This window comes from Halichoerus grypus, chromosome 8 (assembly GCF_964656455.1).
Source record: "Halichoerus grypus chromosome 8, mHalGry1.hap1.1, whole genome shotgun sequence".
NCBI lineage: Eukaryota > Metazoa > Chordata > Mammalia > Carnivora > Phocidae > Halichoerus > Halichoerus grypus.
The window spans coordinates 83,303,166-83,447,344 of record NC_135719.1 but is presented as its reverse complement, the minus strand read 5'-3'; the positions used below and the strand labels follow the sequence as shown (position 1 = coordinate 83,447,344).

At 38.1% G+C, this 144,179-nt stretch overlaps 2 long non-coding RNA genes across 3 annotated transcripts; one reads left to right on the top strand and one right to left on the bottom strand.

Moving 5' to 3' along the window:
- Positions 1-49,436: 49,436 nt before the first annotated feature.
- Positions 49,437-101,712, bottom strand: LOC118536172 (uncharacterized). Of its 2 annotated transcripts, none has more exons than XR_013440643.1 (8): positions 101,540-101,712; positions 81,447-81,593; positions 80,047-80,144; positions 79,618-79,794; positions 52,719-52,858; positions 51,855-51,929; positions 51,098-51,185; positions 49,437-49,735 (listed from the first exon to the last, which is right to left on the bottom strand). It is a non-coding gene; the product is annotated as an uncharacterized LOC118536172 (long non-coding RNA). The 2 variants fall into 2 exon arrangements; XR_004917530.2 differs by having other exon boundaries at positions 52,767-52,858.
- Positions 50,201-52,178, top strand: LOC144378841 (uncharacterized). Its single transcript, XR_013440644.1, has 3 exons — positions 50,201-50,255; positions 51,119-51,270; positions 51,995-52,178. It is a non-coding gene; the product is annotated as an uncharacterized LOC144378841 (long non-coding RNA).
- Positions 101,713-144,179: the final 42,467 nt, after the last annotated feature.

The window sequence follows — 144,179 nt, the reverse complement described above, 5'->3', positions numbered from 1 at the left end:
GAGAAGAGATTACATTCCCCCCAGTCACTTTGGCTTTCTTCTGTTAAAGGCTTTGGTAGGAATTTTTGACTAAGGTCGGATTTGGGAATTGTCTCTATGCCAATGCTCCATTTTCTTCTTGTCTCCAGGTACATGGAATTGGCTATCTGTGAAAAAAAAGCCATAAAGGTCAACAAATTAATTCTTAGGTTAAAGGAACCAATATTTTTTGTTAATTTTAGCCAAGGCACTTCTATTTGAAAAATGGTGGTGTACCAATTGAAATTTCTCTTGCTTTTCTGTCTCTTTTTTGAGAAGTCAGTTATAGATCATCAGTGGTGGAGAAACAGTAAGAAAAAGAGTTGCAATGCTTCCTGGAGTAAGGGACAATACCGACACATGATAACACACCCCCAGATGGGTTAAAGAGTGAACATCTCTTGAGTGCATCCTGTACCACTGAAATGCACGTTCAGTATAGCTCAGAGCACCTCTGTGGTGAGTGAAATCCTCTTAGACTGCTTTCCTGGGGAAGTAAGATCTATAGGGATAAGCTGGCCTATTCTTGTTGCAGTTGCTCTAAGATATCATTGAGTTAGATATGGACTAGAGAAGCACAGTATGGGGAACCACTGGGTGTAAAGTACGCTGCTTAGAGTACTCCTGGATGGCTGAGCTCCAACTATGACCCACTGAGAACCTGAGACCCCAGTTTCAGCTTTTCTGACAGCTGCTTACTTGGTTAGTTATACTCTATCCCAGGTTCTGTCTGCAGCACGTGGCACTCAATTGGTTGGACTTTTCTAGGGAGTTTTATGGGGATTTTGTGTGTGTGTGCATGAGATCTAAGGCACTTTCTTATATGTATAAATCAGCCAGAATTAAAATGAATGAGGGAAGGGAATGAGGGCCAAGCATCATAATCTCTTTCAAACCCTCTGTGTGTGTGTATTCTCTCTATATAAGGAGTACACACACACACACTTTCAAAAAATATTCCATCACTATAAGATGAGCTCAGTGATGAAATGATAAAAGGGTAAGAAGCTATTCAAATACTACCTTGAGGATAAACACCGATATGATTCTTGGGTACTCACATTCAGCTGTGTATACCAAACCTATTTCTTTCTTTTTATCTTCTGGGAGGGATAGTCTGTAATGTACATTGGGGTATAGAAGAGGGCAAAGAGAGTTTCATTACAATCCCTTTTGAGGTCCCTTTTCACCCCAGATTAGAGAGTAATGAAGCCAGTAGACTCAGAAACTGTGTCCTTAAGCAACATCACAGCTGGGGAAGCAATTTATTATGGTCCACCCTGGGCAATGATGTTCACCTTGAGGAATTTAAGACAGACAATCCTTGAGGACAGTAGACTCACTCCCCACAGTCTCTCCTTTCCAGACTGTGCCTCATTTTTAAAGTGCTCAGCATAGGTGATGGACAGGCAACAGTCTTCTGGTGGTAAGCAGTTCTCTTTTCATAAAACTGTAGAACAAAGCCAAGGGCAGTGAGTCCATATCTGGGTAATGTACATTATCTCATTTTTGGTAATGGGCAATCATGCCTTGAGTGTCTTCTATGTGGTCCTCTCTATGTAGGCAATATTGGGGTCACAAAAAGTGTAGATATTATCTCTAAAATTAAAGAATTTATTTAAACCACCAAATTCTGAGAAACTGAGGCACACAGTAGATAAGTGAAATAGCTAATGTTGCTAAGTTAGAAGTGAGAATTTTAAATATAAAATAATAAGAAAAGAACATAAAGAACTTGAAGAGATATGTAATATTTTGGTGGTCTGATCAGGTCATCAACACTAAATGTACCTGCAAATAGTTTGCTGTAAACAGTGACTTGGAAGAGGCAGGCAGTTGGTGGGAAGATACCTCCTTAGAGAATGTATATCAGAATCTCCTTAGGCCTTGCTCCTCAAAATAGAGCCTCCAGGAGCCTGGACATCACATGATTCACCTACTGAATCAGGGTTTGCGTTTGAATGAGACTCTGCAAATGAATTATGAGCCAATTAAAGATTGAGAGGTATTATCCTAGGAGTCTTTGCAAATATATATTTCCTATATTAGCACAATTCATTGCATAATCTGTAACTATGATGGATAGGAACATGTTTTAGCCTCATGAATGCTGAGGTAGGGAAAGGGTTCAAAGAGCTTTTAGGATTCCAATAAGATGGCACACCAAGATAACCTGGCAACTAGAATCATTGGATAAAATGTAAAAACAACATTTCTTTAATGCATAGCTGAGCTTTCAAAAAGAAAGCGAAATCTCCAGGTGCTTAGGAACATAGTTGAAGCTGAAAAGCAGAATTATATGCACATGTTGAATCTCTGGCTGTGCTGGAGCAAGAGGTCAAGTGGGAGTTGTCAGCTGCAGGCTAGTCAGTTAAGCTTTCATTTCACTAGAGGGACAGAGCTAACGCCTTAGCCCCTTTCAAGCTAGGTATTTGGAAGTGAAATCCCTGCATGGAATTGGGGCCTTTGAATGGATTGTCGTCAGAGAAAAAGTAGCTTCAGTTTGACCTCACTTGAGGGATTGAGGTAAAGCATTGGGGTTTTTTTGAGCTAGATATTGGATAGTGAGAGATCCCTTCATAAAGTTGGGGTCTATGAATGGCTTCAGCCTCAGATTAGATAACATCTAGCCAGTGGGACAGGGAAGGCAGGGGTCAGAGGGGGTTTGCAAATTCCACTGAATTTATTTCACCCACATAGACCATGAATAAGAAACCAAAATAGTAATATAAAACTTGGTCCCTGGCTGGTAATGCTAGTGAGGTACTTGGTAGAAGCAAATATAACTATTCTGAATGGACACTCCTACCACATAGGCTACATGGATTTCCAATGAAAAATTGAAATTGTATAAAGATAATGTCACAATACAAGGTACAAAACATTTTTTAAATCATCAATTATATGCTAGTGAATAGATAATGCAATGATTATATCCCAAAGAAGTTGACATAAATGATAATAAAAATAAAATTATTGGGGAACCTGGGTGGCACAGTCGGTTAAGCATCTGACTCTTGGTTTAGGCTCAGGTTGTGATCTCAGGGTTGTGAGATTGAGCCCCACATCAGGGTCTGTACTCAGCGTGGGTTTCTCTCTCCCTTTGCCCCTCCCGCTCATGCTCTTTCTCTAAAATAAATAAATAAATATTTTTAAAAACTTATTATATTAATGATGATTAAGACATTAAATCCAATGAGAATAATGAAACAAAGAACGGATTTAGAAAATGAAAATTTTATTAATTGAGATTAAAAACCAAATTAGTATATTGGACAAATATTAGTCACAAATAAATAATGAATGTGTAAACTTGATGATTGATTAAATAACCCAGCAAGAGAGTATGAAGATGGGAAGAGAGATTAAGCAAACATGGAGGATAAAATGAATCTAAACATATACTTAAAGGAGTTTCATCATAAGAGAATATACAGACACATTGCAAGATAGTATTCCAAGAGAATAGTGCTATAAATTTCCCAGAATTGGTATTTGAAAAATAGGCAGAATTAATAAAGACAAATTAATTCCCAGGCCCATGGTGGTGAAATTGCAGAACACTAAAGCCAGAGAGGAAAACATTTAAAGCAACTAGAGAGAAAAGGCAGATCTCTTACAAAAGGGCCAGAATGAAAGTGACAAGAGTGTACAATAGAGGGCAAAAAAATGACAGAAATTTTGTCTTCAAAGTGCTAACAAAAGATAACAGTCAATGTAGAATTACATACAGGAATAAAGTAATAATAATAAAGAAAGGTGAAATAAGGGTATTGAAGGCTGTGATATTTCACAGAAAGAACTGTTGAAGACCGATCTTAAGAAACAAGAAAATTGATTTCAGTGGAAGAAGTAGAGTACAATAAGCTCTGATGAACAAAAAATTAGTAAATCATTTAAATCAGTAAACCAGCAAAGCATTTAATGTTTAAGACAGCCACCACCATAATAATAATAATGAATTTGGGAGTTATTAAAAAACACTAGGTAGAAAATAAAATAATAGAATTAAGATAAGAGGGTTATAATTAGAAGCAAAGTGTCTGAGGGATGTTTATTCCACAAAGGAAGCCACAGTTGTTAATTAACTTTACATCTGAAATCAAATGACGGCAGTTTAAGAATAATCACCACATATATGGAAATAAATACAATTTTTCAGTTGGTAGTATGAAGTGAATGAAGAATAGACAGTCCTACAGAAGGCAAGAAAAGAAAAAAGCAATCTTAAAAGAAAAAACCCATGATGACTAGGAAAGCACAATAGAATATTGCAAAAGTAAATCCAAAGATATCATTAATCACACCAACTATAATTTTAAGAGGTCTTGCAATTAAAATACAAACTTTCAGATTAAAATCATTTAGCTGTATATTGTTTATTAGAAATCCAAATCATATCTAAATAAAGGCAACTCAAAAAAGTTAATAGCTACAATATCAAACAAAAGGATTTTCATGCAAAAAATGTTATTATAAAATGGGTTGACATATTATTATAAAAGGAACAAATCACCAGAAAGATTCAAAGTATTCTAAATTTTGATGCATGCAGTAATTCAAATAATTAGATTGAACTATATAAAGTTACAGTTTTTTAGGTTAAAAAAATGAACACCTACTGGCAATTTCATATAACTCCACCTATGCACGAAGAAAATATTAACAAAATTACTAAAATTGTATAACTCTGTAACTATAGCAGAAGATTTTTAACAAACCTCTTTATATCAAGCAAAATTTACTAAGTATGCACTGCAGAGCTGAACAATATAGTTAATAGTCTTGATCTTTCATGGACTGAAATCATGGATGGAATAGTTATAGTAACAACCCACGTCCAGGGCCAAGAAGGAAGACTCAAAAAAGAGTGAAAATTTGTATAATATAAAGCACCATTAAATAAAATTAAAAATCAATAAGAAAACAAGAACACCCTCTCCCCTTCCCTTTCCAAATAAGTGTAGAAATTTTAAATTCTCATCTAAATAATTCATGGATCAAAGAAGAAATTATGACGGAAATCACAAGCATTACCACAGAAAACTATGAGACGAGTGCATATCAACCTTGTTTATTGATTCTTTTTCTTATGTTAAAGTATCTATTGCCACCATATGTCTCCTGAAAAATGGATAGATTCTCTCCAGATATCCTCACTGTCCACCTCGTTGCTGTTGGTTCTAAACCTGCACTGTTTGATACGGTAGCCAAATGTGACTAGTGAGCCCTTGAAATTGTGCGAAATTGTGACTAGTTTGAATTGAGCTATGATACTTGTCATACATTAGATTTAAAGACTTAGCATGAAAACAAGAAAAATACCTCATTAGTAATTTTTCTATTATCTATGGATGATTACTTGGATTTGTTGGTTTAAATAAAACACATTCTCAAAAATAATTTCACCTATTACTTTTTTACTTTTATTAATGTGGCAACTAGAATATATAAAATCACATGTGATTTGTATTTTCTCTCTCCTGGAGAATGCTGTTCTAGACTGTTCTCTGGCATCTTAAGTTAAAGAGTTTATTAGTGATAGAGCAGTTTACTGAGGAGGTGAGACACTGGGGCCAAGAGCAACTCTGGCAGGGAAACCATGTCCTTGCATTATTGCTTCCTAAGTCTGGAATGACAGGGAGCAGTTTTGATTTCTGGCCTTTTGTCACGTAAGGGGTGATCTCCAGGGTTAGGGAGAGTCCCTGCCATAACAGTTTGCTTAATGAGGTCCCTGGACCTCTGTGCCTCCTTTCACTCCATAGTGACTAAAGAGATCCCGAGGGGAGCGTTCCTCATCTGCTCTGCTGGCCACCGTACCCTCCAGTATTCATCTTTCCAAATTATGGAAAGGTCCAGAGTTTGAGTTAGGTCAAGATATGGTCTGTTATTTTCTGATTGTCACATGGTTTTCTCAGAGAGGAATTTTGAGGTAGTTTTTAGAATCTTCTTTCATTCCGATCTCATCTGCACAACATGTAACATGAATAATTCTGTTTGTGGGTGTGAATGACTCTGTCTCTTAGTTTCCAGGCTGATCCCATGTGACAGTGACTAAAATTCTTCTTGGCATTTAATTAATGGTCAGGAAAATAATGTAGGTGGCATAATCAATCAGTACACTTGGTAAAATGTGACCTTGTGTTTAAGTTACTTTAAGGCAATGGTTCTCAATTGGAGACAACCTTACCTCTCAGCGGACATTTGGCAATGTCTAGAAACATTTTTCGTTATTATGACTTTGGGGGAGGGAGTGTGCTATTGGCATCTAGTAGGTATTGACCAAGGATGCTACTAAACATCCCGCAGCATACAGGACAGCCTCCCACAACAAAGCATTATCATGCCCCAAAATTGCAATAGTGCTCAAATTGAGGAAATCCTACTATAACGTAATGTGATTAAGAATATATAGAATTTTATGGGACACCTGGGTGGCTTAGTCGGTTAAGCATCTGCCTTCGGTTCTGGTTGTGATCCCGGGGTCCTGGGTTCGAGCCCCAGGTCAGGCTCCTTACTCAGCGGGGAGCCTGCTTCTCCCTCTTCCTCTGCCTGCCGTTCCCCCTGCTTGTGCTTTCTCTCTCTGTCAAATAAATAAATAAAATCTTAAAAAATATATAGAGAATTTTAGAAGTCTATGCATATATAGAATAATTTTAATATACTTATATTGAAGTATAGTACATGAGCAGAGAAGTGCAAAAGTCTTAAGTCTAAATCTTAATAACTTCACAAAGTTAATACATCTGTGTGACAAAGTAGCCAGCTCAGGAAATAGAGGATCACTAAGATCCAAGAAGAAGCCCTCTCATGACCTGGTCCAGTCACCTCTTCTCATTATAGATAACCACTCTTATGGAGTCTAATACCACAGATTAGATTTCCCTGTTTTTAAGTGTTGTGGAAAGTGAATCATAGAGCATGCACTTTTTGTGTCTGTCTTCTTTTCTTTTCTTTTTTCTTTTCTTTTCTTTTCGAGAGGGAGAGAGAGAATCTCTCAAGCAGACTCCCTGCTCATTGAGTCAGATGCTTAACTGACTGAGCCACCCCTGTGTCTGCCTTCTTTTATCTAACTGTGCATTTTTACGGTTCATCTATGTAACTGTGGAGAAGCAATGTGTTCATTCTTACTGTTGTACAGTATTTCCTTCATTTATTCATTCAACTATTGAAGTTTACCTGAATGGTTTTTAGTTTTTGCCTATTAAATAGTGCTCTATCATATAGTACATAGTATATAGTTATATATTATATAACTATAAATAGTTATTATATGTGTAATGTCATAGAAACACATACACATTTTTGGGAGCATATTCCTAGGAGTGGAACTGCTGGACATAGGGTATACAAATGGCAGCCTTAGCCAACATTGCTGAACAGATTCCCAAGGTGGTTATATCCTTTTACATTCCCAGGTGCAACACACACACACACACACACACACATACAATTTACATGCCCACTAGTCACATGTGAGCCTAACCTGATCTATTTTTAAAGATCCAGTCCATTTGTTTCATGCATACATGCATGTGTGTACATATATATGTATACGTATATATTTCCCAACCTTAAAACTCCTATGTTGGGCACCAAGCGAGTTAGGAAGAGGGAAGAACATAGGCCTACTTGCCCATTCATCCCAGTCGGTGGGTGACTAAAATAGGTCCTAATGAGTAATTGTGCTGACCTTATGGATCCAGGGAGGCAGCATCAGATGTGGAAAATGTGTGTGTCAATAAACCATTTGGAAGAAGTGGTTCTTTGAAACTGTTGGTTTGTTCTCACTGCCTTCTTGCAGCCAATTTAGGCAAGCAAAACCAAGCGCTGCAATCCTGTTGTGACAAAAATAACTGTAAGATTTTGATATGCTTGCTTTCTGTAAATGTCACCCAAATGTCTTGCCTCTGAAGCCGATGCTCTTCTCACTCTACTGGGCTATTTCACTGTACACAGCCCTTTCTCCTACACGACTCTATTACCTTATGTTACAGTCCCTCAGACTGGAATGTGCTTCAATGTAAAAAAGGCTTTTGAATTCTTTAGGTAAGAAAACCTGGAGAAAATAAAGATATATAAACATAATAGCAGTATTGATATTATTTTGACTCCTCCAACTATTCTTAATATCATACTTCCTTTGTTAATTTTTTAACACTGGTGGTTTTCCAGTTTCATGTAAATTAGCATCACAATCTTATAAACATGTTTCTATTTATTGAATCCCAGGTCAAAGTAATTATACAACAAAGAACAACAGTTTTCATACCAGACTGCCTGCATGCATGTAAATTGGGGCTCGCGCCAAGGAGGTAATGAATATAATCTCAGGTTTCATGAGATGAATCAAAAAATGGAAAAACTAATAACAGTTCTTATACTTCAGATCGCGTAAGTCAAAGTATCTTCCTTCTACTCTATAAAACTAGCTTCTTCATTTTAGACACGATGTATTAAGTGGTATAAAAATCAATCATAAGGGAAAAATCTGAGGCCTCTCATGAATGAGAGAAAGTGAATTTTCATTTTTAAAACTAATTTGAGTGGCCTCACCACACCACGATGATTCACAACAAATCCCGCCTTTCTGGAATAACAGTGATACCCAGGAGGTAATACAGCACACGGGTCAGAAAGCATTGAGTCTGCGATCTAACTGCCTGGCCCTCAAGTTTTAGTTCTCAAACTCAATAGCCACATGACCCTCGGCAAGTTACTTAACCTCGCGGAGACTTGTTTCTCATTCTGCAAAATGAAGAACAATGATAGCACCTGTGGGCTTGTGAACATTAATGACACTCGGCATCATATGCAGTTAGCTGGGTGCCTAGGACACAGTAAAAGCTCCACAAACAGTAGTTGCTATTCGGGTGGCTGGTGATAATGATGCAACAAAGAGGATGCGGGCAGTATCCGTGCTCCTCCTACAAGTGCGTGCTGCAAATGTGTGTTAGGGTGTCTCTGAAGCTGTCGGTAGGAAACAGACGCAGTGGGATAGTGGCTGAAATACTCCAGGTCCATTTGGTCACTTTTTAAATTAGGAATTTATGAAAAGTAGTATGACATTCAGTCTCATGAGGCAGTGGAGTGGTTAAGAAAATGAATCTGGGGCCCCTGGGTGGCTCAGGCAATTGAGCGGGTTAAGCGTCTGTCATCAGCTCAGGTCATGATCTCAGGGTCCTGGGATCCAGCCTCACATGGGGCTTCCTGCTCCGCGGGGAGTCTGCTTCTGCCTCTGCCCTGCCCCTTGCTCCTGTGAATGCATGCTCTCCATCTTTCTCTTTCTCTGTCAAATAAATAAACAAAATCTTAAAAAGAAAAGAAAAGAAAAGAAAAGAAAATGAATCTGGAGCCAAATTGTCAAATATCTGTTCTGCCACTTTTACTCTGTATGATCTGGGCAAATCATTTAATCTCTCTCTGGCCCATAAGATGGGCAGAGCTGGTGTGTGTGTGTGTAGGACATGTGCAATAGAGTTGTTTTGAAGACCCAGTCAAACTATGTAGGGCACTTGGAACAGTGCGTGGCGCATAGTAACTGTTCTTAGGTGTTTGCTATTATTCTTATTCAACTGACATTAGATTGGGTACTTTCTAGAAAGTACCTGACTATGTAGAGAAAAAGAAGCAATTCCTGAAAAAAGATATGAAAGTGATTCCACTGCCATCCCCTCAGGGCTGAGTTCCCTTTCTGGAGCTAGCTTCTTGCTGCTCAAGGGAGTGTTGAAAAGCACATGGCGCTTTTAGCTTGAGCTCTGTGGAGAGCTGGTCCTATGCTATTGGAAACATTGATGGAAGTGACAGAACTTGGGGTGGAGAAAAGGTCATTTTAAATTTGCAAGCAGTTTTTCTTTTTTGCTGAAAGTTGGGACTTGATACAATGTTGATGCAGACTATTTCCGTATTTTGAAGAAAATCATTGCCTGGGCCTTTCAGTTATGCAAATCTAAATCACAGGTCGTAATTAGAAAAGGAGGTGTTTGAGAAGCTGTAGCTAGGAGGAGCTAAACTGTTCTGGGTGATCATGGAAAAGGTCATCTATGTGATCTATGTGGTAGGCAGAATAGCATCTCTGTAGGCTGCTTGTTCTGAAAAAAAAAAAAAAAAGTTTCTTTTCTAAGTATGGATTTAGATGCCTATAAAGTGCTGCTTGCTCCGTGGAAATATATCTTGAGTCTTACATTGAGTAGCTTCTTGGAGTTGGTCAGGCTCTGAGACCCAGAGACTTTGGAAAAGATATGTAGGAATCACCGTCCCTTCACCCTAGAGAAAGAACCACAAAACACTTCTATGTGTGGTAAATTCAAGACTGAAAGCCCAGAATTTGCAAAACATTAAACATTAATGGAGCTATCAATTCTTAGTAATTTGGAAGCCAGGGTCATAAAGAAGCAGTATCTCCTGCTTCCCCAGTCTCCTGCCCCTCTCTACCTTCAGTGTGTGCATCACTGATAAAGCAGGATGGCTGTGTTATGATGTGGTTGTTTCATTAAGGCTGTAAGGTGAGGACCTGTTCTTATGGGAGTGGGGTTTTCCAGCATCAGTCACCCTAGGACCAAGTCAGTGTTGAGACAAGAATGAATACTTAGTCTGGAGGAGAGGTGGGGATGTTTTTATCTCCTTAGGATTGATTTGTTTGGGTCTCGTCTCTGAGACTTTGCCTCTTTCTCCTCTAGTGCCTTGAAGAGACACTAGGGGAGATAACTTACCACCCTCACAAAGAGAGGCAAGGAGGCAGCCTTTAAGGAACTGTCACAACCAAAGGGCTCTAGGAACAGCCATCTCTAGAAGCTGCTGTGAGTTAACCTCTGCATGCTCTTCCCTTCCCTTGTATCTGGGCCTTCACTCAGGTGTTGTGAAAAGTCACAGTGTCCCTCATGCATCTGGGAAGAAAGAGGACCAGGAGGAATAGCCTGGGCCAGGGGTGACAGTGTCATAATAAAGAGCAGTGGCTCCTGAGGAAGGCATGGCATTACAGCTTGGGTCCAAGGGCGCTCTTAAAGTCCCAATCCGTAGAATGTGATTGTCGGGGTGGGAGAACTGGCCTGCTGCCAGAGATGGGGTCAGAAGTAAGGGTCATCTTGACACCCCTCAGGACAGAGGAGAGAGGCGCAGGCAGGGACACACAGGGGGTTCTGAGACTGGGAAGTAATGTTAAAGGGAATCTATCCCGGCTCTGGCTTTCCCACAGGTGGTAGGTACTAAGAGAACTTCAGTTTTTCTAGTAGTGGAATTTCACTTGTACCTATAAACAGTGGAAGCCTCGTAGACATTGAGATTATGTTTATTTTCCTATTGCATAGCAAGAGGTGAGAGCAACCTAACCCAGACCATCAGCCAAACAACCAAAGAGATTGACTGCCCAGAACATGAAGAGAACTTTTTGATTATGCCTTCACCTGTCAGCCTGTCACTACCTTAGCAACCGGGACTAGTCATTTTAGCAATTTCTCTCCATATAGTGTGTTTGAAAATGAGTTTTCAAACTTGCAGTTGACTAGCTGAAAAACGGACTCCTTTATAATTTAGCACATAGTAGCCAGGGAGATCCAGATTTCTGAGGTTCTCAAGTAAGTCTTATAAAACATTTTATGCTGAAAGTTTTTTTGTGAGTGAAGAAGTTTTAACCATGTCTCTGGATTTCTAAAAGGGCTGACACATAAATTAGAATTCTTTTAGAGTTTTGATTTACATTTTTTTTTCTGTTTTTTACCGTTTTCACTTTCCAATTGGGTATTCTCTTTTATAATATTCTTACCTTCTCTAATTTAAGGATATTACATTCTAGAGAAAAATGATCTTAAGGGGAAAATCTTGTTAGTGAAATCCTTTTGTCAGTATTTTTATAGTAGGCACTATTACTCAAAGGCAGTATATCTGGGTGGTGTGTTTCCCAGTACATTTCTTTCTCTTTCCTTCCAATATCCCTCCCTTCCCAATGCCTCTTCTATACTCCCTGCTCCCACACCAGAAATACACACATGCACACAGCACGTCCTTTGCTATTTTCCTTTTGATCATTTGGGCTTTTGTAATTGAGCTGAAATCACAGGAAAGGTTTTTCTTTTTATTAATAAGCTGATGTCAAGGCTTCGGTTGGGAGGAGAAATATCAAAATTGTTGCTTAAAATGAAATTTCGTGCCTCCATAAAATTTCATAGTGCACGTGCCTCCTGTGTCTCCTATTTTCCTCATTATTGCTAGGACATTCCTAAATGTTTTTTTTTTTTTTTTAAGATTTTATTTATTTATTTGACAGAGAGACACACAGCAAGAGAGGGAACACACGCAGGGGGAGTGGGAGAGGGAGAAGCAGGCTTCCCGCGGAGCAGGGAGCCCGATGTGGGGCTCGATCCCAGGACCCTGGGATCATGACCTGAGCCAAAGGCAGACGCTTAACAACTGAGCCACCCAGGCGCCCCCCTAAATGTTTTTAAATCGAGCAATGTAGTGGCACAAAGAATCTGTTTGAAAATATTCATACATTAAGAGAGAAATTTCTTCACCCTGTGGCTGTGTAGTGAGGGGGAGACAGAAACCTAACAGCTGATAGAATTAGAATATAAAACCTGAGGTTTTCTAGAGATGTTTGAGTTTTATTTGCAGCTAATTAACATGGAGTTTTCAGTGGGCATGACTCTTTTCTCAAATACAGCTCGTTTTATCACTTAATATTCATAATAAATATGCTACACTATAGAAATAGGCTCTCTGGAGAGCAGCAGGAAAATTAAACCACCAATCTCAGTGAGCCAGGTTTGCCGCGTAGCCCATACCCTTCAGCATCCAGGGTCCAGTAAGCATGGAGGCTGACACACTAAACCGCAAGTAATAACACGGTCACTGCTGTGGAGCAAATAGGTCAGGGCTGCTGGCTGGATCTTTGGAGACCAGCGTGTACACACTCATTCCGGGCACATAATCTCCCACAGTCTCGAATCTTGCCTCGGGTCCTAACACCTGTCTTCAGTCTCTGGTTTTTTTCAGTAACATTAACCTTTCTTCCTGCTTCTTTCCTCGCATAGGAAGAGCGCCATTGCCTTCTGCTTTCCAGTCCATTTCTGAGCAGGCTCTGTGTCTTTCCAAGGCATTGGAGGACCACTGTGGCAGTAAAGCAGATAGTTTTAATTAGGCTTAATTATTTTTAAAATAAATTTTGGAGGATTGGGGAAAGCAATAGCTGCAGAAGCACTGGCTTTGTTTAGAGCAGAATCTGTGGAACGGGTGTGGCGACTCACAGAGCAAAGAGGTCTTTTCTCCTTCCTCCTTCCCTCCTTCCTCCTTCCCTCTTTCCCTCCTGTAAAGTGGGAGACTACCTTCCTTGGGGAAGAAATCCACACCTCCCCCAGCACACACAGGCAGGTACTTCTTTTCTCTTTTAAGTCAAACTGGAATACAATAACCACCTTGAAGGAAATTGTAGCTGCAAGACACAGGCTCTGGATTTTGCAATCAATTAGAATTTAAATATCTGATTTATTTATGCTTGCTTACTTGGTTTGTTTTCCACATAACCTGAAAACTCTTAGATTGTGCCATTTGTTCTGCCTGGGAGATCATGTGAGATCATTTACAGCTTAATGAAGAGAAGCAAAGCAAGGGTATAAAAGAAGTTCTCAGTTGATGGAAATGCTCCTTTACACAGTAAGTGTGGGAAGAATTTTTTTTTTCCTCCCAAGATTACCTTTAAGGAAGGTCAGTCAGTTAACCCTCATATTTGCAAACTTGGATTTGTGTTTACCACATATGAAGAAGGTCCAATAACCGGACTCAATCTGAGCAGCAAGATTCTCCATCTAAGTAGCTTTATAAGTGAAATCAGTTTGTCTTTAGCCATAAAACAACTTGGACTATTTGGAGCAGACATCTCATTCATCCTTATGGCTTTATTGCTATTTCTTGCATTCCAGCCATGATGACCGTCCTGATGAAGTAGGCCCAAAAGTCAAGTTGCATTCTAGGGACAAAGATTTAAGTTGGAAATATACACCTCATCAAAATCCTCTTTTGTTTGTTTATGCAGGAGGAGGGAGGAGGTGAACTGCCCAGGAATGTTCATTGAGTGGATCATGCCTTTTTGTACTTTAAAATATCTCCTTGTCACCTCAACTCTGCTAGCACTAATATTCTATGTTTGAAAGAAATTAGGTCTACAGGGAAATCAAGCTTCTAGACCTCACAGAAATGAAATACTCAATACTCTTCTTTTCCCTATATTCCCTATACATTTCTCTGAGAACATGCGAGATGACTTTTAAAATTGCTGACAATGTTTAGATGATGATGATGTTGATGATGATTGTTATTAGGAGCCAGGAGCCATACAATAAGCTAGAAATAATTGGAAGAAGAAACAGCAATATTGGTAATTGTTGGAGTTGGCTGCCAATAAATGACACCCTCTTCTAGGGTATTTAAGAATTATTTGAGAAAAATACACAACAGTTAGACAAATAAATATCAAACTATAAGCTTTACTGATGATAGGGTTGAATTAGAAAAGGTGGATTGAAAATATGACCATAATAGGATTTCTTTATACATTTCTCTCAGAATTAAATAACTCTCCAAGCCACAGTTAGAACCACAGGCCTTACTATCCCTACCACTACTTTGTTCCCCAGTGTTGGAAATTCTAATAATGGATTACCCTATACAAGAGTCTGAAGCCAAGGCCATGTGTTTGCAGACTCTTTTCTTAATATTACCAGTCAGATAAGCAATGTCTTTTCCTTTGGGAGGAGTAAGTGAACTGGATGGACGGAAGCATGGGAATTACTTTCTTAATAGTTCCAAGAACAGGAAATGTCTGTTTCATTGGCCTGCTTGGGCCAATGCCAAAAAAGGATGAAAATGATTCCTTTAACAATAAGCCTCTATGAAGCTATATGAGTTTTATGGAGGGACTAGAAGTATTCCAGAGTTAGTGATATTTTAAGACTTTATTTAAAGCTAATTTATGAGCCTTCCACAAAAGGTAAAGAATCTTCTACACTAACCACTACAATAAAGGCACCTAAGAGAAACAAGCAAAAAATGGAGTCCTAGACCAATACACAATCTTACTCTTCTTACTTTTCATTGAGCTTTGTAACCTAGAAGGAACCCTCACCTTTCTACTTTGCTATATTTCTTGGGCCTGAAGCCAGTCCTAAGAAGTATTTTTTTTTTTTTTAAATTTCTTTGCTGTTTCTATTCAGACTCCATCCTGGAACTCCACTTTAAAGAGCTAGATCCTCTCCAAGCAAAAGATACTCTTCTGCCACTGATTTTCTCAAACTCTATCTACTTCAGTCAAAACCTCAGAGGTCAGATGCCCTCAGATTCTCCAGATTTTCTAGTTTATAATCCTCACACTACAAGCACAAAAGACCCAACCTGAATTCTATGATGTCTCCAAAAGAACTACATGTCCTTTTGTGTGGTTCAGCATCAGCAAATACATACTTTATGTTAACACAACTGAGTTCTTTGCTCCATGCGGACATCATTGATTAGCCATGTCGTGGCAAGTATGACTAGCTGATTACAAAATTATTTCCCTTTCTTTCTTGGACTCAGCTAGATCACATTCCCTGGATTTCTTTGCACTTGGTTATGCCATGTGGCTAAAGTCTAGAACTAATGGAAAACACATGGAGGCAATGTACTTTAGTTGCATTCCTACCACAATAAAACTATCCATTTTTTTTTCTCCTTCTTATGAGCTAGAATGAAGGTGATATACAGGGAAACGAAGATGAATAAACCTCCATCTATCTAGTCCTTCAGTGACTTCCTGGAGCAGAGAATGCCCTGTCCTCCTTACCCATTTTTAAGACTTTACAGTGGCAATAAACAAACTTCAATTGTGTCATGCCACTGAAAATATGAAGTGTATCTGTAATAGCAGATAACATTATCTTAATTAGTATTCATGAGTATTTTAAAATTTATTTATTTATTTATTTATTTTTCGAGAGAGCGTGTGCTTGAGAGCATGAGGGGGGGTGGGAGGGCGCAGGAGGGGCAGAGGGAGAAGCAGACTCCCTGCTGGGCAGGCAGCCCAATGTGGGACTCAATCCCAGGATGCTGGGATCATGACCTGAGCTGAGGGCAGACTGCTTAACCAGCTGAGCCACTCACCCAGATGCCCGAGTATGAGTATTAGTTTTCTTTCTTAATGAGTCCCAGGTCTCTTTCTGCCCTAAATGCCAGGCAACTGCCTCCCATCGTAGTTGGCAACTGCCCCCCATAAAACTACTTGCCATTCCCACTACAGGGATGTTGCTGGCATCATCCTTCCCTCCCACACTGGGTATTGTTCTGACATTCTTTCCCCATTACTTTCTTCCCAATCTTAGTAAGCTTATTCATTTCAAAATTGTTCAATTTGTTGTAATAAATATTTAAGAACATGACCTATAAGTGAGTTACTCATTATGCTGACTGAAAATATGAGCAGGTTTTTCCTCCCTTACCTATCTCTGTCTTTCTTCCATGTACTATTGACTAGATGCTTTTTAGGTCTCCTCTCTATGACAAGAGAAATGAGTTTGATCAGGTTGCAGGGCAAGTAATATTTATCAGATAACTGTTATATACTCAGTCTTTTGCTTGGTGATGTGGCATATTTAAAAGTATAAGAAAGGATCTTTGACTTCAAGAAATTTAGAATTTTTTATGATAAAAATTGTTCACATATTACTGTCAAGAAGTATATAAAATAAATTGAAATAATTTTTGATTGCTTATCTGCCAGATACTGTATTAATCCTCTCTGTATATTACTGTTTTAATCCTCACACACACACACAAAAATTAGCAAAAGAGGAACAAAGCTCCGAAAAGTTCACCATTTGTGTTGTCACAAAGCTAATGAGTGGCAGAGTAGGACATGAGCTCAGGAATCTAATTGCAGAGAACGTATTTTTTTTTTAAAGATTTTATTTATTTATTTGTCAGAGACAGAGAGCACAAGTAAGGGGAGCAGCAGAAGCAGAGGGGAGCCCGATACGGGGCTCCATCCCAGGACCCTGGGATCATGACCTGAGCCGAAGGCAGACGCTTAACTGACTGAGCCACCCAGGCGCCCCTGCAGAGAACGTATTCTTAACCACTACACAATACTGCATTGTACACAATGACAATTATGACTATTAATTTAAATAAAATTATTTTGAAATTATTGATCTCAGCTTTTAATAGCCATTATGCCATTTAATTATCCTATGGGGTTGGCACCATTATTTATTGTCATTTTACAAAGGAAACTGAGTCACAGACAGATCTTATATAAAGACACATACTGATAGATTTTGGCACTAGCATTGAAAGCAGGCTGTCTGACTTAAGAAATTTCTTTCCCAACCTTTTGAAAAAATTTTAAATCTACAGAGAAGTACCAGGAAAAACCCAATAATCACCCATATACCCATCATCTAGATTCACTAACATCTAAATTCACTAATATTTTCCACACTTGTAGAGCCCACACTGCTTCTGAACAGTATGACTACATAGCTAAATTATTGATCAGATTAAATGCTAAAGGATGACTACATGGCTAAATTATTGATCAGATTAAATGCTAAAAGAATTTATAGAAAATTGAATGAATAGGTAAGGGAGGCTTTATAGAGGTGTGTCTTGAAGTAGTGCCTGAAAGTTGTAGATAAATAGAAAAAGGAAGGTGTGCTGAAATAGGGACACTCTGAGCACAGTGGGATGATCATGCAGTCATATGTGGAGGGAAGATTTGGATTGAAGAGCAGTTGGAAAACTAATTTGGGACAAAATTAAGAGTATCCAAAAGCCAAGAGAGCAGTTCAGACTGATTATCACAGAAAAAAAGGAACCTTGACAATTTTATTCATTAGGAAGAATAACAGCTAAGTATTGGCATTTATAAATAATTAACTTCTCATTGTTTTTTAAGAATTTTCATGGAAGGGTGCCTGGGTGGCTCAATTGGTTAAGTGTCTGATTTTTGGCTCAGGTCACGGTCTCAGGATCATGAGATCAAGCCCCAAGTAATGCTTCATGCCCAGCGTGGATTCTCTCTCTCCCTCTTCCCTTCTCCTCACCTCTTCCCCTCTCTAAAACTAAAAAACAAACAAGCAAAACAAACAAAAAGCTTCCATGGAATACCGTGACTCTGAGGGAACACAACACACTTCTCATTCAATTTCAAGAACTCAGGACTTAGATAATTCTTTTGAAAATCAATACAAATCAAAACCACAATGAGATACTACCTTACACCCATCAGAATGGCTAAAATTAACAAGTAAGAAACAACAGATGTTGGCGAGGATGCGGAGAAAGGGGAACCCTCTTACACTGCTGGTGGGAATGCAAGCTGGTGCAGCCACTCTGGTAAACAGTATGGAGGTTCCTCAAAAAGTTAAAAATAAAGCTGCCCTATGACCCAGGAATTGCACCTGCACCCCGATGTTTATAGCAGTAATGTTGACAATAGCCAAACTATGGAAAGAGCCCAGATGTCCATCGACAGATGAATGGATAAAGAAGAGGGGTATATATATATATATATATATATATATATAATGGAATATTACTCAGCCAGCAAAAAATTGAAATCTTACCACTTGCAATGATGTGGATGGTACTAGAGGGTATTATGCTAAGCGAAATAAGTCAAAGAAAGACAATTATCATATGATTTCACTCGTGTGTTGAATTTAAGAAACAAGACAGAGGATCATAGTGGAAGGGAGGGTAAAATAAAGTAAGGTGAAATCAGAGAGGAGACAAACCATAAGAGACTCTAAACTACAGGAAACAAACTGAGGGTTACTTGAGGGGAGGTGGGTGGGAGGATGGAGTATCCGGGTGATGGGCATTAAGGAGGGCACTTGATGGGATGAGCACTGGGTGTTATATGCAACTGATGAATCACTAAACTCTACCTCTGAAACTAATAATACACTATATGTTAATTAATTGAATTTAAATTTAAAAAAATTTAAAAAATCAATAACCTGAAGAATTCTTGCAATGACATTGTATTGAGTGGCCCTTGGAAAAAAAATAGCAAAATTGTAAAAGAAGGAAAATTTTTTTCATGCTTTCTTCACCCATTTTTAGTACCATTTCTTTCTTTCTTTCTTTTTCTTTCTTTCTTTTTCTTTCTTTCTTTCTTTCTTTCTTTCTTTCTTTCTTTCTTTCTTTCTTTCTTTCTTTCTTTCTTTCTTTCTTTCTTTCTTCTCTTCTTTTCCCTTTCCTTTCCTTTCTTTTCCTTTCTTTCAAATGCCAGAGGGTAGTTTTATGGTTTTATTAATACAAATACAATGGGCACATAAGCTGTTTGTCTACACATTTTCTTTGCTGCACAGCCTGGCATTGGGACTGGTAACTCTGATGGCCAGCTACGCTGCTCACAATGGCTTTGTGATTCTTAGAGGAGACATTGTAAGCAAGCTCTGCACAGTATGGTTTTTTTGTTCATCAGCAGAACTTCAAGCTCCTTGATATTGTGGACTAGGAACTTCCAGAAACCACTGGGCAGCATGGGCTTTGTTTTCTTGTTGTTCCCATAACCAATGTTGGGCAGCAAGATCTGGCCCTTGAATCTTCTATGCACCCTATTGTCAATGCCTCTGGGTTTCTGCTAGTTGTGCTTAATTTTGACATTTTGGTCTAACTGGTGCTGGATGAACTTCTCGGTCCACTTTTTAGCAATCTTGGGTCTGAGGGTGGCCATGATGCCATGTAGGAGACAGCTGCCACCTCTCCACATAGCACAAGGAAGAGTAACACCATTTCTTTGTTTTCCTTAATCTAAGACAAGGAAAAGACATCACTTTCTTTTTTGATTGCTGTCACTGAGACTGCAGAACTGTATTTTATGTTCCAGAATGTTCCCTTTCCCCCCAACTCAAAAATTTACCTGACCTATACCCTGTTTTCTTGGATCCCTCTTAAGTCATATTACCCAAATTAGCTAACCTAAAGAATTTAGGTGCTAGCTTATAAAAATATAACATATTCCTCTTAACTGATGTTTAGGGGTGAAGAGATTAAAGAAATAATAAACAAACTTAAGATACGAACCCTTCAAATATTACTACATAGGAGACCAAAGATTGGACCTATGCTTGTGTTCATCCTTGAACATGGCCACTGATTTCAATAAATGGAGAAGCAAAAACTATGTTGAAATATAACACTGAATCACTGCAAGTTTTAGAGGCATGGATTCAGGAGGCATGGCTTCATGGTCACTGAGCAGAGGGGTTGGAAAGGAAAGCTCTTTTACCACCTATCTGAGAGTCACATTGCCTGTACTTCCATGCTTGACAGAAGAACAGAGATGAATATTGCAAAATGAATATGCTGGCCATGTGTGTGATATGCTACTAACATTTCAAACATGATGCAAATACATGACATGCCTGTCATCCTAACCTTGTAAGTCCTTCTGATTCCCAGAGTGGTGAGTTGTAAGCAGTAATGTTCCCAAGTCAATAGTATTCTCTGCTATTTCAAGGTCAGAAAACCTTGAAGTAAACAATAATGACAATAAGCACCAATGTTTGTTAGTGTTAGGTTACGCCAGTATCATGCAAAGATTTAAGTGGTAATACTCCCCCCACACTATTCTTCACCAAAACAAAGCCCAAGGTAATTGAATTTCTGTAGTTACATTGTGAGATTATTTTTAAAAAAAATGTTCATTTTGTTCAAAAATTAACCTAAGGCAAGGTGAATAATTTTTGCTTTCATGACTGCAAATTTTTCCTATTACTGGAAATTGATGACATTTAGAAAGCCTTAATATTGAATCAAAAGAAGTAAGAAATGAATAATCTAGAATGATTTCAATGCTGAAGGATTTCAATCAATTACCAGACAGTATTGAGGTTGAAGCAATGACATGAAAGTATAATGGTACTACATAACTATATTGTCCTCTTGCCACATTCTCTTAACTTTGTCTATACTTTCTTTACTGAATTACCATAAATTATTCCTTTTTTAAAGATTTTATTTATTTATTTGAGAGAGAGAGAGAGAGAGAGCATGAGCAGGGGGGAGGGGCAGAGGGAGAGGGAAAGAAAGAATAAGACTCCCTATTGAGTGCAGAGCCCAATGTGGGGCTCCATTCCAGGACACTGAGGTCATGATCTGAGCCAAACTCAGACGCTTAACCAACTGAGCTACCCAGGTGCCCCCATAATGGTTCTTTTTAGGCTAGTGATTCAATGGCTATTGAAAAATTTGTACTAGACTTTTCAAAAATAAAATAGTCATAAATATCAATGGGCAAAGAATTACTGTTCTAATTTTATCTGTGAAATAGTACCTATGGCTAGATAAGTAATAATGGAGAAAACATTGCTTGTTAATAAACTTTATTTTTTAGACGAGTTTTAGGTTCACAGCCAAATTGAATAAAAAGTATGGAGAATTCCCATATACCTCTACCCCCACCTATGCCCAGCCTCCCCACCATCAACATCCTCCACCAGAGTGGTACATTTATAACAGTTGATGAATTTACACTGACATATAATTATCACCCAAAGTCTGTAGTTTACAGTAAGGCTCATTCTTGGTGTACAGTCTGTAGGTTTTGACAAATGCATAATGGTAGGTATTTACTTTTGTAATAACATGCAGAATAGTTTCCCTTCCCTAAAAATCCTCTGTGCTCTGTCTGTTCATCCCTCACTCCTAACACCTGGCAACCACTAATCTTTTTACTTTCTTTATAGTTTTGCCTTTTCCAGAAAGTCATACAGTTGGAATCTTGTAGTATGTCACCTTTTGAGATTGGCTTCTTTCACTTAGTAATATGTGCTTAAGTTTCTTCAATGTCTTTTCATGGCTTGATAGCTCATTTGTTTTTAGTGCTGAATAATATTCCATTGTCTGGATATACCAGTTTATTTAGCCACTCATCTATTAACAGATACCTTGGTTGCTTCCAAGTTTGAACAATCATAAATAAAGTTACTATAAACAACCATGCACAGGTTTTTTTGAGTGAACACAAGTTTTCAATTTACTTGGGTAAATATGAAGGAGTATGACTGCTGGATTGTATAATAAGTGTATGTTTTATTTTGTAAGAAACTGCCAAGCTGTCTTCCAAAGTGGCTATACCATGTTGTATTTCCATCAGCAATTAATAGGAGTGCATTTGGGAGAAGACTTACTGCAGGTAGGAAGAGTGACTTCTCTAATAAGCATGTAGGATAAAGAACTAACCACATTTGGCTCAGTCTTTACTGGGATCTTTCTATTTCAAACATCCTCTTCATAGAGTACAGGCCTTCTCTATTCTCAGGATCCTGCAAGGTAGGCCTATGATTGTTCATTATAGTCTGTAATTGAATAGTTTAGTCTGTCTATTGCAGGAATGGAGTGACCTCAAGACAGTTTGTTCATAATCCCAAAGCTAAATTTTCTATTTGTCGTCTTCTTCTTCTTCTTCTTCTTTTTCTTCTTCTTCTTCTTCTTCTTCTTCTTCTTCTTCTTCTTCTTCTTCTTCTTCTTCTTCTTCTTCTTCTTTTGTTTCAAACTCAGACAGGCAAATAAAATCAATATTATATAATATTATATATTTCCTTTCCCAATACCAACAGTAGTATTTTTAACTGGAAAAAATAATACATGATATGATAAAAAATGAAAGAAAATAAAAGATTATACAATGAAGGGTTAGTATACTTTCCCCTTTGGGTTCTAATCAGCCTTCCTTGAGTCAAAAACTATTTCTAGTTTTTTTTTTTAAGAAATATTCTATGTATGATAATGGCATGTCTGTGTGTATGAATATTCTATATAAATTGTTTCTTAATCTCTCACTTAAACATGTATCTTGGTGATCATTCAACATAATACCCTTGAGGTCTATTTCATTCTTTTTAATGGCAGAAATGTATTCCATGTTACAGCTGTGCTAATGTATTTAACTAGTACCCTATTAACTGATATATAGGTTGTGTCCATTCTTTTGTTACTGAAATATTGCTTCATTAATACCCTTTGGATGAGTGAGTACATTTATAGACTACATTCCTAGAAGTGTATATGTTATATCAAAGGGTATATGCATTTAAAGTTTGATACATATAATTATTGTCAAATTACTTTCTAAAGTGATTGCACCTACCAGTAGCATTCAAGAATGTCTGTTTCTCTATACTTTTATCAATACTGCTATAATATTAAGTATTTTGATCTTAAAATTTTTGCTTTTTAAAAATGGTGGTAGATTTGCACAGAGAACAAACTGATGGTTGCCAGAGGGGATGGAGTAGGGGAATGGACAAAATGGGTGAAGGGGTGTGGGAGGTACAGGTTTCTAGTTATGGAATGAAAAAGTCACAGGAATAAAAGGCATAGCATAGGAAATACAGTCAATGGTACTGTGATAGCACTGTATGGTGACAGATGGGAGCTACACTTGTGGTGAGCAGAGCAGCAATGTATAACTTGTTGAATCACAATGTTGTACACCTAAAGCTAATGTAACATTGTGTGTCAACTATACTTCAATAATAATAATAATAATAATAAAATGTTTGCAGAAGAGGCTAGTGCAAAAAGATCACCAGAAAAAAAATAAAAATAAAATAGTAGCATATTATTAAAGAGACTTTCTCAGTGTTGCTACAAATGCTATCAGGATATAGCTTATTTACTTTATTGTTTGGTATAAAAATCAAAGGGACAAGTCAATGTATCACTTTTCTTTAACTCTTCATGAAATAAGTTTAGAGAAAAAGGTGTGTGTGTGTGTGTGTGTGTGTGTGTGTGTATGTATATGTGTGTAAATTATTTTTTTCTATTGTCATACCACAAACCTCAAATTCAAATATACTTTTAGGTTCCTTTAAAAAGTATGCACTTGGATACAAAACATTATTATAATTTCCAGTGCGAGCAGCTCCATTTGCAAAGAGCAAAACTAACAGGTATGTAATTTCATGGTGTCTTATATAAGTGGTCATAGTTTGTGAGGAGAAAATGCCAATGAGGCATAGTTAAAGGTCACCTATTTTAATGAACTGGTTTATGACTCATGGTTTTATCTTTACTTTTCTTTTGCCTTTTTCATAGGTTATACTTTGATTAGCATAGAGATTGTCTAATAATTGTTGTAGTATTTCAAGTTCAAATGATTCCTTATTCAATGTGTTTCTTCATGCAGAATTAAAAGCAGGTAGACTCTTACAAGCTGGGAATGGGGTGGGGAAGAGGAAAGGAAGAAGGGAAGAGACAGAGAGGAAGACATGACAAAGATGAACTGGGCTTCTGGAGAAGGAAGCTTAGGTCTCTATTTTCTTAGAGTCTCTGGTGCTAGCAGCCTGTTGAGGTAGGAAGGTTTCTCAGAGAAAAGAAAATGAATCCTGTGTTCCAGAATTAGAGTTGATGTGACTTTTTATATGACATAATTTTATCTGCTATATTTAATTAGATTCAGTACATCTCTATCCTGACTGTGTTGGTAAGAGGACATAGATATCACATAAACAAATGGTCAACTTAATTCTTCCAAAATGTTAGTAGTAGTCTTCCTACTCATTCCCCAGTCCCCACAGCCAACTCCCCCTCCAGATTTTTGGGTAGGTATCATGGGACCTCTGCTCTGTGATTTTCAAAAATACTGCAGTTGCTTCATTGAATTTGTACTTGAACAACCTGAAATTCAAATTCACAATTCGCACTGCAGAGTTTCACAGTGTCCCTGTGGGTTTCTGTAGGGTAGGTATTAAGTGAACTTATATTTGTGAGAGCCTTCTATATACTAGGCTTGTGTGCTGTTATATTTAATCATCACAATATCCCAATGAAGTCAGCATTGTTATTCTGGTTTTATAGATTAAGAAACTAAATCACTGAGGCCAAGGACATTGACTAAGATCACATGGCTTGACTCACCAGAGCCAAGTTTTGAGACCACATCTAACTTAAAGTTGCATTTTTCCTACCACACTACTTTGCTTAAATTTGTTGAAGTATGTGGGTCCTTTGAGATCATGTACACAAAAATATCCATAAATTATTATCTTAGTAATCTATTAATGTTCAATGATAGTTTTCCTATGTGTTTTGTGTGACTTTGTTTACTCTAACATAGAAGAAATGGAAGTGAACAATTAAATTAATGTAAAACTTGCCAGATCTAAGAAGAGATATAGTAATGTATACCCATATACCCATGACTCAGCTGAATAAGCAAAAATCGGTGATGATTGGAGCCCTACACCATCCTGTATACTGCTGTTCCCAACAGTCCCTCCCACCCTTCCTTCATCCTCCTGCAGAAGCAACCACTGTCCTAGATTTGGGATTTACCATTCTCTATTAGCTTTCTCTAATCCCTTACTAATGTGCAGGAGTGTTTTTGTGTTTTCAGATCTCCATACACATTCTGTCATGCTTTCTGCAGTCATTGACAACTTGCTTTTTTTTTTTTTTACTGTTCAACTTCCTGTTCTTTAGATTTATATCTATTTGTTGAGATTTTTAAATGAAAACATCTAAAATGTTCTTCTGAAATGTGATAATAAAAAATAATAACTCAATTCTATGAGCTAGGCACTGAAATGGAACATTTTACATATTAATTTATTTAATATTATAATACTAGAAGATATATATTATTCTTATTGTGAAGCTCAGAGAGTTTCAATTATTCATATCAGGTAACAGCTAGTCAGTAGCAGAGCTGGAATTCCAGCACAGTATTTATAACTCTAATTCTGTACTTTTTTCTATTACACTGCGCTGCCTTCCTTTACTGAATTCCAGCTTTTATCTCATTCAATTTTCTTCAAGATCAAGGCTCCAAACTCCTGGCCAAGGGCAAAGCATAGAGCAAGAAATGGTGACCCCCATATGCACAGAAGCTGACTTAGTAATGCAGCCCCCAGGGTTACCATCTCCCCACTGCCTCTCATTTACAGAGGCAATTACCCTTTACTGTTACTGTGCTATGTAGTGACATTTGGCATCACCTAGGGCACCTGTTTCCTGAGACATCCTACCCAGAGAAAGAAATAGCTATTCCATTAATCCAACCCGCAACTAAAACCTGGGCCAATTCACCACCACACACCATGATAAAAAGATGCCATAGAAAAATGTAACAGTCCTTCCCAAACCAACCAATGGCCTAATTGTTAAGCAAAATTGCTGTGTCTTACAATAACTACTATTACAAACTATCCATTAAAGAGCAGCCTCTGCTTCCCTCTTGACTCTTTCATTAACATAATACTCCCATATTAGTACCCAATTATAAACAAGCCCTATCCAAATTTACATTACTCTCCAAATTACATACACAGACTGATTACTATTTCTTAAAAGAGCAAAATCTACGTGAGCACTAAATACTCCTTTCCTGTTCAGTGTGTTCTGATTTCACGGTCAGCCCCTTTTGAATCCATGTGGCAGTGGCCTTTTAACTTGGTCTGCAGAAACAGCCATTATACTTGGAAGGTGTTTCTTCAAAAGCAGAATTCAAGAGCAACGGACCTGGAAGATGTGTGTTCTTGAAATGATGCACATCTTTCTTTATTTTTCTATTCTCGCATTCTTTTTTTCCTCCCATTGTGTTCTTGACTCTTACCTTTAGTGTCTCTGTAGTTCTGTCATTTTTAATGGCCTGGCCCTCCCCTCTGTCTGATTCTCTTTTTATCTACCTCATGCTTATTTTTGTCTATAAGCACTGTTCTCAGCCAGTTTGATCTCAGTACAGTTAGTACCTTCTGTCTTACAGTTTTCTGTTCCTTGTGACTCTGTGGGATGCCCTGTAGTACCGTCTTGGAAAGGTGGCCTTGCAACTGGTGAGTCTGGTCTTAAATCTACCCTCAATGGAAGTCAAAATTCTTTTGTCACTTTGGTGCTCCAAGACATCTTTTACTTTCTCAGAGCATGAGCTCTTCTGAGATAATTTTCTGTCTGAGAATTATTTGGAATGGCCTAACATTTGTTTTTTTGCTAGGCTTCTTTACAGATGAAGAATTCTGGTGGTTGGAAATGGCAAAAACAGAAAGAATTTAACCCGTTCATTCCAGAGGGAGGATTAATATTGTATTTAGTACTGTGAACTCTGCTCTTTTCTCTTGAAACCCATCTAGTCCTTCATCTACTAGTGATTGCTCATTTGCCACTCCAGCAAAATGCCTGAACTTTTAGCTGAGCAGGTGGTTTTAGTCCTAAACCCAGAACCCCTTTCAATGGCTTCTCTTGGCCCCTTGGATACTACCACCTGCTCCAAACAGGGTCTCTTTAACATGCAATAATTCCTAATTTTGCATTTGACATTGTTACCTATTTGGTATGTTCTCCAATTCTTTTTTTTTTTTTTTTTTTTTTTTTTTAGATTTAATTTATTTATTTTTGAGAGAGAGAGTGTGTGTGTTCTGGGGGAGGGACAATGGGAGAGGAACAGAGGGGGAGGAAGGACAAGCAGACTCCTCGCTGAGCACGGAGCCCGGAAGGGGGCCCCATCTCACAACCCTGAGATCAGGACCTGAGCCGAAATCAAGAATAGGATGCTCAACCAACTGAGCCACCCAGGCACCCTTATTTTCCAATTCTAATCTAAGACATTTTATTTATCTTTTACCCTCAAATTAGAAGGTAGCTATCTTTATTTATTAAAATGAGGTTAATTTTCCCAAATTGTAAATAACGTAATTGTAATTTACTTTAAAATACTCCAATAGCTTTCACTGCACTCGGCACATCATCTACATTTTCAGTCATGGTTTATACGTTTCTGCTTAATAGAGCCCCTGCTCCTTGATAGGAGCATCCTGTCTCATTTAGTATGCGCCAATCACATCGTCCTTAAAAACTCTCAGACTTACCAAGTTCACTCTTGCCTTAAGGCCTTTGCTGTTGCTACTTGTTGTTTCCTGTCCCTGGAAGATCCTTTTCCTCGTGTTCAGAAAGGCTGACTTCTTATCAATCACATCTTAGCTGAAATCTCATCCACCCATTTGCAGGTCTTCCCTAGCGTGTAATATACAGTCAGTACAGACATATTGAATTGATCGGTTAACATTTGCCAATGAATTTAATTTCTATACAGCATACATTCTATTTCTGCTGACATTGATGATGCCGTCTGATGTATTTTTCCACTGAAAAAAAACTTGTCTGAAGTTTCCGGTGGGAGGAAGGGAAAAGCCCCTGAGATGGTCTGCAGCATTCCATGTGTTGGCCCCTGACTACACCAGACCCTGCACTTCCTCTGCTGTTCTCTTCCTGGGAACCTCCAGCCTCCTGTATGGTATTCTGGGGGAGGAAAACATTTTACTCTACCCTTCTAGGTTCTTTGGCTGCTCTATTAATTTAAAATGACATAAGACAGACTAACAGGAGAAAAACAAATATAACTTCTTACATACGGGAGCCTCACATAGACATGAGAGGTTCAAAGACAGCCAGTTGAAGTTTATATGCCATGCTGAGCTAAGAAAAAGATGGTAGGGGTCTGGGGCTTCAAAGGGAAGGAAGACAATTCACAGGAAGATAGGAAGAACAAATGTTTGGTAAATGAATGTTTGTCATGCCATGCAGAGACAATGAGACACAGAGAGGAATTTGAACAAACAGGCCCTGCTGAGCTTTCCCCAGCTTATTAAACCTAGCTCATACACTCTGTATTTATCTTGGTGATAGTTCTCTTCCTCAATCAGGCCCTCTATCTCAATTCTTTTAGACAGTTAAGGGTGAGAAAAAGCTCTTCCTAAGTCTTTTGGGCCTTGATTGCCTTCAGCTCAAAATAATCCACATACCAAAGTGGCACATTTTAGGGAGGCTTGTTCTGAACCCCTTCAGTATTTAAGTTTGGTAAAGAGATGCATAAAGTGGCAGAATCTTTTTTTAAGCATCACTAGAACCTAATCAATCATGGCTAGATCAAGAAGAGTCAATGAAGCTTTAAAAAAGTTCCTTAATTGAAATATACTTGACACGCAATGTTACATTGGTTTCAGGTGTACAACATTGTGATTAGGCAACTCTATACATTATGAGGAAGTGAAGCTTTGAAAATTCAGAGATATGAAGTATTATGAAGTAATATGAAGTATTTTCTGTATTTTTCATAGTCGTGTAACTTCTACGTTACCTACCCATCAACAAGTAGAAGGCAGATGTTCATGGGGCAGACAAGGTAATCTATCATATCATCCTATCTTAATTTCTGTTGTGCTGTTTAAGGTTGTAGATCAACATTTCATCAATTTGTGCGTGTTTAATTCAAGAAGAAATGGTGAGCGTTTTATATATGTAAGACATATTTTAAGTTACTCATAGTGCACCCTGTCCAACAATACTGCTTGGAGGGTGGAAATAACACAAAGACAACCTATCATTTATCATCTTTGTAGCCACGGTATATCTAGTTTCTTCTGCTTGTGCACAAACCTGACAGGTGGTACCTCCATAAGTTCTAGCCTCTTCACTCCCAGTCTTGATTATGAGGATGAAGCTGAACAAGATGGCCACAAAGTTAGAGCAGGATTTAAGGTACGTTCTCACTGACATAATAGAAATCCTCTTCCCTCATTGCCATGAGATAATTCTTTCGATCCAGCCCGAAATAGAATTGGCCTTTTCTCTCCTGTTTCTTTGTCAACAGCTATTTTTGCAAGGTTTTCATTACTTCTTAATTGTTCAAACTTCCTAACTTCATTTTTCTTGTTAAGGACCGATTTTACAAATGAGTTCATTATCTCTACCATTTTAGACTCATCATTAATTTCATGCTCCTCATTTATTAGTGGGCCTATTTTCTCTCTGGTACTTCTTTTCTCACTGCAGTATTTGTAAAATGCCCTTGTTTTCTTTGAGCCCCCTTTACTGCTTTATTACACTCTCCTTATGCTACTGGTATCTTTCCTATGTTTAATTGATATATCTCTCTTTTTATTCCAAATAGCAATTTTTCCTTCATTGACTTCAATATAAGGTGTTAAAAGACATTCATGTTTACACTTCATATTTGCACACCTCATTCTTCAAATACATTTTAAATCTGCTCTAGTCTACTTAAAATATCAATAGAAGGAGCACTGCCAGAAAGAAATTGAGACAATTCCACATCTTATAAATGCCTTACTGTATGCAATAAATTCCTTAATCCTTAATTGGAGAAGAGATTCATATTAGTTTTATCTGTTTGGCTGAAACAGAATTATTTAACAATGTCCTTAGCCAGGGCATCCAGCAAAGCCAACGTATAGAATTTTAATTGCTAAACTTGTGGGCATTTGAGGAAGGAATGTGTAGGCTAAAAGTGGATAGCATGCACTAAGATATGGAAGACCTAGTTCTAGACCATGAACAATCCTAACTAATTTTTAACCAAGTCTCTTGTTCTTGCTCTCTGCCACAGTCCCTTCATCTCCATTTTGATTCTCACTTTTCTGTATTTCTTAGAAATATGGGGGTAGTGGTGGGAAAGGGAGAGGCATGTATTTGCATGTAGAGCACCTTGGCAGAATTTAGGCAGCAAAAAATACTGTAATCCATGATTTCTACTGAGATACAACAGAGCATTGGATTAGGAAACAGGAGGCCTGGGGTTTTATTGCAGGTTTCCTATTATTTGACTTCTTGGCAAATGAGCTTCCTCATTTGTAAAATGTGGGAGTTGAATTGGATGATAGCTAAGGTTCTTTCTATTTCTAAATGGTCTATATGATTCTTAAACTTCAGAATCTATTAAGTCATTCACTGGGAGATTTATTTATGTATTGCAATCATTAGGCTCCTAGTAAGTACTTTTAGTCCCCTCCTTGGAACTCTAAATGAACATGACCATTCCATATACCATAGGCATGCCAGCCCACAAAAGCCAAGTCCTGGATACCAGCCTATATTTGAAGTTAATACCCAGGATTCCTGTTTGCCTAATCTTCCGCTGATTCAGTTTTTTATTTCAGTGTCACTTAGCTTTGAACTCTTCGTATCGAGGTCCCAACCTTGAGCTGACCTTTAAGCTGTCCAGTGTTGGTACACATGAGGGCTGTCTGTGGTATACGGCCTCAGTGTGCAACTCAGATGAACGAGGGCACAACTTTGACTATAAGCATAGCCTGCTACATGAAAGGGTGCATCAGATTATTATCTATTAAATATTTTGTCCTTGGGAAAATTTTTCTTTGGATCACAGCTCTGCCATTTGCAAAAACTGCTAACATATTTAATCAAAACTGCTGTGAAAATCTGGTGAAATTATTTCTGTGAAGTTTCTTTGTAAAATATCTTATGCATCCCTATGTGCAAGTCTCCAAAATGATAGCACTGCACCTTGTTCTTTTTAAACTTCCTTGCTTTGCTTTTTTTCCCATTAGATGTACACCCACATCTCTCCCACTCCTTGAAATCGTGTCTTTAATTATTTTTTTTCAATCTGGTAGGCTCCTATTCATTCTTCAAGACCCAACTCAGAGGTTATCTCCTATGTGAAATCTTCCTGTCTTTTTCAGGCAGAGAAAGAGCTGTGTTCACCTCCATGCTCTCTTGGTGCTTTGTCTACACTTTTAGTCAGATTTCTAGCAGCAGCTGTCCCATAGGTATTAGGCTTTGAGCATTTTTTATGTGATTGCATTGTACAGCCCTTATTTCATCCTGAAACAATATCAAAAACGAGGTAACTTTATTTTATGAGAAACTGGGGCCAATAACTTGCTGAGAGATCTAAGTAGAAAGGGTCTGGACCTAGAGCAGAACCCAAGCTTTAGTCCTCCCACTCCACCACATGACCTTCCAGAGCATCCTCAGGAGGTAATTGGCGGAATCCACTCAGATGGTTGTGACTAAGGGCAATAATTCTGTCCTCACCCAAAGCTTTCCTCTATTCTTACCATCATGGTTTTGCAGTGCTCGTTGTTCTTGCTCTGTATCTTCTAATGTTCTACTTTTTTGCTATTACACTTTTTAGAGTTCTTGCTTTCTTGTAATGGGTAAGACTTTTTAAATAATACTCATGTTAAAATTCTTAGTCTCGGGGCGCCTGGGTGGCTCAGTTGGTTAAGCGACTGCCTTCGGCTCAGGTCGTGATCCTGGAGTCCCGGGATCGAGTCCCACATCGGGCTCCCTGCTCTGCAGGGAGTCTGCTTCTCCCTCTGACCCTCCCCCTCTCATGCTCTCTGTCTCCCACTCTCTCTCTCAGATAAATAAATAAAACCTTTAAAAAAATAAAAATAAAAATAAAATAAAATAAAATAAAATAAAATTCTTAGTCTCTTTGTTTGGAATTTCCCCAAGTTTATACCATGTTCAGAATTTTTTTTTTTCCTTTTTATTTCCAAGGAGGTTTACCTTCCTTGTAAAATCCCTTCCTTTGTATCTGCACATCTTGATTTGACCATTATTTGTCTACTTTGGTGTAACGCTGGGTGTGGTTCTCTCTCTAATCGCCATTGTGGTGGGAGGAGTTCTAGAGTCTTCTGGGTTTTTGGCAGGGAGAGAGCAGCTTCCAGGTTTTACTAATATTCAAAAAGAAGCCCCCTGCACAAAGTCCTAGTTGTTCTCATACTTCCCATGACATACTGTGGTGCTTTGAAATAACATTCTAGCTGGAACTCTCAGCTAGAGCCGTGAGAAATTTGACTATTTAATGGGTTTATGTCTGCTGCTTGAAGGCTCTACCAGCATTTTATTAATTTTATTCCTATAATTTTTAAACACTTTGATTGTGTCTCCATTTAATACCATGCAGCTACAGTGTTCAAATCATCCTGTGTGCCTCCTTCAGTGTTGTCCTACTTCCAAGGATTGGCTTATTAGGAGAGAAGGAGTCTATTTCTAAGAATAGTACACAGTAAATCTTGATCAAGTAGGTAATGCAACTCAATTATTTATATGAAATATACTCTAAGGGAAAAAGAGTGAAAAGTCAGATTAATAAATTCATGGAGACTTTATATAATCCATAACTTGCAGCATATATATAATAGGTGTTCACAGTGGTAATTCCAAAATTTTCAATCATCCAAGAAAAACGCATTTCTGATTCCTTTGGTATTAAGGAAAGAGGAACCATGTATTTGAGAATGATTTCCAATAATAAGAAATGAAGTAGAAAGAGGTGTCTGTTTCATTACAGAATTAAATTAGTCAGAACATCCTATTCTTTAAGCATTTCCGTTTATCAACATTTTACTATACTTTTAGATAGGAAGTCTAATCAAGACTATCTGAGAAGTCAGTGTATTGGAATGTCACTTACCAAAGATTTCAAATATACTTTTTAGAGCTTTTAGACCATGACTTTTAGGGAAAGTTCTCTGGTCAAAAGAGCATTCGCCTGCAGAATGTCACAATTGTCACTAAAATCTCATTTTGCTGTCAGACAGAAATGACATTATTTCAACGATTGGGTGTATCTAGATACGTATGAATAATACGATACAATAAAATGCTGAAATGTGTTGATATATTCAAGGCATGGCTTGAAGAATGAAGAGACCTTCCTGGAATCAAGATAGCCTTGTTTACTGGATCCAAATGCTCTTTAGACATTTGAGCGATTTAGGCAGAGATGCAGTTTTTGGATCCTTTTGTTTTAAATTGTGTCATCCATTACCTAAATGCATTTTTACCCAGCAAGAAATGGCAGAGCCCAGGATTTATAACATCAACACTCCCAGAATCAGAAAGATAGTGATTTTGATCATGGTTTTTGAAAAGGTATTAACATGCCTACACATGTCTGTCCTTTCCACATCCTTCCCCCCCCAAATCCCCAAATATAATATGAATATTTTATAGTCATGTTTAGTAATGAGCACCCAATCCAACCTTAAAATGACTCCTCTTTTAATTAGCACATTAGTCACTCAGTAAAAATTGAGTTGGATGAATTATTCAAACAGAATTCAGCAGAGATTCAGGAGCAAATCTTAGAGACTGCCAAAAGAAGGAGCAAGGCTGCATAGTTGTTTTTCCACTCACAGAAGGTTAAAGAGAGATCCTGCAAAGCAAAGGAGTGGGAGTCATTAGGGCCATTTGTTAATAGAGAAAGCCCTAGAATGAGCTGCCAGTGTCAGAGGATGACCTTGAAGTACTGATAAACACTAAGCAGAGGAGGGGGAACGTGTTGGTGAAGTAACACTTCTTTATTTTATTTATTTATTTTTTTGCTTTCATAGCTTAAATTAAACCCCAAAGAATACTGCTGTGTACATTTTGGGATGAACTCTCGCTAGGCATTCACCTAGTGCCTAAAATACTTTTGAACTGCAAAGAAACATTCATGTTGAAGTTTTGTTGCCTCAGGATAATTCTGTAATTTAGTGCAGAAGAAATGGTCCAATTAGCAGTTGGGACCAGCAGGGGAAAACTAACTGGAGTGAAGAGAGAGAGAGAGAGAGAGTGAGAGTCAGAACTTTATTCCTCAAGCACAAAAAACCTACTCAAGGGAAGGAGAGGAAGTGGAAAAAAGCAGGAGGAAGTAGAATTCCGTAAGTCAGTGGCAGTGATAATTGGAAATAAAAATGACTTTTAAAATACTGCAAAGCCAAAGTCCATAAAAACAAGCAGGGGGGAATCCCCTCAAGGACTTAGACTTTCTCATGAAATTGTTCAGAAGCATAGACAATAAACAAAGCATGAATCCTGCAGGATAGATCCCTATCACCCAGATTTGGGCAAAGACAAGAAATAACTGAGTCCAGAGGAGAGTATCCATGAAAGTCAGCCTGGCTCTCCAGGTAATTCATCTGCAAGAGACATTTGGTTGAATTATTTGTTTTTGGTTGCTATTCTCTTTCCATTTCAAGTTGCTTTAGTCAGAGAAAAACACTTGAAGGCAGGAAGCCTGCTGGGTTATACTTTTCTCATGCTGAGTGAGCCATTTCCCTGGGCTCAGTAGGAACTAGTTTGACTTTAGCCTGATGTGCAACCTTCAGGAGAGCGCTTGGCTTCCAGAGACCCAGAGTCCTTCCATGGCCATTTTGAAGAGGTGGGTTATTTTATGACCTCTATGGCTGGCCACAGAATATTTGAAGTAAACTGGGTTCAGGGGCCATAATCTAGTGGTCAAAATCTGCGTCAGACTCCTAGAACTGACCCAGGTTCACTTCCACCTTCAGAATGAAGGGTCATCCATTTATCTACTTGCCCACCTGAGCTGTCACACCCACATTTAATCTGTAGGCTTAACCCAGAAATGATCATCTGGCCCAAGCATACTATGCTTTCCATTGATCATATTTTGTAATTGTTTGACTCCAGAATAGCCTGAATCCAAGAGATGTGTTCCTACCTACAGGATATCACTGGAGGGCTACAGAATGCTATACAGACCAGGGGTTTCTTTCTCCCACTGGGCCATCACAGGAGGTGAAATTCTAGTCCCAGCTCCAGCCTACAAGGGATGCACAGAGACTGGTTCATTTTAGCTGGAATTATATTGCCTTTTAACTTATTTATTTGATCCATGCTAATGTGAGTAGATGTGTTGGTTGCTACCCTTGTTATCCATCAAAACATTAAGCAGCCCTGGGAGAATGGGAGCCGAGATTGGGTATTTGTCTTTCTGGGTATACCCTGCATACAATGAAACAAAAAAGTGTTTAAAATTGAAATTAGAGTAAATTTTTCTCACATTTTCCAGAGTTAACTGTAATTAATATTTTCGGTAGCTACTATGATGTTCTATTTCTTGACCAATTCCACACAGTTATAACCTCCCAGAAATACGAAGATTTGGCCATTATAACCCTACTTTTTCTCTCTGATTTTTGTTCACTGTATGATTATTATTTCATTATTAACTTATACAAAATGTATATTCTGACTTGCGAATATAAATAATTCTTATGTTTTCTTTGTCTACAGGTTAGGCCTAATAGCTTAAACAGAAGAAAAGCCACATTTGTTGTTATAAAAATGTTATTCACTCTAGATCTCTGTAGCATGACTGAATGGATAGAGAAGAAACTATAATTCTGTCATTCAATCTCTGCTCACATGGGAATGTTTCACATGCGAAGGTCCAGTGGATTCCCTTCGAATTTCCCTTCTGTTCTCTTTATTTCATCCAGACCGTACTCTGTGGCCCATGTTGCTTTTGTACCACATCACCCTTTTTCTTGTAGGACTCTTTTGCTGCTTTGGAATGCTGCCTTGAGCATTTAAGAGTAATTTAAGAGTCCATGCATGTCCAAAAATGTCTTTATGTTGCCTTCACATTGGTTGTGGAATTCATTCGAGCTAGAATTCTATTACCTTTTAGGTTGCTTATTTGATTCCTGCTAATGTGTTCATTGCTCCTCATATTACCTAGCAAGATTTAGGCAGCCCTGAGGAAATGGGACATGGGGTTATATACATTTTAGAGGCAGGGGAGGGAAAGGAAAGATTAACCTGAATGTGGTTGAAAAGCAAAGGCTCTCAAATAGGCACTGGCACTGTAAAGGACCAGACGGTACATATTTTCAGTTTGAGAGGCCCTACAGTCTGTCACAACTCTGCTATTGCAGTAGAAATGTTGCCATACGCCTGGGTGGCTCAGTCGTTAAGCCACTGCCTTCGGCTCAGGTCATGATCCTGGAGTCCCGGGATCGAGTCCCGCATCGGGCTCCCTGCTCGGCGGGGAGTCTGCTTCTCCCTCTGACCCTCCCCCTTCTCATGCTCTCTGTCTCTATCTCATTCTCTCTTTCAAATAAATAAATAAAATCTTAAAAAAAAAAAAAGAAATGTTGCCATAGATGAGATGTAAATAAGGAGACGAGACCATGTTCCAATTCAACTTTATGCATCTGCCCTGAAATTTGAGTTTCATATAGTCTTCATGTGTCATGGAAGTGGTTTTTAAAAAATTATTTTAAAATGTTAAAACCATTCTTAACTCGCAGACCATACAAAACCAGGCAGGAGGCTGACCCTCAGTGTAACATGAAAACAGCAAGTAAAAGTTTTCCTTTCACTCCCTGTTCTGATTACAAAAAAAAAAAAAATCAAAACCTAAATCCTTAAATAAGTTTCAATTAATTTTTCCCTTAATACTTTGACGACTTTGTTCTATTGTTTTCTAGCATCCCAGATTGCTAATGAGAAGTCTAACAGCGGTTTAATTCCCTTTCCTTCACAGGGAACCTACCCCCTCGCTCTCCAAAGATTTAGCATTTCCTCTGGATCTCTGAATTCTCAAAATTCACCAGGATCTGTATAAATGTCCATCTTTAAAATGTCTTCTGCTTGAAACTTGGTGGTTTTGTTCCATCAGAAGGCTGTTACTTTTCTTTAGCTCAGGGAAATTATGTTGTATATATGTGCTTTTATTGCTTTTTTCTCTCCCCTGTTTTTTCTTCTCTTTTTTTCTATAATTCCTAATAGAATGGTATTACATTTCTGTATCTATCATTCATGAATCTTTATTCTTTCTGACTCATTCTCTTGTACATTTCATTCTGGGAAATTTCCTCAATTTGATCTTCTCAGCAACTTCTTTTTTTTTTTTTTTTTTTTTTTTTTTTTTTTTTAAGATTTTATTTATTTGCGAGAGAGAGAATGAGAGACAGAGAGCATGAGAGGGAGGAGGGTCAGAGGGAGAAGCAGACTCCCCGCCGAGCAGGGAGCCCGATGTGGGACTCGATCCCGGGACTCCAGGATCATGACCTGAGCCGAAGGCAGTCGCGTAACCAACTGAGCCACCCAGGCGCCCCTTCTCAGCAACTTCTTATTGTTCTTCCCATTTAATCATTTTATCTCTTCATTGGATTTAAAAAAATGTCCCCATATTTTTAATTTAGAAGAATTATTATTCACTGACAGTGAATTGTTGTGGCTTATTTTGCTGCTTTGAGTTTTGGGAGCTTTTTCAGGACACTGGGATGACCCACTCATATGCCAGTTGTCTCCCCAAAGGTTTCTTTCTCCTTTGTGTCCTTTAACCCAATTCTCTATACTGTCCTTCAGTAAGTCCTCAAAACTGTGCTTCACTTACGTTTTCTTTTTATTCCTCTTTTTGCTCCTCCCCTCGCCTCTGTGTTCCGATAACTGTTACGGTTTCTTTCTATTTGCAAATATTGTTCCTGTCATTTTCTTCTTAAAGAGAAAGGAAATAGAGGTAAATCCTCAGCCTGTTATCTTGAGCAGGGAGATAAGAAAGACAACAGTGGAAAAGTTGATGAGAGTATGGGGAAAGAAAAATAAAAGCTGCTTGGATTCCTGTGGTATTTTATCTGGGACAAAATGGGAGGAAGTGAGGATGCTGTAGGAAGGGGATAACTAAATCAAACTTCAGCCGCTTGGCAGTTTTGGGAAGAGGGCAGAAATGGCAAGACCATTCCTAAATAAAGCCTATACATTTCCAACCAATGTTGTATAGCTAATAGATCCAAATGTTAATGTGGAACTTTACAAATTATGGGGGTACCATTGATCTTTTATTAAGATGTTGTAAGCACATTTGTACCAACTAGTGAATCCAGTCATGCAGAAGAGATGAGGCTAGTTTTATTTGATTTCCTGGAGGCCTAACTAATTGACCATGGATCAGAACAAGCTGGCAAGTATGACAAATCTCACGGATGTCTCCTCTTCTATATGATGAAGTAATTAATGTCTATTTAAATGTTACTAAATCTCCCCAGGATTGATGCCAATAATTTCTCAATTAGTAGACAGGTCCACCATTTTAATGCTTTCTTGTCTTTAAAAGCATTTTAATCTTTATCTTCTCTCTGAATGTTATAGGTACCTCACAGTGAAACCACATTTTGGTGTCAAAATATTTGTGATAGTGGCTCAGTGTAGACGTGGTTTAAGCCTGTTCCCCAGACTCCTTCATGGCATTAATAATCGCCCTCAGAGTGAGGTTTCCTGGCCATTCTGTATCACCTTTATGTTCTTCCTTTTGAATGGTCCGCAATTTGCATAAATGAGGCCCAGAAGGGTACTGTGTCTGAGCTTTAGTGATGAACTGAGTGGAACTGGGGAGGAAAAGAAAAAGAGCATTAAAAAAGTGACCTAACCTAAAACATGGAGCTATTCCCAAACAGTGTACAGACCATGGATGTTCATTTTGTGTTCAAATAAAATCTAATCTTTCTCTCCCCCTCTCTCTCTTGCTTTATAATGCAGAGCAGATGTAGCAGTTTGGTCTTTCCCTGTGAGCTCTGTGTTGCTGAATTGAATAGTAACTTGCAAACCGATCTGTAGCCCAGGGAAGAAAAACCGAGAAATTAATTCCTCATCCCCTACTCTTTATATATGTGTGACCCTTAATTACGTTCACAGGGTCCTATTCAGAATGTGTAATGCAGGCCTAGGAGACAAGGGAACTACCGGACAAACCAGACAAAAAAGATAACCTTGCAAAGCTTTTGTTTGTGAAATAATACCGTGCCGGGTTAGAAGTTTTACAAGGAAAAACTACATGAGAATAATAGGGCTTTGTAAATCAATTTGGGCTTCAGAGTTTCCATTTGGGGTTCACCCATATAAATGAAAGCAGTGACACTAAACTTATTTCAACCTTTAATCAGTGCTGACTTTAAATAGTATCATATGTATAATAGAAAACACTGCATTATCTTCTCAAGGCAATCTTTTCTCTCAGGTGAGGTCATAGCTAAACCTGAAACCATTGTTATTGATGTTTAGGGCCAATGTATTAATTTATATGTGCCCAGCATTTTTTAAAAATTCAGGTGTATATCAAACTATTTTAAAGGAATTATATCAGGAAATATATACCAATCTATTTTACCAAGTTTCACTCGGTGCACATTTCAGAAGTGCATATATTAACAACTTAAACACATATATAGGAAGGAAAACCAGTGAGGACAGTGCTTCACTGATCATTAATATCTTCGATATGATCACACGTTTTTCTTGTTAATATAACTAAATAAGCTTGTCTGCTACTGCTTGCCCATAGTACCTCGGCTGATATCTGATTGGCATGTAACAGAAACTGATTAAAATGTGTTACAATGTCACTTTACCTTTCCGTACCTCAGTTTTCCTATCTACAAAATGAAGGAATTGGGATAGATTATCTCTAAATTCCCACTTGACGCTTAGATTTGTTAGTGGTACAATTTGAACTCCTCCCTCTCAGCATACCTGTTGGCATAATTCACAGAAAAGTACTTTGCCTCACTTGAAATCTTAAGACTTGGGAAAACTGATCTTCAATTTGGAAAGGAAGAAGGCCCACCCTAGTCTCCCATTTCCCTAAGTGACTGGTTTTAAGCACAGTCAAAAATGTAAATGCTTAAATGGTAAGCATATTTGTGTTACAACATAGTCCTTTCTCAATTCAGAAATCATTGTGATTGCCTACTATATGCTCGACTCTCCAGATATATTCCCCATCTGCTTGCTACTCCTCCTGACATATTCAAGGAATTAAAGCCCACTGTTCTATAATTAGACACAAGATCTAAAAAACAATTGCCCCAGAGGGGCAATCATTAATTTAAATTTGGGATAGAATGTAAAATTTATGAAATTGTTTCTGAGGACAGGTTTAATCTCTTACAATGTTATTGAGGTATAGGTAACATAAGATACAACTTCACGTACACAATATAATGAGTTTGATATGTGTATATACTTCTAAAACCATCACCACAATCAACATAGTGAACATTTCTGTTCCTAGAAGTTTTCCAGTGACCCTTTGAAATCCAAGCCTCTCTCATATGCCCAACCATCCCCAGAAAACCCCCGTTTTGCTTTCTGTCACTATAGATAAGCTTGCATTACATAGACTTTAATATAAATGGAACCATACTACATTTACTCTTTTTAAACAGGTTTCTTTCACTCAGCATAATTATTTTAAGATGAACTCTATGCTGTTGTGTGTATTGATAGTTTATTCCTTGTTATGGCTGAGATTCCATTGCATGGATATACCACAATTTGTTTATACATTCTCTAATTGATGGAGATTTAAGTTGTTTCCAGCTTGGGGCTATTACAAATAACACAGCTATGAATATTCATGCACAAGTCTTTATGAGGTTATATGCTTCCTCATCTCTTGGATAAATACCTATGAGTGAAGTGGCTGGATCATACAGTAGGTGGATGTTTAACTTTTTAAGGAACTGCCAAACTGCTTTTAAAGTTGTTGTACTGGCGTGCCTGGGGGGCTCAGTCGGTTAAGCGTCTGACTCTTGATTTTGGCTCAAGTCATGATCTCAGGGTCATGGAATCAAGAGCCCTGCATTGGGCTATGCGCTGAGCATGGAGCCTGCTTAAGATTCTCTCTCTCCGCCTCCTTCTGCCCCTTCCCTCCCCACACTCACTCTCTCTCTCAAAAAAAAAAAAAAAAAAAATACAGTGGTCGTACTATTTTAAATTTCCACAAGCAGAGTGTGACTGTTCTAGTTGCTCTACACCAGAGGTCAACAAACTATGTCCCATTGGCCAGATCTGGCCCACCATCTGTTTCCGTATGGTGGCCTGTGAACTAGGAAAGGTTTTTATATTTTCAAGTGGTTGATAAAAAATTCAAAAGAACAATAGCATTTGTAAAATGTAAGAATTATGTAAAATTTGAATTTAGTGCCCATAAATAAAGTTTTATTCGAACACAGCTCATACATAGTACATTCATTTATGTGTAGTCTGTGGATGCCTATGTGCTCTGTGGTTGAATAACCTTGACTGAGACCACATGGCCCAATGTGGTCAAAATGTCTTCTCATTTTGATATATTTTTAGATTCAGTTGCTACAATTTTATTAATAATTTGTACATCTCTGTTCATGAAGAATACTGGTGTGTGGATCTGTTTTATTATAATGACTTTGTCTTGTTTTGGTATCAGGGTAATGCTAGTTTCACAGAATGGTTTGGAAAGTGCCCCCTCTTCTTTTTTTGAACAGAGTTTGTATAAAAGTAACATCAGTACTTCTTTACATGTTTGGTAGGATTCACCTGTGAAGCCTTCTGGGTGTGAACTTTTCTTTCTTGGAAGATATCTAATTAGGAATTCAATTTCTCTAACAGCTACACAAATATTCAGGATATCTGTTTCTTCGTGAGAGAGCTTTGGTAGTTTGTCTTAAATTTTTCTGTTTGTCATCTAAATTGTCATATTTATTAGTATAATGTTGTTCAAAATATTCTTTCATTATCCCCTATCTAATGTCTGTAATATCTGTACTGATAGTTTCTTTTCATTCAGATATTAGCAAATTATGCATTTTCCCCTTTTTTCCCTGTTCAGTCTGGCTAGTGGTTTATTATTCTTGTTAATTTTTAAAAAGAGCCAGTTTTTGTTTTATTGATATTCTCTCACACCCCCTCTCTCCTTTTAGTTTTTTATTTAGTTGATTTTTGCCCTTATCTATATTATTTCCTTCATCTTACTTTGGGTTCCATTTGTTCATCTTTGTCTGTTTTCTTCAGGAAAAATCTCAGGACATTGATTGGAGACTTTCCTACTTTACTAATATAAGTGTTGAATACTAGGAATTTTCCTTTTTGCACTGAATAAAACACATACCACAAATTTTAATATATTGTATTACCATTTTCATTCACTCAAAATATATTCTAATTTTTCTTGTAATTTCTTACTTGAACAAGTCATTTATAAGTTTGTTTTTCAGTTACAATGTATTTGTGAGTTTTCAGAGATCTTTTTGTTATTTATTTCCAAATTAATTGGAATGTCATCAGAGAACATACTTTATAAAATTTGATCACTTTAAAGTCATCGAGAGCTGTTTTTTGGACTTTCAGTATATGGTTTGTCTTAGAAAATGCTTACATGTGCTTGAGAAAAATGGGAGGTAGAATGTTTTAAAAATCAACTTTCTTCATAACATTGTTTGTGTCTTCTATATGTTTACAGACTTGGTCTAATTCTCGTATATATTATTGAGAAGGGAAGGTTGAAATGCCCAACTGTAATTGTGACTTTCTCAGTTTTTCCTCACTGTTGTGTCAGTTTCTGCTTCTATTTTGAAGCTTATTTTTAGATGCATAAATGTTTAGGATTTTTACATCTCAACCCCTTTATCGTTATAAAATAACTCCCTTAATCCCTGGTAATATTCTTTGCTCTGAATTCTACTTTGTCTGATATTAAAATAGCTAATCCAGCTTTATTTTGATTAGCATTTAGCATATTTTTTTACTATCCTTGTACTTTTAACCTATCTGCATCTTTGTATTTAACGTGAATTTCTTCCTACCTCACCATCATTTTCCTCAATCTCCCATAAATTTTGCAGGGCTCTGGAGTCCAGTCCTATGCTCTACCTATACTTATTTAGAAGACAAATACTCCCAAGCTTTATACCTCTACCGTGGACTTGCGCCTTAACTCCAGATTTATATAGCTAGCTGCTTACTAAAGATCTCCATTTGGATGTCTAGTAAGCATCTTAGACTTTATAGGTCCAAAACTAAACTCCTGGTCTTCATCTCCAATCTATAGTCTTTTCTATCTTAGGAAGTGGTAAATCTATCCTTTGGCTCAGGTCAAAAATTTTGGAGTCACTTTTGACTTCACTCTTTGATACATGCCTTATCTCCATCTCTCATCAAATCCTATTGACCTTACCTTCAGAATATGTTCATATGTCAACAGATCATCACAGCAACATTGCCCCCCACAATGCAAAGCAGCACCATTGCTCTTTCGAATGACTAATGGTCTCATTATTATTTCACCATTTCTACTCTCACCCACCCACTCTACTCTCTGTACAGCTGCTAAAATGATCCTTTCAAAACTTAAATCAGGTCATATTTTCTCCTCTGTTCAAAACCCACTAATGACCTGCCCTTTCACTCAGAGTAAAAGCCAAAGTCCTTACAATCACCTCAGATTGCCCCATAGCTTTTTTATTATATCCTTCAGCTCTTTTTCAAATGTCAACTCCATAATGAGGCCTTTGCTGACCACTCAATTGAAACTTATAAAACATCTTCCAAGCCCTGGCAATACCCATTTCCCTCCAAGATTTATTCTTTTTCAAAAGAACTTACCACATCATTGCATACCATGTATTTTTATCTATGTATTTTTTATTGTCTGTCTTTCCTAATAAAAGGTGAACTCACTGAGAACAGGGCTTTTTTCTTTTTTCTGTTTGGTTCATGTTGTAATCCTACCACCTGGTACTTAACCAATATTGATTGAAGAAATGAAAGAAACAAAACTTTTAGAAACTAAACAATATACTGAGTTTTCAAAAATACCTTTGCTAGATATAGAATATTAAAAGTTGTATATGACTGTCATATTTTTGTCCGTACTCCTAGGGTATCCACTTATTGTTAACCAAATTAAAGCATTAGTGTCTACTTCAATAGTGATGTTGGCTAAGGCATATGAGTTGAGTGAGTGTGTGTGTGTGTGTGTGCAAGTGCTTCATTCATCACCCCTGCCCACAATGTATCACTGCTTTGCTCAAGATTCGTAATGGCTCCAAACTTACACACACACGCACACACTTTGCAGACTTAGGCACACCTGCCTTTCTAGTATAGTTCACATCACTTCTCACCAAGGACCCACCATTTCTTTAACTCTTTTCCTTCTCCCTAACAGCACCATGCTCTCTTTACGTCCAAGCCATCAACTATGAGTTTTCCTCACCTTGAATGTCCTGACATTTCCCATTTTTCTTAGAAAATGCTCACTGTTCTTTTTGACAGATGCATCCAATACTGACTTGCCTCTTCTCCCTAGACTTACAGGCATCATTGTTTGTATCATTCATGTAACATTTATCCTAACTTGCTTTATATTGAAGCATTCATATCATATGGCTCCATTGTCCTCCTAAAATGTCTGTCTGGAAAAAGTAATTCTGACTGAATTTAGCTACCTATCTTCCTTGAGTTTATAACCCTAATGTTGAGCATGGAGGGGAATAAACTTACAACCTAGCAGATTGATGCTATTCTAAATTCATGACATCCAACTTCAACTGGGCTGCCATTGATTTCCTAATTAGTTCTCATTCTCATTTCTTTGTAACAGCTATTTCCAACCTTCTCCTTTCTCCTTAAACCTCTGTTCCTGCCAGTTTGCTTCTTACCCCTCAGCATATGTCTTAGCCTCCTACTTCAAGGAGAAAATAGAAGCCTACTAGCAATGTTCTCAACTTCATGCAACCAAAGCAATTTCTTTGCACCTGCACTTATCCTCTCCTCCTTTCTCTCGCTCTCATTTCAGTGCATGAATTAACTGTCTAGTGCTAATATCTCCACCTGGGTTCTTGATTTCCTTTCTTTTCACCTTCCAGCATTCTCCCTCGATGAAAAGGGGAGGATTCCTTCTCCTGTACCTTTAGCTCTACCATTATATTGAGATTGCTCCCTATCAGTACTAATCAGGCTCAAGTGTTGCCTAACTTTAGAACAACCTCTTTGAAAACTCATTATTCTCTTAGCCACCAACTTCCTTATCATCTTTCTTACATAGAGTCAGACTTTGAAATTGTTAACCATCTTTGTGGTTATTCTCTTCCCACTCATACTTCAATCCACCATACAGATCTTCCTCAACTTCTGATTGGGTTATGTCCCAATAAACCCATTGTATGTTGAAAACATCCTAAGTCAAAAATGCGTTTACTACACCTAATCCACTAAACATCATAGCTTAGCCTAGCCTGCCTTAAATATGCTCAGAACACTTACCTTAACCTGTAGTTGGGCAAAATCATCTAGGACAAAACTTATTTTATAAGATGGTGTTGGATATCTCATGCAATTTATTGACTACTGTACTGACAGTGAAAAATGAAATGATTGAATGGGCACAGAATCATTGTAAGTGTTTGGTAAGGGTTGTGTACCCTTGTGATGGCAGGGCTGTTTGGGAGCTGCAGCTTGCTGCCCATCCAGCATCACAAGGGACACTGTACCACATATGACTAGTCCAGGAAAAGATCTAAAATATTCAAGTATGGTTTCTACTGAATTCATCACCTTAGCGTCATTGTGAAATCAAAAATTCATAAGTCAGTTTATCATAAGTCAAGAACTGTGTGTATCCTAGCTTTTGCCCCTACCCACTATACTGAGACAGTTACGCTAAATCTTAGAATAAAGTCTTTGTAGCATAATTAATAATATTTAGAATCCTGCATTTTGATCCCCTGCATGTCTCCCTCAGTGTTTCTGTGCCCACCTCTCCCCTTCCTCCACACTCTATGCACACAGCTTTTTGTAAGTCTTAGGACATATAATGATGTCTCTCCTTCTCTGACTTTCAGGATTTCATGTCTTATAACTTTGGCTGATCGGTTAGCATTCGTATATTTTCCAAGTCTCATTTGAGAAATGACTTTATTCAGAATATTTCTCTCCTTAGTTTTCTCCCAAGTCTGAGGTTAAGGTTGTCCAGTATGTTGTCCCATAGCAAGTCATATTTCTCTTCACATTGTAATTGCTCATTTGTCTATATCCCCCACTAGATCACAAATTTCATTATGGCATAAAGCCTTGTTTGTCCTTGTCGTCCATGTTGCCAAACATGGACCTTGTAGGCCATCAGTAAACACACACACACACACACACACACACACTATGACTTAGTCATAGTGAAATTTGCGATATATATATATGGGGTGTGTGTGTGTGTGTGTGTGTGTGTGTAGTAATTCTAACAATAAACCTTTCATGTTCCCATTTGCAAACAAATAGAATTTGTGAAGCCAAAGATGAAAACATAGGGTTACATTGTCACTGTAAATCATCACACTGGCTTAATATTTTTGAAATACTAGAGAATCACTTCCATAGCTATTTTTAAATACAAATGTATTTTTATAATAATATAGGCAAAATTTAATATAATATGCATGTAATATTAATATTTATTAGTGTAGTATAGACATTAGCTAAATATTAAGGCACCCAGGACTTACTCCTTGATCTCATCCCTTTCCTGTCCATCATTCTTTAGATTTTTGTAATGAATCTCTTTAAGTATTCTAACAGTTATCTATTGCTCTGTAACCAATCATCCCAAAATTTGGTGGTATAAAACAATAATTTGTTATCTTTCATGGTTCTGTGGATGGTTATTCCTGACTTACTCACTCAGCTGTGTTCACCTGGAAGGTAGGTTAGAAGGTCCAGGATGGCCTCATACATAGGTGTGGCAGTTGGTTCTGACTGTCAACTGGGATGTTTTTGTTCTCCTGCTTATTGCCTCTCATCCTCTTATTGGTCAGATGGGCTTCCTTATGTGGCAGTTTCAGAACAGAGTTCTTAAGAGGGTAGAAGGGAAAGCTGAAAGGCCTGTACAGATCTAACCTCAAAAGTCGTATCATCCCTTCTGACACAGTCTGTTGGTTGAAGCAAGGTGCAAGAGCAATGCACGTTCAAGAGACATGAAAATACATTTCACTTTTTGGTGAAAGAAGAACAAAGTCATATCACAAAGGTAATTGTGGCAAACTGCTCAAAACACCACCTTCTCCATCCCAAGTAATGGCAAATCCATCCCTCTAGCTGCTCTGGCAAAATCCTTGATGTTGTCCTTGTCTAGAGTGGCTATATAATTTATCATCCAAACTGGGATACATTTGGGTGAGAAAACAGAAATGAAAAATAATTGAAATTATATAGTTTTTGAAATGGGTATTTCTCAATGGAAAATTTGATTTTATTGTGGATCTAGAAAAGAGTTTATTCAAAACTACCTTTGAAAACAATTTTCTATATAAAATTTACATTTAAAAATACAAAATAGTAATTTTGAATTACTGATGCAGTCAGTAGATTCTTCTCTGTACACTATAATATTTTTAAATGAGAAGAACACTATATCCACAAGTTTCAAGGATCCCAGGAAGCTCAGAGAAAATTCTGTTGAATGGAAGAAATCTCAATTCTAATTTCTTTCACTAAAGTGCATATATGGTTCATTTAAAATAGGCCACAAGTACTTTCTTTTTGCTTCCATCAAGGGGACCTTTCTTTGAGAAATATTTTTATGATAAAAATTTGTCAAATAATTTTCTCTACATATTTTTCTTTTGAGTGTTGCACCAAATTTAAATACTGCAAAACCATAGGACTTTGCAATCTTATCCTACTGGCATAGAGTATACATATATACAATTAAAAATTCTATGAGGGGTGCCTGGGTGGCTTGGTCGGTTAAGCATCTGCCTTTGTTCAGGTCGTGATCCCAGGGTCCTGAGATAGAGCCCTGCATCTAGCCCTATATAGGGCTCCCTGCTCAGTGGGGAGCCTGCTTCTCCCTCTCTCTCTGCCTGCCACTCCCCCTGCTTGTGTGGGCTCTTTCTCTCTGTCAAATAAAGAAATAAATCTTAAAAAAAATAAATAAAAGTTCTATGAAATGAGTCTTTCTAGAGACACTTGGAATACTGCAAAGTGAAGTTGTAAAATTTCAAAATGAAATTGTGTACCTCATTTGACCTGTCATCACTTACTTTGTCCTATTATTCCTTTGTTTTTATAGAGATAAATATAAAAGTCTTTCTGTTTTCAGGCTTTAGTTTTAATAATTAGCTGCAATACATTAAAATCTTTAGTAGCTGGAGTTTTGCTTTGTTTTGTTTAGGTTTTCTCATTACTGAATACTTCTGTTAAAGACTTCCAATGCTTTTGAACAGAAATCAACCAACAATTAGAAGGCACAGTCAGAAAAATTTCATTGCCATTTAGAATACTGTTGTATTGGAAAGGATCAGCTATGGGTTCCACCACTTTGCTGACAGCAGCTATTCGTAGCTGTTTTTTTAAATTAAATATCAGCTTTGTAGCTCAGTTTTTCTGTGTGCTTATAAATTATTTGTAAATTTGGACAACTTTCATTTTTATTTTTAGAATATCACCCCAAATTTGGACTCAGTTTTGAGTTGTGTGTGTTCCACAATCAATTCCAATATACTTCTACTTCATGAGGATCTTAATTAGGACGAATGTTGTTCTTTGCATTATGATTATGATACTGTAGTCCCCAAAATTTGCGTTCAAATTTTCACTGCAAAACAAATAATTTTATCTTTATTGTTGCACTTAGCCAACTGGAATGTGAAATAATGTTAGAAATTTCACCTTCAAAGGGATGAAATTTTAAAAGCTTTACTTCGAACTAGCTGAATAAAGTAATCTAAGCATTACTGAATTAACGGACTTTCTATTTGAAAAATCTGATGACACTCACAGGGCACCAGCATCAATCATTCACGAAGCTCTTCAGCTATTGGACCATAAGAAAGCTTGAAATGGAAGCTGAGCAAACGTAATTTAAAATAATGAACATGGGGGGCACCTGGGTGGCTCAGTCGGCTAAGCGGCTGCCTTCGCCTCAGGTCATGATCCCAGGGTTCTTGGATCGAGCCCCACGTAGGTCTCCCTGCTCAGCAGGGAGTCTGCTTCTCCCTCTGCCTGCCTCCTTGTGCTTTCTCTCTCTCTGACAAATAAATAAATCAAATCTTAAAAAAAAAAAATGAACATTGATCTAAATGAAAAGACATTCTTCATTTAGTCATCTGTGAACTTCCATCTGGGAGGTGCATATATAAAATCATTTTGAGGGACAATCTTCTTTAAATAAAAAACTTGACGTAGACACTGATGTTTCTTCATCTTTGCCCTCTGTTTTTCTTTTTCTTCTTCTTCTTTTTTTAATCAGCACCAGTACCACCACATTTGATGTTGACAGGATCGAGGATCTCGCTCCTGGAAGATGGAGATGGGCTTTCCATTGGTGACGAGTTTCCCATTTTCAGCTTTGACTGTGCCCTTGAATTTGCTGTGGGTAGAATCATACGAGAACATGTTCGGCATCGTGTCCCGTGGGCATGGCTGGCACTGCACCAGATGATGGGCTGTCTGTAGAAGGGGGAGGAGCAGAGAGCTGTCCTCTGATTTTCATTGACCTGTGGTATCATTAATACCCCCATGGAAGATGGTAAAGATCATCAAGAGTTTATGTAGGTTGCATATTTATCATCAACTTTCTCGAGGAATGGAGACTATAGTCTTTTTTGTTTAATTATTAAACATGAATTTAGTGTTTTTTAGTTTAGTGTAGCCAAAAAAGTATATTGCAAACAATTACAAAATAGTAAAACAAATAGTTTTAGATCTATGCCATGTAATGTCTGACTAATAATACAATAGATGGTAAAACTATGTAGCAAGCATGCTCAGATTCTTTTCTATACAGGAATAGCCAATTTCTAATCTCTCATATTTCAGAAGCGTTGTGGACACTGCTGACTGGTGATCTGGCAGCATGGTGTGCCTCCCAGGCCTGGTGGGCACAACTGGTGAGTACCCCAAGTGGTCGGCAGGAATGATGGTGCTGAATACTTCTGTCCACTGGAGAGCATGGAGTTACTGTTTCTAAGGGAGCACACTTCATTTGCTCAGAGGAGCATAGATTTTTCTCTTCTCTACCTCACACCCAATCCATCAGCACATCCTGTTTTCTCTACCTGAATAATTTGTCTAGAATCTTATCGTATCTTGCGATCTCCTTGGCTACCTCTATGGTTCACATAACCATCTTATCTAGCCTGGATTCCTAGCACTATCCTCTTATCTGGTCTCCATGTCTACCTTTGTTCCTCAATAGTCTATTGTTAATACAGTAGCTAAGTGAAATTTTAAAGATTTAAGTTAACTCCCATCATTCCTCTATTAGAAACCCTGTACTGGCTCTCTAGTTAGCTCAGAGTAACAGCCAAAATCCTGCTCTTGAACTCCAAAACCCTACTCCATCTGGCACCATTCCTCCTCTGAACTCATCTCCTGTCACCGTCCCCCTTTTACAAGCCAGGGCCAGCCACAGACAACTCTTTGATGGTCCCACATACTGTATGCATGTGAGGGCCTTTTGTCTAGTTGGTGCATTTATAGGGAATTCTCCTTCCCCAGATATCCCTTTGGCAAAATTCTCTCACCTTATTCTAGAATGCAAATGCAAATCTCATCTCCTCATTGGGTTTACTTGATTATTCTATTTAATACTGCTATCTGAACATGCCCCTCTGAGCCCCTGTACTCTAGCACTTTTCAGTGTTTATACACTGTATGAGTTCCAGTACTGGTCAGCTTAGCCTATCATATTACTATCAGAGCATAGTAACAAAACACCTCCATTACTTACAATAACATTTTATTTCCATAGATTAACTGAGGCTGTGCTTCGAATGGTCGTTTTCATTCTGAATATTCCATGCTGAATTGCCTTTCTCCTGGTAGAGAGAAAAAAGGGACAACAGAAACTTCTGCTTGGAATAGCACCCATTATTCCCACTGACATTTCATTGGCTAAAACAGGTAATTTGGTCAAGCCTGAAGTAAAAAATGTAGGAAGAAAATCCTCCCATAGAAAGGGCTTAATACTAGTTAATGTTTATTATTCATTGTGTTCCCCCCACCAGCGTCTCAAGGGCAGTGCTCTTTATCCCTTCTGTTTGTGTTTTTTTCCCCCTGATAAGTATTAAGTACACAGAACAGAGCTTGGCATATGGGACATATTAAGTAAAATTTTATTGAATAAATGAATGAACAAAAATACACTACTATATAGTTTTACATTTCCATAGCTATCTAAAGTTCTTTAGAGTTTCCATGGTTAAGGTAAAGGCTATTGCTATTAGTTAAAAAAAATATTATAGGCTTGTATAACATTTTATTATTAATAACTAACTTCCAGTGAGAATATAAGAATATGGTGGAGGATAATGAATAACATTCCAATAAGGGGATAAGGGGTCCATTGTTTCTATAGCTTTGTAAGTGGCTGCTTGGCCTCAGACATGTTTCCTTTGCTAATAGGATTCATATAGCACTGTGACTAACCCAAAGGGGTGTGCCATGATTAGTCTGGGCCAATAATGGCACTTGTTTTCTTCTCTTACCCCTTGCGGAGATTGTTCTAGGATGATTTCCTAAAGAAGAAATTTGGTGAGAGCATCTGGAAGTCAGTTTGCTCCCTAATGAAAGAGATAGTTGTGTAAGGAGAATATCTTCCTTAGCCCTCTTCTCCCTCTTTTTCTAGTTGGGTGCTGTTGGATGAAGATGACATGCCTAGAGCTATGGAAGCCATTTTGTGACCATGAAGTGACAAATATGGGGATGAAAATAAACACATGGAGAATGAAGGATTAGCGCAGTGGAAAGAACCAGTATCTTTTATCACAGCATTAAGCTGCCAAAACAACTCTGCCATTACCTGCATACAGCATTCTTGGTAAGTAAACAATATACATACTTGCATAGTGGTTCAAGACACTGCAGTTTAGACATTTTGTTCTGGCAGCTGAAGGCGTCCTAACTGAGACAGATCTCTTGGGTCAAAAAAATCACGAACAGATATTGCAACATCTCACTGTATAGTATGCTTCAAATATGTTTCAAAAACATCTGAAATAAATAAGGAATCCAGATTAAAAAAAGTAACTTTGGCATATTGCCAGTATAATTGATATGGTCAAAATGCTAGAATGTAAACTGGTTTGACCAGCTATAAATGGGGAAGAACTTTCAGAACTGACCCAAAGAAGTAGTCTGAGTTGTTGCTTGTCAACCAGCTGTTCTAAAATCATATAGATTTCATCATAAATTGAAATGTTCTAGACCATGCTATATTACCATATTAATGTAGAAATACAAAATACATGGTAATTATTTTACTATTTAGCATATATGCTTGACTTTAAAAGGATCTAATACTAATTTGGGGCTAAAAATGGTTTTATAATTTCATAGACAATGGTACATACCTTTGGAAGCATTTGGCAATCAATATGAGATTTTGAATATTAATGTACCACCTGTGGAAAATGGATGTTTTGCTCCAAAGCCAGGAAGACATTCTGAATTTCAGAAAAGGACATAGGAACCTGAAGAGCTCGGTTTGCCCCTATGAGAAGATGTTACTGACATGAGGAAGGGAGTAAATGGCATTTATGTTGAATTGAAGCATGTATTAGATGTGGTTATGAATTCACTTGGTAGTAAATCACAGACAGTTCTATTACCATGGCTAAAATAGGATGTTGTCTCATGAAACAGGAAGTTAAAGGTTGGGAAATTCAGGGTTGCCATGACAGTTCAATGGTACCATTAGGAACTAAAGCTCTTTCTATCCTCAGCTACTCCATCCCTACTATGCATTCACTAACTTACTATTTCCTGTCTCAGGGTTGAAGAATGGGATTTTTCACCTTATGTCAGCATTCCTGGACAGAGGAAGGGCAAAGACTAACGTTCACTAGGTTATGCCTTTTGATTTTGGGAAGCAAACCCCGGACTTCTGGTGATATCCATTGGCCAGAACTGTGTCACAAGCCTACCCAGGGCAGCAAGGCAGAGTGGGAAATTGGTTATTTTAACTTGCTAGCCTTTACAGTAGAATAATGCAAGGATGAAAGAATCACAAGTGGGTTCTGGACACTTGAGAAAGTATGATAATATGGAAAATAGTTATTAATTTTTATGGTCTGTCTTGTCTGAAGCTGAGAAAGTACTTATGAATCTCCATAAATACAGCTGGATGAAGTGTCCCTTTCTACCATACCCATTTTCCCTGCCTGTGATCCATTGCCTTTCTCCATTTCTCCTGTATGAACATTACCCATCTTTCGAATTAACTACATAATTTGCAGTGCCTAGCACAGAATGAAAATGCAGGGTCCTGACCGCGGGTCAGGAAGTCTGTCTCCCAGTCTGACGGGACTGCCACCCCAGCCCCTGGGGATAGGTGACCTCACCCCCACCCCTCCCCCAAGGGATGGCATCCTCTTTGCTGGGACACGCTTTACCGAAATGGGGAGTTGGTGAGAAGCCTCTACTGAATTGCCACTGAATCTGCCTTTCCTGACTCTTCCAGGTCTTCGTAATCCCCAGTTGTGCCCTGTGGGTAACCATGATTCCCTAGCCTGATTATGAACTTCCTAGGTGGTTGCAGCTTTGCCTTACACCGTTTTTAGCGTTATCCCAGAACTGAGCCCTTGGTAGATCGCTCACACATCATTAATTGTTCCTGCCTTTTGTCCTTAACTACAGCAGGGATCTCTTAGTGGTAGTCATGAATCCTATTATTTGGTGGCCAGTAGTAAAGTCTTGACCTATATCATAGAGCTAAATGTTTGGCACAGAGACCTTTCCAAAGGTCTCCACCATGCTCTAGGTCAACACTCCCCTTGGGGATTCTATGACCAAGGCTTCATGGACCTTAAGGCCACGTGCTGCATCTCCAATTCAAGAAGGACTGTAGAGACAGAACTCACTTACTCCCTCCCGGCTTTAGACTTAGTTTCTTCTTTAATTCCTCTTATAAGCTGGGTCCTGACATTGTCTATTTTCTCTGTACACTGTCACATTCAGAGAAAGAGCTCAGCAATCAAAAAGTAATTAGAAGCAATCCTACCTTTTTACTAGTATTTCTTGAAGAAGGTCCAAGGGATTCAATGCATAATTCATATCAATATCCTCACACTCTGTCATTGCTCCCCAAACCTTTGCATCCACACCTTGTATCCTCATCCTACAAAAACTCTTAGAGAAACACATATTATTTGGCTCTTGGAATCTTCACTGTCTCCCTCACTTTATTAGATCTTCTCTTTTTTTTTCCTTTGAGTGTGAGTGTTGTTTCTTCTGATCTTCCCAGCTTAATGATATTCCCTCCCCACCCCCCACAAGATGTATAGAAAGGCCCAGAGTTTTCTCTTACAGGCTCAACATCTCCCTTTGAAGTTTGGAGAGACAGAGAGACCTAAAAGTGGTGAGACTTTACTTTTGAAGGAGGGAAGAGGGAGAAGATTGAAACATTCATAATTGAATATCTTTTAAAATCCCCATCTCTCTGAGAATCACTGCCCATGCTGCCCGGACTTCCTTCCCCCAGACAAGAAAGAGATCTGTCTCACTGAGTACACACAGAACTGTGCTTGGGGGCAGAGAGCCAAGATTGGTTTCTGTTTATCATGGGAAAGAGCTCAAGGTACTTAGTTTTAAGCTGCACTGAATCTAGTATCATTCATCTGTTTATGTTCTTTTAAAAAAGCCTTTAAAAATTCAGTGCAGAACAACAACAACAACAAAAAAGCAAATTGTCCTTTGATTCCATAATGGCTTTTATTCCCCAGAACTGCAGTGTGCAAATAAAGGAAAGCAAATTATGTTCTGAATTAAACTTTTCTTGCTTCAGCTAGGCTGAGTCACCTTTGACGTTCCATTTTTTGAACAGAGCCAACCGCGTGTCTAGAGCTATTTTCAAAGATGTCACGTACAAACCTGCAAACTTTAGGATGTTCCACTTCAGGCAAGTCATCTAAAGGAAGGTAACTGAGCTGCATTTACCCATATATTTCCCTAGGCTTTGGTTCCTTCCCAATTCTATTGGTATCTACAATAGCATCCAGAATATTAAAACACAGTCATTATAGATGCAGGCCTCTCTGGTCCTTTTGAACGCACCACAGATGGCAAGATGCAATTGGAGGGGGGAGATAAGTGCATTAAACTTCTCCTTGCATATATCCCATGGTAGGGAGATAAGCAAATGGTAAGCAATTTTTCAGTACACTATTTCAGAATGTTTCTTGGGCTTTCAAATAGCCGAGAAGCATTAGCCTATAGTCCTTATAACTTAAATAAATCCATGGCACATTCAGAAAGAATGTTCTCTGTAGAGGATGAGAGGAGAGTGATATAGAATGTACATAATTAACATTAAGCAGAGGACCTAAACAGTAAGTATTGTATATCTCTGTGCTCTTTCTATAGAATCAGTTTTTTCACTAAAAGATAGACATGAAGGCATCCTGTGCAGTTAACAGAAGGTCCCAAATTTCTCAACGGGAGGGACTTGGGGTATCAATCTGGTGAGAGAGTAAATGCAGCTAGTCTGGAAACTGTTCATTTCTAAGTGCCTAATTTTATTTAGATAACGTAGATATTCAGAGTACCTTGGAGAGTGCTGATGGGGATTATTCAAGGAGGGGAAGCTGGCTAGCACCCTTCTAAGCCACTCCTGCCTTGGTGCCCTATCTGTGCAGAGTCCAATCTTCCAAAGAGTGAAGGTATCATTTCAAAATATTTCTGAGAAACATTCACTTTCAGTGATTTGAAACGAACCTCCAGAGAAAGCCCTAGAATCAACTGAATACTTCTGATTTTTTGGAGTTTTAAAGGAGGCAGGTCGATGTATGGCTTGGGGCATGGATTTTAGAGTCAGAGAGAATTGTTTTTAAATCCCAGTTCCCCCGTTTAGTTGTTGTTTGACCTTGGGCAAGTCACTTTATCTCCCTGACTCTCAGATTCTTTATTTGTAAGTAACCTACTGCCTAGGATTATGTGGATCAAGATGGTATGTGCATAGCTCCTAAGACATTGCTTGGCACCTCATTGGTGCTTAGAAATGATGGCTATTATAATCACTGTCATCATTGATGTTATTATTATATTGAACCAGTATCTGCTCCAAAGTGTTGCCTTCGATATGTTATCCTCATTCATTCACTTGACAAAAAACAAGAGTCTTTATCTTGACCCAGGGCTTGTCATAGGTCAGGAAGACACCGAGTTGAGAAGTTGAAAGTTTGGCAAAATGGAAAGACTTGCACATGAATTTCTAACAATAACTTGGCAATTATGTATAAAGTGCTAGTGGTGTGCTGAGGAGCAGGCTCTGAATCCTGACTGTGGGGAGTAGGGTAGGATTTGTAGAAGAGCTGATGTACTTTAGCTGGTTCTCAAGGATGGATAGAAGTTCACTAGTTGGGGATGGGATGGGGGTGCAGAATTTCAGACTGAGAGAAAGAACAGTGTGAGTAAAGGAGAACAGGTTTAGAGGTGCCAAGGTCCTTAGAGTCACCAGTCCTCAGAAACCAGAGCATAATTTTAATGAAAGGGAGATAGTTGGGAGGTTGGGATAGGAGAGGAGGGGCAGGAGAACGGGGGCTATAGTCAGAGACCCTGTAAGGCCTTTGGGTTCCTGCTTAGTCTGTGTGTACCACAGAGCCACTGGGAGGTTTTTAAGCCAGGAGATGTCACAGTAAGATTTGTGTTTTGGAAGGATAATTCTGATATGCTATGAAGAGTTTGTGTGGGAGAAACACGAGATGAGATGCAGGGACACTAATTAGAAAATTATTGCAATAAGGAGGCCTTTTAGGTCAGAGGCAGTGGAAATAAGAGAGATGAAGGTGTAGTTCAGGGAAGGTGTAGTTCAGAAAGGCAGGGCTCTGCAGTGAAAATATTTACACCTCACTGCCGAGTCTCTTTCAGATATTCTAAGACAACTGTTGTGAGCTTTCTAGAGCTTCCATTTGTCAAACCAAACATCTCCCCTTCTTTGTTTTGATTTAGAGATGCCTTGTCTTCCCTAGCATACTTTTTGTGAGTAATCTTAGTTTGTCATTTTCCTCTTTTATAATGAGGTGCTTGAATTGAAACCCATATTCAAATGTAGGCCTATCACCCCACCACAAACCAGACACTGTACGTTTATTAATTTATCATAAAACAGCATTATCTTTTCAAAAGTCTTATCATCATCTTGGCATCTTTTGAAACTGTAGTCAACTAATACCCCCAGACCTTTTTTTTTTTTTCCTTTAACTGTTATGCTACCTTTTAGCATTTGATTTGCAAGGTTCCCACTTGTCCTCATAATCTGATATTTTGACAGGCTGAAATTAGTTGGGCAATGTCTGGGAAAAATCCCTGGAAGATTATATTATGAAGTGTTTTATATTTCTAAATAAGAAAGAGTGATTTATAGATAACCACATCTATTAAGCTGTTTGGTAAGCTGTTGATATAGACTTAAATAGAATAAGTCGTGATTCAAAACATTTATCTTAATTCTGGAGTCTAAGACACCTAGTTCTGGAATGCACCCCCCCACACAATCTATTTCATGGTAGAGGAATTTTGAGGCAGTGGGGAATCTATCTTTAAAAAGTACTTTTAAACTTCATTTGATTCATAGATCAACAAATTCACCTATAATTTCTCATTAACCCAAATCATCTAGATAAATATAAGATGGCATAATGATAATTCATGTTCAAAATAAACCAACTAAATATTTTTGTTGGTAAACTCCTAATGTTGCCTTGGGCAGATCATCCTCACAGTGCCTTAGTTTCCCCTTTTGTAAAATAGGGAAAACAACAATAAAAATAAAAACAGTATCTCAAGGGGGCATTATGAAGATTAATCATATTTGTAGGATAATTTAAATTCCACCAGGCTTATGAAAAGCACTATACAGTAAACATAATGTAAATGTTTGCTAACTTAGATAAGTATGATTTTCTTCCATCACTACCAAACTGAAGTAGCTACTACCCACATGGAGAAGGTCGAAGACCTCAGTTGTTTTCTCTGTTCTCTAGTTTACCTTCAGCTGAATAAGAATATTTGATCATTCACCGGGAAGCATTTACTAAGGACCTACTGTATTCCACATGCTGTGTTTAACTTGTGCTTATAAAATATTAATAAGACATGATCTTTGCTTAAAAAATTTAGAGGCTAGGGATGCCTGGGTGGCTCAGTCAGTTAAGTGTCTACCTTCTGCTCAGGTCATCATCCCAGAGCCCTGGGATCAAGTCCCGCATTGGGCTCCTTGCTCAGCAGGGAGCCTGCTTCTCCCTCTGCCTGCCGCTCCCCTTGCTTGTGCGCTCTCTCTCTCTCTGCCAAATAAATAAAACATTTAAAAAAATTTAGAGTCTAGTAATTTTAACAAATACTTAAACCACAATTATAGCACAGGTCACATGGACAGATCAGTGCTTTCAGCCATATAGTACTCGGGTATCTCTATGCATTTACATATTTTCTCAAAAAATGTATCTAGAAGTATGACTATTGCATGTGGTAGGGAGTTGGGGACTGTAATGTGTTTCATCCTCAAAATAATCTTTAAAAATGTAGCCACTATGGATCTCTTAGAAACAGATGAGAAATACTGGGTACAGGAGTGACTAGAATATAATGGGGATAAAGCTAGTGCCAAATTAAAGGTGGAAAGAAATTATGGGCATATTTATGCATCGTGGAAGTTGTCCTTGCTAGACTGTTTCAGACATTGTCATCTCAAACCTTGTTTTTTGCAATGAGATAATAAACATAAATATAAACTGTGCATATGGATCAATAAAACACCTCCTATCTGAGCCTTCCAGTACCCGACACATGAACCAGAGGTCAAGTGGCATTGCGCAGACGTTGATCTTTCACTACCCTACTGTGGTCATTCCAAACACTTCCAATCATTCTTCACTGACAGTACTATTATGAGTCAATTCACCTTGCAGTACTCTATACTTATTAGGATGACAACTGAAGTGGTGACAGTAGCTGGGTAGCACTTCCCTGCCTATAGCCAAAGTCTACTTGTACTTCTTTCAAACACGGCAGAAGATGAAGCTGGTGTAACAAGGCTGCATCCAACCTCTGTCCTAGCACAGAGCAACTTAAACTGGTTCTATCCGGTGCCACTCCCTTTTCTCCATCACCCGTCCTTCTCTTGGGATTACAGGTGTTCTGGAACATTGCAGGATAAATTGAGGTGATAAACTGGACAGGCCAAGCCAGGTCTGCTGGCCCAGAAGGGTGCCACTGGGGGACTTGCCATGGGGGATGCCCATGAAGGCCAGTGTCCCCCTGCAATGAATGGGAAGGCATCCCAGTTGAAGCCTTGGCTTCAGGCTTTGGATGGACCTCAGTGGAGTGAAGGCTGGATGTTTGCAAAGTATGATATGGTGTCCACAGAGCTTTGGAACACAGCAAAAATGTCTGTGCTGGGAATAACTTGGCTGAGACATCTGTCATTCCTGTATGAACCTTGTAGATTCAGCACGTTTCCAGGAATCTTTGTTTTTTATCCTTCTCCTCTCAAATGCATTGCCTCCATTTTTATGCTTTTGACACAGAGGCATCTAAAATAATGCATCTAACAGAATTTAAGCATCTGAGAACACTAGAGACAGATTGGCAGGCCATTTCTGCTTTCTACTCTGGCAAACTTAAGGACATGGACCAGGAACCTACTAACTGCTTGAATGGAGGTATTTAAGGGAAAGGAGGGACAGTTTGGGAACAGGTAAGAAATATAAGCATGGAAGAGAAAAACTGGCCAGCATTTCAAACAACTCTACAATAGCTCAATCAGATATAGAGTCCTCCCTCATTTCATGGACCCTAGAATGAAATTGCAAGGATTCAGTTCCTGTTCTGGAACTTGCTAGCTGCATAACTTTCAGCAAGTGATTTCCTCTCTCTAGGCCTCCTCTGTGGATGAGGATAACAACAGCACTCTTTCTCATGGGTGGTTACAAGGACAAAGCGAGTAAATGCGTAACATACTTAGAAGCATGCACTAATAAGCATGCAAAAGTTGAAATGTTTTAGTGACCTTTATTTTTTATTTAACAGACTCTGATAGAACCGTTATTATAAGTGAACTCATTTTTTGGACTCTCCTATTTATAAACCTCAAATAATGCATATTACCGATCCTAAAATTGACCATGATTTGGAAGGGTTAGACTGGTAGTGTTGTGATTATGGTCTCTATTAAAAGGTAACTACTAAGGCTCGGAAAATACCAAGACAAAAGGAGCTTTGAGATTGAGCTCAAGTTGCTATGGATGTAAAGACAAAGGAAAACTTCTCAAGTCTGGGGCAGAAGAGAAGAGTCTGGAACAGGGGCAGGAAAGAGATTTCAAGGCCGAGCCAATGGTGTAGAATGTCTTAATTTGCCTTAGACTTAACCACCCCCTCAACTACTTCATTGCTGGCAGGTATTTTTTTGCTTTTGTTTTGTTTCGTTTGTCTCCGATTCTAACAGACGATATTTTCCATGGGAACATATTTCTGGCTATAAATAGGAAATCAATGGAAATGCAGGTTTCACTTTGCTGAACTTATCGATTCTATAAAATGAAAGCAGCTCATATATACGTCTGGCCAGGGCAAAGGGCACTCGGCAAGGAGCCAGGCTTGTTTCTTTCTAAACTGCCTTTCTTGGACCTTTCAGATCCAACCAGGCTGAAAAGGAAAAGGGGTGTTCTTTAGCTTCACACAAACTCACAGCCATTTTGATGACAAGAAAGCAGTGTTGCTTCCCAATGCGTCTTTGTTCGAGTGATAGCAGGCCCATTGAAACCTCCTGATGGAGCTCATTGAAAATAATAGGCCCCATTATCTTCACTGGCAATGCTGCCATGAGAGCTTCAAAAACTGAAATAATGACAGCACATATTGGATGTACAGTAGAAAGGCATAGCGTGATTATGGGCAATTTCTGGCTCTTTCCTCCCCACCTCAGTGGATGAGGAGGGGGGCAGTGGGCCGCCGCCGGACACATAGGGAAGGGGCATTTCGTCGCTATGCCCTCTGGGGATGCTTGTTATCTTTCAAACTTAAATGCTTAGGCTTAAATAGTTTGCGAAAGTAAAATCTCAATCTCAGAATCACTTCAGAAACAGGGCCCTGGAAGTTACGGGTTCTTTAATGTAGTATTGAAATGCTGTCATCTTTGGTTATGCGGTAGGGCCCGCCGCTGCGGAGTCGGTGTGAGCGTTCTTTCTGAGAGACAGCCAGTGTGGTCCCATGGGGTGACCCAGCAGACTCAGTCCATAGAGGATGGTTTCCCTGAGACTGCCCCGCACTTCCTTTCCCCGGGGTCAGCTCTCTCTGGAAGCCCAGATGTTCCCAGCAAATCGGATATTCTGGAATCGGGGAGGAACCAGTGGGAAGGGGACAAATCTGGACAGGAGGAAACCATCAGCCCCCAGAAAAGCACACTGAGCCGGGAAGAGGCCTGTTGGGCTGTGAGAAATCACCGGGAGGAAAATTCCCCTGAGAACCCATGACAGATGAGCAGGAAAGGGCTCCCTCCGTGGGAGAACAGGCCCTTGCTCGTGAAACGAGGGAAAAAGGGAAACACTTGCTTTTTTGGGAACCTTTTTGTCGCCTGTTATTATCTCTCTGTTTTCAGAAATGAAATGTCTTAAAACCACCAACCAACACACGCAGACATTATTTTTTCATCTGAAACAACTGGAAAGAACACGGAGTGCTGTGTACATCACCCTTGGGGCTTATATTTAATATGAGAACAAGATGGTCTCCCTACTTCCCTTGTGCCTGACTAGAGCTGGGGAGAGGCTGGTGGCGGTCGCAGCATCATCTGACTGTTGTGGCAAAAATGAGAAGTGACAAGAAGGAAAAGGATCTGTGACAGAAGCTGCCCACAAATCTGCCCAGTGGATGAGGCTGGCAGTTACAGTCCCCTAGTCCCAGGCCGGGGATACTGAGAAGCAACTACAGGAGCTTATTGGGACTTACATCAAGGAAGTGAACTTCCTCTCCCCACTCATCCTTCTTCTGGAATATGCTCTTCTCTATTCAGTCTGGTGTGTGGATGCTTCCTTCAAGGCACTCAGTCCAGGTGGTGATGTTATTTTATTTGAGAGATGTCACTCCTTGGAAAGCATGTGCCAGGATACCTTACCAGCATGTACGTGCAAATGCCATACATGGCCCCGCCTTGTCACACTAACCCACAGAGGGGCCTCCCGCCACCAGCACAAGGCAGGGGGTGATCCTCTGGGCTGCTCGGTGACTGCAGAGCATGGTGCTGAGCGTGCCTCAATCCCTTTATGCACCTGTCTCTGTAACTAGACTAAAAGCCCCTTCAGAGCGATGGCGGGTTAGATCTCCATGCGTGGCACCTAATGGGTGTCCAGTAGATATTTCTGAATTAAGCTGCATATAAAAATTAATGGACTATAAAAGTCATTACTACTAAAAGTAAAATGTGAGAAGATTTTAAGGAAAAAAATATATTTCTTGTTTGTATTTATAGCTTCTTAAATTATGTAATGTTTGCCTTTCTAAAAACTCTCAGAAGTGAGATCCAATGCCAGAATTTCATTATGTTTATTAAACTGTCTTATTCCCGCCAGGCTGATATACCAAAATATCAGATACTGGGTAGCTTCTAAACCACAGAAATTTATTTCTCACGGTTTTGGAGACTGGGAAGTCCAAATCAAAGTGCAGGCTGATCTGGTGTCTGGTGAGCTCCTGCCTCCTAGTGCATAGAAGGCACTTTCTTCCTGTGCCCCCACATAGCGAGAGGGGCTAGGGAGCTCTGTGAGGTCTCTTTAATAAGAGCTCCAATCCCATTCATCAGGGCTCCACCCTCATGACCTAATCACCCCCAATGGCCTCACCTCCCAATACCAGCACTTTGTGGGGTGGGATTTCAACAGATGAGTTTTGGAGGGCCACCATCATTCAGATGATGGAAAGTAACAATTAAAATTTCTTTTCTTCACTTTGAATCTGGCAGGGTACTTTATTCTCAGACCATTTCACTATTACAGGTGCTTTCCTGTGAATTATCTCTATCAACAGCAACTCTTCTTGTCTGCTCTGCTCATTTTGTCCTCTTACTTTGGAGGAGAGTGGGTGTGTGGGTAATATTTGTTTACTTCTTTCCTTATTTATTTGTCTGTTTGTTCTTGGTACAAAATGCCGGTTTGCTGAATTAAAAGCATGGCAGCAATAGGAAAACATTACCAAAAGAGTTCTACTTTTCTGAGACCTTTAACCTGAATGGAATCAGTGGTGTGCTCATTGAAATCACAGATTCCAGGCTCTATCTCAAATCTTGTAAATTGGAATCTTTGGGGATGGGCTTCAGGAGTCCTGCATTTCCACGAGTCTGTCCAGATGGGAATATTCCAGATGGTTCTTATCCACAAAAGTATGTGAAGACAGCTAGAATCAGGCCTCAGAAAGCATAGCTAGACCCATGTTTCTGAGCAAAACCTCACAATTTATACCTTCCAAACAAAATGAATTAGCTCAGCATTATCTCTCAAAAGCCATCTCTCAGTACTGCACTGTTTTCTGCTCATCGTGTAAATAGCAGTAATGAAGAGTTTTCCAATACCATAGATTTTGTTTTAAGGGGTTGCAGGGAATATGTAGCACAATGTATCAGAGAACTCTTAGGGCACGTCCTACTGTAGAATTGACCGTGAATTAAAATCTGCTGAGTGTTCAATAGCACTATCGATAGCACACACAAAGCACAAAACTTCCTTGAAAAAAAAAGTACTTAGGGGTCTTTTGATCTCTCTCCCTTTGGCATACCTAGAATGTTTAGCTCTCAGAGTGGACCAGTTTTAAGATCTTTCCCTTTTCTCTGACAAAAATATTTTCAGTAACGATCATCTAATAACTAGTGATACTCACTGATTTCTTGATTCATCCTTTATTTTTTTTTAAATAGTTAACAACTTAAAAAGAATAGATTCCAACTTGAAAGAAGTTCTTCAAGTTTGGTAAATTATTTCATGTATGGTCTAAAATTTGCACTCACCAGTAATGTGGAGTTCTCGCTCTGTTTCACTCTTACAAATTTTAAACACACATACCAACTTAAAGTCGTCACCAGAATGATAGAACTGAAGAACTTCTGTTCTTTCTTCATGTTATAATCATGTGCGATCATTTTTTTTTTTTACTGTTTAAACTCAGGCATACGTCGAGCTACAGCATTTGGATCTGCACTTGAAGGATGCCGAACTATGATGAACTTCTTCTGAACCAAACTTGTTTAGCTGAGTCCCCATGTGTCAGGGGCTCCTGCCCAACTGGGAGTTCTCTAAAGTACCTTTCATGGAGAATATAGTGTTTGTTAACTAATAAGTAATAAAATATGCTAATCTGGAGTTCACGTATATATAGGAATAGCACTCAGTTGTAACCTCTGTGATTGTTTAGAAATGAGCCCAAGACCTTTGCAGTGGAGTATTTCATCACTGACATTGTTTAGAGTTGCTGGTGCACAGTGATAATGAAAAGCAAACCGTCTTTTGGTCGCTTGTATAGTAATAAATTTTTCGTTCTCTGTCAACAATGCATTTCCTTCTTGCCTGCATCTGGGTGGTAGATCACATTGCACAGCAGCGACTGGGTAGTGGGGTGGCGGGCGGAACGTTCACTGTTTGTGTTTGTGTCTCTTCTAATGGGTCCTATGTGTAGTTTGCATAATTTAAGACTTGAACTGTCTGTCTCACCTTGGTGATTAGGGGACTCTTTTTATACTACTCTTCATGGTCAAGTTCCATTGGATGGTGGTGGTGGGCGACTCACACTCCCGTATTGATATCACTTGATGGCATACAGAATTGGAATTTCTTTGCCTGTAAGGAGTCCCCCGATTTTATATCATCCTATACCTCATTTAGCCTCTAGCTCACACTCCTGCTCCAGCCAGTCCAGCAACCTTGCAGCCAAGAGAACATCCTTTGGTGGAACAATTTGATATCTGTGATTTTATTTCACCCTCGTGTCCTGTGGAAGCCACTGAAGGCACTATTTTTTTCCTATTTTGTGAATGAGGAAAGGAAGGTTCAGTAAAGGTCTAATTGGCAGAGTTACAAATAGAGCTCAAGAGTTCTGCCTGTGTCCTCCATCTTTGCTCCTTTTATCTCCCTCTTAGGAAATATCACTCATTTCCTGAACTGTGTAGATCTTTTCTTGTTTTTTAATTCTCCCTTTTTTTCTCCTATAAAACATTCTCACATTCATGAAAATGATAGCATAAATGTGTATCTAATATTTAAGAGTTCAAAAGGTCTTCCATATTTTCTTATTTGTCTTCTTAAATTAGCTCTTCCCTGAGAAGCAGAGGTTTGTGGGACCATTTGTTTATATAGGGTATAGTTCTGCAACTGGAGTCAAGGTCTCTGATTTCAGTCCTAGACTCTTTCTACCATGCATCACACCTTTCCAGTCCTGAGACACCTTTGTGCACCCTATCTCTTAGCATTGCCTTCCATGCCATTCAAATATTGTTTACTTTTTTCCGTATGTGTTAGTCTCTTCTCGTTTCCCCAAATGGACTCTGACTTAACTGGCTAAAAAGGTGATGTTTTATGATTCTTTTATGTCTTGCTCTTCCCTATAAAGCACTTGGCACATTTCTAAGCACATAATAGTTTTCAAGAAACTATTTTCAGTCAATTGCTTAGACAACTGATTGACTGAAAATACCTCTTTGCCATTATCAGTCCTTTGGCTATTGGCATGACTTATTTTGAGTCTCTTCATCATATCACAGGTACTTTCATTAGCATATCCTTATCATTCTCCAGGGCTTCTGAATTTAGTAGAATATTTTGACTTCTACTTACGCTAGCATTTGAGCACAGCATCTTTCCATATTTTGCAGCATCTTCTTGGCCTACATCCCTCCACCTACATGTTCAGTCCTTCTTTTGAATTGTACCCCATGATGTGTCACTATGCATTTGGTTTCCCAGCTCTAGACATGTGACCACCTCACACTATCTCAATGCAACCATCATTCAGATGAAGCATTAAAGAGAAACATTAGCAGAATTGTCTTTGTAGAAGGAAAGGTGAACTGTTCAGAAAATTCTGGTTTTGAAATGATGCTGGAAATTTCCATTCACATCCTAGTAACAGATGAAAGATATATCTTTTGATTAGGCAAATGCCCTTGAAATCACCTGCATTTGGAGTAAAAAAAAAAAAAAAAGAATATATAGCTTACATAACAATGGCTATCAGCAAGAAGGTAGACTGATATAATTAAAATGCCACTGAACGGAGAGTTCAAAGATTATGAACTCACTAGACTGTGAGGTCCTTGAGAGCACAAACTGTCTAATCATTAATATTTATATTCCTGGTACACAACTATTTCTTCCTAAAATAGATTGTCAAAGTCTGTTAGATAAATGAATGAATGAATAAATGAACAAAGAAAGAGTGACATCAAGCGCAGCTTCAACTTGGGCTCTGCCACATACTCACTGGGCAACCCAAGCTAAGCCAACAACTTGCACTGTGTTAGCTCCCCATACGTTAACCTGGGATTTGGAGTGATTGACTGCCTTCACCTCGAGGTTATTATGAAAGTAAAATACTGCATGCTTGCTGATGGTAACTAGGTAATGGGCTTGTTAAATTGTAGTGTTATATATTTTATATCAGTTAAACATGGATTTGGCTGCAAGTAACAAAATTTTACTAACTGTTGTTTAAACATACGGTTCATTTCCTCTACATAACCTAAAGACAAGAGGTTAGCTGATGCTGGTATTGGTCAGCAGCTTGGTGGTATTGGGGTCCATGTCTTCTCAACTTTGCGCACTTTTCTCTCCTGAGCACAAATGACCCCTGCAGCCCAGCTGCCAGACTGTGTTCACAGAGTATCTGCAGGACACAGGAAGTGTGACACAGCTGTCTGTTTTCTTTTATCTGGAAAGCATTAAATTATTTCCCCAGAAATATACCCGCATACTTTCCTTAACGTCTCATTGGGCAGAATTTGTTACATGACTACTCTTACATTCCTAAGCAACAGAAATGACTGTCATGATTGGCTTTAGTCAATCATGTTTCATTGCCTAGGGATGGTCATACTCTGCCCCAAACACAATTAAGACACTGTGAGCAAGGAAAAGTGCTAAGAGGGGATCTTGGGTAGACATCTAACCATGTATTCCACATAAATATCTGGAGATGTTATGAGGAACAAGATTTTAGAAGGAGAGAAGAAAGAACATGTCAGTGCTTCCGCTGGGCATAAGCATGTATGTATCGTGATGGTGTTAATGATGTTGTGAGTTTAACCTTTTTCTCCCTTGATTACTAACTTCCTAGTTTGGGAAAGGACTGGCAGAAATTCATCTGGTATGCATTGCCCCGAAAGTGATGGATTTTTTCAGAATCAGCCAGTTATAATGCTGCCCTTTGGAAATCTGTTTCTAGCTTTGCCATGACAGAGTGATGGCCACAGTCTTTGCAAGGGTGGGAGGTTTAACTGATCTCTGATCTGTCCTACACTTCACTCTAACTCGCGATACTAACAAGAGAAGGTATTCCACATCATCAGTGTGAAGTGTCTATTGGAGTAAGAACGTAAGAGTGATAATTGTAGTGTATGGTAGAGGAACACGTTTAGTCTAAGATGCTCCTGACTTATGCCTTTTCCCTTAATTATGGGAGCAACCCAATAATGCCATTCCTGTAGTTTCTGGTGACCCACAGCTTCTGTTACATGAGTATGTCTGGCACACTTAAATAGGGTATTCATTCCATCATCTGTTTGACTAGGATCCTAGTCCCCCTCCTTCCCTTCTCACATCCCCTGTTAAATTGCTCTGCTTACTTCCCATTATGGAAGTGACTAGAACCTAAAGTGCTCTGACTTCTGGCTCATTTATGAAGTCAATGTTTACTCTGTTGAACCCATCAGTGTTTAAAAAGGAAAGGAGAGGGACATCTATGACCCAGCCAATGACAAGAGGTCGCAATTTACAACTGCCATATTACCAAGTAATTTTATTAATACCAGCCTCTGAAGCACAAGGAACAGGTCCTTTTAAAGCCCTTTGGTCACATGGAAAGAATACAATCCTCTATGAATTATCAGCTAAGTTGTGTTTTTTTTTTTTTCCCTGCACACACAGAAGAGCCTGGATTATTTACAGTTCATCAGGATGCTTCAGGGTTATACTGCTGTCATTCACCAGATTTCTTTGTTTTAAGATTGCAATAGATACTACATGGTTTCCTGTAGTAAATTTCTTATTTCTAACTATAGCCACATAAAAGCCAAAGGTCCTTCAAATTAGCTGGAGGTCTCTTGGTAATAATTTATATCTACCACCATAATTATAGCCCCATTTTTTAATTAATTATACACAGTCTCTCAAGATATTTCATTTGCAATATTGATGGAAGATTTCACTTTATTAGGCTTCTGTAGATTGCTTTCTGAATTCATATAGAAGCTCTTTTTTTGTTTGTTTTGCTTTCTTTCTTCCTTAATAAAGTAAAATCATTCTATTCTTGGCTATTCTTTTGAATTTGATTCTTTACATTGTGGTCCACTTGGAATTAACATGAATTGAACTACTTGTTCCACATGAATTAGTAGGTATTTTTGTTTGTTTGTTTGTTTGTTTTGTCTATTACTTGCTTTGATATTGTGGTTTATCTGAATCCAGGAAGAATCAGCAGAGCCCCAGTTGTTGATTTAAAGGTAAGGGCAGCAAGACTTTTTTCCTTAAAACAATATTAATTGAACAAATAAGGGATCAGAGATTCAATATTTCAGAAAGATGACTGATTATCTTAGTCTGCTCAGGCCACCATAACAATGTACCATAGGCTGGGCAGTGTAAATAAAGGTGTTTAATTTTCTCACAGTTTTAGAGGCTGGAAGTCCAGATTAAGGTGTCAGCATGTTCTGGTTCTGGTGAGAACTTTCTTTCTGACTTGTAGACAACTGCCTTCTCACTGTGTTCTCACATGGCAAGGAGAGACAGAGCAAGCTTTCTGGTATCTCTTCTTGTAAGAGCACTTAGCCCATCACAGGAGTTCCAACCTGATGACCTAATTAACTCTCAAAGGCCCTGTTTCCAAATACCTTCATATTGGGGATTAGGACTCCAATACATGAATTGGGGGGGGGCACAATTTAGCCCATAACACTGACTAAAACAAATAAATACTCTCCAGCAATAAACATTTAGTATTGTTAATTTTGATAGATAAAAAATATTTGAATGTCATTCGAATACGCTAAAAGAAAAGGAAACCTTCAGATGCCAAAAACAAAGAACAGAGAAGGTACACTAATGGGTTGACGAGAGTGGGTTATTGTCCAAGTAACACAATAGATTAGGTTTTAGTTTTCCGCCAGAGAAAGAATATGAAGTTTTGGATCCATATAAATCGGTGTTGGTACTAAGATGTCTGCATAAGTCTAAGAATTGGAAGGATGAACTAGGAAAAAAAATCTACCTACCATCTTAAGACAAGAACAAAGCTTGCAGTCTTCACCAGCGTCTGAGTGAGAAGAAGTCTTTCCTGAGGCTTGAAACACTGAGCGTGAGCCCTATGTAAGTTTAAGGTTCAAGTTTACATTATCTACATAATCTAAGAGCCCCAAATAATAACCCCTGTGGTGGAATCCCTGGGACTGGCAGAAATAAATTGGAAACTTCTCTATAGGGATTCTCCTATAACTCAGGCTTCAAGGGATTCTCAAGGGGTGGGAGGGTGGAGGGATGAATTTATAAAGACAAGTTATAATCCACCATGAGTGAAGTCCATAGGTACAAAACCAAGAATATTAAGGGCCTAGAATTTGAGATTATAGATTAACTATTATAAAGAGAAAAAGAATTAAAGAGGCCTAAAGTAATTAAAGACATGAGAGAATAAATCTAATAATATAAGGTACCATTAAATAGGCAAATTTCAAGTTAATAAAAATAGAACACATAAAGAATTTTGTCACTGAAGTTAAAAATTATCAAGATAGGGTTAAATAGTAGATTGAACATACATGAGGAGATATTTGTAATCTGTAAAGTAAATCTGAGGAAATTACCAGAAAGAAGCAAGAGAAATAAAAATACAGAAAACATGCATAGGTGCTTAAGAAACAGATAAAATAAGGTTGTCCAACATTCTACTAATAGAATTCTGAAAAGGAAAAATAAAGAGGCAAAAAAGAAATATTTGAAAACAGAATGTCTAAAAATTAACTGAATTGATTCATGACCAGAATCTTCAGATCTTCAGAAGTACAACTCAATATATATATGTATATTCATATATTCACATATATATATTCATATATTCATGTATATATATTTATTTATACATATATATATTATATATAGGACTATATGTATATAATATATTTATTCTACACCTAGGCATACTGTAGACCAAGTATAGAATACCAAAGTAAGAGAGCAAATCTGAGAAGCTAATAAGTAGATCTCAAAGGACAATTTGACTGACAACAAATTTTCAACTGTAATAGCACAGGTAAGATGATAATGGAATGATATATTCAAAGTGCTGAGTAAAAATTATCTTTGAGACTAGAAATTTATATTCAGCCTAGCATTCAACCATGAGCCCAAACCGAAATTAATGAATGTACTTCTGGAAGAAAGAAAATTAAATTAGAAGTAAGGTGGGAGATGTAATAAACAATAGGATGTAGTTCATTATTTTTTACACTTTTCTGTATGTTTGAAATGTTTCATAATTAAAACTAAAAATTATAAAGACTTTTAGACTAAGGATGAAAACACGGTTTTCTGACTCTCTCTCTTTCTCTCCCTGCTTGATCTTTTTTCTTTCTCTGCCTTTCTGTAGAACTTAAAACTTATGCAAGACAGTTTCAAACATTATGCAGTATGGGAATAATATCTGTAAACTTTTCAAAAACTTTTAAGAATATTTGCAACCTGTGGATAAACTTTACTGACTCCAAAATAAGCAAAAAATGCAAATTCTAAAATACTTATTAAAATCTCTACAACACAAAATATTGACAACTTCATTAAACATTAAATTTAAATTCCACGGGGCACCTGGGTGGCTCAGTTGGTTAAGCGACTGCCTTCGACTCAGGTCATGATCCCAGGGTCCTGGGATTGAGCCCCGCATTGGGCTCCCTGCTCCGCGGGAAGCCTGCTTCTCCCTCTCCCACTCCCCCTGCTTGTGTTCCCTCTCTCTCTCTCTGTCAATTAAATAAATAAATAAAATCTTTAAAAATAAATAAATAAATATAAATTCCATAAAGCTTCCAGTTCATTAGAAAAATTATAGATTTTCTTACTTTGAAGAAATTACTAAAATTCCAAGTCAATAAATAGCAAATTAATTTAGAGCCAGATAGTTGCTGAAGGGGAGGTGGTGGGGGAATGGGGTAACTGGGTGATGGGCATTAAGGAGGGCACGTGATATGATGAACACTGGCTGTTATATGCAACTGATGAATCATTGAACACTGTATCTGAAACTAATGTACTATATGTTGACTGAGTTTAAATTAAAAAAATTTAAAAAAGCAAAATTAGAGAAAAAAATAAACTTTCAAAACTGTTTAGCTTCTGAATTTCTCTTTAATGTGGGGTTTGAGTGTATTTTAATGAAATGACATGGAATATGGCCTCTGAAAATACAGAGCATAGGGTTTATGATGGTTCTTCGAGGATCCTATTATTAACTCAGTGGTCTCCTCATCAAGAATTCTCATTGTGCAACATGTAGAAGAATCTTCATGGATGGATTTGGTCCAACAGCTATGCCTTTTGCTCTGACTCCTTTTCTTCTTCCTACGGCTATCACAAGAATAATGTTTATTGAGTTATCATATGTCAGACACTGTGCCCCAAGTTCCAAATGCTTTCACTCCTTTAATCCTCAGGTTAGCACTAGGAAATAGGCTCAATTATCTTTAGTTCATAGCTTTGGAAATGGTGGCTTAGAAAGTTATGTAACTTGCCAAAAATCATACTGATAGAAAGTATTAAAACGAGTTAAGAAATGAGCCTTTCTGATTTCAGAGGCTTGCTCTTGCCCATTATGCTACGTTTCCCTCTCATTCTGTATAGTAAGTAAGAATATCGTTGGCAGGCCTAATATTTGCCAAATGAATTCAATTCACTTTCATTATAACTTCTAAAGGATTGGACAGAAAAAAATTCATGTAATGATGGTTTGAAATTTCTAGTGATGGCCAGGAGGCAGGCCTTTCGAGGTCCCAAGCATTAAAATATTGTGGTGATTATGGAGATTTTTTTGGTCCTTCTCCACCCTGCATCTAATCAAAATACAAAAAAATGCTAAACTATAAAATAAGGATAAGATAACCAGAATCATAGTTTTATCCATGATGGTTGTTTTTTTTTTTTTTTCCCCTGAAATATCACACACTGAGTTATTTTTAAAATATTCTTTTCTTCTGATGTACCTTATTTTGCTGGTGTCTTCAGTATAAACTCGGTCTGTGTAATGGTTAATTTTATGTGTCAACCTGCAGGGCCTTTTTGGAGATGAAATTAACATTTAATCGGTGAGCTGTGAGTAAAACATTTTGCCCTCCACAATGTGGGTGCACCTCATCTGATCATTGAAGATCTGAATAGAATGAAAAGACTGGCCTTCCTGTTCCAAAGGGACTTCTTGAGCAGACTGTCTTTGGACTTCATCTGCACCTGCACGTGCGTCTCCTGCGTCTCCAGCCTGCCAGCCCACACTGCAGATTCCCACGTGCCAGCCTCCATAACCATGTGAGCCCATTCCTTTCTAAGAAATCTCTTTCCATATACTCACGCATCCTATTGGTTCTGTTTCTCTACAGAACCTTGAATAATACAGTCTGTCTGCTGGGTAATCCATATTTCCAAAAGGCCTGCCCTCAGTCAAGTGTTCTATCTTTTCTTTTTTAATGTTAATATTTGAATTCTCAGTTCAGTATGATCCCACCTACTTTGCAGAACATGCAACAAAGTATTTATTTAGAAAACTGGAATTTGTCCCTCTTACCTCTGTGGTGCTAAGGACACACTCCACAATTTCTTTCTTTGGGTCTCCTATGGAAATTTAACCTTGGTTTAGGAAACGAGATAACATAATTGTGACCATGGGCTTTGGAATCAGTCATTTATTCCAGTCCCAATGTCCCATGACCTTGGGCAGGTCACTTACGTACACTACCCTCACTGGTAAAATACGAAGATCAAAAGAGATACTGTCTGTAAAGATGTTTCACAGAGCTGTGCTAACACAAGTGTTCAGTAAACACTGATTATTTGGATTATTATAGGTATGAGTAAGCATGTAAGCGTGTGTATCATTTCTCATCTTTAAGCTATAGTCTTTTGCCATTGAAGTGAAGGCAGATTCATAAACAGCTAACTAAAAGGTCCTTTTGAAACTGTCCCACGGGCCTCTAATGGAAGGAATTTGAGAACCTGCATATTAACTGAGAGACCCTGAGTATGAACTGGGCATATATCTTACTTTTCATCTATCTGCTGTCCTAAGTATGGTGGCAGTCTCCAGACAATTTAAAACTCTCCAGTAACATATTACTTCTTATTCTCTAGTCACCATTTTCCTTAGCTCCATTGCTAACCAATCAAGGTTACTCTCCTGCCTGCTCTCCAGCTGCTGAAGACTTTGTGGGAGATTGTACTCGATGCCACTGCTGCCTTTTCTCATCTCCTCCCTTCACTGGTCTAGCAAATGCAAGTTTGGTCACCGCCTACACAAAAGGTACCCCTGAGCACTGAGTAAGAGCCTGACCCACCTGCTTGTGGGTTTTCATGTAATTTTCAAGCTCATGAGAAATGAGTTTCCTACTTTTTAATATACCAGATAATTCACTGGTTCTAACTGATCCCATGAGACCCTACCTTTCACTAGGAAAACACCAGAACATTCAGTCCAGTGCTCCTATTAGAATTTATTTTTTGTGTGTGTCCAGATTTTTTTTTAATATAAAAAACAACTTCAGGTTGTTTTTTTTTTTTAAGTATCTTTATTACTTTATTTTACTTATTTATTTTTAAATTAAAGCCCCAATCCAGCAAGTTTCAGCCCTGGTCAGAATTTGTCTCCATCCTCAAGAACATGGAAATAAAGGGAACTTCCATTTTAAACCCTTTGAGGCTCCTGTGCTGTTTGAGTAGGGGTCCTGAGAGCCATGACTTATCATGCGTTTGCCACGGTGTTTCGTTCTCAGAGACAAGGGTCAAAATGACTTTCCCAAAGGCTGGCTTTCCCGAGGGCTATTTTTTTATGTGGAAGCCCTCATCTCATAAACAACTGAATTAGTTCACATTAACCACGATCAATGGCAAAAGTACACAAAACATAGAGAAATCACCTAAAATAATGTTTTCGAACGAGCTGCTAAATTAAGTAATGTATTTGTTTTATTGCACATTTGCATAATAGGGCAAACTAGAAACTCTCTGTAACAGATGTGCTGGTGGCAGGGAGATTTGATTACTGGCTTCTGTTATTAATCACTGCACAAATCTTAAATGATTTGTTTCTACAGTTTGATCAATTTACATCTCAGAACGTACATTTATGCACACAATGTAGAGATAAAGCATCTGTTCACACCTTTCTAGAAGCATCAATATATTTATGGGAATTGAAGTTTTGTTAACCAATGCACAGGAAACTTTGGCCAAAGACTGACAACTTTTGGAAAGAACCCATTATTTATTCCTTATAGTTAATAAATAAAAACCATTTTGCCATTTCCAGAACATTGTATTCTGATGTCTATTGTTCTGTCTCTTCTGTGAAAACAAGTGAAATGTATGACATTTGAAACTCATAGGACTTGAATCATGGGCATTCCTATTTCTTACAAATCATCCCAGAATTTTGAAGAAACAGGGTACTATGGTATCATTGAGAACTACTACATAGAGTTTTAAAAATTATCCTTTTCCTTTTAATTTTGCATTTGACATTTTATAATCCTATATCTGTGATTTCCATCAGCATTTTAAGTGGGTGTAATACATTTTAAGATGGCATGCCTAAATTTAAAAAAAAAGTAAAAACACAGGCAATATAAATATTGTTTCATTAATTTCCAATTAAGCATGATAAATGCATTGGTTCTACACATAAATGTTTCCCCTGTAAGTCAAAACACTAGATAATGTGATTTTTTTTTCTCCAGTTGTGAGTATTGCAGTTATTTTGTAAGCAAAAAAGAAAAAAAAAAAAAGTCAAAATACCCATAGAATAAAGTTAACATTAAGCCCATTTATTTCAGGGGCTGATTTACATTACAACAATTTTTTATTATCATTACTTGCTATAATGATTTACCATTTGGAGCCTAACGTTTCTCTTAATAGTTTATACGTTTTCATTTATATCCTATTTGATTAATTTTGGTCTCTTCCAAAATCCCAATAACCAACTGGTACAGAAGAGAAAGCTTAGGGGATTTTGTTTCTCATGGTATTCTGTTTTTCCAGTTTGGCCTCCTGTTTCTACACGGTGGAGAGAAAAAAAAAAAAAATGTGGGTGAGGGAAAGCTCAGTACTGAAATTAAATGCATCATTTCTGAAAACTGGATGAAATTTCAGATAAAGGCTTTGTTTTTAATGCCTAGGAAAAAATTAAAATGTATATATTTTTCTCAGTCAGAGGCAAGACTGTTATGGTTGCAACCCCTGCCTTTTTATAGTTCATCCTGGGAGCTAATGAAGCGTTGCATATTGGTTTCAAATTCAAAGCATATGTAGTCACTGAGGCATTTTTTCTTTATATAGCATGATTTCAAAAGAAGCCCCAAATGTGGTCATCTTAGAAAATGTAATTTGGTCGAGAACTAAAGGACTTTTTCCCAGATGACAAAAACCTTTCCCTTTGAGTTGCCTCTGAGAACACAAACTAGCTGTGAAGTACATCCACAGCTCTCTGTGAAAAATGCACAGGAGCTGATGAAAATGTATGAAAGGACTGGCGTGTCAAGGCCATGAAGGGCATTGGGCAAATTTGGATAAATGTGTCCAGGTCTCACAGATTCAGAATCAGAAGTGAGTTAGAGGACAATGTAAAAAGATGTTGAGGAGGATAATGTAATCCAGACAACAAACTTAACAGCATTACACATCCAGAGCCATCTCCCAAGTCATTAACGCTGTTGCCGGGGGTGTCTGCCAAAGAGCCAGATGTCATTCTGCCACAACTTGGCATCTGATGGTTGTCATTTATAAGAGGGAATCGAGTGAGGACTGTAATTAGGTGTGTGTTGAATGGAACCCTTCCTTCTGACTCCATTGGGGGCTTTTCTCGTCCTGAACACATGGAGGGCTTCAAAGCAGGGGAACTGATCTGCCCTTCAGATTCCTAAAAGTTCATGTATTTTTTCCCCCCCTGGGGAAATGTATGGCTTACAATTTTTTTTTTTTCCTCCACGCATTTAGCATTTGTTGTGCTCTTTGGAGATGATAAGGACGTGTTCCTGGACCCCCCAAAAGCATACACCGCAGTGGAAGAATCATGCAAACAGATCAGTTATGAACACACCCTGGTAAGTGCTGTGTTGGGGATATTGGTTTAAAAATGGTGTTGCGGGGGTGCAAGAGAATGGAACAACACCTCTTTGGAGATTTGGGCAAGGGCTTCCCAGAGGAGGAGATATTAAAGGAAGAACAAGCATTTGGCGGGTGGGTGAAGAAGTGAGGGGGTGGGCATTCAAGCAGAAGAAATCACGTGTGGACAGGGATTATGAAATCACGGATGGAAAGGTCTGTTGTACTCTGGGAATGGTGAGGGTTTACACATGGTGAGAGTCTGAGGCATGAAGACATTCTAGAAGAGGGTCACCTGAGTGAGGCTGAGATGAAAAATATGCCTGCTGAATCTTTAATTCCTGCTTTTTTAAAGGAGAGTTAGATGACAGGAGGTAAGTATAAACTCATGGTAAAACCCTTAAAACTTTAATAACAATAGTAAACGTAGCTCACGTTTGAGGGCCTGCTCTCAGTTCAGAATTAGGCTCTTGTGTTCCCACCACAACCTTATGGAATTACTTCTATTTTTATTTTCATTTTACAAATGAGGAAAAGAAGAATGAGAGAGGCTAAATGGCCTGCTTAAGTTCATCTCAGAGGCAACCAGGAACGGGTGGGGCGGTGGGGTGGGCAGAAACCCTGTGGCCATGCTCTCAAGCACTGTGCTGTGCAGAGCTCCACAGAGTCATGTGGTCAGTACAGGCAGACTGTCTCCCCATTGGTTAGAGCATGTTATCTTCCTAAGTAGAGAGAACATGGCCTAGCAGCTCAGCCTTCAGAGTCATTCATCCCTTTGTCAAGATTAAATCTAGAAGTGGTACTGAGAAATAGAGTTTTAAAAAAATTAAGAAGGAAATTATCTGCCTCATCTCAAGTACCTTCACTGCACACTGGAATACCTTGGAGGCATTGCCCAGACCAAAGGGTATTTTTTTGAGCTTTAAGAATACATTTAGTAATAGGTAGAGATGCTCATAATAAATAGAGTCATGAGTTCAAATAATGGGATATAAAACTACAGATACAGTATGACGTCAAATTTTCAAAAGGGTAAATATGAATCAGAAACACATACACATATATAGCGTATATGCCATGGCAATGCTAAACATTCTCTGAATGCTAAGATTTAATATTTTTTGAATCTTTTTCCCATTAACAAGTGGAGTTTGTGTGAGCAGAAAACATAAAACACCAAGAAATGGAGAGAGTCTGTAAGAGAACATACTCCAAGATCAGAGGAGACTTAGAGAACCATCAGAGCAGTGGCCCCTGATCTTCCCTGAGAAGGTCAAGGCCTCCTGCAAATCAGCTGAGAAATGGGGAGCCATGTGCTATCAGGACACATTAGTGTCACTAGGAGCATCCCTCAGCTGCCTCAGTCCCTCTACATTTTAAAATGTTGAGGTTACTCTTTGAGTAGACTTTCAGGAGCCCAAAGCCCTTCTGAAACACCAAGGGAATCTTCTCTCGCCCACTAAACCAGGTAGACAACCTAAAGCTGAGGTAACAATTGGCTTCAACCATAGGGAGCTTATCTCTCATAAAAGGAGTCTGAAAGAAAAGGAGTCTAGTATCTCCTAGATAGACTCGAAGATGCTCAGAACCCTGTCTGTCCACCTTTCTAATCAGCTCTGGCCTGCTTCCTTCTCAGTCCTGAGGCTGCTACAGCCACTCCAAGCATCCTGTTCAGGCAGGATGTCCAGAGACGGTCATGGGTCCACCCCTTTCTCATGATTTTAAGAACGAAGACACCTTTCTTAAAAGAGCCGGGCAGCCTCCTCCTTGTATGTTGTCACGTCCACTAAAGAACAGGTTTTGAATTGAATGCATTTTTTCAAAGTCCAGTTTCTGCTCACCTTCTTTTGGATGTGAGCTGTTATAGACCTCCTGGAGGCCCAGTTTTGAAGCAGCTAACTAAGCAGAAATGTGCCCATCATGTGAGAGAAAAACAGAAGAGGGCAAGGAATCCTATTCCGTCTGTCCGTGTGGCTATAGTCATAGTGGTAAAAGCTTAGCAGGTAGATTTTCTCTTTTGTGTGTGAGGAACCAGGAGGTGATAGTAGATGCAGGTGAACAAACCTTTGCCGCATGATTTTTCAAACACCTGCACACGGGTACCTGGCTGGCTCAGTCAGTAGAGTGTGTGACTCTTGATTTCAGGGTCATGAGTTCAAGTCCCACATTGGTTGTGGAGCCTACTTTATAAACAAACAAACAAACAAACACCTGCACACAATTTGTTGGGTTTACTACAAGGTTTCTGACTTGGCAGCCATCTATCATGGGAGGCATGGGGCAGTTTCTCCGCCTCCTGGCATCTGAATACTTTGGTAAGCTAAAACCCAGGCACAAGTGGCATAGACTATGTGCCACTTATTTACTTTGCAAGCAGCATAGGTGGTAGTGGATGAGGATAAACATGGGCCCAGCCCTGCTGATTATGATTCCAAGGCAGCCAATGGGACTGAGGTTGGACCTGAAGCAAGTGGGATGAATGAACCCTTTGTCAGAAGGCCAACGTATTTCCCAGTTGTAGAAGCAGGCCTACGCCAAAGTGTGTGGCCTTCCTGCCCTTTTAGAATTGCCTCTGCTCAAATCCCAACATTATGTTAGGGGAGGAGACAATGTTCCAGAAGCTATGGAATTCATTTTTTTATCCATGTGGTATCTAGGGATCTAGCCTGCCGTCCATCTATACATGATGAGTCACTCTCCTGGCCAGATTGTTTACCTTTAATAACAAAGTGTCTCAACTGTTTTTCTTAATAAAGCAAACATGCCAGGCTAGATCCTATGGCGGTTAGAGCTTCTTGACATTGCAGAGGAGCAGGGACCGCTGCTGACAGAGAAGCAGACAGCTGTGTTGTGGAGGGTCACCTGAGGTGTCACCAGTGTGGCTGGCGGAGACCTAGAACATTCATAAACTTCATTCATCAGCAGCCCTCTTCCAAGCCACCATAAATAAAACAGCATCCAAATAGAGAACAATGAGTTTCCTAAGGGGAAAAAAAAAGCGGTACTCTTTCCAGGTTTGATTTGAGGCTTACAAGAGCAGAATTCCAGTATTCTTAAAGCTCAAAGGGCTGCTAAAGGGGCCACATCAGATTGCAGAATGGAAGATTGGGAGATGGTTGAGTTCTCTCCAATTCTGCTACTTTACCCTTATTCAGGCAAGTATCATCTCTTCTCTGAGTTACTGCCAACCACCTTCTGACTCCATACTCTTGTCAATCCATTTTCCACAGAGCAACCAATGTTCTAAAAAAAATATAAACGAGCATATCATGTCACACTCTTGCTTAAAATCCTTTAATGTCTTTCCTTATACTTAAAATGAAATCTGAAGCCCCTCCCCATTAGCCCTCAATGCCTTGCATGACCTGGATCTGTCTACCTTGCTAAGCTCATCTCATCCTATGCTCCCCCTTGCTCCAGCCACATGATTTTTTGCTCATTCCTAGAACAAAATAAGGTCATTCTCACATAACAAATTTTGCAGGAGCTCTTTTCCTCTTCTTAAAATGTACCCCCACTTCCTTGCTCCCAACACTGTTTGCGTATCAGCTCTTTAGAAAGCCTGCTCGTAATCATTCTACATAAAATTAGTCTCTAGTTCATTCCTTTTGTAATTTTTAATTCATTTATTTATTGGTGCTTATTTGCCTTTTTTTCTTACTTCTATAATAAGAGTATAAGTTCCAGAGTGGGGAAGCCATGCCTGTCTTATCCTTTTTTTTGTGTCCCAGTCTCTGGCAAGGTGTGACTTACAAGACATTAATGCGTATTTATAAAATGAGCAAATGTATCAGTGAGTCAGGAGAAAAGTAGGAGGTAAAATCTTAACTCTTCTAAAAAACATTTTCTGACTATACTACCTGAAGTTATCATCGTAGCTTCCCTCCCTGTTCTTCTTTGCATTATTATCATTGTTAATATTAGCTCCCATTTATTGAGTGCACGTTGTGAATGCTAGTCTAGGGATCAGATCTACTTAGTGATGTAAGACTTATTTTCTCTCCTGATGATCTAACTGAAGTGTAAACAATCAATGAGAAAAGAGAATTACTAGAGGACTGGAATTTTGAGGGGATCGTCATGAAGGATGCTCTTGGGATTTAAGATCAATATTGAGGGAGGAATTAGGAAGTAGGAACCAAATAAAGAAGAGGAAATGATACTCAAAAGAAGGCAAATAGGAAGTTTGGAAAGAAATTGGAATATGTGAAAGAATAATGGGATTACAATTGCCATTTATAAATTTGGTTTGACAACAAATGTCTGGACAATTCTTGCTGAATATATAATTTGTACCATTTATATAGCCATTAATTGCACCCTACTTTGTAAGTATCTTCATTTGGTTTCTTGAACCACAATTTGAATTGAGTTGTTTATATTATAAAGCTGTTTTTCTTTCCAATGGGATTGTAAACATAATACAAAGGCCACATCCCATTCATCTTTATATCTATAGAATTTCAGATTATTTAAATTGGAAATCACTCTGGTAATCCTTTAGCTGTGTCTTTTACCTGAGAATGATGCTTCTCTATGGCATACCTAATAAAAGATTATCCAGCCTCTTCATAAACTTCTCGCAGAAAGATTCTCAGAAGGCAACTTGTTTCAATATCAAATGGTTTTTTATGGCAGCAAATTCTTAAATTTCTCTTCTCAACTTTCCATCATTAATCCTAGTTAAGTCCTCTGGAATTATATGGAAAAAAATTAATCCTTTTCTGCAAAATAGTCCCTTGCATATTTGAAGGCATAATTATTTTCCCTTTTGTCTGTTTTTTTTAGGCTAAATATTCCTATTTTCATTAGCTATTCCTCGCTCATAGTAGCACTTATGTTCAAATACATCTATTTTCTTAAGCAATTGCACAATTGTTGTAAGCTACATGATAATACATATCCTTCCTGTTTTATTCATACTGCATTCATCTTACTTCAAATCATGGCTGGTATATAATAGGCAATCAAAACAATATTTGTTAAATGAATAAATGAAGGGCCAGGAGTACAAGCTTTAGCCAGTGTAATAAAGCAAGAAAAAGACATAGCAGGCATCCAATTGAAAAGGAGCAGTAAAACTCTATTCACGAACAACATTACCATTTATGTAGAAAAAGTACAGAATATCTAAAAAGATACTAGAACTAATACGTGAGCTTAACAAGATTGCAGGATATGAGATCAAGTATACACAATTATATTTCTATATACTAGCAACAATAGGAAATTAAAATTTTAAATATCATTTATAATAATATCCAAAAATATGAGAAACTTAGGGATAAATTTGACAAAAGATATGTAAAATCTTTAAACTAAAAGCTATAAAACATTATGTAGTGAAGTTAAAGTGAAGCTGAATGAAAGATAACCACCTTTATGGGTTGGAATTCTCAATACTGTTAAGATAGGAGTTCTCCTTAAATTGGTCTATAGATTCAACACTATTACAATCAAAATCTTGCCAGATTTTTAAGGAAATTAATAAATTGATTCTAAAAGTCCCATGGTAAATGTAGAAGGCCTTGAGTAGCCCAAACTTGGAAGAATTAAAAAAAAAAAAATCAGAAGGCTAACAATACCTGAATTCAAGACTTAGTAAAAGCTAGTCATCAAGACTTTAGAACTGGCTTAAATGTAGACAAATAGAGTGAAGGAACAAATAGAAAGGCCAGTATAGACCCATACATATGTGGAAAGTACCAAAGCCAAATACAGTGGAGTATGGATAATCTTTCTAACAAATTGTGCTGGAACAAAAGGATACCCATTAGCAAAACAAATGAACATCAAACCATACGTTAAACTATAAACAACAATGACTCCAAATGGATCATACATCTAAATGTGAAAGCTGAAATTATAAAACCTCTAGAACTCATGGGAGAAATTCTTTGTGACCTTAAGTCAAACTGATTTCATTGGCTAGACACCGAAAGCATGATGCATGAAATAAACAAAACATTGATAAATTGGACTTATCAAAATTAACCATTTCTAATCTGTGAAAGACACTGTTAGAAAAATGAAAGTCTTTGAAAGACACTGGTAAGTAAATGAAAAAGTATGACACAGACTGGTAGAAGATATTTGCACATCATATATCTGGTAAAGAGAACTTGTCTTCAGAATATACAAAGAACCCTTAATATTCAATGATAGACAACCAAATTTTTAAAAAATGGGCACAAGAACTGACACTTCTTCAAAGAAGATACACTGATAGCAAATAAAAACACAAGAAAGATGCTAAGCATCATTAGTCACTAGGGAAACATAATTTAAGACCATAATAAGATACCTCAACAAGACCAGCTAGGTTGTTATAACACTAATCATACCAAATATTGGTGAAGATGTGGAGGAACTGGAATTCTCACATGCTCAGAGTAAATGGAAAATAGTAGAACCACTCTGAAAAAGTTTTGCTGTTTCTTAAAATAGTAAACATGTACGTACAGTATTGCCCAAGAGAAATGAAAGCATATGTCCTACAAAGATTGCACATTGCATGTGAATGTCCAGAGCAGCTTTATTTGTAATAACCCCAAACTGGAAACAACCCAAATATCCATCAATTGGTGAACGAATAAATAAAATTCGGCATATCTGTAAAATAGAACACTATTAGGCAGTATATAGGAATGAACTATTAGTGCACAAAACAATATAAATAAACCTCAAAATAATTATGCTGAGTGAAGAAATTTAGAGAAAAAGAGTATGTACTATAAATATTCACTTATATAAAATTCTAGAAGATGCAAATTAATCCACAGTGACAGCAAATAGATGAGTGGTTGTCTGGGGTTAGAGTGTCAGAGACAGGAAAGGGGGAAATATTATAAAAGGGCATAAAGAAATGTTTGTTGGTGGCATATATCTTCATTTTCTTGACTGTGGTGATACTTTCATGGGTATACAATATGTTCAAACTTATCAAAATTTACACATTAAATGTGATATATTGCATGACAATGACAACTGTACCTCATTAAGACATTACAAAAAAAAAAGAGAGAGAGAGAGAGAGAGAGAGAAAGAAAGAATACAGTCTTGAAGTCAGTTTGGTCTAGATTCAAGTTACACCTTGTCCACTCATGTGCTGTGTGCCTTTGGAAAAATTATTTAACATCTCTGAGGGTCAGAGGATCAGATTTATCTTAAAATGATTCTATTAGAACCTTTTCAAACTTCATAGAAGTGATGTGAATGTACATAACAGGGTGTCTTAGGTTAGGGGTCAAGCTCTTCTGCCGGTGAAATTGCATAGGCTCCACCCTCCCTGTTTATATCCATTGATTTGCAAAGGGTTGAATGGTTTCCTGGGGAACATGATTCCTGTCCTCCATTGAGCTTCTGCTATATTCACCTATGTCTCATGCACTGGCAAGGCAGTGAAAGAAGTCGATAGCTGGAAGGACAATGAGAAGCCCCTGAGGTGGAGCTTCCCAAAATGGAAGGAGGAATCCAGGTAGTGATGCATAAAGGAAAAATATTTGCCAGCTGGAGCAATGGAAGATACCAGAGCCCATGCTAAATCCAGCCACCCTGAAGACGTGTGCTGAGGATAGGAGTAACTGTGTGTGGGTTGATAGGACTGCCTCACTACATTATATACACTTTGGTGTCCAAGTGGTTTTATCAAGATGTATTCCCAACTGAATATAACAGAGGAGTCTATCTGACTCTAGTCAAAAACACGTCACCACAGCAATCAGGTCTTCAGTGTTGTGCACCACTGTCATGTTTCATTGGCAGTGGGTGTGATGGATTTCCATTCCCACTGCTGGCAAGGAATGGCCAGTACTGATTCATAGATAATGTCAGCATCCTTGGAGATGCTCCAAATAATTAAGGCATGAATTTTCCTCAGGCAAATGGGGATATTCTGCAAAAAAAAAAAAAAAAAACAGCCAGGTATAAATTTTGATAAAACTACATCTGTAGTCATTGCAGGTAACAGCTAAGAAACTGAAGTTACAAATAAGAAAATAAAAGGTTGAAGGTGTTTTCCCATAGCATCTCACTAGATCATACCACATCTCCAAACCTAAAGGAACTTTTCATTCTTCATCTTACTCAACTCTTTAGCACCACTCAACACATTTGCTAGAACATAACCTTCTTGAAACATTTTTCTTGACTCCTAGGACACCACATGATCCAAATTTTTCTCCTACCTCCCTATTTACTTTGTTCTTCTACTTCCCCATCTACCTTTTTCCAAATGCATTTCTCCAACTCAAACTTGTCTACTGATCTCCACATTTTCATATCCAATTATCTACCCAATATCTCTGCATGGATAGCTCACAATATCTCAAATTTAATTTATTCTTTTCCCTCTTAACTTCGTCCCTTTCAGTCTTCTCCATCCCACAATTATCCACCAAGTAGTGGATGAGACCAAGTCTTCACCATCCCACAATTATCCAACAAGTAGTGAGCTCAGAGACCTGGTAATCATCCAGAACTAGAAGTTCTCTTGTTCACTGGTCTAGCAACTATAGACAATAAGGTAATAAATTCATCACGCCTAATAATTATCAATAAATCCATATGACCCTTACATCTTACACCTCCTTCCCATGAACTTAAAAACTATCAATTCTAGGAAATGTTCAAGGAATCATTATGAAGTGTTCAGATATATAGTTTACAGCCTAACTTCTATTTCCTCAGTCCTCTATTCACCCACACTGAAACATTTAGAGTTTTTATTTATTTAGCTCATTTCTCATAAATACTGAATGTGTAATGTCACTTCTATTGGATTTTGAACCCCATTTGTGGCCTCCTGAGGCATTTTATTTTATCTCCTCTCCTTCACTAGCAGCCTTGATAAACCTGCCTATCCAGGACTGCAAGTTCATTTCCAGAGGTAGCATTACCTTTAGTCAGTGTGGCCACTGGGGAGTGAACCAGGATAATTGGGATTAAACTGAAACAATAGGAGGTTCAGGTTAAACAGTAGGAGAAACATGTTGAGAAAGGGTCACTTAGACACAGGCCCAGTTTCCCTTGAGAATGTAGGAATATCTTCATTGTGAGTGTTTTAGCATAGTCTGAAGCTCAGCAAGAGTCCCCATCTCACAGTGGGCAGTTCAGTTGTTTTCCCTCCTTAATGAAGAGATGAGAGGAGTCCATACTACTTGGGTGTGAGATTTAATACCATATGGAAAAGAAGCATTTCATGGCCCATCCTATGTAAAATCTCCCCTTCTCTTCCTCTTAAGTATCTACTTGTGACTCTGGAGAACAAGCTGGAAGCACCAGATTTATTACTAAAATTAAACTCCAGGGATGCCTGGGTGGCTCAGTCGGTTAAGTGTCTGCCTTCGGCTCAAGTCATGATCCCAGGGTCCTGGGATTGAGTCCTGCATTGGGCTCCCTGCTCAGTGGGGAGCCTGCTTCTCCCTCTGCCTGCCGCTCCCCCTGCTTGTGCGCACTCCCTCTCTCTGACAAATAAATAAATAAAATATTTAAAAAAAAAAAAACTCCATATCTGCTTTGAATCCTGGATTACACATTTGTTTTGAAGGATTTGTTTGAAGCTATTAGTCTATGACTGTTTTACAAGGCCTGATGGAGTTGTCTATACACACTTTGCACTTAGTTTCTGTTGATAATGCTGTTAAATGAAGTTAGTTCTCTAATAAGTGTAACAATGAAATCAAATCTCTCTTCCCCACAGGCTAAGGCATGATGCATTCCTCTAGCAGAATGGTGGTGTCTATCAGTCAGGGGATTTGTAATCAGATCTGCAATCAGACAGGTAAGAAGTGTTGGTATGGGAGCTTGCCTTATCATTACTGCCCCTTGCTTTCCATCTTCATTGGTCAGAGGCCCTGTGCAAATCAGATCAATTGACTGCATTCTTAATTGTTTTTCTTTTAACCCATCAATTCTTAATTTGGCATTCCCTCTATTGACACATGTCACCCTTATTGAGGGCTAATCATGTTAGTTTTAGAATAATAAATATATCACTCTGACATAAACAAATTAACATATTTAATAAACCCACAATAGTGCAATTCCCCAGCTTCCCCTGGCTTCACCTGTGGATTTGCAATGAAGTTCATTAGAGGTGATGGGGAGGAAACAGCATCCTTCTTCATAGCTTTTATAGATGTTGAATGGATCTGAAGTAAAGGTTACATGCTGGTTGCCTGCGGGCAGGATTGAGTTTGTACATAAATTTTTTTGGCCCACGTGATGCTGTCAAGAAATTTGATGGAGAGCCCTGCTTCTCTTGGTAATGGTTCAGGAGATTGAATTCTCCAAGGAAACATTCTGATAATCTCTAACAGTAGTGCCTGGATTGGCAAACTAGATTTGTACAAAGGACAGAATTATGTAAAAAAAAAAATTACAGATTTTGAGTGAGTTACAACTATAAACTGTAACTCAGGTTGTGAGTTTCAACAATAGCTGTTTCATCTATTGTTTATTCTTTGTTTATCCTATGGTTTATACCTTTTTGATTTCATAATATACTTCTATTAGTATTTTTTCCAACTGGTTGGCTTCCTACACATCAAATCTCAGTTATATCCCCTTATTTCAACTGATGACTTACCTCCTTATTTTACTAAAAAGACTGAAGGCATCTTTTAGGAGCTTACTTAACTTTCCTCTTCTCCACTGCATCTTTTCTCTGTTTCTTGAGGATTTGTTTTATCCTCTTACAATTTCCTTCCATTCTGTAGCCATGCTTAGAATTCGCCTATCAGTTTTGTTTTCTTTTTTACTATTATTTATCTTATCACCTTTTATTAATTAGTCAATAACTTAAAAGAAAACATTTATTGAACTTGTATTTGTAGGTATGTTTCATCAATTGCCTGGTTCTATATCTTTATAACTAAATCAAAATGAAGATCTATAGGCAAATGACTTTTAAACCGTTAACAGTACTATAATGAGAAAGTACTTAGAGAAGATTCTTCAAGGAATATTATAGAAGGAGAGATGAGGGATTAATTCTGCCTATAGTGCATGGAATGTAAGGAGCTAGATATGGGGGATAAGAGAAGGAAGGAGAGCATGTAAGATGAGGCAGCTTGAATATATCCAGAAGTAGATTTACTGATGAAACTTATCTTTCACGGCCCTGAACCTTCATGAGTCTCTTCCAATGTATGCTTATGGTAACGTGTTTTTGTATAATATATTTTAACCCCTGTTATTTAAGACCATCTTCTCTTTCAACTCCAATATCCCCTCCAACATACTTCCCTTTCCCTTGGCTCAGGTGGCCTTGGAGAAGACACAGGGATTTTAAAGATACAATTAGGGGAAAGTTGACCTGGAAAAAGTTAGGGTTAGTGAGATATACTTCTGTGGTCTGCTGTTACATATATATGGGGCTACTGCCAGCCATCTCAGGGTAGGCATCAGTTCCAGGATATTCCTCCTACCTACTGTGCCAACTCAGCCAGAGCTGGGAGACAAAGGTGCAGGGCCAGAGGTCATATCTTGAGATGAATGTTTTCTAGATGCCTGATACTACAACAATGTAGATAGAGGAGGAGAAACAAGATTTAAAATGTGCAGAACCAGAAGTCAATTTGTGGAAAGTTCTTCCAGGAATTTGATGAATAAAATTATAAATAAAAGAGAATTTGATCTCATTGATGAGTGGTCAAAATGAAAGTCCTCTTCTGACAGGAATATACTCAATAATGCCTCTTAGAACTTATATGAATTATACTAGAAATAATTTTTCCCAAATTTAACAACATTCTAATAATTGACATGAACTTATCAATAGTAAGTTGTAAAACTTCAATGAACTTTTCTAAACTATCAGTTAAAACATTTTCATCCATGCTAGAGGAAAGCAACTCATTTTTGTATTCTCTCTACTGATGACAAGTTTACTAAATTGTTTTCGTATAAAGAAACAGAATATATGGGAAACCAATATTGAAAAAATTGTATTATAGAGCTCTGTCATAAGATTAATTCATAGGAACATTTTTTGATTCAGGAAACTTTGCCATATAAATTATTTTTGAAATTCATACTGTGTTGTAATTGATTTTCTCATTCTCATTCTAAATATTATTTCTCATACCTAAATTTATATTTATAAATTTGTTTATTTTTCTTAAAGAGGGCTCCTAAAGTTATAGCAGCACAAGCCAGACAATTGTCCCACTCAAAGCAGGCAAACTCAAATTGGAATAAAGCAAATTCAAAAAAGGGACATTTTTTAAGTGTGGACAAGACATAGGGGAGCCATAAGGGATAATGCATCATATCTGCTATCTATCTGTGATCAGCTCTGGCCCAGAAGAAGTGAAGCAAAGCAAGAGTACTGGAACCCAGAAGGAGAGAATCTTGTAGGGAAGAACCCGATGTAGCTGGGAGTTGAGTACTTTGTTTGGGGAATCCAAAGAGACCAAGATAACCAAACTGGGATGGAGTTGGGGAAACATATGCAGACGCTCACTCCCTTTGCTCCCTCCACTCTCCTGCCTTACTGTCCCACCTTCCTAACCCAAAGCACAGGGGAGCTTATGGAGGTGACCCAAATATATCAGAGAGCAGGAGGCAGAGAGCAAAGTAGACCAAGTGTATAAAATGGGTTTGAACAGATAAACAAAAATATCTGGCTGTATCTATCATTGTGTACATGTATAACTACATGTTTATCTGTATGTACACATAACTGTACACACCTGTGTAGGACTGTGGATTGTACACATATGCATTTACAAATAAAATGTGTTTGTGGTATATATAATTACACTTGAAAATGAAATCACACCTTGCTTCCTGTTTATTACCTGTTTAATTCACTTAATAACAGACAAAAATTATAAACTCTTTTCTATACCACAAGCTTTTTTTTAATATGACACATTTTCATAGGGATATATAGTTCTATGTCCTATAGTGGATTTATCAGAATTCATTTAGTTTACTTCAATTTTTTACCATTATATAAAGACTTGTAATAAACATCCTGTAGATAATTTTTTAAACGATCAACAATATTTCCTTAAAATAGATTCATAGAAAATGTAATTACAGGATCAAAGGAGATTCCCATTTCAAGTTCATATGACCAAAATGCTCTCCAGAAAGCTTTTGCCTATTTTACATTGCCATCATCTGTGTATTAGTCACTATTTTTCCAACATCCCCACCAAGTTACATTAGAAAATATGTTAAAGACAGAGCTATGAGTCTACTTCCCTACCATCTCTCACCCCTTAATGTTTGTAATCTGAAACTCTTCTCTTGGCAGTGAACAACTACTTCCTGATTTTGAATCCCAATGTCTGTGTCTCATTCTTATCATTGACCTTATAGCATTTGATATTATTGACTTTGAGCTCCTATTTGAAAAAAAAAAAATCCTTCTTTTTGGTCCCTTGATAAACTCAATGCTGATTTGAATCCTCCTTCTGTTCTTTCTTTGTCTTGCTTTTTTTTTTTCTTTTTTGTCATCCTCTTCCTGCTTTCTATTGGGTATGGTTCAGAGTTCTGTTGGCTGTTTGTAACATCTGGCACAGGGTTCAGAAAACATCCCAAGTTTCTCCCATTTGTGTGTCTTTCTTCTGCAATGCTCCCACTCTCATGTGAGCTCTTGTTATTTTTACCTGGAATATCAAGTGCCCCGAGTCGCCCCCCCGCCTCTAGTTCCACGTATATCTTCCTAAAATATTACTTGCTTATAGAACCCTCCAGAGCAATAGCCAGTATCCTCTATACCTGTCCCCTATCAAATGAAATATAAGCTGGCATTGGATAACCCTCTTCCACTCCCTCTGAACATATAGCCTACATTCCAGCCAGCTCCAGTTTTCTTTTCTTTTTCACCCGCCTATAATTCTTTTCCTTATCCCTGCTTTTCAAAATTCTACCCTTCCAGTAAGACTTGACTCAAAGGCACGTTCTATAGGAATCTTTCTGTAGTCACTTCCGCTAAAATGACCTCGGTCTTCCGGGGTGTGTAATTCAGATCTTTTTGATACTATAGCCAGTTTGGGAGGCTGATAACCTCCACAAGATTATAAAATGATTGAAAGGAGAATCACGTACTGTTCATCTTCCCCCTAAGCATCCAGCATGAAGCTAGCTGATGAATAAACAATAATTGAGTGAAAGAACAGCCCTAGAGCAATTCTACTGAGACTTTGGGTTTAAGAACAGTAAGGAAGGGGCGCCTGGGTGGCTCAGTCATTAAGCATCTGCCTTCAGCTCAAGTCATGATCCCAGGGTCCTGGGATCGAGCCCCGCATCGGGCGCCTGCTCAGCGGGAGGCCTGCTTCTCCCTCTCCCACTCCCCCTGCTTGTGTTCCTGCTCTCACTGTGTCTCTCTCTGTCAAATAAATAAATAAAATCTTGAAAAAAAAAAAAAGAACAGTTAGGAAAAGTTCAGAAATAAGATCACTGGCCATAGATCATCCCCAGAGACTGTCCTATGAAGTATCTGACTTAAGGAACTACAAAAATTTAAATTTCAGGTCTTGGATTAAGCAATGAATATGTCTGATATGGCTGTATTGGCTGCCCCAGAATTCCGAAAACTGCAATGGATTTGTATTTGACTTTCAAAGATCTAATAACTTACTCACATTTACACTGCTGAGCAATTCAAAGCTGAAGAAATTCTTAGAAGGTACGTGGCAACATTTGCCACATGCAAACACAGAACAGGCAGTTAACTTCTCCGTCTCCATTTCCAGGTTTGGTCTTGCCCAGAGGGGACAGACTTCATTGTCCCTTTTCCCCCAAGAGTGTTTCATGAGGAGAAGTTAAAATACATAATGGAAGCATGTCTTTACCACAGGATCACAAACAGGGAAGGAAAACCTCCTGCCCATGATGAACAACATAAAGGCATTTTATTTTGCCACTTTCACGAAGAAAGAAGAGATACAGCAGTGCAGTGTGGAAGGCACACAAATGATTTCTGAATCCCTCTTAACTCCGTGCATGCCTTTCCTTTTGCTCTGTGCATGCCTTTTCCTTCCTGTGTGATTTCAGACTAGTCATTGCACTGATTAGCGCCCGGCGTGAGGAGTGTACCACCTCCCCACCTCCCACTCCTGCCTTCTAGGCTGGAGGCCCGCCAGTCGCTAATGCTGTGAGATCTTCCTGGCCTGGCTCAGACTCCCGCACAATGAGACATCCTCTGTGCAATTTGTACAGCACCTTTCCCCAGCACGGAGATGTTGCACAGCCCAGCCGCCAACAATGAGGCCTCAGGAGGCAGCGCCGACGGGCAACATCTAACATGTTCAGAAAACAACCAAAATTAAGCAGCAAAGCTCTTTAGACCAAGAGAGGCTTGTAAAGAGAGTTGTCCCAGGTAATGTAAGCATCTGCTTTCTCACTGCCCTCACAAGGACATGCCACGGGGCCAAACAGGCAGCCCTCCCCGCCCCAGGAGAAAGAGCTGAGCGCGATGGGGACCAAATCCATTTATTTTCATGTTGCAATGAAAATAACTGGCTAGTTTGGAAATCATACATGCTCTGATCACATTGCTTTTAAGAATACACAGCAGATTTTCTTACTCTGGGCGCAGCCAATTTAATCACATAGGGGAGGCTTTTGATCAGCCTCCCTGCACAGGGATTCTGAGATGAATGTGGTTGCTCCGGTTCTGACTACATTAGGAGTTGCAGAGCAAGTGTGACCAGAGACTGGGTGCTGGGAAGGTGCAGGGATTTTCATGTGGAAAATTTGGCCTGTGAACTACAAAGACTATGCAGGTGGGAAATGACATTCATGTCTGGTCAGTTTTAATTTCTGAACCCAGCTTACAATCTCTAGGTCAACCACATGTTGACCTGCAATTAAACCATGCCACGGAAGGCCCCAATGGCACGAATACAGAGAAATCCCATTCTCCACAGTGCTGTCAGGAGCAGAACAAAATGGTAATTTTGCATTTGGTCCTGTTTGTCAGCCTGCATTTTAATGCATTTTCTAATATGACCACCCAATCCAGAACCAAACCCACATTGTTCTCCCTGATAAGCCTGGGGGAAAAAATTCCTCTAAGGCATCTTTCAAAGGGACTTATCTTTTTAGGTTTGCTGAGTTTCTGAGTGGGTGGAATAGGTTATGCTTTGCATTTCAAGAAATAGAACGAAATGCCACCAACAACACAGAATTTCAATAGTGGCATAGCTGGAGCTCAGAGTATGCTCTTCAAAGACAATGTGAGATTTGACCCACACCTGAGATGTGTGCCGTTATGACTATCAATCAGATCCCAAGTCATTGTTCTAAAATGATTATCAACACAACTCGTATTTGCTCAGTAGCCGTGATGGATTTTCGTTGGTAAATGACTGGGGCTAGGTAGCGTTAGCTTTGTACAAGAGAACAAAAAAAAAAAAAAAAGACTTTTTTTTTTTTTTAATTTTAGGTTTCTTAGCTGCTGTGAAGCCATTATGGCTGGTGTGGTGATTAAGAGAATAGGCTCTGTGGGACAGCAGACTGGGTTCAATCCTGGCTCCATCACTTGGGAGATTACTTATCCTCTCTTTGTCTCGGTTTCCACCTATTTGAAATGGGGTGGTAATAACCTCATTGGACTGGCGTGAGAATTAAACAAGATAAGTCATCTTAAGTGCTAAGCACTGTGCCTTCCATAAAAAGTGCACATAAATGTTTATTTCTATTATGATTAAAGTTCAAATTAATAATGATTGAGTACCTGCTAAGTACCAGCAGCATTGCCAGTCTCTGTCTTTGAAAACCTTACATCGCGGAGGGCGGCGCATTCTTTCGCAGTCATACCACTAAACATTTTACTATTGAAGCTCCCTCAGCCATTTCACTGGTGTACTTAAGGGCTTCCTTCCCTTATTTCCCCTGCTTCTGCATGCAGCCTCCTTCAACCAGGGGTTGCTGCCTCTTCTGTGGCTCTATGCCCCTGTCACTCATTCAGCTCCTAATACCTAGGACCTTTTGTTACTGTATGTATATATTTTTCCTTCCATGTCTCTCTCTTTAAAGATTTAATTAATTAATTAATTAATTTAGAGAGCATGTGAGTGGGGGAAGGGGCAGAGGGAAGAGAATCTCAAGCTGACACCCCACTGAGCGTGAAGCCTGTCACGGGGCTCCGTCTCACAACACTATCACGACCTGAGCAGAATTCAAAAGTCAGACGCTTTACTGACTGCACCACCCAGTGCCCCTCATGTCTCTCCTTTCCAACTAGAGTATAAGCTCTTGGAGCACAAGGGCCTTATCTGTGTACACCACTTTGAAGTTTGTTGGGTGAATGTTCTCTTAAGATATAAGAGGACAGGAACTAGCTCTTAGAAAAATAAGTCTGTTGTTGCAAGTACCTTCCTAAGCCTAGAGAGAAATTAGAGAACTTTGTATACCTTCCACCCACTCAGCCTGCTTCAGCATTGGGAAGGTCTCAGGCCATCCTGGAGAGATTGTCAAGATGGAAAGACTACAGAAGTGAGGGGAGGAGAGGATTAGAAAGACATATTTCAGCTCCTCACACTTGTGCTTTAAACCTCTCCACAAAAGACCTCGTTCTCCACACATGGAAAGAGAGTTAGGTTCATTATATGAAATTAGGAATTCAAGGCAAAGAAGCTATGAGCTGACACAAAATTCTATCAACTATCATCTATCTATCTATCATCTATCATCGTCTACCAATAGTCAGTGCCTCCCGTCGGAGTCCATGCAAGAGTACAGCAAAGCTGAGGGCACGGTCCTCTTTTGCACTGTCCTGATCATCCTAATGAGAAAGCCAGTTGGCCATAAACATAACTAGGGCTCCGATTCTTACAGCGTGGGTCATTGCTCTCAGCAGTCGGCTGAGAGTTAGCTTTGTACAAGAGAACTAGCCTTCTGCGCCTACGGAGACTCTGCGCTCTTGCTTTCACTGTGGTGCCGCTCATGCAATCTCTGGGAAAAAACTGCAAGCTTGTGGGTGATGGACCAGACGTCAGCGGTGAGGAGTGCATTTCCAGTGTGTCTGCCACTGTTTTCTTTAATGATTTTTCAAATGAATATGGTCTCCATCCTTCCATCCTTTAGACTGTGTATGTTGGGCTTCAATGATTCCAAAGCTAATGGTAAAATATGCACTATTCAGCACCGCTCTGCCGAGGAGATCTGAATCATTATTTGTCCTCTTCCTCTGGACAGACTGTAGGGTTAAATGGCTGGGGTTTTGAAACAAAAGATTTATACTCCGTTTTCTTTGTGCTATCCATCCACGCCTTCTGTAATAGGAGCCGGTTGGAAAGCTCTGCATCGGGATTGTCATTTCTCTTGCACGGTATATATTAGAGTCCAAACGACCTCTATACCATCAAGGTTCCACAAACCTTAAATTTAAGCTACCTGCTCTACCAAAGTACCTAAAACAATAACTTTTTTATGTTGCAACAAACATTACATTTAATGAGTACAGTGCACATGTAATGATACAGTGAATCAGTGTGAAGCCTCAAATAATGATTTCTGTTGGCACTATAAAAGGAATGTAATTTTTCTTGTTGAAATACCATTTTTCAGTTACTGCATGAGTGATGTGGTAATTATCCCCTACACCTGGGATTTAAATCCAATCCTACAAGCCCATTTTCTGTTTGCAAGCTGTCAGGCTGATGCATAGGCTTTGTTCTTATCTGGCAGTAGGCAAGGAATCGGTAATTCAGAAACAACAAAGCCACTGATGGGTCATCATGTAATCTGCACTGAAAATTGCAATCTGTAATGAGATTGGAAACGCAGATGAGGTGACTAAAATTGATTACCTACCATATCTAAAAATTTCAATTTTATTGCACAAATATGATCAAACTAGTCCATAAGTTTGGGGATTAGTTGAGAAAGAATAAAGATTACTTTTAAATTAGGTGAATGCAGATAAGTTATTTAAATGTAAATTATTTGCTTTATAGCAATATGGTTGGTCTGCGGGGTGATTCATACAGCCACATATTTTAAGTTCCCTGATGGCATCATTTCTGCCCGGGAGTTCCAATTAGAGATGACATATACACTTTCAACTCTTAAAGAGAGTACGGCAGAGCAGACCATGAATGAAACTCATGCCAATCCCCAGACCATAAAAATCCACCTTCATATGCTTATGATGGAAAAAAAATAATCATCTAGAAGTCTTGGGAGCTTTAAGAAACACACACGGCAGACTGTGCTTGGAATATTCGTAAACATTTAGCCCCCAAGGGGTCAGGCTTTGTGGGTTTAGCTCAGGAGCCAGGATGACAGACTCACAGTCCCCTGCTTCCCGCAGAAAGTATGGACTTCATATAATCTCAGAACTGTAGGAGCTATTGGTAGTATTCCAGTCCAACCTCCAACCTCCTATGAACATCTCTATCTCTTGTCAGTCACACGATGATAAATCTTACCACTGGAAATTTGGCAGAACTTAGCGATCGTGAAACAAACAAACAAAAATCATCATGATGACAAAATTCAGCAATGGGCAACAATATATTCATATTATGCCACCAAAATATTTTACTTGTGAATTTGGCTTCCCGGAAAGTAACCACTACAGCAGCAAGACAGAGCCCTGAGAGATCCATTTCTGCTTGCAGGGAACATCCTCTGGGGAAAACCATATGCCACCCAGGCTTAACTTGCCTTGTCTTTTTGGGGTGCTAAGGCAAAAAAAAAAAAATATTTCCATCCGGTGGGCTATAATCGTTTCTTTGGTAGCTGCAAAGCACTTTTGGAAGTGTTTTTTTTTTTTTAATAAGAAAAGAATTCCCCTCCGACTGTCATCTTCGTCATCTGTACTCATAAGCACAGTTGTTGAGGAACTGAAAGGACGTCTTAGTGAGCAGCTGGGTCACGTGCTCAAAATTACTCTCCAATGTGAATTTCCTAGAAGTGCCTTCAGAGGTTCACTGGTCTCCTTCCGGTGTGTGCAGTCTTCTTAGGCTTTTTTTTCCTTAACCATCCCTATTCAGAAGGGTCCTTCTTAGGAGAAATATTTGGTAGTAGTGGTAGGAAGTAGGTTTGTTTTACTTTGTTTTTGCTTTCAACTTCTTACGTTGTGACTTTCCTGTTCAGTTCTCCTGAGAGCCAGACAAAGTCCAGCGGCAGCTGATGCAGTAAGTAGCCACTGATGTTGATCTGCAAGTTCCAGAATGAATGAGGCTCTAGTGGTACAAATTAATATTTGCTAGGCTTTATGTTCCATTGTTATTTAACAATCATGTATGCTCTTCCAGAGGAGAAAGGAAAGAAAGAAAGAAATTGCTTATTCATTGATGAAACAGTGTAAAGGTTTACAATATTCCAAGCACCATCTGTATTCATGGAACTGCTTTCTTTACTCTTCCTCTTTTCCGTTTCAAATGTTAAACCCTTTCCTTCTGCAATGAACTCTCTTTCTCCTTTACATCCATTCCTCTCCTCTGAAAATCTCAGTCTTGCCCTACATGAAGATTTTGTAATGCTTCTCATTTCTGGCCATGCAAATCTCACATTCGAAGCATGTAAGCAAAGACAACGTCTGTTGCCCTTGCTTCCACATCACCCATCTTCTTCCTCCCAATACAGATCTGACTCCCAGCCTCTCTTTTTTATTGAAACTGTTTTCTTCATGAACGCTAGTCCAAGCCATGACAGTCTCTAGCCTTGCAGGGTCCCAAAGGGACTCTCTGCTTCCCATATCATGCATCTCTAGAATTCATCCTCCATAAAGCTGTCAGAGTTATCCTTTTAAAACATAAACCTGACGATGTCACTCTTGTGCTTAAACCTCTCCAATGGCTCCACGTCATGCTGAAAATAAACTGCTGGCCTACAGGTTTATGGTCTCTGCCGATCTCATCTCATACAATTCTTGTTCACCGTGCTAGAGCCAGGCTCTGCATCTTTGAACTCAACCAGCATGTTCCTGCAATATGGTCTTTGCCACAGTTTATCTGCTTTGTATTCCTGGCTCCTTCTAGCCAGCTTGATAGCATCTATAATTTCTGGTACTTCTTTTGTTTATTTGTATTGTTATCTTATTTTTTGTCTTCCCCAGCTCAGTGTAAGTTGCATGAGATCAGGCACCTTGTTTGTCTGACTCACCTTTGAAACCCAAGCTTTGAAAATTGCATGGCACACAGTATGCACGCAGTAAAGATGTTAGAATAAATACCAGCACTTATCTCCCACTTGGTTTGGCCAATTACCTTTTTATTTATTTTATTCAGGAATCACTTTTCCATATCTTAATGCAAAACTGATGCTGTTGACATCTCCCTTCTTGAAATTCTCTTGGCCTTTAAATTGCATATTATATATTCTGGTTTTCTTTCAACTTGTACAATTCTTTCTCCAGTCCTCTAATTAAAAAGTTGAGTTCCCCCAATCTACATAATTGTCCTTTATCTCTTTCTCACTGCCTTTCTTGGGTATTTCAAATACCTCCATGAATCCAATGGATATATCAAAGGAAAATTGCACTATATAAGCAGATAAAGACTTTATTCAAAATCATTGGGATAGAGAAGAAATATTGAACTCAACTCTGTAGAAATAGAAGTCAAGAGCATTTTAAGCATTTTAAGCACTGGGGTGAGCTAGTGGAAAAGTACTTGAGAAAGAGAGTATTAGTGGGAAGGTTGATCAATGTGATTAGCCCATCTGAGTTGACTAATTGGTGCTTATTGAAGTTAGGCTCATACCCTCCCATAGAGACTGAGAGATAAAAGCACTCGTTCTTGATGATTCCATTTCAAAGGGATGGCTCCCAGGTCCTTGAGAAAGACATTCCTGGGTTATAAAACTGGCAAGAAGCTGGGAGAAGATTTACATCTCAAAGGGGCAGAGAAAGAATTTACGATTGCAGGTTTCTTAAGTAAATGCCCTAAGAAAAGGGAGATCGGGATCTTTAGAGTGCAACAAATCCATCTAAAGTTTAGTCAAACTGAAGAGAACATCAAGAACATTTGGTCAGATGCATTTATCAGGTCATCTTCTGCATTTGGATGTTCAGGCCTGATGTCCTTGACATGCTCTGATCCTGCCTTCTCAGTTGCCTGCTGAATACCTCTGCTCAGAGACCCCATGTTCACAACAAAGTCTTCATGTTTAAAACCAAATCCTATTCTTTTTTTTTTTTTTAATTGAGATGTAATTGACATAAAACACTATTCGTTTTAGGTGTGCAACATAATGATTTGATACATGTACGTACTGCGAAATGATCACTGCAAGTTTAGTTAACATCCATTGCCACCCCGTTACACATTTTTTTCTTGTCATGAGAATTTTTGATTTCCTCTCTCAGCAATTTTCAAATATACAATACAATATTGTTAATACGGTATTGACTACAGTATAGTCACCATGCTATACATTATATCTCTAGGACTTATTTATCTTATACCTGGAAGTTTCCACCTTTTGTCCACCCTTACCCATTTTGTCCATTCCCCACCCTCCACTTCTAGTGATCACCAATCTGCTCTTTGTGTTTATGAGTCTAGGGTTTTGTTTGTTTGTTGAAGATTCTCCATATCAGTGAGATCAACAGTATTTGTCTTTTTCTGCCTGACTTATTTCACTTAGCACAATGCCCTCAAGGTCCACCTATGTTGTCCCAGATGGCTGGATTTCCTTTTTTTAATGGCTGAATAATATTTATACACACACACACACACACACACACCCCACATCTCTTTAGCTATTTTTCCATCACTGGACACATAGATTGTTTTCATGTCTTGGCTACTATAAATAATGCTGCAGTGAACACAAGGGTACAGACATCTTTTCAAGATAATAATTTCATTTTCCTTAGGTAAATACCCAGAAGTGGAATTGCTGGATCATATGATATTTCTATTTTTAATTTTTTGAGGAAGCTTCATACTGTTTTCCATAGTGGCTGTATCAACTTACATTTCCACCAACAGCACACAAGAGTTCCCTTTTTTCTACATGGTCACCAACAACTTGTTATTTTTTGTCTTTCTGATAATAGACATTCTAACAGGTTGTAAGGTGGTATCTCATTGTGGTTTTGATTTGCAAATTCCCTTATTTTCTTTTGAAATGATTCCTACATTCATTATTTTCTTTTCATCTTCATTGGCACTACTTTTATTACCTGTATGCCATTTTAACCACTTTTCCTAGCTTCTTTCCTGCTCAAATTGGTCCTCTGGTAATTTTCCTAAAATACTCTTTAAGCACAACCCTGTTCTACAAAATCTTCAATGACTGTTCATTGTATGCATGGTCATAATAGTATCCATTCTAGAGCTAAAAATATTCCTTAATGCTCAGGATATCAAGACTTCATAATTATATAAGAGACCCTACTGGTTTTAACCATTAGGGTGCTTGCAGAATTCTTGAAGTAGAAATAATTAAGTAAGAAAAATACTAACAGGAGGAGAATATGGCCCTATGTATTGGAATGGTGGCTTTACAATGGCATAAGTGATATTAACAAAAACAAAGAGTTTAAGAGAAGAGGGAGTATTTCCATTCATGGTCTTTAAAAAGTCTCCATTAGGTCAGACCTTAGTATTTAATCTTTCTGTTGTCCCCAGTCCATCTGGGTTATCTTCTAATGCTTCCCACTACCTAAATCAAAAGCAACTTTTACCTGTTCCTTTATTTCAGATATAGATATATAGATATGTAGTATCTATATATCTTATCTTGCAAAATGACTCCTAGAAATTTATTCACTGGTCAGTCCACTCATATGACTATGAGATGCAATTACTCGTAAACTTGCTTACAAGTAAGGAGAGGGTGGTAAAATCAGCTACTTATGCTTAGTCAAGAGAAAATTCTAGGATTACTAATGTGCCTCACAGCACCAATTGGCATCACAGATAGTCATGGGAGAAAACATGTAATTCAGAGAAATACATATTTCTGTGCTTTTGCTGACCTATCTCCTCAGACATTTCTGTGTTTTAACCAGGACATTTTCTTTGTTAAAATACTGACTTTTATGGTGAAAATCAGGATGCACATGACATTCTAGGCACTCAGAATACAGATGCCAAGTTTCTCTATTTGTGTATATGGGTTAAATACTCAAACTAAGCCTAAGGAAAGGCAGTTATAGAAATTAAATTGGTCAGTGTGTAACTGGCTAGCTCCATTTAAGGATGAGAAGCCTACTAGATTTGAAAACACTCTTAATTCTGTCAATACAGAGGAATTATCTATTCTGAAGTAGTGATATTTTATGAAGTCATTCTATATATGTAATCAACTATAATATCTAAATCATTTTGCATTCATTAAGCATTGACACATTTCATTATATTACATTTTATTATAGAATAACATTCATTGAAAGGCTTAGTGATTGTAACGTTCATTTTCAGAATTTTAATATTTCAAATATAATGTGCTATTTTTCAATTATAAAATACTAGGAATATATCACCAAATATATCAGACTCTTTTTGTAGTTGTTTAATATTTTATTAGTTTAGGTAATACTAACAAATAGAGACTGAGTCTTGGTGACTGAATCCAATAGAAATTTATTTCTTACTCAGATAAAACCCATTCGACAGTAAAACCACCTTCTAAGGTCAATCTAAGCTTTGATATCAAGTCTGCTGAGTAAAAGAGAAACTGTGGAGAAAGCACACCCGCTTCATAAATGTTCTTACCTGGAATTGACACAAGCAGTGAGAACTGGTTACACAGCCCCAGTAGGCTTCAGGGACCTAGGATATGTGCTCCCTGTCCAGGCATCTGCTTTCCAGCGATTCTACAGCTTGAAGCAGGATCATAGATCTTCTGTATCCAGCTAGCTAGTCCTGCCACAAATCCTCATATTTAGGTATTTAAGCAAAAATCTGACAACTTAGTTATCTACATCTTAAAATAAAGATCCATGACTCATTCAAGTTATGCAAAAGAACACACATTTGCACAGATTACAAGTTTAGATAGACCCATCACTGTATAGTTTCATTACTAAAAGCTTATGTTGGAAGAATAATTCTTTCTTGAATGTGAAGGCTTCCAAAACTGGTATTCAAATTGATACAGGTAATTCTGCAATAGAATTTCCAACCACATAAGAGAAAACTAAAGAAAACGAAGAAATTTGGATTTTTAAAATAAAATGTGTAGTCCATTATGAGCTTTAAAATGTTTCTTTTCAGTAAATATCTCATTCAAGTTATAAAGTAAGAGAGGGGATTATTTAAAGTTGGAGTCAAAAGGAAATATTTGGAACTAGAACACTGGTTGGGAAACTATGGCCAACACAACAAATCTTGCCAATAAGCTCTGTTGTAAATAAAGATTTATTGGAACAGAGCCACACCTATTCACTTACATGCTGCTTATGACTACCTTTACATATTGCCTTTTAAACATAATAATAGCAGAATTAAGTAAAGTTTGCAAAGTCAAAAGTATATACTATCTGGCCCTTAACAAAAAAATTGTGCTTACCTCTGTACTACAGGAATAATTCGCCTCACCTTTCCACCTGACTAGCATAAAGGAAGAGGTTTATCAGCATCTAGAAAATTTTGCACAAAAATGCTTTCTTTGAATGATGACATGTTTGACTTAATTTGTTTTTAATATCACACTTTAGAAAAAGATCAAAGAATATTATTTTATTTTTCATTTTAGTGACTAATTAAATTCCCTTCATTTTAGGTACCACTTATCTTGTTTTTTGGGGAATACTTTATTTTATCTGCTAAAAAATTATATCAGAAAGATAACATACTTTAACATATATTATACATTTTTGTTTTCATTTTAAAATTTGCAGTGTATTTATTCATTTTGTATTTAAATTGTATTAGATATTTGGTTCAGTAAAATATTTATAAATTCTAGTCAGAATATCTATTATTCTCGGGGCGCCTGGGTGGCTCAGTTGTTAAGCATCTGCCTTCGGCTCAGGTCATGATCCCGGGGTCCTGGGATCGAGCCCCGCATCGGGCTCCTTGCTCTGCAGGAAGCCTGCTTCTCCCTCTCCCACTCCCCCTGCTTGTGTTCCTTCTCTCGCTGTGTCTCTCGCTGTCAAATAAATAAATAAAATCTTTAAAAAAAAAAAAAAAAAGAATATCTATTATTCTCATTAAGCTCAGTATTTTAATCACTAGAAAACCCACTATTCCACTGAGATGGATGTTTGAATTAAAATTAAAAGAGGTATGAATCCAGTTACTTTGAAATCACCTATCTATTCATTCAATGAGTCTCTGACAAACATCCATACCTCCTTCAGGAAGCTTCTAGAAATGACTAGTAAATAAAATCAGTGGGCACTGAATGAGTGAAGAGCTCCTGAAATCTGGGGACAGAAACCAGAGTAGAGTTGTCACTGTCTTCCCTTGTAAGAGTTGGATATGAGAATAGCTCATCATAGTGGGTGTTACTCTTAATGACCACAGGGAGAAAGTGGAAGTTCAGATTTGGCTCTTAGTTAACTAATCTTGGAAAGGTGTTTTGACTCCTCTGTCTGAGTTTTGGTTTCTTCAACTATAGAGAAGAAAGAAGAGGCTGGTGGTTTCTCATATATAGTAAATCTAATATAAATTACATATGTGTGTATTTCAAGGCATGCTCACTCTTCCAGACAGATGATAGATAGTGGTTCTGAGAAAGAGTGATTAGCTGTGAGCGTTACTCAAAGGGACTAAAGGAAGAGATGGAAAGAGAACTGGCATGAAAGGCAGAGCTTTACGGTTCTAAAGTTCAGATTCTGATTTTATGTATGAATATATGCATAGAGAGGGAAAGTGAGACAGTGAGAGGAAGAGCAAAAAAGCTATGGAAGCCCTTTCCCCATCCCCTCACAATCTTATAAAATTTAAAATACAATACAAACAGAAAAATCCAATGATTGAAGTGGAGGATGAGAAGTCTAGGTCCCATCCTCTAGTCCATCCAACTTTTCTATGGCTATTAAGGCCTTTTTTTTTTTTTTTTTTTTTAAGGAATCAATAATGGAAAGCAGTATTTGAAAACTACTTTAAAAAATACTATCTAGCCTTCTGCCTTTTGCATTGTTTAAAGTCTCTCTGTTAGTGAAGCATTTCCTGACCTTTTCCATTCTATTTCTTCTAACCACCTCTCCTGGTTTCTGAAGTACTGTTTTTTTTTTGAACTGTTCCATGCCCTGCATTTTGAAAGATCATCTATGATTATACTGACTTCTTGAATTTTTAATTACTTTTCAATTCATTTCGTCTAGTCTTACCAGTAGACTGTGAGGTTCTCATTTCTCCCCTGCTGCGACCCCAGCATGTAACACGGTGCCTTACTGACCACTGTACTATGTTAATACTTACAGAGACTGGAAGGAGGTATGGCTTGATCCATCACTCTGTACTATATCCACACTTCTGTTGGACCTGTTCTTGAGTATAGGGAGTAGTTTAATTCTATACTCTAAGTGCTGTGAAAAATAAACACATAGTAATCCTGCAAGATTTCCTTTCCAGATTATATTTTATTTTAGCCAGAAAAATGGAGTTAGCTAATCAAATTATTTAATGTCATGGTGCCCTGTACCACTTGCCCCTTACCTAGTTCTTTTGTTGGGGAGGGTAGGGGATGTTAGTTGTCAGGCCTATGAGAACTCTCAACAGTATCTATGGTAGTCAGGCAAATCGAATTCCTGGGTCCTGCTACTGAAAAGAGTTCTGATCATTATTACTCATCCCTGAAAAGTGAATGACCCAAAAGAGAGTATCTAAATATTGAAATAGTAATTTTGTACTTTAATGGAATGTGCTGGAAATATAGTCCTAGCTGATAGTTCAACGAGGATCCCCTGCAGCTTAAACAAATTAAAAAAGATCACTAAATATAATGGCTATTTGAACTTTAGAAACAGAAACAGAAACAAATAATATGTGTGCATGTGTCCATGTGATTTAAAATGAAAAAACAAAAAACACATATATGCCAGAGAAGATAAGTGAACTTCAATCTCAAGATGAACTCCAGCTAAGTTACGTAGATACTAGGACATTATGAAAGGTCTACTAAGCTGTCCCGAGTCTTATTTGTACATTACTGTCAGGTAAAGCAAAGCAGAGCATATTTCAGCATTTGAAATCCCTCTAGTGACTAAATCGCTTATCTATAGTCATTTTTCAAAAGCCATAAAATCACTTGATGTATTAAAAACAAAATGCTCCATGTTGGTAGTCTGGAAATACTTGTAGGGACCCAAAAGCTAAAATAAGCTGTTGTCTTTATATAAAGTTGTTACCAATGCCTATTCAATAGCTCAGGTATTCTGCATTTCTATTTCAGTAGTGAGGACAGATGATCCATCCACATCATCTCACTAGTTGTTCCTTAGTATAATGGCCTTTATTTGCAAGATGAGTGATTGTGGAATGAGTTACAGTCTTCGGCCAGAGAATAGGATAAAGCTACCAGTCTCTTCTGATGATAAAATGAACATTGGCTATATTAAAACTTACTGTAGGAGACATATTTCTAGCTCTGGTGGGTTAATTTGTAAAGACTAGCTTTTCCTCCTATAAGAATTAGAAGCCTGGATAAAACAAAGTGAAAAATGAAAACCCATTTGAATGCATTGGAAAAAGTACAGAGTCAGCAAGGACTAGAGAAGCCAAGATTTTGGAGAAATACTGGAAAGAAGGGGATGACAGAGAAGTGAGCCTAATATTCAGTTCTGCTTTTTCCTTCCAAGTGTTTACTTATTCATAAGTGGTGGCTGAGTCATGAAAAGCTAAGCAGACCTTTATTCAGTCTCCTGAAGCATGAGAGACAAAAATTGGAGTTAGGGGCTGTCAAAATGGGACGCCCTGGGCCTGTCATTGGGATTTCTAAAGGTACCTCTTCTGAGAGCAAGAGTGAGGGAGCCACAGAACATCTCATGAGAAAAGGGCAAATCAGAAAATGTATCAGTCTTCATAAAACTGAAACCTAGCTTGAATCAGCTCAATCCCAGATTGGATTAATCTATTTTATTCCTAGCCTAAAATCATGTCAAAAACAAAAACAAAGGGAGGGGCGCCTGGGTGGCTCAGTCGTTAAGCGCCTGCCTGGCTCCGGTCATGGTCCCAGGGTCCTGGGATCGAGCCCCGCATCGGGCTCCCTTCTCCGCGGAAAGCCTGCTTCTCCCTCTCCCACTCCCCCTGCTTGTGTTCCCTCTCTCACTGTGTCTCTCTCTGTCAAATCAATAAATAAAATCTTTAAAAAAAAAAAACAAAAAACAAAGGGACAACAAAAAATCCTTGATAGTAGAGAACAAAATCCTTCAGGCTCTCAAAATACTTCTACAGTTTTTCTCACACACTTATTATCATTTGGTGAAAAGTCACCATACGTTCCAAGAGACATTGCCAAATGACAAAATTGTAAGAATCCAAGTGGCAGTAGGAAGAGACCCACAGGAGATACTGATTTTGCAGTTACTAAACACAGACCTTTAAATAACCATGACAAGTATGTTCAAGAATACAGATAACAAGATGGGTAATCTATGAAAAGGCATCAAATGAAAGTTATCGAATTAAAAATTGCAATAACCATAATTAATGCAATATATGGATGTAATGTAATAGAAGAGCCAACAAATCTATCTTTGTTTATTTTTCTATCTTCCACCTCTAGCATATGTTTTGTAAGAACGGGGACTTTGTTTATCGTTCCTCGGCAATATCTAAAATAATGCCTGATAAATAGTAGGTACTCAACAAATATGTATGAAATGAACGAATGAATGATAGCTTGGCAAGAGGCAAGTACAGTGGCATAGCCTTTTAAGGCCAGAGTTGTAAGCAAGAAGATGAAAAAGGAAAGGCATTGGGGGAAATATTTGTTGGCAGAAGGGCAGCAAAAGATGAAGATAGGAACGAGCTGCAGATTCATAGACCAAGCCTTCACTTGATTTGTTCTCTTATTTGCTGCCCTCTACTGCTCTTAGCTGCCCCCGCAATAATGAGACTTCTAGTTGAATACAGGAAGAAATGGTTGAAGGCCACCTGTGGTTATGCACCTGCTACACAATTATGGGCTGCCCAGAAGAAAGAATGAGTTACTAAGTTGGTTTGAACCTCAATAGGAGACTGACAGAACCAGAAAGTGCCATGATAAAGCTTTCCTCATTCAGATAGTGCTTGTCCCTGAACCTCTTGTGGAGGGGTTAGAGGGAAATCCTGTCTTATAATCCTCTACAGCTTTGCAGTGGACCAAGGAAGGGAGTTTTGCATGATCCACTTTCCTTTCCCAAGGAGATAAGATGTCTCAAGTTAGGCAGCAGGCAGTGTAGTTTTGTAATACCTGTGTTTTTGAAGTTAGATGTTATTTAAAAGGAGTCATAATAACTGGAAAAGCAGGCAGAAAAAAGGGGGGAGGGCTGAGAAATACAGAGAGGAACCAAGCAGCCCAGATGGTTTATAGGCAATGGTTCTAACTTCAGAGCCTTCTATTGAAGCTTCTCTAAATACCTTCAAATTAATAGTAAGAGGGAAAGAAAAAGATGAGCTTTAGTTGCAAAGTAGTTAGATGATAAAGAAATGCTGAAAGCAAAAGATAAATAAATAAATAGATAATAAATAAATAAATGACTGAAGTTAAATATCTCCAAATAGCTTTTCCTAGTCTCTGTAACACACAGATTTCTTTCTTTGAGAACTTTTTCCTTTGAAGTGCAGTGATCATGTCAGATGAGCTTTCCAAATGAGCCTGCTGCTTGGTTTCTTTACTTCGATTATCAATGCAGTATTAGTGTTGTCTCCTTAAGGCCAGTGTCAGACATCCATGTTGGACCTTAGCTAGGTCAAAACAGAAGAATCTGAAAGGACATAGTTGAATTCTAAGTCCAGCTCTTAGGTAGAGAGATGTTGGGGTCCATGGCCAGGAAGCCATTCCTAGAAGAGCCAAGAAGAGATACCAGAATGCTACAAGTCAAATACATGAGGTACACTACCTTCAGCAGTTTGAGTGAAGGCTTCTTAAATCAAAAACTGGCCAGGGGCAGGAGGTCAGGTCATGCACGGCCAGTCTAGAGCATTCTCCCTAATTTACAGACACTACAACTCTGTTAAAGTATTGGAGCGACATTTTCAAACTCAGCTCAAAGGGGCAACCCACTCTTTCACTGTACATTTTCTAATACAAAAGTCATAATGGGGAGCTGGATTCTCTCTCAATCAGTCCAATTCCCAAAAGTTATGTAGAGCAATTAAAAGAACACTTGGAGGCCTGTGAAAATATTGTGCTTTCCAGAGTTTGAGTAATTGTTTTTTGCTTAGCTTAATCTGTGATTTTATATAGTTCTAGTTATAAGTGGTGTTGTTTTAATTACAGAAAAGAGGGCTCTCTTCATTGAGACATGGCAAGAGAGGAGGTAGAAGTTAGTGACAGTGGCTTGAAGGATTATAGATAACTCTTTGTAAAACTGTGCTAAAACACACACATACAACACAACCTATACATATAAGTACATACACAGCGAAATCCAAGTGATTCCACTAGGGCCTGTAAGCTATTTATTTTATTCCTTTAAAACAGTGCCTTGCAATCCAATAACACACTAGGAAACTTGGTAAGGGGGCTGTTTTTCATCAGTCAGTGTGTCATGGTATAATTTTACCTATCATTATTTCAGCTGAAGGTGGCATTTAGGAGTTCATTAGTGATTAATAGAGCCCTCCATTGCCCAGAGATGATCTTAGATATTTAAGGAAAGCATTTAGTTCATACTGACAGTTTTTCTACCCTCACAATGTGGGTAAAACAAACTAAAAAGTTATGGTGAATTCTATTAAGAAATGTATATTTCATGTAAATTTCCCATAAACTGTAAACAGCAATGACAATAAGAGATAGCTCTCTCTCTCCTAGAAAGCTTCATTTCCCTATCAAAAGAGAGCAGTGCCTGCAAGGTCTGAGTAGAAGACTCTTAACCATTTTTCAGCACCGTCACTCTCTCTTTATGTTTTGTTCATAATGGCAACTGTCTGGCTTGATACATTGGTTCTGATGCTTTCACCTGCTTGTTGTCATTCAGGTGCTAAACGAGGAAGATGAATATGTATAATTCTTTCAAGAGTGCATTAGAATGACCCATCTTGGCATATTTTATGACACATCCCACCAGACCCTGATTATTTTGTGAAGTTGGCATTCAAGTTATACTGGTTGGCTTTTGATAGCTTTTGCCAACTTCCTCTGAGCATATGATTAATCAGTACAATAAAATGGGACACTCTAAAATGCAGGATTGATGCATGGGTAAGGATTTTAAAATTTTCATTCCTTTATCAGTCATTTGAGACAGTTTTAGTGGCTCGTTACCGGAAAGTACTTTAGGAAATTTTCCCTGTTTGATCACTGTGCCAGCATTGTATAGCCTCTGTGGAAAGAAACGGATCTTTTGATTTTGATCAAGTTTCTTCCTTCCAGAATGAGGATGTAGTGTTTTCTTCTTTGGAATATTGTCAGGTGCCTTTTGATAGAGAGAAACCAAGAGTAGCTGGGGAATCTTAGGCCAGATTAGTTCAAAAGGCCTCTTGAGAAAGAAGTCTGGGATAAAAATTGGAGAAGGCTCTTCTCTATATGCGCCAAGAAGAAAAACATTGCAAGTTGGAAATCTGCAATTGTTTTTATTCATTCATTCACTGAACACATTCTTAGTGAGCCCTATATGTCAGGGACTATGAGAGAAATGATGGTACAAAGTCAATGGAGAATCCCTGTCCTTAAGGTATTCATAGTTTAGTTGTGAAGAAAGACAGGATGAATGTATGGAAAATGTGCATTCAGTCTTAGAGCATCACATTAAACACAATCTTTCTGAGTTTAAGGGATGGAAGAAAAGTGTTCATAGAAATCAATTGATAATCATTCAGACCTTAAAACTCTGCCTTTAGTAAATGCCTTAACAAAAATCATGACTTTGTATTGATGACCCTAAGCCACAAAGCAGCAAATGTAGACCAGACCAGCTCATCACGTAGGAAGACAAAAGTGTATATATTATAGAAAAGAAGATTCAGTTTGGACTGTTATTTTCTTAGTCACATTGTTTAAAAGTTATCATTTCCTTCCTCTAAGAATTTGGAGTTTCAGTTAAGAATACACTATGTATCTTTCAAATTTGGTTTTCTTTAGGTATGTCTGTTGGAGTTTCTACACTTTTTTTTAAAAAGATTTTATTTATTTATTTGAGAGAGAGAGAGAGAGAGAGCACAAGCAGGGGGGAGGGGCAGAGGGAGAAGCAGATTTCCCGCCAAGTAGGAAGCCCGATGTGGTACTCAATCCCAGGACCCCAGGATCATGACCCAAGCCGACGGCAGACACCCAACTGACTGAACCACCCAGGCTCCCCTCTATGCTTTTTTTTAAGACTGATCATTAAGTGATTTGGGGGAGATTATTTTTGTCTTCTTTTTTTGTGGAGCCCAATGCAGAGCTTGAACTCACGACCCTGAGATTAAGACCCGAGCCGAGATCAAGAGTCAGAGGCTTAACCGACTGAGCCACTCAGGCGCCCCTATTTTTGTCATCTTTATAGGGTGCCAAGTCAAAGAATCTTTTAGCTGTTTCATGTACATGCTGGGACTGGGTGAACAGCCCTAACTAGTAAGATAGAAATTCTGGTTGCCAGCAGCACCTTCTGCGGAATCCCACCTCACCTGGGACAGTTAAGTATGGCCAAGACTGGGCTAGAACCGCTGTGGGTTTTCATTCCTTACAAAGGCTCTTTAGGGAGAGGAGAAGTGAAAGAGGATCTGTGGGAGTCCAGGAAAAAATAGAAGAGGACTCAAACATTTCTGGGATTTTAAGACAGTTTGTCGTATTTTATTATTTCTCAGCAGAAGTAGCAATAGTGATTCACCAAAGCACTGTTGTATGTCTCTTTCCACATCTCTTTGTATTCCTCTTCATTCCTACTCTTGGCAACACCAGAGGGTGATTGAGTTGGAGGAATTTTAGTTCCCTGTAGTTTCCATCCGTGTCCCTTCAGTGACCCCAAATTAACATACTAAGTAAAAACATATTTGTATATAAAGTGTCAGTATGATTCCTCTACCTCCTCTCCTCCAACTGGATTTGGTCCCTAAGTGCCTCTTCTATAGAAATCTTGAAGACATTCCTGTTTCTTACATGTTTTTGTTCCCACTCAGAGTGATGAATGAGGACTATGTAGAATAAACCATGGCAGGTAGAAAGTTACACGCAAGGTATATCCACTCTGTGCTCGCCTATACTACCCTCAATGGATTTCATGGAATGAAATGAGCAGAGAAAGAGCTGCTCATGAAGGAAAAACAAGTCACCAAAAGGCAAATCTTGTGAACAGTAATAGTAGTCAATGTTGATTTAACACTTGATGCAGTTTCTGTTCTGTATGCTTTGGTGCATTTTAGAACATCAACCCTTAGCTCATTTAATGCACATCTGCACCCTCAGTACGTGGAGGAGCCAAGATTTGGACCTAGGTGGTCTGATCCTGGAGCCATGTTCCTATACCTGGAAAGCAAGTTCATTTTCATCCCACCGATTACTCTCTCTAGCAACTCAAAGAGTGGCCAGAATAATCACCCTGATTTGTAAAATGTCAGTGGCAGTTTCAGCTTTAAGTGAGGAGGCGCTTTCAGATCCTTTTTCTCAAGATTTTGAACTTGATTACTCATTTGATATTTAACAGGGAGTCAGTGCTCCTGAAAACTGGTTGTGGTACTGCTGGCTCTAGAGTCTAGGAGATAGAAGAGGCTCTATTTTCTTAATGCTCTATGGAATAGACTACAAAGTTAAAACTATTAAGTTGCTGATTTCATAAACCAAGATTCAGAGAGGAGGCCATTTTGAAAATGCCAGTGCATTCAGATGGGGAGCTCTTTAGCGATAGGAACTCATTCCTTGTTTGTGGAGGATGGGTTTATCAATGTGAGAGTAAGCACATCTGTACCTATTCATATCTTGGGGAATCTGAGAATAAGCAGATACTCTGGGCAGACTAAGAGGTAAGATGCCACTGAATGTTTGATTTCTTATTTTTCTTTTTCACGAAAAATAATAGATGGAGGTGCCTAAAATTAACACACCGTGTTCACAACAGAAGCTTGGAGAAACCTTTGCTAAGCAGGGGCTGACTTTCCAAAACGCAAATGCACAGGGCTCCAGACAAAGCTGAGAAACAAAAGCCCAGGCTGCTTTTTGCCCAGTTAAATAGTTACATTTTGTAAGAAGCAACTGCAATTGGTAAAACATTTTATTTTTTTAATCTATAGGGGAAAGACATCTGATACCACCTATCCTCGGCTTTCTGGTCTTTTGAGTTCATTTTCCAAATCTATACACTAAGGCAGCCGAGAATACGATAGAATAAATGTGTCCAGGGAAGAAATAAGTGCATTGGGGAATTGGATGGAAATGATAAAAATCACTCACACTTCTTTATTGAAATAATTAAATATGAAGTGGAGTGGAGAGTGGCAGATGAATTCTAATAGTAATTGAATTGGCACTTAGGAGTTACCTTATCTGCATTGCCACAATTCAAAACTCCCTACAGTGTTTCCACTCAGTCCACATCATATTAATTATGCCTCTCATCCACCATCTTGTTTGTGAGCAGAGTAGTTAGTATGCATCAAGAAGCACCCAGCTATCCTAATGGGGTTCAGAAAGTAGTTATTCTATCCCTCATGAAAATGACATTCATTTCTCTAGTGCACAAGAAACAGCTAACACACATACCCACTGCCATAGGGGACTTCCCTTTCCTGCTTCATGAAAAGAACAAAGGTTTCTGTTTTGTATAACTCAGATAGATGATCCTGCTTCCTCTATCTGAGACAAAATCTTGGGGCTTGATTCTTGTCAACTCCATCTCCAGAAGTATTTAGCTTTCCACAACTAAGTTTTCTCTTTTAAGTGTATCTTCACAGATCCCAGCTATTGCATGTTGTTCATGCAGAATACTTACTGATATCTTATCTGAAAGTAGATTTTTAAACTACAGTTATTCTATGATATTGTTTTAGTATGCTTCTTTGTTTCATTTCATAGAGAAGAGAACATTATTAACCCAAGTTTCCCAGCCAATCAAATGATTCTTCCTCTGACTGTCATCCTTTCTCCTTGGATGGGGGAGTATAATGAAAGTGATTCCTATGGTATACAAATTCTTTCCAACCTAGACTGTATGGACCAGTTTCCTGTTTTGTTTTAGGATTAGCCAGTGGGAAGAGTGGATTTGAGGAGTGAGGATTTTGCTGGCTGGAATCCTATTTCTTTTGTTGTTCTGCTTGAACAGCTCCAGAAAAAAAAGGGGGGGTGGATTAACTAAGTTCAAGCTAAGGCCAATTAGTAAATTAATTGCTAGGGGGAAAAACAAGAACAAACAGAGATGATAATAGGAAACACTGTGTATGGAACTGACCTGTAGCCTCACTCACCCCTTTGTCTACGTGTGCATAATTTGTCATTTGAAATGACTCTTGTTCCTTGTCAAAGTTACTTTATTGGCCAGCAAAAAATGATGAAGACTTAATTCTTTCAATCAAGGTACTGAGAATGCCATTTATACAGTAAATTCCCTTTGAGGGTAGGGGGTGTGATGTGATAATCAAGCATTAAAACCTTAGCCATGAATATTAATTATATTGTCTCTCCAGCCATCCAGCGGGTGACCCAGTAATACTAGGACAGGAGGTGGAAGGTTTTGGGGGAAGGGTATATTTTGTGAGGCATTGCTTCAGAGGTCAGTACAAGGGAAGATCATAGCAACTACTGAGGAGAAGATAGGCATGAACACACTGGTTGATTTTTTTCAAGATCAACTTTGTATCCATATTGCTATAACTGCATTACTATAGGTGTCCTTTTCTGCCACTGTTATTTGACTCTTGCTGAATCTTCCTGTATTGTGTATTATCCTTAGTTCCTGTCCAGACTAAGTGAGGATTCAACCAAGAGTAGATTTTCAGTACCATTTGGGACCCCCAGACATTGATTTCCATATTCAGGTGTGCAGAATGTAGAACAGACTGAGAGGCTATGTCTACACTCTGTTATTCACTAAAATGGATAATGGGGAGATGTCAGATTGCCCAAACAGGACTTTAGAATGTGAAGCACTAATTTCAAATTTTAATTATTTTTTTAATTTTAAAAATGTTTCTTAGTGGGGCACCTGGGTGGCTCTGTCTGTTAAGTATCTACCTTCAGCTCAGGTAATGATCCCAGGGTACTGGGATCAAGACTAGCATTAGGCTCCCTGCTTAGGCTCCCTGCTCAGCAGGGAGCCTGTTCTCCCTTTCCCTCTGCCCCTCCCGTTGCTTGTGCGCACACTTTCTCTCTCCCTCTCTCTCTCTCTCTCAAATAAACAAATAAAAATAAATCTGTAAAAAATATTTCTTAATATTTTAAGGTAGTTCCAACTATGATACAGTGTGTCAACTTTGGTACTCTTCCAACAAAAGGTCTAATTTGCCCTAAAGTAAAAATATGATACCGAATTACCTGATTAGATCATCTGTATTTATCAAATTAGTCAGTTATTTACTAAATCCACATTCTTGCCTAGACTTGCAGACATGACAGAGATTGTACAGTCTTCGGAGAGAACAAAACTATAAATGCTGTATAAAATGAAAGACTTAACACCAAACGGTGTGATTAGCTAATGGAACTGAATTGCAAATGGCAGCACAACAGGAAAATCCTTGCAGTAATGTGGGGGAAAAAATTAAGATGGATAAAATATATTAAATCCTACAAATGAGAAAGAAAAAAGTTGTAAGAAAAAAATCTTAAATTCTAGTGCAGGAAAATCAGCTTAGTGAAAATTGAAAATGCATGTAATAAAACTAATTCGGGCAGGATATTAATCTTGTGTAAAAAAGATAAAAGCATGTTAAAGCCTGATTGTAAAATATTAATGTGTTAAACCATCATAAAACTTCACATATGCCCTTTAGCGATAGTATTGTTAATGATGATAAAAACTTATTTGCAAATTCTCCTTTTATGAAGTCTGGAAACCGAAAAATCGGAAAAATGACTAATGTAGACATCTACTGTGTGTAGAAGATTGGGAATGATGAAGGTTAATGAGGTTCAGGGCGACTGGTCTCTTGACATTTAATTGGGTGACCATATCAAGGGTCCTCTGCAGTGTGTGAGTGAGGTGATTCCGGGTAAACAAAAAGGGTTTTCACCTTGATAAAATTGGGGTATTCTTAACTCTGTTCCTAAATTGTTTTCTGATGGCCCAAGTGCGCTTGGAATTACGCTTACTTTGGCCCAGTGTATAACTATAAGGCATCTACATTCCTAGCCTTTCTCTTTCCATTGAAGCCCCATTTAACAAAAGCAAAAGGGAAATTTATCTTGAGCTTTATTCTGCTTTTGTGTTAATATATTACTGGTTCTGAATTGTGGGGCTAGAGTTGCTGAAATTCTGTGGTAGCTCAGGGCACTCTGTGTGCACAGGGGAGGCAGCATTATAGAGCAGGAAGACCTGAACTAGACTGCGACATCACCTGGACTTGTATGCAAATCCTTGTCCCACTTACAACAGGGTGCTGATTAGTTTATTGAACCTCTCTGGGTCATGCTTACTTCCTAGGAAAAACACATACCTACGGAAAAAGGGATAGCAATCCCTATTTGCATGGTTTTGTGAGGGTCTATAGTGATGTGTCTGAAGCTTCTGTCATGCTACAGGTTCTCAAATAATTATTATCAAAATGTTTATTATTGTTGGGTTTTTCTCTACTCAGAGAGTTCTACTAGCTGACCTCCCTCATAGGACATGTATTCCACGTGTTGAGATTTCTCCATCCATTTCTGTATAACTGGAATGCTTTCCCTCTTCACCTATGTTTAAGTAAACCCTATTCATGTGTTGACACAAATTATATCCTACTTCCTCCATGAGGCATTCTCTCATTCAGTGATCAATCTCCTACTTTCTGTTTGTTCTCTGCACTCTGTTACAGTTACCTTCTCTGCATCTCTAGCTGAGTCATATTTTATTTCCCCCTTGAGAGCAATGACTTGTACTTTTCTCATATCTCACCTTCCTCACAACCCCCTAAAATATCTAGTGTGTTACCACAGTCTCCTATTTAATTAAGAGATAAGCCTTATTAAAACATGGTTAACATGAATAAGCTTAAGACATGATCCTATGGTCATGTCATTCTGAATACTATTTGGATTAAACCATCAATAAATATAAGCTTTTGTAATATGATAAGATGTTTCTAGATTAGATAAAGAAGCACCATGCACATCATCTATTAGCAGATAAACAACAACAAAAATAACAGACAATTGAATGAGGTTTATTTTTTACATTTTCAAGACTTTTCAAACACTCTGGTTTTGGGAACACACACACACACACACACACACACACACACACACACACTTGCCCTGATTCAGTTCTCCATTTGACATCATAGATCCATATTTTGATTTCTTCTTGCAGAGGATATATGTTTTCAGATATGGTGAGATTCAGATAATCTGATTCATGATGCCTGAACCTCTCCTTTAGTTTTGTTTTGAAGAAATGTTCGGAAGTGGAAGACATTGGGAGCTATATTAGTCCAAGTTCTCTAGAGAAACAGAACCAGTAAAATGGATGGATTATGATGATAGGTAGACAGATACATAGCTGTAAGAGGAGATTTATTATAAGAATTGGCTCATATGATGATGGATGCTGAGATATCCCAGGATCTGCTGTTTGCAAGCTGGAGACCCAGGAAAGTTGGTAATAGAATTTGCCCTGAGTCTGAAGGCCTGAGAACCAGGGAAATTGATGTCTAAGGGTGAGAAGATGGATATCTTAACTCAAGCAGAAAGAGCAAATTCACCCTTCTCCACCTTTTTGTTCTATTCAAGCCTTCAGTGGATTGGGTGATGCCCACCCACACTGGTGAAAGCCATCTGCTTTATTCAGCCTTCACCACCCAGTCTAAATGCTAGCCTCTTCCAGAGACATTCTCATAGACATATCCCAAAATCATGTTTTACCAACTATCTGGGTACCCTATAACTCCATTAATTTGAAACATAAAATGAACCATCACAGGAGCCATTACTTATGGCACCTCTAAGGAAGAGACATTATAAACTATGACACCAGTTAAGTCAGATGTTTCTAGAATGAAGCATATTTAGCATTTGGTTGTGTAACGTTTATATTGATCTCTCATGTTTACATGTCTGATCTTTCCAACCCAGTCATAAACACCTCAAGCAAGGGAAAAGTTTATTTCTTTCACTATTCCCAACATAGTGTTTAATGTTTACTATTGATGTCTAGTGGAAAATATTGGTTTAAGTATTTGGAAGACCTGAATCCCAGTCCAACTTCATCTCTTACTAAACCCAGTGCAATTGGTTTAATTGACAATAATTTTATTTGCCTTGACTAATTCACAGGATCATTCTGAGGCTTACACAAGATATCAGATCTCTAAGTTCTTTATAAGTTGTAAAGTCCTATACAGAAATTAAATATTATTGTGATAGCTGACATCCAAAAGTAGTTTTTCCTGATATGGTATTAATATAATGAGGTCGGTGGTCAAACATTTGGTCCTCTGAAGTAATATTTTATGCATGATGTAAAAAAGTAAGCAGTTTCTGAAGTACTTCATGTAATTCTAATTGTCGCTTATAGACCCTGAGAATTAAAAATTTAATTTTATATAGTGTTTCATATTGATGAGAAAGAACCCACTTTATCCTCTGAAGAAGAAAACATTTCTTTCCTTCAAGCAGCATATTTCTTATAGTTCAATATTCAGACTCATAAGTTTCTATAAAGGTGAGAGATGGTACACTAGTATTTTCCAAAATCTCTTCCAACGCATATTTTGAAAAACTGAAAAATTCAAATTAAAACCATTATAATTTTCATTGCTAACATTTTTGTTTTCTATTTTTTTTATTTTCTGAAGGTAATAAAATATCTATGACCCTTAATGTAGAAATCTCTTAAAGAATCTCTTCATTGCCCATAGGTGTGTGAAGGCAAATTCCAATGACTAGATTTGCTGAGTATAGTATAACAAAAGGAAGGGAAATATAGGGGTTTTGATTTTCTTAATCCTAAGAAGTAAAGACAGGAGTTAATGTAAAAACTTTTTTGTTCTCGGTCACTGGGGACCTCATATAAAATCCCAGAACCATAACCATGCCAAGTTAATGTGTCAGCCATTTGTGTAAAAAAAGAAAAGAAAGGTTATTATTTGCCAGTGCAAACCAACCACTCCTATATCAGGGAAACAACAAATAAAAGAACATAAAATATATTGGAAACAGAGGAGATTGTAAAACTTTCTTCTCCTTCAGGTCCTTTATCTTCCCCTGCAAGGTCAAACTTCTTAATTATGGAAGATTAAATTTAATGAGATGCTTTGCATTATACAGAAAGCTGGCCTGCAGACCCATCACACCACTAAAGCTTTTTAAGCTAAAGCCATCCATACTTTTTTTCTTAAGTAAAACAAATGGAAACTTCATAAAACTTACTTGAAATCTCACTGTTGCTGGGCTCCTTTTTGAAAGACTTTCTTCTTTTGGCTTTAGTGACCCTGTATTCCCCACATCCCTGGTTGTTCCTTTTATAGACATCCATTTCTCTACCTGAAGATCAAATATTTATTTTACTGAGGGTTCTGTCCTCTTCTTGAGTTATATAATGTCCCGCTGGGAAATCCCATTTAACATTATATGCTGATGACTCCTAATCCAGCAAAAACTCCTTCCTGAATTTCAGACTAAAAACCGTAACTGCCTTCGGGACATGTGTATTTTCCTGCCCTACTTCAAACTTAACATGTCCAAAAGTGAACTTAAAATCTTTTATCAACTCCAAAATCTATTCTACCTCTTCTGTTATTCACCTCTATACATGGCGCCATCATCCACCTGGTTGCCCAAGCCAGCAACTTAGTGAATTCTTAGACTATGCTTTTTCCCTCCCTGCCCCATGTCCAACCAGGTATCAAGTCCCTTTGAGTTTTCTACTTGAATAAGTCTTTATCTCTCTTCGTCTCTCTAGCTGTAATTTTAGGCCTATTTAAGTATTAGTATGGCCCAGGAAATGTGGAGAACTCGAGGCCCCTCACTCTGATATATTCTATCACTTTCCTATTTCTCTAGAATTAGAAGAAGGGTATTAAAATAATTCCAGATTAATTATACAGTTTTTTCTGAGGTACTGATTCCCTGTACAAATTTGGAAGGCTAACATAAAATAGCAGCCGAAATTTGAGACTCCTTGAGGTTTGAGGTAAAATCAAATGGCCGAGATACTCCATACTTATGTCCTATTCACTGCCTCTTGCACAAATCTGACCACCAGCACTTCTCATCTGGATCACCACAATAGCTTCCTAACGAGTGTTTCTGCCTCTAGATTTATACCTCCAGTCTACTCACATTGTAATTAGACTGATTCATAGTATTTGAGAATGGAAAACATGAGAATATTTTTGAGAATATTTCATTTGAGAATAAAACATGAAATGAATGATTATAAATATTTTAGAGGTTTTTACCTGTGAAATCTCATCCCCAAAAAGAAAAGTTTAGTTACTTCTTACTTAATTGCTTGTAAAAAAAATTCTAGATGCAGAGTGCCCATTAAATATCAGAACGTTTTTTCCCCACCACATTATAAAATAAAACACTTGTCCTTGCTTAAAAAATAGTGCCAGATACTGCACACTTACTTCTTAAACATTTTATTCCAATAGACCAATAACTTTTTTCTGTTAGATATATCAATTCTAAAGCTAAGAAGAAATCAACAGTAACAATATTCTTTTAATGGTGCCATTTATTATTATTATTAATTATTATTATTGATGTTTTCTTAGTTCCTTCACAGAGAGTGTTATAATTACATCACCTAATCTCCTCCATAAGTCTTCATGACATCCAATTTCTTTCCAATCCAACAAAAGGCACATTTGTGATGGAACTTGTTCCAATTTACTTTGGGTGCAGTCAACTTTACAACCTTTGTGGTTTACCACTTCATGCTCTCTGTGGTTGGCATAGCCCGGATGACATAAAAGCAGACCTAGTGATACCCTGAAGAAATATAGTATATAACTTTCTAGCCCTAATCCATTTTTTATAGGCCGCAATACTGTCTAAGTGGTTGACTTCCTGGGGTATATTAATTGCATTTAAGCTTTCTTAAATTTCTTACATGACCAAAGTTTAACTAAGAAGCTATAATTAGAAGATTCATAAACTGAGCCAACTGTTTTTCTTATTCTGAACCTGAAAAAAAAAAAAACAGTATATTCATGGCATTGCTAGGATTATTCAGGACTCATGATTCACAAATGTGGATGTTGTCCATAATTCTGTTATGATTAAGTAGGTGCGCAATGGTGATAATGTCATCATGAAGAAATTGTGTGTGTGTGTCAAGACCCTATGTGGTTACAAAGATGAAAAAACAAAAATAAAATTATGGTCTCAGCCTTCTCAGAAAGTAGACAACATATGGGCATTTACATAATATGTACAGACAGAACTATAATGCAAAACCGAATCTAAACATAAATGTTGTCATTTATCGAGTCTTAATATATGCTAAGAATTGACCAGAAGCATTTGTATGGATAATCACTAATATTCACACACACACACAAAAACATGCAGTGGTTTTCCAGGTAAGGAAATGGATGCTTGGAGAAATTTAATAATTTGCCCAAATTTGACCGGGTCAGGATAAAACCTAATTCCATCTGCCTGTCTGTCCATAACACCTGTGCTGTTTCATAAGTTCCTGGGAAGAGATTTCAGAGAAATTTTTTGTGTGTTCAAAGTAAGTTGTATTTGTCCCCAGTTGGAGCCACAGGGGAAGGCTTATAATAAGACTTCAGTGGTATTTATGTTGAAAGAGTTAGTGAAGGGTCTGGAAGAAAGTAAGTATTCCAGGCAGAAGGAATGGCAAGAAAGGCACCACCACAGTAGGAAAGGGATGAGTATGTACAGAAGCAGTAGGTGATATATTTTCCTTGTAGGTTAAGTGAAAGATGAAAAGGGAAGTTGTGGTCAGCGCAGAGGTGGGACTTCATTCGGTAGACTACATGAAGCCATCTACGTTTTCTGAGAAGCATAATTACTGGACTATAATTGTACTCTAGGAACATTGACCTGGCAACAGCATGTAAATGAATAGGTGAGTGGGAGGGGAGACTGAAAGACAGATGATAGATGTAAAAGGTTATTGAAGTAAGCAGCTAATGACCTGGGCTGGGACAATGGAAGTAGGAAATGAAAGGAGGGAATGTGTATCATAGCTGTCTTCCTCCAAACTCCACAGCCTTGAGAATTGTTATTGTTGATCCTCAAATGATACATTGTGCTTTGAAGCATGGCCGGTTTAGAAACTGCAAGCCTTGGGAACTGAATGGTTCCACTTAGGTCCAAAGTACTTTTAATTATTGGCCTGCCTTACATTCTAAAAGGAAGGAAAATTTGGAATAAATATTCTCGTGCAGGCTGAGAGGCAATTCACCACTGAAAATGCTTGGTTCTCTATGATGTAGAAAGGGAGAGTTATTAAATGGTGTAATCAAACCCCTAGGTGTTTTATTGAGGTCCTGGCATAACCAGTAGGGTGACTTTAATTTCCAGGCTACAGGTTTCTCATTTGGAAAATGTGTATAGTAATAATTATCCTCCTTCCCTCTCCTGGCTGTTGTAGGAAATCAAATGAGATAATTAATGTGGAAGTCCTCTAGAAAACACAAAATCCTCTTTGCTTTTAAGGGTAGGGACTATTTTGTTTATGCCTCTTTGTGGTTCTCATAGTACTGTATTAAGCCCCCAGTAGGGGCTAGGAATATCTGTTGAATGAGTGGTTATATGCAGGAGTTTTGGCAGGAGAATAGCCCTTGTACCAATGTTTTGGTGTTGTATGCAATAAATGTGGGCCTATGCTTTGATTCCATGTTATAATCTTTCACAGGAGGAAGAGGTTAGGATAGGGATAGTGGTGACCAGCTCTATCACAGAAAACATGAAATACAGTGCAGCTGCTACTGGTTCACTGTCTGCTAGAAATCCTTTAATGCCCACTAAAAAGATGTAAAAACTACAAAGAAAAAACTCATTAGTGAAGCAAGCACCTAGACTATTGACTGTATCCCAGAATAGGGGAAGGATTAGAATCTAGGAAGAGCACGTGCTTCATTGCACTATCCCTGGGGAGAGATGGGCCAGGAAGAGGAGTATCTAATTAGTATGTGGACTGTGAAGGAGGAAATAACACTCTTTCCTGTGACATGACTTTAGTGCCCTGGGCATTAGAGAGGGAAAACCAGAGTGATGTTCAAGGGGAAGAGAGAAAGCCACACGCCTTCATTCATTCAGCAAATATTTACTGAGCATATAAGTAGACGCTGAGGGAAGTGCATCTTGTGTGAGGTAAAGATGCTATTCTCCAGAAGACACTCCCTTTGACTCATGGATTTTGAAGGCAATACCACACAAGATTAAATTATACGCAAGCACATGATAAATTGTGCTTATTACAAATACTGAATACAAATAACATGCAACTTGTAAGCCATAAGAGGAAGGGTTAATTTCTAAAGATGTTTTCACTAAATTGAAACACATTTACTCTATAACCGATGGAGCACAAAGGAAATAAGAATTAAACAAAAGAGGAACTAAAATCAGTAAGCTTGCTTTTCATTTAGTTGAATAATTTCTACTCTAAGAAGATTCTCCTTTGATTATCAGGACGTTGGTTGTTTGAGTTTTGATTAGAAAAGGAAGGTAGCTTCTGTCCAAAAGTTTCACTGGCAGGTCTTTGTTTTTCAAGGTCATGGTGAACACCATATTTAAAAGGTATTAAATTTTACATAAAGGGTATGGATATGTGTTAGAGTCTTCTAGAGAGATACCAACAGAATAAAAACAAAATCACAGGAATCCAGCTGGATCCACATTTGGACACAGAGCAAATAAAAAGGCATTGGCAATGTAGTTCCAAATGGAACACATTCACAAAGAAGGAAGCTAGGGAATATAAATTTCTGAGGAGAATTTGGCAATAGCCAAGATTATCTGTTTCCCATGATCTAACAGGTAAGACAATTTTCCTTTACTTCCCACTTTCAAATTCTTCCTCATTTTTAATCATTCACGTATTTTCAATATATGGGATTTATATTTAAACATGTAGCCTACCACATTGGTAAGATTGAACAAGGAAAGCTGACAAAAAAACAGAGGAGAGCCAAAGACACAGGCAAACAGGAGACAAGATGCATTAAAGGAAAGGATTACTACACTTGGGTGTGTTTTTCTCCCCCTCCCCCTGCACCCAGCCCCTCCTTGACTAAAATAACATTTTTCTATTTTGAACCTAAGTCCTTATCTGAGGTCACAGCTATATTTCTTTCCAGTTTAAATGACACAGTCACTTTATTCTGTATTTTATTTTGTGTCGATCTACAATCATGTAACATTCCTATGTATAGGAAATTTTAACTTCAAACACGAAAGGTCTGCTTGTTTGCTGTTGATACAAACTTATTTGGTGGCATTTAAAAGATCAATTGTGAATTTTAATATTCATAAACACGCTACCCTAAAATTAGATGTTGCTTTTTTCTGCCCCCCCCCAAATTTGGAAGCATGCAAGGTATGTATCTGAACACCTTTGAGGGATCCGTCTTGGATTTCAGTTTGATAATGTACTCAGCATCATACTGTGCATCTACACATCACTAACAAAGGAAAACATTAGAGAGCTCTCATTTCCAGATAGTTCAGACTGTTGCCCTTCAGAGACACTTTGGAGACAGAATAATATGTCTAATAATTTCAGCCAACCTAGGTATTTATCACAGCTTCAAACAGGCAGTAATTCACTTATATTTATTTTCTCAGAATGTAACACTTGTCTGAATTAAACATTATGATACATACCTGCACTAGTATAAACTATTTTTTCAAATTTTCGTAGTCAAGATTTCTTTCTCAGAGAAGAAAATTAGACAGGTGCAGCACACCAAATGAGATGAACTTTGTCCTCAAAGAAAATTGGTTTTTCCTTTTCAATTTCATTTCAAAGAGATCTGACAAGTGTGGCTTTGAACAAACTTTAACAGCACAATATCCTTTGTGTAAGTTTTCCCTTGTCAGCTTTTCCATTCCAGCAGGATCTTAGAACAAAGTGGATGTTGCCCTTTGAGTTGAGAACTTCATCAGTTGAATGAACACTAGCATAGTGCAGTGAAATTGAGGGCATACTCTCTCCTCGAATCTCAACAGTGCAGTGTCTCAACAAATATAATTTCTCTATCTGTGCAAGGAAAAACACCAGCTATACATTTGGTTTCATCCACTCTCCTCCTTCCTCTCTCACAGGAGAAGCCAAAGTATTTGGCAGTACACCTGCTTGAAACTTTTGCAGATTATGCTAAGAAGTCTTCCATTGTGTATAAAGCACAAATACACATTATTTTGTGATGTTGTTCGGTCCTACACTGTTTTATACCAGAATCAGAGGGAGCCTGATGTTACAGGTACAAAGCCAGAATTTCAGGTGTGTTTTGTTTTCCTATGCATGAAAGGAAAAAAAAAAAATATGTTTTTTCTATTTGTTTTGCTTTGTTTCATTTTTAACCTGTTGTAGCTCTGCAACCATTTCAAAGTAAAATTCAAAGGCAGAGGGAAAAAAAAAAAACACAGGAAACTGCTTCACAGAGATTTTAATCTTTATCGCACAAAAGCTTGTTATGGCTACTCATTCCGTAGAGCTTTCGATTGTGTATAAACTGTGCAACTTTATGCTGGTAACTAACTGCTCTGACAAGTTTATTTTTTCTTTGCATATTCTCTGAACTTTCTTATGGTTTTTTATTACAATTGCCCCTTGCTATCTTTTACTTTCTCTTGGCTCCAACCTTTCCTTTCATCTTCTTTTTTTCCCCCCATGCATTAATATTTAAAGACTGTACTAGAGTCAAACATTCATGTAGAGACAACTTAAATGCAAAGTGGATAAGGTTACAGAATAAGTCCATGCCCAATTTAATTACAGCATTTTGATTAACACAGATTGTAAGTAGTTTGAACTAAGAATTTTAAGTTGTTCAGCTTGAATCTTACAAAGGCTAACCAGAGATGAAGTGTAACTTTGACTCAGAAACTGCCAGAAAACACTCTGATTAACCAATTTAGATGTACTATCTAATTAAGGATCTAAATATCTTTGGATCACAGAAATTCATGTTTATTGATAAGATAAAATATTTATTATCCAGAGAGCTGAATTAGCAAAAAAGAACAGCTCTAATCAGGTGCTCATTCCCAGAAAAAAGAAGAATATTGGTTGGAACTGAAAATGTGACACTTAGGAGCAAACCTGGCTTGTTTATGCAAAGGCCATGCTTCTTGCCAGCCAATTCAGTATCCTTGAAAGGTTGGAGTTGATGAAGTCTGTGGCCAAGTTTCTAAATGGGTGCGATAGATAATGACTGCCCATAGCTACTGCTAATTGAGAATAATGGCTGGGCTGGGAGGGAAGGACACAGAGCAGAGATGGAAGAAAGCTACTCTCAAGTAGGAGCCTGAAAACACCCCCAAGGACATGGGGAATGAAACCCAAGCCTTTTACTGAACCTAATATTTACTGAATATTTACTGAACTATATTTACCGAGATAACCTTACATTTACTGAATTTAATTGACCTAATTTTTTGTTTCTGGATGAATATAATGGTGTTTCTCTAAACAATTATAAAGAAGACAAGGATATGTCATAAGCTTCTGTAATGTATTTCCTCATTCTTGGCAAAATTTCTATATATAGAGAGAGAGAGAGAAAAAAAAACATCAATAAATTTACAACTTTTTCATCTGAAGAAACATGAAAGTAGAGGCTACTCCAATTTCTCTTTGTGTAAGATTTCATTTCGTGTTAACTTGTTTTTGTTGTTATTCAAGGCATCTCAAATGGAGATAAGATCAGGTCTGAGTTACACAAGGATTGAGAGCAATATTAAGTAAGGTCATTGTTTTTCTTTAAATTTTTCTTTGATTTCTAAAATTTTAAAAACATTGTGAATACAGAGGTTTGTACTCATGGATTTTAATAGGTAGGATATAATTTTTGATGGAGTAAAATCACATGAAAGAGCATGCTATATTCTACACATTTTAATCATATCAAAGACAGAATAAGTTCAAATGCCTTTTCAAAGCCAATACCCTTTCAAAATAGGGTGATGAGCTAGGTAGTCCCATTTGCCTGCTGGCATTTTACTCAAATTATAATTAGAAATGATAACACACACAACTTGCACACACATACACAATCCCTATTCATTCTAGCTTTGCAGACTCATCACATAAAAAGATAAAGTCTAAGACCTATCAGAATATTTGAGCATATTTTTTGTTTGGATGAATGTTGCCTGGCAAGGCTTACTAGACAAAGTTGACAAGGGGAGTTGTAAGAATATTTCAGTATCTCATGACTGTAGTTCTTGGCACATATTACACATTTATTTACTCTGAAAAGGAAGTTTTCTAAACACAGAGAAGGTATATCCTGCATGTTAGATCCTGTAGTTATCCTCACTCCTGTTCTGGTCCATTATGGTTTGCTGAACATAAATTCTAAAGCTAGTGACTATAATATTAGGGGAATCAAAAATTAAAAGTGGGCAGCTCTTCAACATAAATATTACAAATACATAATAATCCAACCATCTCTTATCTACTTTTCCATAATTGATAATTATGCATAATTCTATGTGAGACATCTTTTTAGTTTCCTCTTCTTTTGGGCCTAATATACTAGCCAATGCCAAGGCTGAATAACATATTTATTCCTTAGAAATTAAAATTCAATATGTTATCCTATTAAAATAATATATTGTGGCATTACCAGCATCATTATTACAAAAATGGATTCAGAGCAATAAGCCAAATTTGACCAGGGGACTGTGCAGCTATAAATCTACCAGAATCGCATGAGGCATTGTTTTTACTGACAAGAAATTTCTGTGCACGGGCCTCTTGAGACATGTTAGTTAGATTCATAGGAACAGAATGCAAGAATATCAAGCACTCTGTTTGAGTGCTAAAAAGGACACATTTAAACAAATAATGTCCATCGAGAGCAAAAAAAAATGCAGCATTTCTGTATGAAATGCAAGTACCCACTAATTTCTATATTTGGGGGAACATCAAATGGACATTAAAGTAAGACTCCTAAAATGATAATATATAATAGTGACAAGCTTCACAATAAAGTTCAGTGCCCAGCGTGATGACAAATTATAACCTTATTGCCCATAGCTGAGGTCTGGTTCTAGGCAAAATTATAACTCAAACAAAATTTATCTTTTTCGTCCATGCCTTGCATTTCTATTCCTTTTCCCCACTGGCTACTTCATCTCTTCCATCCCAGGCCCAGTCATCTTGGTGCTCACTATTTTTAGAAGAAAAAATAACAGCCTATTGGAAATGCCCTTATTATAACTTCGTGTACACACTACTATTTATCATAAGGAAAGGCAACCTGACATGTTAGCTGAATTGCTCAACATCACTCAAACACTTCATAGCAGGTTCTCAAATAGAACTCCTCCTTTCTTGACTGATAAGATGCAATATGTCCTCCCCCTAGGATTGCTTTTATTAATAGCAGGTAAATCATTAAGCCAAAGTCTGTATTACTGATGGTGAAACTGGAGACAGCCGCAGGTTGCAGGTGTTCTGTGTATGTGTCTGGGGTCAGGTGGAGCTTACCGTGGAAGCCTAGCAAAGTTACGTTTGCATTTTGAAGAAAACCTCCACCAGTAATTCCTACACGTGGGAAGAAAAATATTTCATACAGACCTCATCAACATTTCAAAGAGTAGGCAGAACTCTTGATTAATGCCTCCGTTTTTCTGGAGAAAAGAGCTATTTAGTGGACACTATGGAAGTCTTTTTAATCTAAAATTTTCTTCTTTAAAACAATTCAGAAAAAAATGTTATTCCTTTAATGTTCCATCACTAGTTTATAAATTGTTTGAAGAATGTTCAGACTCATAATTTACTTCCTCCTTGTTCCTTTTACAAAAGAATACCATCTGTTTCTCCACTGCTTAGGTGCTCTCAGCATGGTCTGAAGTAGCACTTCACAGACACCGATGTGCACAGACAGCTCCTGGGCCAGAGAGGTTACAGCTCTGAAAAGCTCCCAGGTGATGCCCACACTGCTCCTCCGGGGTTGAGGACAGGTGTTGCCATAGCCTGAAGGAAGGATGCCAGCATAAGGGTCATAAGATCTGGATTTGAGTCTATGTCCTAGTTGTGTGCTTTTAGGTATGTACAAATGCCCTGATATGGTTCTACCACTAACAACTTGAACAACTTTCCATGAGTGCCCTTGCCTATAAATGAGAATTGTCTTACTTTGGCTGCTCCTAGAATTGTTGAAAAATCAAAGGATATAATGCATTGAAATGCTTCATAAATTACAAAGCGCTATATGATTAATGTTAGTTATTAATGTATTATTCAAGGCCCTCTTCTAACTGGTCTATGAGGACCAAAATCTACTGGCAGAAAAAAAAATTGGGTTGTGTCTACCATTTATTAATATCACAGGATCAAAGTTTAGGAAAAACATGGGCAATGAGTGTTTGAAAGAGACTCCATCCCTAATTACTAAAAGTATGTAATTGAATAACAAGATTAATAAACTTGTTATACTGGCAAGGTTTTTTCCTCAGTACAATGCTTAGTGATGGGGAAGGGGCAATGCAATGGGCACTATGATATCCTGCTAGGGAGAGTGGAAACTGATACTTTGGTTTCTATAGAGCATTTTGGAAGTATGTGTTAAGGGCCTTAAGAAAGTGTTTATTGTTAGTAACTTCACTTCTAGAAATTTACTTTAGGAAATAAAAAGAGGTGTGGTTCAAAAAATAGTTTATAGCTCCTGGGTAGCTCAGTCAGTTAAGTGTCCGACTCTTGATTTTGGCTCAGGTCATGATCTCAGTGTCCTGGGATTGAGCCCCGCCTTGGGCTCCGCACTCAGCGGGGAGTCTGCTTGAGGATTCTCTCTCTCTTTCTTCCTCTCCCTCTGCCCCTCCCCCTGCTTGTGCTCTCTCTCTAATAAATAAATAAATCTTAAAAAGTAGTTTATATATCAAAATGTCCATTACAGAATTAGTATCATAATAACCTTTTGCAAGATCCTAAATGGCGAAAAATAGGAGAACTGCTAAATAAGTAAAGCATATCAATATCATGGAACATGGAGTCAGAACACTTGCACTTTTAAATTTTTAACTCAATAGTAAAAACAAAGCAGCTGCACTTCAGAGCAAATCTTGTGAAATAGAAGAGCCTTAGTATATAGTAGAATGTCAAATGCTTTAAATATATGTTAATATTTTTGACCTTAGTAGTATCAATTCTAGGAAACTGTCTACCTGTTCCCATTCTCACAATTGAAGTAAGCAACTTCATAAAATAATGCCTAGTTCTGGGGTTCTACTAAGTCTATAACAACTTGTGAAAAAATGTGGTTCAACTACTGTTCTTTAAAATTCACAAGGTGGCATTTTCAGGGCCCTTGCGCTAACTTTGCTCCACTTTCTGAAATTCTAGTTTAGTTTTAATAGAGCATACTGTTCAAGAGATATTTATTGACACCTTTATATATCTGATACTCTCCTGGGTATGATAGGAATTCAATGATGAATATGGATGCAACCTTAATTTGGATCTCCTAGGAATGGGCTAATACCATATAGTCATAGATATTGCAGTGTGATTGCAATGATGTAACCATAAGAGAAACACACACACACAAAATTTACTAGAAGACCAGAGAGCATCACTTCTGGTGAGGCAATGATAAGATGATTGTAGTGAAAGTAGACTGAAGAATGAGTGGGACAGGTGTAGTGGACAAGAACGGAGGGAGAAGACTTTCTGACACAGAAAATAATAAAAGCAAAGGCAGCAAACAAACAAATAAAATCATACCACATCTATGAATTTTGGATTCTTCTTTTTAGATTACAACCCTGGACAGGTGAGGAAAAAAAAGTGAGACAGTTTTGCTGACTTCAAACCAAGTTTTAGGTGAAGTACTCTACCTTCATCTTGTAGGTCATGGGAAGTCATGAAGGTCTTTAAGCAGCAAAATTACACAATTAAAGCCATAGTTTAGGACGATTATTCTGATGTTGATGTGGGAGTTTTATGGGAAACTGAGTCTAGGGAGTTCATACAAGAGACAGAGAGACAAGAATTCCAAACCTATCTCAATAACTATACTATTTATGTTGCCCTGAAAAAGTTCTTCCTCTCCTTTCTGAGATATAGTCTACTACCAGCATAAATACACCTTTATGTGAATTAGAAAAGGAACCCCATTGGGCAGGTGGAGCCCATGAGCACACTACACTGTTTAAGAAGCAGACAGTACCTTTGTTCAAAGAAAAAAGCTTCCTCCAGGTCTCTGAGTGGATTTTTTGCAGTATGATATGGGTGTGGGGGGAAACATATTGAGTGTAACTTGGGTTGAGTTTTAGCTCTCAGTCTCCACTTAGCCAGGTATGGAATCACAGTTCACTTATCTGTGACTTGAGAATATCAAATCCTACCTTTTAGGACTGTGATTAGCACATATACCCAGGGTCTACTGAAGAGATTTGTAATAGATATCCAATGAAGGATAATGGTGGTGGTGGTGGTGGTGGTGGTGGTGGTGGTGATAGTGAGCAGCAGCAGTAGTAGTAATATTAGTAGTAATCTCTACCACTATTATCTTGACTTGGGATATTGAGAGCTTAGACTAATATTCGGAGGATGGAAATAAACAAGTGAATTTTTAAAAAGGCCAAAGAAAGAATGGATAGTACCTGATGACTAGTTATATTTGCAAATTGAGGGAAAATAAGTCAAAGCTGATTTTCAGTTTGGTGAACAGAAGACCACTGATCATGCTCTAGACAGAAATAGTGAAGCTAGGAAAAGCTGTTATAAGGAAGATGACAAGATCTGTGTTCTATGTGTTGTATGTGGAGGAAACAGGTGTCCAGATAGAAATATTCATCAGGGGATTGAAGATATGGGATTAGAACTCAATGTGAAGGTGGAGATAGACATAGTACATCTGAGATTCAAATGTACGGAGAGTGACAGTGTGTGACTCTATACAGTTTGAACTTTATACACTATACAGAACTCTATACAGAACTCTATACAGAACTCTGCACAGTTCTATGGTAGTTCTGTTTGGGGATTTCCCATGCCTACAAAATGATGGAAAATAAGCACACTCCACCTTGTCTGTAATGTAGGGAAAGGCCACAGAAACCAAAAGAAAGGAGGGAATCTCCCTCTCCAGTTGACAGAGTTGTGATCCTGAAAAAGTGAGATGAACTTTTATTGCTTTTGTGTGCTCTCTGTCCTTCTGCCTTTTGGCTCCCAGTTCAGTCATGGAATTACATGGCAGGATGAGGATTTCTGCCTGGAGGACCAGAAAGGAGAGCCTCAGAGAACAGGAAAGTCACAGGGAGATGTCAGAGATGGAGAACCTCAAGAAAGCTAATCCATAAAGTTGTTGAACACCTGGGTTCACTCAAGCTGTGCATGTATGGATCCAATCAGCGTACCAAAGAGTTTGAAAACTGAACTAACAGATATATCACTACCCACAGTGGTACACAGACAGGACAAATTTGAATAACCCTACAAAGGCTTTGAACACTGAACTGCCATGGGAACCATGGCCCATGGAAGCAAAGCTGGTTGGAACCTGCAGACTGAACCTATCCATGCCAATTACCTACTAAAGTAAAAATATTAGTATTCTCCATAAAATTTAAACAGGCCTAGGTCTCATAATATTCAAAGTGTCCAGGACGCTATCTAGTATTATTGTTCAAGATATGAAGAAACAAGGAAAACCTCAACTCTAATGGAAAAAGACAAACAATGCCGATGCCAAGAAGACACAGATGTTGGAATTAGCTGACAAATACTTTGAAGTAGTTATTATATAAATGTTTCAATAAGCAATGACAAACACTCTTGAAATGAATGGAAAAGCAAAGCTTTCACAAAGAAGTAGGAGATGTAGAGAAGAATCAAACGGAAATCATAGAACTGAAAATACAGTAAATAAAAATCTCACTGGATGAAGCTCAACAGCAAATTGAAAATAAACTTGAATCTCAACTTGAGTGAGCTTGAATGATTAATAGATATTATCCAGACTGAACAACACAAAGAAAAAGAGATTTTAAAAAATATAAGCCAAGCCTTAGGACCTCTGGGACAATATAAAAGGCCTAACATTAGTGTCATCAGAGTCTTAGAAAGAGAGAAGGAGTATGGTGCTTAAAAAATATTTGAATAAATAGTGACTGAGAACTTCACATGTTTGGTTAAAGATATAAATCTAAACTTCAAGGTAGCTCAATAACATTAATCAGTATAAATCCAAAGAAATCTATGTCTACACACATCATAATCAAAGCATTGAAAACCACTGAAAGACACACACAAAATTATCTTGAATTAATCCAGAGGAAAATGATGGATTATTTGTCGGGGAATAATGTACAAATGACAATGAATTCCTCATCAGAAACCATGGAGATGAGAAAGAAGTGGCAAAATATTTTTAAAGTGCTAGCAGAAAAGAACTGTCAACTCAGAATTCTAGATCAGGAATGAAGGGGAAATAAAGACATAGCAGGGAGGAGTTTTGGGGGATGATGGAACTGTTCTGGGTCCTGATTGTGGTGGTGTTTACACAAAGATATACATGTGTTAAAAATTTGTAACACTATAAATCAAGAAGTCACTTTTAGTGTATGATAATTAAAAAGAAAATTAATCAAGAAAAAGTGATAGGGGTGCCTGGATGACTCAGTCAATTAAGTTTCTGCCTTCTGCTCAGGTCATGATCTTGGGGGTCCTGGGATCAAGCCCTGCACTGGGCTCCCCACTGAGCAGAGCCCTGCTTCTCCCTCTCCCCCTGCTCCTCCCCACTATTATCTCTCTCTCAAATAAATAAAATCTTAAAAAACAAAAAGAAAAAATGATAGATAAGAATCTAAAGTCAGAAAGTAAATGTATCGATAGATGCCTTGATTTTAATGTACTGTTTCCCTCTCTCCACTGCATTTCCCTTCCTGGCCCTTCACTGAGTAAACTCAGCCAAAAGAGTGACATCACAGAGAATATCCAGTGAGGAGGAAAAATTACGGTTAGTTTTATAATTGGGTAAGATTGCACTTCCCAAAACAATAAATTCCTTATGGCATTTCAGAAACCATGTTCAATTTTTCAAATCATTAAGATATCATTTGCATGACTACAAAAGCGATGACTGAATATGTGGCAGCCAGTGGCTGGTGAGTCATGACTGGCGTGTGAGAGGGACTTCATGGATAAGTAACCTGGACACAGGACAGTAGGAGAAGCTCTTGCACCTTACTCACCGCGGAAAGGTGGGAGTACCAAGGTCAGAGCTGAAAAGAGCAGAATGGCAGCAGGAGTGGGTTAGGGAGTGACTGGTAGTAGAATTCTATTTATGGAATCCAAGATTTTGATTAATACTTTACTGGACTAATCCATAGTCATTTTATGGTTCATAGCAACATTTTTCAGACACTAATCTGGAAGGCCTAGAGTTCAGTGTGGATGTCCCAGGAGAATTGTTGGTGAGGCTTTGAAGAGACTAAGTCTCTTGTTGTTGAGGTCCATAGCCTCAACTATAGTACTGGTTACAATATTTTGTTTCCGTGAAGATCTTTCTTGAAAACTGAGTTGTATTTCTAGAGGAGGAAAAAAGTGTTGAATGGGTCATATTAAATATTAGCCTCCCTGAAAGCATTCAGCCAAAAGCAGATACAGAAGCACAAGAGCACATTAGTGAATCTTAGTACGACTTCTAAGAAAGAAGTATAAGGGACTCTTAGGAGCAGCTAACTTTTTCAGGAGGTTCAAGGACTGCTTTAAGAGAAGGTACTGAAATAGGAATAAAGAAAGAAAAAAAAAATACTGAGGAAGTCTATAGAAGAATGAGATATCCAGTGGTGAAAATCAGAGAGAAACATGTAACACAGTTTTCAGATTTCCTCACTGACTTGCATGCAAATGAGCCCACAGTGCAGTATTACCTTCTGGATTCTCAGCACAAGTAATTTCCAGCCGCTTCCCTGAGAATGTGAGAGAGGTTAAAAAGAATGGGAAAAGAAGAACAGAGGGAGCATATCATGATGACAAAAGAATAATATGGGCCCATCCAGATGAGCAATTTTAAAATCACTAAAGAATACAAAGAAAAGTCAGAGAAGATTTTAGAAGGTATGATGTGAGAGCTAAAGAAAGGGAGAGGGTGTTTAAACATTGGAGGATGACTGAAGGGAAGAGATGATATTCATATAGCCAGAAATGAGAAGGCTGTAACCAGAGTCAGCCATGACATGACAAGGGGGCGGGGGGGAGGTGCGGTCTGGGCCAAATGAAAGTCTGTAGAATTTTAGACTTACCTCATCCTCGCAGGAACAGGTTCATGACAGCCTACTGTCAGGTTAATAGATAGTGCCACAGGACCACGTTTAGTCTGAGAGTCTCCAACAAAACCAAGACTGTGACTGAGTCTCACCTCTTCTAAATGCTTCAAAGAATGAGGGCCAGGTGTGTAGCTGGGTGTAGGGGCAACATCAACTCACAAGGAGGAGTCCTTTGGTCTTGCGTTCAGTACAGGAGATAAAACATTATTTCAAGAATTGAAAAGTGAGAGGTTAGCAAAAAAAAAAAAAAAAAAAGAGTTCTTTGTCGGCTCATGTTAACTTATGGCAAGAGAAACAGTAAGAAGTGCCAGAGAGGAGCATTGACTATTTGAGGACAGACTGCTATAGATTACTCCCATCTCTAGCAAAAATCCATTCAGCAAGTCAAAAGATAACATGTTTTCAGGATTATAAAATTTGAAAACTTCTAAAGCTCCTTTTCTAAGAGCTGCTGCTTAAAGAGGATTTGTATTCAGGTTTATTTTTTTCTTTGTATATTTTTAAATATAAGTTTTCTGAACCTAGTAATTTTCCTTGTGGTCCAGCAGGTCAATATATGTTTTGGCAATTTTAGAAAGCATGTTTTATTCATTTTCCCAATCAAACCAAAAAGCCCCTTAGGAGCCATTGTTGTCTATTGGTTAAATATGTTTTCATTCATATGCTTCTTTAAAAGGTTTATTATTTACAAATAGACGGTAATGACTTCATCTGAGCTAATCCAGGTCATATTTAGGGATGTCCTGCATTTAGAAAAATCCCTATGAGAACCCTGTACGGAGTGCCAAGAGCCACAGTAGCATCCATTAAATTTCCTGATTGCAGCGTTATATGCATTTTTTTTTTTTCCCAGCAAGGACTAGCAGTTCACTTCTTGCTCCAGGAGTATTCAAGCTAAAACAATTCAAATACCTCGTCTTGAGGACTTTGCTGTACCATTCAGAACTTGTCTGCAACTGGACAAGCACCAATAGATGTTTTTGATCATTAAAGGGGTAGCGAGGGAGACTATGATACATATTTGTCACTACTAAAGTAACTATCAGCTAGTTAGTACAGGGTATATGAATGAAGTACACCGCTTTCAGGGTCCGAGGCCAAAAGGAAATATTAGGAATTAGGCAATACTCATTTCTATTTATAAGAGGTTCTTTAAGTTTTATTTCTTTCATTATAAAGTAAAAAAAAAAAAAAAAAAATTGCTTCATTTTTTATTAAAGAAAACTGGTATTCCTTATTGAACTTTTTTCTTGTACCTGAAGGAAGGAGGTTTGATCAAATATTTATTGTATTGGCTAAACTTTCCATATATGCATCTAGCCAAGATCATCATTCTGTGGGAGGTAAAATCTAAGGCAAACTCAGAGAAATGGTTATGAACCCCTTTGAAGGAGACCACTGAACAAACATAAAGATCTGTGGCAATAAATGAGGTGTACCCATTCAGGGCTGATGGAGACCTTCCAACCCCAGCCCAGCAGGGGAATCCCAAGTGAGGTACTCCTTAGGATTTGGTTGCTTTGTTGGTCTCCATGCCTTGCTTTGTGACACGCTTCCTTAAAAGATATGTCACTCTTCCCATTATCTGTTGAATTTCGTGCATTGTTGTTGGCCCTTTCAAGTTAATGAGCTGAGGCAGAAAACAGAAAATGGAGAGATCTTAACATTCAACCTGAAGTCTTGTTAGGAGACAAAAGGTGATCAACACAACTCTCTGGAGAATGTTGTGAAGGAGGGACTCATAATGAAACTTCCCAAGACAAAGGTGGCAATGAGTTATCTGAACAGACTTCTGGCTTACAGAAGTGAGGCTGAGGTGCTCTCAGGTCTCAGGTCCGGACCAAACTCTTCAAAGCTACCCCAACATTGCACTTCAATGCATATTGTGAATAATAACATCAAGGGGCCATGAGTAAGTATGGGGCTCTGGAGGACTAGAGATGCTTAATTTTCCATTTGCTACATTTTTCTTTTGTTCCAGACAATTCCAGACTCCATTCCCAATTTTTTTTCTCTCTATGTGCAAAAACTAAGGCTTTGTGCACTCTGTTGCTATGGAAACAGGAGAGAGAGAAACAGTTTATGTATTTCAAAAGCTGTCAGCCTATATGCTGTGGATTTTGATAACTAAACCTACACACAAACCACCTTTTCTCTAGTCCCAAAGCCCAACACCATAACGTTTATTTTTTTATACATACGTATGTTGCTTGGGAAAATTAAGGATCTACTTATTTAGCTTTGCTGCAATTCATTTTATACTTAATTTAGTGTCCAGGGGAAAGAGAGAGGCTTTGGTGACGCAGTTAGAGAGATATAAAACTGTTCTTAATAAATGCTTACTAAATCAGAATGAAGACAGAGTTAGCAGGCATCACAACTCAGTCTATTGACAAAATAAAAAAGATTGAAGCTCTATTAATTTTAAAACAGATCTGAATGTTGCCTGGCTTCTATTTCATAGAAATGTAATGTCTGCTATGCCCTCTTCGGCTCTCTAATAAAAGAGCTATTTTGAAATTACAAAATACACTGTGTTCTCCCCCAGAGAACCCAATTCAATAGCTTATTGATTTTTCCTGGCATCCTTAGTCTGGTGTGAAGGGGTTTCTGGGCTCCTAGACCTGGAAGGAGGGAGTTTGTTTATAATTGATTCAGATTCTGTACAGCAGAGCACTCCCCCCTCAACCAACGCACAGTCTTTATAATCGTCCAGCCCATTAAGTGCTCGCTTCCTTCTATTCTCAGTAGCTTTCCAGCACATCCGAATATTTGCGAGAAAATGACTGCCATTGTAAGGTCATTTTTATCAAGTTTAGATGATGCAGTTAAGTGGACCAGGAAAAATTCATAAGAACTTCGGCCTTCAAATCTAGAGCACACTCCAGTAGTTAAAGGACCTGTCAAGCTCTCAGCTATAAGGCCTGCTCTCCCAGTCTTTATAACTAGATGAGTCACTTGAGCCTGAAAATCAGGTCTTTTATACTGTTGTTGTTGTTGTTGTTTTTCCTTTCCTTCCATGAAGACGTATTAACAACAATTGATCTAAGTGTGCATAAAGGATAAGTGAAGGACGAATGAGAAAATAATGAACAGTTGCTCCCCATTGTCTTCTTTTCTTTTCTTTTCTTTTACAAAAACGAAATGCCCTTTATCTCAAAAACAAACAGACAAACAAACAAACAAAAAACCCCTCAAGTTCAAAATCTGCTCTTCACAATATGAGTTTCAGAGTTGTATCAGCTTAGTCTCCTTGTCTTAAGTGGTCATTTACCCAGTGGATGAGAATGGTTACAGAAGGATTAGGATTCTCCCAAGTAAATTATTTTCTTATTCTTAATAATCATAGGTATATAGTCCATTTTCCTCCAAGGAACTTAAAGCATTCAATTGACCTTATCTGATAAATACTTACCCTGCTCCTGAGAGGTGATATATTTTAAATTTCTATTAAATTGCTGGGGGCAAATAAAACCCAGAGATATCAGCTAGCCTGATCGAGGCATTTGACAAGAGTGTCCATGATATTTTACAGATAAAATGGAGAAATAAAATCTGGCTGACTGAATCTTAGGTATGCAGATTACAATAATCTCCATCAGTTTGGAAGAAGATTTCTGTGAAGTATAAAAGAATTCCATTTCAGTGGCCCGGTCCTGCTCACAGATTTTGTCAGTTACTTGGATAAGAATATAGAATGCATAATTATCAAATTTGCAAATGATATATGCCATAAGGAATAGAAAATATATTGTACAGTAGAATCAGATTCCAAAAAGATACTAACAACTTGGGACAATAGCTAAGCCAACAAAATGTAGTAGAAATGCAAGTGCCTGATCTTAGATTAAAAAAAAAAAAAATTAGAAACAGCTGTGAAAGAACAGCTTGGGAAAGATGTGAATATTATTTTTATAGATTCTTATAACTATAACACTAATATGAGCTTGCCATGTATTGTGTCTGGTAAAAGAACACACATGGCCTTGGGTTGCATTCATAGAAGTATGATATTCTGAATGAAGAGGGTGCTGTTTGGCTGTAATCTAGCTGGTCAGACATCTTCCTATAAGCTCACCTCTCTGATCTTAAGAATCACCTACACCTCTTGATACAGAATCCCCTGGGGAAGAGACAGAGATGTGAGGAGAGTGCGGAAGGCATTAAACCCTATCCCAAGATGAACATCTGATGGAGCTAGTGATACTGAGCCTGGAGAAAGACCAAGGGAAAACATGGTAGTTCTCTTCATTATTTCCTCAGAGGTGAAATTAGGACTGACGTTTTAAAGTTAAGAGGCGAGATTTTCATGTAATATAATTTTTTTCTTTTTTTTTTTTTTTTTGACATTCTGGAAAGTCTAAACAGGAAGTGTTCTGCCTCTATGGGTGGTGAGTTCTCTTGGCTAGATCCAATTGTCAGATGGGTAATTAAATTTGTTTGCTTTTGAGGTGCCTTCTAAATCTGGATTTATAACTGATTCTAGGACTTGCCCAGGGACACACAATATGGTTCTCCCTGGCCAAAAATAATAAAATATATAATGGACTAATATATTAAAACATATAATCCATAATGCATCTGGAAAATTGAAAAGTCTGGAGCTTCAAGTTTAGTACTTCGTATGTGTAACAAGAGATTTTATTGAATTCTTCACTTCTAAAAAGGATTTAACTCTGTATTTACCGTGGGAGGGAGGTCATCGTACCTATCACGTTGATGCAACTGTATGCTCGAAAATGGTTAAAATGGTAAATTTTGTTTTGTATATTTTCATCACAATAAAAAAATTCAAAGAAAAGAAAAACCCAGTTATTCTCATTCTGAGTAATTAGATTCATTCCCCCAGGGCAGTGTCAATAATTTGGCCAGCATATTCCAAGGAAAATCATCATCCTAACGACCTGGTTACTAGCTCCTCCTAGGTCTTCCCCTTTTTTGTCCTAGAAAACGTGACTTCTGAGAGTATTCATGGATGCAGGGACATTATATGTAGGCACAGTGAGGGTCCACTTGAGTGAAGGAGAAAAGATTAGAATCTAGCTTTTAAATGCAGACTGTTGCATACCAGTCATGATAAAATAAAATTTACCATTTACCTATGGGAAAGAAATGAAATCACAAAGTAGAGAGGTTGAGAGAAGAGTACTCACAATGAGCTGAGATTATTGTTAAATCAATTGCTGTGTCTTGGAAAGTATGGAGATTTTCCTGTTGATAGTACAAGATGGCATACTTTGTTATACATAAGATGTATCTGGCAGAGATTATTTGATTCAGATTTACTGGCCCCATCTAGTGATTCTGATCCAGTAGCTCTTGGGTTGGAGAAATTAAGTTTTTAAAAAGAAATTCAAATGTTTATGAAGAAGGTTGCTAAAGAATACATTTAGAGAAGTATTAACCTAAAGTATAGCTAATCCTTCTCAAATTTCTTTCTCCAAGAAGCCCTTTTTATTTTTAAAAATCATTGAGGACACCAAAGCACTTTTGTTCATGTGGTAATTGGACATGAGAAGACTATTTCGATAACCTTTTCATATATTTGTGGATACTGCTCTTTGATGCTACACCGAAACATAACAAGTGGCTGTTTCTTAAAGGTTAGTTGCAATGGGGAATCTGAAACCACGTTATTCAACCTTTTTTACTCTGTTACCTTAAACTTCATTAATCTATCTTGCACCTTGTGTGGACCTTTTACCCATGCATAACATTTATTATTTGTAAAATCTTATTTTTTCGTTATATAGACCTTCCAAATGTTGATACATTTTCATCATACAACATCAAGCAATCGTATTGCACTTATTAATTTCACCACTGGCCTCATCAGGAAAGTTTCAGTGTTTTCGGAAGCTACCAAGTTCATGAAAGTGGATCAGATTTTTCCACAATTGTAATTATTACATGAAAGCATGGACTTCATAGCCTATAACAAATACCGTAAGTTGTTTTCCTTGAAGAAACAAACACCCTTAGTTCATTTTAGAAAAATGAGTGCCAAATACATAAGTCTGGCAACCATAGTGTCTGTCAGTCATTCTTTGAAATGTGAAAAAAAAGTATTCCATGAAAAGTGTGGCTAGTTCAGCTTGCAACTGAAACAAAAACTATACCCATGCTTTTCCTTTAGGCAACCATGATATTTTAGTATGCAGTAACATGACACAAATATTCAACAGATGTACATTCTTTTATTTCCATTTTACTTGTTTTCATCATGATAAGTATACTCTTTAATCCCCATCCGCTATTTCCCCCACCTCTCCCCCACCCACCTCCCCTCTAGTAACCATCAGTTTGTTCTCTATGGTTAAGAGTCTGTTTCTTGGTTTGCCTCTCTCTCTCATTTTCCTTTGTTCATTTATTTCATTTCTTAAATTCCACATATGAGTATGATGATATGGTATTTGGCTATCTCTGACTGACTTATGTTGCTTAGCATTATGCTCTCTAGCACTATCCATGTTGTTGCAAATGGCAAGATTTCATTCTTTCCTTTGGCTGAATAATATTCCATTATATATAATATATATACATATATATATTATACATATATATGTGTGTGTATATATATATAATCACATATATATACAATGGGCTATATATACATACACTATATTTTCTATATACATTCATCTGTTGATGGACACTTGGGTGCTTCCATAGTTTGGCTATTGTAAATAAGGCTACAACAAACACAGGAGTGGGTATATCCCTTTGAATTAGTGTTTTTGTATTTTTTGGGTAAATATCCAGTAGTACAATTCCTGGATCATAGGGTAGTTCTACTTTTAATTTTTTGAGGAACCTCCATACTGTTTTCCACTGTGGCTGCACCAATTTATATTCCAACCAGCAGCGCACAAGGGTTCCTTCTCTCCACATCTTCACCCACACTGGTTGTTTCTTGTGTTTTTTTATTTTAGGGATTCTGAGAGATGTGAGGTAATATCTCCTTGTGGTTTTGATTTGCATTTCCCTGAGGATGAGTGATGTTGAGCATCTTTTCATGTGGCTGTTGGACATCTGTATGTCTTCTCTGGATAAATGTCTGTTCATTTCTTCTGTCCATTGTTTAATTGGATTATCCATTTTTGGGGTGTTGAGTTGTATAATATCTTCTCCCATTCAGTAGGTTGCCTTTTAGTTTTATTGATTGTTTCCTTCACTGTGTAGAAGCTTTTTATTTTGATGTAGTCCCAGTAGTTTATTTTTGCTTTTATTTGCCTTGTCTCAGGAGACATATCCAGGAAAATGTTGCTTCAGCCAATGTCAGAGAGAATATTGCCTGTGCTCTCTTCAAGGATTTTTATGGTCTCAGGTCTCACATTTGGGTCTTTAATCCATTTTGAGTTTATTTTTGTGTATGGTGGAAGAAAGTGGTCCAGTTTCATTCTTTTGCCTGTTGCTGTCTAGTTTTCCCAACACCTTTTGTTCATGGATATTCTTTCCTCCTTTGTCAAAGATTAATTGACCATATAATTGTGAGTTTAAACAGATGTGTATTCATAGGTTGAGATTTAACAAATTACTAATTTTTGCTTCTTTTTTTTTTTTACTTTAAGTGTGTGGTAGTGAAGAATATAATAACGAGTACATTTGGTCACACTGTGCTGAGCCACCATTAAGGTGACAGCAATTCTTCCCACCATTCCTTTTGGTGAGACTACACCTCTGGACTATGAATTTCGCAAGGGTTTCTTAGTTTTTGTGTTTTTTTTCCCTCCCCACTTAGGTGGGACAGGATGTATAGAGTTGCCTGGAGTTGAGTATTTCCACTCCCCCAGGTCAATTAGGCTCCGATAAAACCCAGGCAAATTAGGACCAGTTAACTAGTTTCCCCTAAGGGCAGGCCTTTTTAAAAAGAATAGAATCCTCTGGACTATTGCAAACTGTTTCCTTTTCCACTCCCTCTGCTGGAAGCATGAGAGGATTTTTCTCTGATGTTTACTGTGGGAACCTAGTCAAGGTTCTAGTGGTAAAACACACAATTGTAGGGGTACCCTTAATGATGGGTCCCCCTGGAGTTTTGAACTCTGACTTATCCACACTGAGCTTCCAGCAATTTGTCGATTACAGTCCAGGTTTTCCTACTTCGGCCCTGGTTCCTGCTACAGTTTCTGTGCTGAGTCTCTGCTCCATGACAACCTGTATTCGCTTGTCCGCCTCTTCAATCTTTTGGCCTATGTCTGGACCTCTCTTATGGATCCAAGAAAAGTTGATGTTTCAGTCTGTTCAGCTTTTTTCTTGTTAGAAGGAATGGTGATTTCTAAGATCCTTACTTGTACAACAGGAAACGGAAGTTCCCCACCACTGGTTTTGTACCATCTGTACAAGATCAATCAAGTGTTCATCAGTGGAGGTGTTCAGGTTGAAGTTAATGAAGTTAATGCATACAGTAGCTAACATTTTTGTGCCACGGATTATTTTCAGTTTTACATGTATTTCATTCAAACCTCACCAGAATGTGAGTGTACTATAACATACAATCGTTATCTTCATTTTATGAATGAAGGATATGAGGTACAGAGTTTAAGATACTTGCCCAGGATCACAAAGTTGGTAAGTGGCAAAGAAGGATTGTCCTTGAGACCCTTTTCTGGAAGTGAGGACAAGCATGTATTGTGGGAGGAGGCATTGCCCAGGGATTGAAGCCCAGGACATCTGAGATGATCCACCAGCAGGAACAGTATACGGAAAGTTATCAAGCTTATGCCTGCCTGGATGGACACTACCAACCTCTCCCAACCATAGTTAGGTTTTAGTTATTTTAAAGTAGGAAATACCTGTTTTATAAACACCCATTTTTAAGTTTTCATCATTTTCATTTTATCTTAGTTTGTTTGAATAAACTTAACCACATCCATTGCTCTGGCTTTCACTTTACCCCAGCTACTGCCAATTTATCCAGTCATGTGAAAAATACAGACACATTTACGTGTCTGTTCACTATAAACTAGAGGAGAGGCTACGTCACTACACACTGAAAGAAAAGACATACCATATCAAGCTCTGTGTGACTCCAGAGAATCACATATTTACTTACAAATATTAGAGAGTAATGTTTCTTTGAGTCTGTTCCCATCGTTAGAGGCACCTAGTCCACACGTAAATGCCCATATTCTTTTTAAATATTTCATATCCATTCTGCAACTAAAATTGTTTACCTTCCCATATATTTTGACATTGAAGTATGTCCGTTTTATAAGGAGACTAGTAGGATCCAAATATAACTGCCATTTATTCAGTTATCTATGATATACTCATGCGAATTCCATCCTGGTTTTCCCCTTTCCCATTTTATTTTCTTATTTTTATTTTATTATTTTTTTTAAAAGATTTTATTTATTTATTTGACAGAGAGACACAGCAAGAGAGGGAACACAAGCAGGGGGAGTGGGAGAGGGAGAAGCAGGCCTCCCGCGGAGCAGGGAGCCCGATGCGGGGCTCGATCCCAGGACCGTGGGATCATGACTTGAGCCAAAGGCAGACACCCAGTGACTGAGCCACCCAGGTGCCCCATCCCCTTTCCCATTTTACAGGTCCTTTGAGGCTTTTCATGTCTAGTGACTCCTACTGTGACTTTATTGACATATCTTTTCTCATGTGTTCTTTCCATCAGCCTTCAGAGGAAGAAACCGAAGCTCAGAGAAGTTAAGGGACTGGCCCAGAGTCAAGCAGTTTTAGCCTGAGTTTTAACCCAAGCCATGCAACATCAAA